The 144179-nt window shown below is 45.1% G+C and overlaps 1 protein-coding gene across 1 annotated transcript; it reads right to left on the bottom strand.

Annotated features, from left to right (window-relative positions):
• Positions 1-46514: 46514 nt before the first annotated feature.
• LOC147701308 (von Willebrand factor-like) lies at positions 46515-94985 on the bottom strand. The gene is made up of 4 exons (XM_086930029.1): positions 94925-94985; positions 84044-84128; positions 81225-81251; positions 46515-48924 (listed from the first exon to the last, which is right to left on the bottom strand). Exons 2-4 carry the CDS (start codon positions 84084-84086, stop codon positions 48575-48577), a joined length of 420 nt encoding a protein of 139 aa, XP_086786155.1. The 5' UTR covers positions 84087-84128; positions 94925-94985; the 3' UTR covers positions 46515-48574.
• Positions 94986-144179: the final 49194 nt, after the last annotated feature.

The raw sequence follows: 144179 nt of genomic DNA, 5'->3' as shown, positions 1-144179 counted from the left end.
TATCTATTAACTGCTAAGACTTTTGTAGATTTTTTTTTGCTGAATCCTGAGTTAAATTGTGTCCAGCTCATGTTTCCTCCCCCTGCTTCTCCTCTTTTTTTTGTTACTCCTGCCTTTCTTGCCTGACACCTTGCTTAAGCCCCCATCCTCTGTGCCCTCCTTTATACCCTTAAGGTCTTTCTGACCTCCCCTCTTCCGTCTCCTTACCGGGATCATGGGAGGCTGTGTGCGTCTTGCATTGTTAAAACCTCTGTCTGCCTCAGTCACGATTGATTCCACTTTATAGAGCCGCCGAGGACCCAGATGAGAAGTTCTTTTCAGATTCTCCTCATGAAGAGGAAAGTAAACAAATCGGGACTGCTCGCTTGCCTCTGTGTGCAAGGATTCTCTTCGTAAAACCCAGGGCAGAAACCCAGGTCTTGTGGCTGCAGAGCGGCTCCTCCTAAGACGTACCAACGCTTCCCTCCAGACGCTCCCCAGCGCCATTGTTTTCCCTTTCTTAGACGTGCTGAAAAGCGGCTTCTGGTGATCGATTGAGATCAAGATGGGACACGAGTTTTACAATATGCAGCCCGCAATCCTGCCAAAGCTGCTGAGACCGCCACTCGCTCCCAGCATACCACGCCCGCCGCTGACAGAGAGGAAGCTCCCAACCGCCTCAATCAGCGGCCGCCATGTTACCCCGCCGTTGGCCAGAACTTCATAACAAAGTGGCTTGTTAATGTTTTGGTTGACCTTGTACGCAGCGCTTAGACAGTGGCAATATGAGGTCAGTTGGGCTCAAAGGTGTCTTATACAACAAGCTGTGAGGTAAAGTCACATGTGCAAAAATAAAAGACACAAAGGTAAAATGATTGCATTGCTCGGGCTATCTAAGAAAAGACTAGAAAGACCCTAGGGACCATATAACTACTAATGTCTACTGTACTACTACCTGATTTCTACTTGTGATGTAGGTTGTATATTATTAACTAATTTTTCAATCTGGCTACTGACCAATAGGGGGAGGTGTTTATGACACCTAAAAAATGTGTAATGTTTTTTCTAGGCGCACTACCGACCACCAGTGCTGGGGCCAGTGGCGAAGGTGACGTGGCTGGCGAGGATGAAGCAGCTGCAGAAGGAGCTGCAGGGGGTGAGCCAGCACCAGTGGTGGGTGGTGGTAAGTTAGATTCATAATCCTTAACTATTGACTTACACTCACTGCATGGGTGTACTGTATGTATACTGTACTGTTGATACTTAGGGCCCCATTAAGATGGCAGGTGGATTGCCTCCGCCTGGCCGGCGGTAGTCACTGCCGGCCCGGCAGGCACAAACCTCCTGCCATCACTGTAGAAAAGACCCCTGCCATATAACAATGGCTGGGGGTTCCGCTGCGGATGGAAAGACCGTCCGCCGCTTTTCCGCACGGTCGACATGTCGACCAGGCGGAAAAGGGTTCAATATGGTGCCGGTGTCTGAAAGGCACCGGCAGCCATATTAGAATGTGCATTTTGGAATGCCTTTCTGTGGCGGCAGGCATGTGGAGTATGCTTGGGTGTCCCGCGCGGTGCCCGTCACGTTGTGCATTGAAAAGCACAACATGTATTTTTAGCATTGCGGTGGGCGGGGCTTTCAGCACCAACCGCGGCAATGATAAATATATGGGATGCGCCCGCCACTGTGGCAGGCACATCCTAATTGCCCTCACCGGACCCCCACCCTAATAGCGGGCAGTCCCTTTTAGCGTGATGATGGCGGGCGGATCCTAATGAAGCCTTAGTAAGTAAGAGTTGTTGTGAACGTTTGAAGGATGAAGACATCCTTTAATTAGGATTAGTAAAGGCATTAGGGGTGGGAGCATTGAGTAACCAATGGCCTCTTCTAACTGATTTCAACTCCACTTTGAAAGTTTTTGAGAGAAGACTAAAAGTCAGATCAGATCACATGGTATTGAACTAAAAAGGGAAAGATGGGTGGAAGGAAGAAGGACGGGCGAGATTTAATATTTATGACTGAGAAGGATACGTGTGATGCAAGCTTGCAAATTGCAAAGGTGGCGGATAGAAATCAGATGCATGGTTGGGTGAATGCCTGAAAAAATCCTGCAAATGTTAAAGCCCAAGCAATTGAGAGGAAATATACATACCACAAATGTTATGTACTGTGCTTTATAGTGCTACCTTGTCACTATTTGTATAATTAACTAGTCTTACTGTTTTTCTAGGAGTATATTTTTAATAGTCTTGTTTTTTCTTTTTGATATACAGCTACTCCTTCCAAACCTTTTCGGTAGGAGTTGGCTGCCAAGGCATGGTGCCGGAAGCTGGAGGCCATAAAATCGAGATATCATCGGCTGGTGGTCCTGGAAGAGGCGGAGGAGGCGGCAGCAGCTGAAGCCTCCTCCAATGCCCCGGGCCCCAGCCAAAGCCCTCCAGCGGTACGGCACCATCGCTTGACAACCGCCTGCCACCGCCATTCCATCGCTGGTGCCCCCCCACTGTGGCTGCAACTGCCATGCTCTAAAGCGCCACTTCGCCCTACTTGAGGAGGCAGGGGGTGTCCTCCAAAGACAATCCCGCCAGACATAGGAGACCCTGTTTATTGCCCCTTTTTTATTTATTGTTTTTTGGTGGGTGGGAATTGGGCGTTGGGGTTTTGAACAATTGGACATTTGGTTGGACTTTTTCTTGAATGATAAGGAGACCCGGATTACATACAGTTTTTGTTCAGTTGTTCCGGGCTTACTTTTACAGATAGCAAATAAAAAATGTAAATATTGGTAGGGATGAATCATAAACAGAGAGCAAACCATATGATAATAATAACAACAACAAGAACACACACTGTTGTAAAGATTGTCAACCAAAAAATGAAACAAATTATTTAAAAGATAATGAAAATTGATACTGTTACTGTGATATCCTGGTCAATAATGTGTATTTGCATTTTGACATTCCTCTTGGTCCTCTCGTAAGTCAATCTTGGGTTACGCCACTGCCTGGCTGATGTAGATTTATTGGTAAGGTAAGTGTGCATTGTTTTCCTAAGTATAGCACAGTGTAAGGCCCAGCCTGAAATTGTAGATGGAAAAACAAAAGGGATATTATTGAGAAACAAAGTTGAAAAAAAAAATGCACAAATTATGGTGTAGTGCAACAAGAACACTTTCCGAGGGGGCATGTATGCAACATCTGTACTCTAGTCCGTTTCCAGCATTGACCTGCAACAGCACCAGGACAGAGCAGGCCCACAGTGTCAGCACATCTCTAAAGTTAGCGGTCTAGCTTTCCATCCTGGCGGGGCATAAGAACTGATGACGGCACGTACGTGCAGCAGACGTGCACAGCGGGCGCGCCAAAGGCAAGCCCGTCCGTGCCAAGGACGCGCCCATCGCCAGACATGCTGCCGCTCCCATTGGGACTCTTGGAGGTACAGCGTGTGGGTCAACTATAAGGTATACCGGAGCAGAGCCCCGAGACATAGCGGTGCAGGGCAAAGGTACGGGGATTATTAGACTTGAGGTAACAGCCACCCCGACTACAGATTTTGTAAGTAGAGACCTGCTGTCATGTGGGCTTCTGAATGTAAGATCTCTGCCTAAACATGGGATGGAAATTCAACTGTTGTTAGAGCACCATGGTCTGGAGAGTTTCTTTATAATGGAAACGTAGACTTGCCCGGAGTGTTAGGCCGATTCAGGAGTGGCCTGTCTCCCTGGTTAAATTCACAAGCTTAGACATAGTGGGAGAGGGGGGGTATTGGGGTTATCTACAAGGACTCCTGGGATCTGGTCACCATCGATATTGATGAGATTGAAAGAACAGAACTTTTAGGATTTGCCATTAAAAATGTCCATGCGTATGTACTAACAGGGATTATATGGTATAGGCCCCCTGGGGTCTTCACAGGTTTACAGCAGCAGCTACTGTTAGAGACCCTCACAAACATGATTGCTGTTCATCATAGAGTGGTTATACTAGGGGATTTTAACCTTTAGATGAATGGCCCCCTTAATTCAGGCTACCTTAATGTTCTCCAGTTGTGCGAGGGCCTTGGCCTTTTTCAGCAGGTGACTGAAGCAACCCATAAGGGAGGCCATACACTTGATTTTATTTTCTCTGAAGAGCATCTTCTTACTATCACTGAACTCTTACCTTTGGTTTGGTAGGACCATTTTTTTATTAAATTTGTAGTGGACATGGTCAAAAAGAACCTCCGAACGATGTGGTTAGTAAGAATTATGTTGGTCGTGACTGGAAGGGGCTCTTACGCAATGGAGGCTCAGTCCCGCTGTTTGCGGTAGACAACTGTTTTTAGCTACCAATTCAGTAGGCAAGAACTATTCCACTCTCTGCAAAAAGATCATGGCAGATTTGGATGTGGTAGCCCCGATGAAAAAGCACAGAACCAGCAGCAGGCCCTCGGAGCCTTGGTTTAATGACATTTTAAAAACCATGAAATTGGATTGTAAGCAGGCAGAGAAAAAATGGAGAAGGGATTATGCTGATCTGGATAAACAAATATGGAAATCCAAGATCGCGTCTTATAAAAAGGAGATAATCAAGGTTAAGGCAGAACACTTTTACAAATATGATCCTTAATGCCCCTAATGCTTCTAAAAGTATTTTTAATATTCTAAAGAATCTTACCAACCTGGAATGTACAAAAAAGCAGATACCTCCCTACCAGCAATTGTGTAACAACCTAACTAGCTTTTTTCATCTTAAGATCAAAGCTATTATTGATGAGTTCGGGGAGGAGAATGAGCATCTGATATTTGTCACCTCTGACTCTGTGGGCAATGGCCAGAGTCATGGCTATGTACAACAAAACCTCAAAAGCGCAGATTTCCAATAACGGCACAACCTCAGTCCCATTCAACCTCCAAAGAGGGACTAGACAGGGCTGTCCGCTATCCCCACTGCTGTTCTTACTAGCACTAGAACCACTGATCAAAGACATTCTCACAATTGAGAACATAGCAGGCATATCCATCAATAAAACCACGGCCAAACTGGTGGCCTACGCAGATGACTTATTGATAATTCGGAAAACCTGACAGTATCCATACCCGCACTCATGAGCACCATTGACACCTACGCCTCCCACTCCGGGTACAAACTAAACAGAGACAAGTCAGAGTGTATGCCCATGAACAAATACATGCCCAAACTAGTACTAGGGGACTTATTTCTGGTGTGGCAAACACAATCGATCAAATACCTAGGAATCAACTTTGGTAAGGATTTAAGAACCACCCTAGACCTAAACGAAAAGAGGACACTGACAAAAATAAGAGGCCTGCTGGAAAAATGGTCACCCAAATTTATCACCTGGTGGGGAAGAATAGAAACAATCAAATGATGGGTATACCTATATTTAACTACCTGGCCAATATGCTCCCCCTAGCACTAACCGACAACTTCCACAAGAGAATAGACCAGGCACTGAACAAATTCATCTGGAGGGATAAAAAACCCAAAATAGTCCTCCAAAAACTTAGACTGAGGAAAGAGCTAGGAGGCCTTAACGTGGCAGATCTAGGAACATTTCAGACAGCCTGCATAGCCAGACAAGGGTTGCACTGGGTAATCTAAAACCAGAAATACACACCAACGTGGCTAGCCCTAGAAAAAGCCATCCTAGACAATTCAGACCCCCTAACCCTCCTCACAGCCAACAACAGTCACTAAAAGGGAACCCAATATTCAAGATAACAAGAACTGTCCGCCATAAGGTAGATCAGAAACTAGAGGTAAGCCTAAAAAACTCGAAGTGGGTGGCACTATGGGCTAACCCAAAAATAAGAAACAGAGGGAAAACCCTAGAAATAAATAAGTGGAGAACAATAGGCCTCTCACATCCAGCAAACCTAGAAGAGGAAGGCAAACCGCTCACTTTTAACACCATAAAGGGTAGGTTCGGCCTTCCAGAGGCGAAACTATACAACTTCCTGACCATTAAAACAGCGATCACAAAAGCGAACCTTAGCAGTCTTACCACATCAATTTTTCAACTCATGGAAAACCTAAACAAAATGGGGCACCACATATTACACATATATAAACTCCCTTGCCCAATGACCTCAAAACTCAACAAAAAAAATAAACGGTACTGGGAAAACCAGATAGGCCGTACTCTCACAGAGCAGGAACTAACGACCATGTGGGCCTCCCCCACGCAAAATATAATTTTACCAGTACTAGCGCAAACTAAATTTTAGTTACTACACCAAGCACACTTGACCCCAGCAAAGTTTCTGAAACTGAGCCTAAGAGAGAACAGCCAGAGGTGGAACTGCAACAAGGCAACAGGGGACCTAGCCCACCTAATCTTTCAGTGTAGCAAGGTCAAGAAATTCTGGGACAAAGTGTTCGACTTCACCAACCAGACACTAGGCTGCACCCTCAAGAGGGAGTTCTGCACCCTAACAACAGCACACATCAATACCGACATCAACACACAACAAGACAGAAACCTTCTCGACTTCCTCCTAATGAGTGCCACAAAGATTATACTGGTCAAATGGAAAAGCACCTGCAAGACCACCTTTAAAGAATGGATAAACTGGGTTATATTCTTAAGAGGTGCCGACAACACAGCACTAAGTTATACGCCCTGGAAGAAACCCAACAGACAGATGTGGTCCTCACTAGACAAGGCGCTAGACCCATTCAAACCACCGTAGTCAAAATAAAATGAGGGATAGAAACAAGATGTTGTACGCCGAAACTCAACCACCTATGTGTAACATGTTTCATGTTATATGTCTACGAAAAAGCTTAGAGCCAACAAAGGAAGTCCATCATAATGTGTACACTGAACTATTAGCCCAAGGGGACATGGAACCAACCGCCCAACAGAGGAAACAATGCATAGATTATTCATTTGTCTATGGTATATATTGTACAGGTGCAGGGATCTATGTGCCAGAAATCGTACGTGTTTTTATTTTGTGTGTACCATGTCTATGAAAATACAATAAAAATATATTTAAAGAATAAATAAATAACCGTCGTAGGGTTTTATGGTTCATACTTTAATTTTTAATGATGTGCCTTTTCAGCATGGTCTCTGTTTCTGGACCTGGTTGATACACATGTCAATTACATTGATAAATTCTTCTCCATCTTGCCTCGGGTGTATGATGGACCTAAATAATCTATGTACACATGGTTTATGGATCTATTTAAAAACATTATGATAGCCCTCCTGTGTAAAAAACTAAAGTACACAAGGATATAACACTCCTTCACAAACATGGTAAATGCGCATCCACCATGTTACAGGTGTATTACTTTGTATGGCACTTTTAAAAATAGTGGACCAGTTTAATGTCACAATTGTGACAGCGTGACTGGTTGATCAAACTCTATAGATGGGAAAAAGTGTTTTTGGTTTGTAAACATAATTGCATACTTTGTAAATGTAGGCTTTGCTTTTAAATGTGTACATTAACAGATTACCCTTGAGTTTGAAGATGGGTATTCACAAATGTGCTGAATATCCAATGTGCCTTACCGCAAGTGCCACAGGATAGATTGCCCTTCTAGTAAGGCTGGCAGACTATCCATGACATCTGTGAGACATCAAAAACTATGCTAAATGCTGAATCAGGCTCTTTGTGATTTCACCTTCGGTAGAATATTACCCTTCAATGTAGAAATTGAGGACCTCTTTGATGTGTGCACAATTTGCTAATTTACTCTATACTTTGTTTGTGATGTTTTTTTTCTACTTTTACCGTCCTTCAGAGTATGTGAGGGAAACACTATGCCTGACTTTGTGGGACCATCAGTAAGATCACTGGGAATCAAAAGCCACAAACACAGAGGTACCCAGTAACACTGAGAGTGAGGAGGTAATTTACCATCTGACTCTGAGGTATCTGACTCTGTCCAGCCTCTCGGAGGGACTTATAAAACATCACAGGGCACAATGACACCCTCACCCCCTGACCCCCCTGCTCCCCCTCCTCTGTGTGGGGTTGGTGGTATGCTGCTTGCCATCCATGGCATCAATTAGCAACTCTCTCAAACACCTTCAAACAATCCCATAATCATTATAACCCTCACCATAGCCATACACATTGTTCCCCAGAACCCTCCCCCCCTAAAAAAAAACGATTCTAAAATTCCCATACTGCTCCGGAAAGTAGGTGCCCAGACGAGCGCCAAGAAACCATTGGTGTACGTGTGCTTAATAAATGCTTATAACATAACATAACATAACATAACATAAAATAACATAACATAACATAACATAACATAACATAACAGTAACATGTGCTCCTGGAGGATGAAGAGCCTCTGAGGGGAAAATTGATGCAAATGCTGGCAGGCAAGCAGGAAACATGGAGGCAATTGCAAATAAACTGTACTAGGACACTTTTTGGCCCCACCCATGGAGTTTTATATTCATCCATTTGTTTTAAAACATATATAAATACCCGGAGTAGGACAATTCTTATTGCCCCTTTTTTACTTTGTAAAAATTTAACATTTTGGGGAATATTTACAATATCTTGGCATAGTGCAGCATCGCAAGCCTTGTAGCTACACTGCCCTAAATCAGAAGAAAAGGAAAGGAATGTGCTGTATCTTGAAGATACTATTTAGAATTAATATATTTATTATTTGAAAGTCTGGTTCCTTCCTTGCATGCCAGTTTTGACTGCAAGTTTGAAAGCCTCAGCAGTCAGTCTACACATATCGGCCTGATGCCATGTTTTCCTTGTTTCAACATTGTGGATGACAAAACATGTTTTAAGTCCAGAAGTGACATTTAGCTTTCACTGCCATTGGTGTATTTTTGGGACCCATCTACTGTGGCCTACCTGGTCGATATACAGCCTTTACAACGCTGTCTTTACAATAAGATGCCTTTACCATGTATCCTTTATCCTCTAAAATATGTTTACCATGCAATTCCTTTATCAAGCATGCCTTCATCATGAATAAGCCTTTAACACGAATTCCTTGACAACGAAATGTAAGTATATTTACGGTGAGTCTGTATGTGTGTTTTTGTCTGTCTATGTATGGGGGGATGCATGGGGGCTAGGTCAGCCCAGCTTGTGACATAGAGCAGTTAACTGAACTGCATTTGTTTTGAAAAAAGACTGCAAAAGAAGAGCGGCCAAATGTTTATGTAGGAAATCTCTGGTCAAGGGTTGTGCCCCCCCCCACCTTAATCTGAAGGGTGGCTAACTTTACCAGAGGATAAATACCGGCCATCTGTTCCCTTTTCACAATCCTGCAATGGCCCAGGCATGCTTTTTAGGGAGACCGTTATGTAAAATGTCTGAATTCATTTTAATATGGTCTTTCTATCTGTGTTTACTTCAGTTATCATTCAGGGGTCACTGGAGCAGCAGTAGAGCAGATTGTGAAGTGTGTTAACCTACAATTTACAGCCTGGAATAAGCATTTATATGGTGCAAAATACCAGCTTTATATGATTTTAAAATGTTTCTACTGGCAGGGCTATTAAGACACTGGTTGGGCGGTTTCAATCTGACCAGGCTGCAACCCTAGAATGGATAAGTAGGGACGAAAAGTATTTGCGGGTGCTGATCAACAGGCTGATGCTAGTTTCAGATAGTTTTGCCAGTTTCAGATAGTGGAATATGGTTTTTATGGTTATGGTCTTTCCAAATGCCATACCTTTTATCTTTCTGAAAAGGTATAAAGCACACTGAGTAACAGTGAGGAAGCTAACCACTCTTCTCAGCAAGGTTAATATCATATTTAAATGGGCTTGTACAGTATTTTAAATTTCCAGCTGCCATATTATTTTTTAATTGGGCATAGCTGTGATTTCTAAACATTTTTGATGTACTTCTAATGAGACAGTAACTTTGCATCTCGACTGAGACAGTAACACTTTTTTAACAGCACATCACTTTCTTTGGTGACTGATAAAAGGATTAGCAAACTTTTTTTAAGTATCGCTAAGCTTTGGATTACAGTATCAATGCTACTCATCGTCCGTATCTTAGCCACATCGCTGCTGTGGTTATTTTTGCCCTGTGCTGGAAATTGCCATTTTGCTGGTGTCATGACGAGCTCAGCTCGTCATCAGCACAGCTCAACTGTGCCTCATGACGAGCTGAGCTCGTCATGAGCATGGAAGGGGTTAGAGACCATTTTACAATACCTTATGAGTAATTCACCAACCTTGTCTTAACACTGGCAGCCTTACTGAGGCACGGTCCACTTGAGAAATCTTTAAATTTCGGTGTGGGATTGTCTTGGAACAGACAGCAGGGCAGAACTACGACTATTTCTGGTAGGCTACACATATAACTCACTCTACTTCAGTTCTAGATCGTTTTGAAGCATACTGGCTAGCCATGAAATATAGCTTAGTGAGTTAACATGCCTGTTTCAGGCTTCTTCATTTAGGTATAAGGAAACCGGGAGACTTATATAAAAGCCCAGTGCTCCTCCGGAACGCTAGTTGATCTTTGCACAGTGCAGAAAATAGATTTACGAGGCCAAGGAAAGCCACCCGACGTGGCTTTTTTCATGGCATCGTAGATATGATGTAAGGTAGCACAGTGCAAGTTGCTGTGTTGCCTCACAATGCCTTGAGGAGGTGTGCTATGGGCTTTCCGGTGGGTGCCCATGGATTTTGACAAATTCCCAGATTTACAACAAAGCATGCCTTGAACATTTCCAGAGGTGACATAATAGTTGTTTTTGTGAAGGAAGGTTTTCATTCCTTCACAAAAACAATTGTGCCAACAACGTAGCATGCCTGCAATGGCGCTAGGCAGCCATCTTTCAGCCAGCACAATGAAAGGTGACAGAAATGGGCCATATCTGACAGCTATGGCACATTCTTGCCCTTTATTTTTCATGCAGGGCAGTGCAGCAAAGTGACATGCAGCTCTGCCCTGGAACAAAATGATGTAATTGAGGCCCCTGGCTCCTATCTTCACAGTTTGATAGGTGGGCAGTTTGAGGCATCTGCTGCACAGACACGCAAGTAGCCTGATCATTTGGTGGTTAAACTTCTAATGCATTGGCCATGACATAACCTGCCATGTCTCTGAAAGGCTGTTTTGGAGGTGTACTTAATGTTAACAAATGTAGTTTGGAAAAAACTCTTTAAGGGTGAAAACATTGATGTTAAGCATGGGCGGAAAATCCGTTACGCTCGCAAATTTTGTTGATTTTCGGTAAATTCGCAATCCGCGAACGCGTGCGAATTTACTGAAAATCCGCAAATTCGCACGCAGCAGATTTTTTTTTCTTGGTGATACAATTTTGCGGCGTGCGGTGTAAGTTCACAATTGCGAACATGTAGGTGCGGCATGCAGCAACAATCTCGCACTCGCGAAATTACAAAAATTGCAATTCTGCACAAGAAATCTACTAGCAAGCAGCATAGACCTTCTGAAAATGATGATTTTTATCAGAATAACTCCTCAGGTTGACATTTGCCTGCACTTTTTTGGATTTGAGGCCTTTTGATTTTCTTTGGAACTTTTTGGATTAGAAATCAACTTCCTCATATGAGCTTGGTGGGGCATTACAGTTGCTGTAATGCTGTTCTGCAGAAAAACGAGTTTTGCAAAAGTGAAAGCCGGTTCAAAAGTTCAAACTCATCATTAGTAACCGTACCCTGTAGTGCTTCCTGACAAGGGCCCCTCCAGAGTTCAGTTGCTAGTTGCAACAATTTTATGACCCTGCTCTGACCCTCACAGCAGGCTCATAGAATAGCTACAAGTAGGCCACAAAGGTCCTGGAAAAAAAAATTGCACTGCAACAGAAAGCAAATTACAGATAAGGAAGCAGGTGCCAGACTGGAATTTTAAAACAGTGACACATTAATAAATCAACCCCAAATTAATTCATGTCAGTTGAAGCAGGCAGGTGTGCTTGCTTTTTCCCCCCATAATCTACAGTGATGATGAACCAGAGGGTGGCATTGATGTACCAGAGGGTGGCATGGGTGAAACAGAGGGTGGCAGGGGTGAAACAGAGGGTGCTGGGAACCTGTGATGATGAACCAGACGTAGAAACAACATAATCGTGACCGTTGTGAACCGACATGTAAGTTTGCAATTGCGAACTGGTACAAAACCCTCGCGAACTGTCAGAAATCCTTTAGAACTGGCAGAAATCCTTGCGAACACAAAAAAAACCAAAATTCGCGAGAATTTGTGGATTTTGCGGATTGCGAGTTCGCAAATTCCCAAAATTCGCAAACGCCAGTTTCGCAAAATTTGCCCATGCTTAAGATGTGTCTGCTTCTGGAGCCGAATTGTTCCCATCATCAGCTAAATGTTTAATTGACAAACATATATATTCACTTCTGGGATAAATGCACCATGACAGATTTCTGAGCTAACTGCATTATGCCTGGATATTTCTCCTGCTGCTTTTACCAATTATAAATGTTGTTTTCTTGTGTCCACTCCAGTGAAGCTCAAAGCCATACCCATACTCTTTTACTATTTTATATTCAAGGTATATTCATACTTGTTGTTCTACACTTCTGGATAAGCTTACCTCCCACCATGTTGTCCCTGTACATTTTTATTCCACATACATTTATTTTCCTTCTGACGTCCCTCCCATGATAAGGGAAAGAAATAGCTGTCTAACGTCTGAACTGCAGGTTTGCAGAGTGCTAGTCAACTTAATTTCTAATAATTTGCTACAAAATAACCCCTTTGCCTATAGAAAGAAACCCGTCTATTTCTTTTTGATAACTCCATGTTTGGGGAATCACTGGGTGAGTCCCACCAAGATTTCTACATGATATAACATCTAGGAAGCAAGATATTTGGTTGAGGCTGCTGCTGAATATTTTTCTCACAATGCATGGTTTGGTTTGGATTTCTCTTTTATTAGAGCTACTTTCTTAGATGATCCTGATGTCCTGTTTTTCATGCCTTTACATGTTTGGCCTCAGTTATGATTCCCAATTCACCAAGGAAATTATCTTTCATTAACATATAGGGCCTGATTCACAAAGGTAACCTGAGACAAAAGTCTAACTTTACGACATTTGGTATTCACAGAGGACATTTATGACTTCCATCTTCACATCCGCAGTCGGGCCAGAATCTCTGGCTCAAGCTGTACTCACTGGCTCAGGCAGTACTCTCTGGCTCAGGCTGGGATCTCTGGCTCCGGCCGTATAAAGTGTTATCATTGGGCCGGACTGCAATTTTTACAAAAAGGAACATTAGGAACATGAGATAAATGGCAGAGGAGGTCATGAAAATCAGTTTGGGCAGGGAAAAGTGTGTGGGCAGCCACTGCATCACATCTCAGAAACATTTGCTCCTTTGCATCATGGTACATGCAGTCGACAATTTGCGCTCCCCCAAATTTTGGTGTAACACTACAGTCAACACTGAGGGAGACCAAATTGTGGATTGCATATACCATGAGCAAAAGATTCTCAGATGTGATGCTGTGTGAATACCAAAAGTTGTAAAGTTAGACTTTTGTCTCAGATTGCCTTTGTGAATTGGGACATCGCTTTTATCTTTAATGTAAATGTTTTTAGATGTCTGCCCCTATCATCATTTTTGAAGTGTTATCAACTGAAGCCTGTGCTGTGAGTGCAGTGGTTTGGTTAGCCTTCTACACACTAGCCTTAGTAGATGGTTCTGATAGCAATTCTCTGAAACCATGTTTTCATCATGCTGGTCATGATCTAAGGCTTTCATCTCTTTGCTCTTCTTCCCATGTCAAATTTAAGTCTGTGGACTTTCACTTAATATGCAATTCAACATGACATAACATGACGTTGTATCTTGTGGTTCAATAACAGATGTTTGTTGTTACCCAATTGACATTGAAAATTGGATAAAACACTTAACAGCCTTCAACTGCACACTACACAAGATCACTGCATATAACACTCAACAAGAATCTCACTATGCAGAAATACATCAGTTCAGCCACCAGAGGAGCAATCTTTCATATGAATGTTCTTAGGAAAGTAAAACTCTTCCTCAGCGCTCATGACTTCAAATCAACAGTGCAAGCTCAAGTGATTCCCAGAATACACTATGAGAATGCAATCTTATGTGGTTTACCGAGATCTAGACTGACTCCACTAAGAGCCTCCCTCAATGAGGCTGCAAGACTCGTCACTGACTCCAAAAAAAACAACCACATCTCCTCTGATCTAAAGGCACTGAACTGGCTCCCTTATGAGGCAAGAACACAGCTCGAAATTGCTTATATAACGCACAAAGACCTCCACTTCAACACATCAAAGTATCTAGTCAATAAAATGGAATTATCAGGTGGAGGCAAAACTTCAAGAAGCACCAGCACCTTGTTGTTGAAACCTCAAAGATTTTCGAAAAAGAAATACAACCGTACCTTCTCCTGACTAGCACCTAGGATCTAGAACGTCCTGCCCCCAGAAATCAGAATGAGCCCTTCAATAACTTCCTTCAAAAAAGAAATCAAACTACTTTAAAATGAACAAACTTCTTCCTTGATTCCAATTGTTGAGCTAGTTGGGTACTAATCAGATGCAGCTCACCTACCAGGATCTGCATCTGCATCTGACATCGCCTTCAACCACGCCACCGGACTCCACTGGACGACCACAGCTGCGTCCACTTCAGCTTCAGGAAGAACACGATCCACCACCAACAGCAACAGGTTGCACGCAGAAGCTCGAACACGATTACAGCCGACCAGCTAGCTGCATCCCTGAGCCAGGACCCCCCCGCCAACTCAACGAACCCCAGCCAGGCCACCAACAACCTCACAAAATGGATCAGCAACTGCGCAAATGACCTTGCCCCACTGAGGACCCCGCCCAGCAGACCCGGCAGTAAGAAAGCACCATGGTTCACCGACGAACTCAAGAGCTCCAAGAAGAACTGCCAAGCTCTCGAGAGAGTTTGGCGCAGAGACCCAACACCAGACAACATGACCACCCTCAAGCTCACCACGCGAAAACACCACCAACTGATCCACACCACCAAGAAAACCGCATTCAAGGAACGACTGGACAACAACGCCCACAACAGCAAGGAACTCTTCCACATCATCTCCAACCCCAGCGCCGGAAACAACGACATCACCCCTTCACAAGACCTCACCTGCACCCCCCACCACCACCCTCCGCGCCTGGACCCCGATCAACACCGAAGAAACCCTACGCACGATGAACTCCATCCACTCCGGATCTCCAACCGACCCCTGCCCTCACCACGTCTTCAACAAGGCCGATGCTGTCATCGCGCCCCAGCTGCGGGACATCAACAACACCTCCTTTGACACCGCTACCTTCCCGGAGATCTGGAAGCACGCCGAACTCAGCGCTCTACTGGAGAAATCATCAGCAGACCCCACCGAACTCAAAAACTACCGCCCCATCTCGCTCCTCCCGTTTCCGGCCAAAGTCATCGAGAAGACCGTCAACAAGCAGCTGGCCGCCTTCCTCGAGACGAACGGATCCCTCAACCTCTTGCAGTCTGGCTTCCGGGCCAACCACAGCACTGAGACTCCCCTCATTGCAGCCACTGACGACATCCGAGCTCTGCTCGACAACGGGGAAACAGCGGCCCTCATCCTCCTGGACCTCTCCGCGGCATTCAACACTATCTGCCACCTCACCCTAGTGCAGCGCCTCAGCAACGTCGGAATCCAAGAGAAGGCACTAGAATGGATCATCTCATTCCTAGCCCGAAGGACACAGAGAGTCCGCCTCCCCCCGTTCACATCAGAAGCCACCGAAGTCATCTGCGGCATTCCTCAAGGCTCCTCGCTCAGCCCCACCCTCTTCAATGTCTACATGAGCCCCCTTGCAGCCATCGCACGCCAACACAACCTCAACATCATATCTAACGCCGACGACACCCAGCTGATCCTCTCCCTCACCAACGACCCCACCACTACCAGAGCCAACCTACACGAAGGGATGAAAGACGTAGCCGAGTGGATGATGAACAGCCGCCTGAAACTGAACTCAGACAAGACGGAAGTCCTCATCCTGGGATCTTCGCCCTCCGCCTGGGATGACTCCTGGTGGCCCCCTGCCCTGTGCAGCGCACCCAAACCAACAGACCACGTACGCAACCTGGGCTTCATCCTGGACTCCTCCCTCTCCATGACTAGACAAGTCAACGCCGTCTCCTCGTCGTGCTTCAACATCCTGTGCATGCTATGTAAGATCTTCCGGTGGATCCCCACCGAGACCAGGAAGACGGTCACCCAGGCCCTCGTCACCAGCCGACTGGACTACGGTAACTCCCTCTACGCCGGAACCACTGCTAAACTCCAGAAGAGACTCAAGCGGATCCAGAAGGCCTCAGCAAGACTCATCCTGGACATCCCCCGACACAGCCACATCTCCAGACACCTCAGAGACCTGCACTGGCTCCCGGGCAACAAGAGAATCACGTTCCGACTTCTCACCCACGCACACAAAGCCCTATACAACCAAGGCCCAAGATACCTCAACAACCGCCTCAATTTCTACATTCCCACACACCAGCTTCGATCGACCAACCACGCCCTCGCCGCCGTCCCCCGCATCCGAAGAGCCACCTAAGGAGGATGGTCCTTCTCCTACCTGGCCGCCAAGACGTGGAACTCCCTCCCGACCCACCTCCGCCTGACCCAAGACCACCTCGCCTTCAGGAAGCAGCTCAAGACCTGGCTGTTCGAGCAGTAGCGGATCCCCCCTCCCCAAGCGCCTTGAGACCCTCCGGGTGAGTAGCGCGCTAAATAAATGCTTGATTGATTGATTGATTGATTTGACTCTAAGTACTAATGACTAACGTACACTTGAATACCTTCCAGATCTAAGAGTAGTGACATTTATGTTTTCCTTTTATTTACTCACATACATGTTCCTAGTTTTTCACTCTATCTGTTCGATGTGATCTACAAATAGTAATGACAACATTTGTTTTTTCCTGTTATTGATTCATACATATGTTTCTAGTTTTTAACTCTCTCTATTTGATGTAACATTTGTAAAGTGCTCTGATACCCTTCCAGGGTCTAGTTTGTGCTCTATAAAACTCTATAAATAATTGAAAACTCAATGGTACGCATTTAGTCGGCCTCAGAAGGATGAAAGGCTGAGTGGCCTGTTTGGGATTTGAAGCTGTGACCATGAGGTCAAACACAGGCCCCTACGGTGGATGTGTTAGTCCACTAACCCACCAGACCTAGTGGCTTCAGAGTAAGCAAAGTGTTGCTATGGATTCACCATTACATGCATGTAGATTCTGGCTTTCCTTCCTGTAAGCATGGTTGTAGTGCAGAAAACTCAAACATATGTTGATTTTGCTGACTTCCATGCAAATACCCTCTTCCTACGTGGGCTAGTGAAAATAGTGATGAAATCACTTGTAGAATGTTATGGTAGCATATACCTTGTGAGACGTTTGCTAGACAGAACATTATGGAGAACGAGTAAAAAGAAGAAAGAATTTCTTCAAAAGGGTTTGAGAGCTGGAAGGAGAAAGAAGGAATGCAACGATGAGAACATTGAAAACAGAAGATAATATTCAGTAGGAGGGAGCTGAAAAGGTGTACATGGAAGTGAAGGGAAGAGGAAGAGTGGAAAAGATCTAAAGGTGTGTATTGGGTTTTAGGAAGAAAGTGAAGACAAAATAGAGAGAGTGTAAGCGAAGAGTGAAAGGGGGTGAAGGGGAGAGAATTGTACAAATAATTAGAAGGAAATGAGTGGCAGAGGGAGAAACATAGGCAAGGAGAGAGAGGAGGGGGAATAGACAGAGACAGTGCTATCAGACTACTCCCAAACAATGGCTCTTGGAGACTACGTATCCACTCCCTTCTCACTTCCCTGTGAAGTACCTCAGGGTTCTTCCCTGAGTCTGATTTTATTTAACCTGTATGTCATTCCCCTGGCCAAATTAATCAAAAGCTATGGCTTTTCTCTGGTATCCTAAGCAGATGACAAACAGATAATTGTGTCAATTAACAGTCCATTCAACTCAAAGGCAGTTAGATTCCCTGACTGCATGTCTCATACAGGCAATTGAACGCTAGCCAATAGTCATAAACTTAATTCATCTAAGACCGAAGTTCTTCTATTCGGGAATAGCTCTTCAATCTTGACAGACAGTTCAGGGCCCTCCCAATTTGGCCCCTTGCCAACCCCATCAAATAATGGAAAAAATCTTGGTGTACTATTGTGGAAAGGTAGGGCCGATTTCGACCAAGAACCCTTCAGTATTTGCCCGGCGTTAGCCGCCTCTCATACCATTCAATATTACCAAACAAAGAGGCAGGCGCTGGAGACTGGAAGGCAGGAAACAGGAGTTTATTCCGACAGAGCAGAACACATCAAATCAGACAACAGGGTATCTTCTCGAGGTGCTCTAAACGCATCCTTGAGGCCTGGCCTCTTATACACAGTTTTATGGCTTTATTACATGAAACACATTCCTGTCAATGCTTTTGATGTACTGAAAGGCATCCTCGGAATCCCCACTTCAAGCCCGTTCCCACACACATTTACAGTAGAAGTCCCCACCCCGGCCACAGTAGGTGATGGCTAGTGCACAGCAGGACATTCCGTCGATTCCCGGAATGTGTGTGTCTGATCGGATCTCATGGGGTGGGGGGTCCTTGATCAGTCGGAGATCCTTTGAATCGGGGCAGCTGCTTACTGTAAGGGGGCCAATAAATGGCATACGCAGGGCCAGGTGGCGGCCTGGGAATGGGCAGGACAATTGGGCACAGAGGAAAGGGGGTTTATCAAAGGATGAGGAGGTGTTGGCCGCGTGAGGAATGCGCTTCCGAGGTAGAGTCGCACTGGAAGGGAGGTTTATGGTTCAGGCATGAGAGAGCGGGGGCTGTCAGCGCACGGGGGGATGCTTGCGAGGTCAGAGGGAGAGACGCGCTAGCTAGCGTCACTGGGCAGGGAGGCCATGGTTTTCAAAATGGTTGCTGCTCGCGAGTGCGTACGAGCCTGAAAGGGGACAAGATGGCGCCGATAATGTTGACATTGAAAACCAGATATTAACAGTCCTCCCTTTTCAACATATCTAGCCAGCTTGTCTAGTCGATATCTTTTCTCATCAAATTCCTAACCTCAACATCGTATAATGCTCTCATGCGTTCCTTTTCAAAGTCCAAAGTCTTAGGGCAGATACAGTTTGCACATAGTGAGCACAAAGGCGGCAAGCATTGGATTCCCAGGCAGAACCCACATAACACAACAACGGGTATCAGTATAATTGTAAGCAACCTACACCCCCAGTTCTTTACAGTGATCCAGAACCATCCACCAAGTGACCATTCTTCTTGCTCCTGGTGAACTTCTGAGGAAAGTCTGTGGAGATGTTCAATGGCTTTGTACACTGAGGGTGATTTGTCCGGTATATAGGTGCAGCAGCTGGGCCCAATGATGCGGCATGCTGCTCCACGATCTGCTAGAACCACGTCTAGAACAAGGCGGTTCTGAAGAGCCACCAAGCGGACCGCCTGAAGCTCGGCTGTGTTGTTTGTGAGGATGCCAGCTGTGATGTTCATTGTTGTTTCAACTGCCTGGGTTAAATATCGGATGGCTCGGCTGTTCGCCATCGGACCCCAGAGTGGAACAAGTCCCTTCATTGCATCAAGGAACTGTGCTCCGGTGGAGTCGGCTTGTTCAATGTCCTTGGCTTGTTTTTGTCTGTGATGATTCGCTGGAGCCACATAGGTCGGAGGAAGGATGAAGGCAATGTAACAGGTGCCCCCCCCAGCCTTTGGGGAGCCAGGTGTAGGCCTTTGTACCACAAACAAAGTACATATTCGGTGAGGAGACAAAAGAGGGTGGATCAGTGGAGTCCAAGGTTCTGATGATGTGGCAAGCGCTGCGGCCTACCAGCTGTGTCCCAAGCCCTTCGATGCACATAAGGCCTGTGACGTTGATGACGGATAGGGCCACAGTCAGGGTGGCAGCTGTTCGTTTCCGTAGGTAGGAAAAAGTGGGTCTGGTCGGATTGTTAAACACCTGCATTTCAATCCGTTCTTTGACGGGGATGTCCAGATGAATAGAGTCATTAGATGTCGGAGGGCAGAAGGGGGTAGCAGTTTTCTCTGTTTTGTTCTGCCAGACTCCATCATAGAAACGTGCTATAGTCTTGCTGGAAGTGATGTTATCCCTGTAGCTTTCTTGCAGGAGGATCAGCCAAGCGAGACATGAACCATGGACAGATAAAGGAGAAGGAATGAAGGGGATAGAGTGCCCAGTGACGTGGGGTAGCAACCCACAGATCCAGCAGTTGGTGGCATTGGTAGCGAGATTGTGCTGGTGCAGCAGTTGCACGAAGGAATTGTTCCAGAATTCTTTTCGCCTCTCTCGGAGCTGGGGTGAGAGAGAGATCAGATAATGTTCTTTCATTGTGGTCGGTTGAGCAGTGGTCAGGAATGTCTCATGGGCTGGTGCGCTCTCTTCCACAATCCAGAGGGTGGTCATGAGGAGGAGGCAAAAGAGAAGAGCGATAAAAAGTGCAAAGTCTTTGAACTGTGGATTTTGTCAGCCTTTGGGTTTCTGTAGCGAATCTTCGGATGTCCGGTTGCTTCCATCATCTTCCTGTCGGGCGCTTCCATCATCTTCTTGTCGGGCGCTTCCATCATCTTCAAGGCAGCTCGGTAGCGGGCAGAACCACAAACTTCGTCTGACTTCTCTCCTGGCAGCCTTTGTAGTGTTAGGCCACCGCTCTGAGAATTATGACTTAGTCAATGGTCTGCTTAACCGAAGCTCCCTCCTTTCGTCGCAGGTTATACCCTTCTCTGGATGGCACAGTGGGATCGGGACTCTTTGCTAGTTCAAGTGTCTCTGTGTCCGGATATCAGTTCAGTGATGGTCTGTCTTTGATCAGGAGCTCTTCTTGGGTGGCCACGTCTTCGGTCGTAGTCAGAGTCGGGGAGATTCGTTTGCAGTGGTGCGCATGGACCCAATTGCGCTTTCCTTCCACTTGAAGTGCTGTTCGGGTGGTGAGTAGGACTTGCCAGGGGCCCGTTCACCGGGGTTCCAGACTCTTAGCATGCTGGAAGTTCCGAATCAGTATGAAATCCCCAGGTTGGATGGTGTGTCTGGGACCCCTGGAAGCGTCGGGAATGGCATGCAGCACCTGTTGGTGGATAACAGACAGTGTTTTAGTCAACTGGTACAAGTAGTCAGACATTAGGACGTCCGGGACGTCATGAATGGATGTCAGTTTTGGTGCAGACCAGATATTCATAGGGCGGCCGAATACAACCTCGTAAGGTGTCAAGTGGTGTTTGGTGGGGGTGGAACGCATTGAGAGCAATGCCAGTGGGAGAGCGTCTGGCCATTTCAGTCCTGTGGTAGCCACTATTTTGGCCAATTTAAGTTTCAGTGTGGCATTATGTCGTTCAACTAGTCCAGCAGATTAGGGGTGGAAGACTGCGTGGAACTTTTGTTTTACACCCAACCCCTTCAAAATGAGTTGGATAACTTCGGCTATGAAGTGGGGGCCATTATCGCTCCACAAAATTCGACAAAGGCCGTAACGAGGGAAGGATTCCTTCAGTAGTACTTTTGCGGTGGCAATGGCAGTGTTGTCACGGGTTGGATAGGCCTCCACCCACTTGCTAAAGGCACACACAACAACAAGCACGTACTTCAGGCCTTGACATCTTTCTAGTTGGATGTAGTCCATCTGCAGGACTTCAAACGGGTGATTGGGAACCCCAAACCCTCCCCGGGGTACTACAGTTCCTTTCCCAGGGTTGTGTTGCAGGCATATCAAACATTGCTGGACTAGACGCTTGGCGGAGTCTGCGATCTTATCATTGTGCCAGACTTTGGAAACAAGTTCGGTCATGGGGGCTGGCCCTATGTGAGCAGGGGAGTGTGCCATGGTCAGTATGGGGATCAGGTAGGAATCGTGTAGCAACCATTTGTTCATGTCTTTTGTCCGCCAGCAGCCTTCATCATCTTTCAGTCCCACCCGTGTCCATTCAGTCAATTCGTGTTGTGTGCTGGCCATTTGAATGTCCCTAATAGTGTCCTTAGCGTCTGTCCATTTCTCTGCTTGTGACCTAGTCACGTACATGCGTGTCGTCGTCCTATTCTCAGCTGTGGTTCGGGCATTGATGTCTGCTAGTGCGTTTCCCAGTCCAATGATGTCTGTCACTTTCTTGTGTGCCTGGCATTTGATGACTGCAAGTCGTTTGGGGAGGACGACGGCTTCGGTTAGGGCAGAGACTAGATCCCCGTGTCAGATGGGTGTACCATGTGAAGTCAGGAATCCCCTCTCCTTCCAAAGGAGCCCAAAATGGTGAACCACCCCGAAGGTGTACTGGCTGTCGGTGTAAATGTTTTCTGTGGTTCCTGTCGCTAAGATGCATGCTCTGGTGAGGGCAATCAGTTCTGCTGCCTGGCACATCGTTGTGTTATGCATGCGGTTTCCACTACAGTTCGGGCCGTGGTAACTGCATAAGCGGTTGAGGTGGTGCCATCAGGGAGTTTGATGCAAGAGCCGTCCACCCACAGCTCTCCGTCGGGGTCTGGGAAGGCTGTATCTCTGAGGTCAACCCTACTCCTAGTCTGTTCGTCTGTGAGGGTCACACAGTCATGCACAGGGGACACATTGGGATCGTTCTCTGGTAGGGGTAACAAAGTCGCTAGGTTCAGTGTGGTGCATCTCTTCAGGGTGATGTGGGGTGCAAGCAGCGTCAATTCGTACTCAGTCAGTCGTGCACTAGTCAAGTGTTGCGTCTTGGTCTGGTTCAGGAGGGTGTCAACCGCATGGGGTACTAGCACCGTGAGGGGGTTCGAGAGTACGATCCCCTCACTCTGACGGATAGAGATAGCAGCGGCAGCTACAGCTCGAAGGCAGGCAGGCAAAGCTCTGGCTACAGGGTCAAGAGTGGCAGAGAAGTAGGCGCATGGGCGTTGCCTTGGGCCAATAGACTGGGTCAAGACAGACAAAGCACATCCCTCCCTTTTGTGAGTGTAGAGGGAGAAGGGCTTCATGTAGTCGGGAGTTCCTAGGACAGGGGCTGAGCAGAGGGCATTTCTTAGTTCTATGAAGGAAGATTGGCATTCAGGAGTCCAAGGGAGTGGGAAGGGGACATCTTTAGCCAGTAGAGAAAGCAGTGGTTTCACAATGAGGCTGAAATTTGGCAGCCACTGTCGGCAGAAGGAAGTGAGGCATAATAGGGAGCGGACTTGTTTCTGGGTCTTAGGGACAAGGGTCTCCAGAATGGTTTGGATTCGATCAGGAGTAAGTTTTCTTCCGTCTTTGGACAAAAGGTGGCCTAGGTAAGTGACCTGGGGTTGGCAGAATTGCAGCTTCTTTTTGGAGACCTTGTGGCCATTTTCCGCCAAGAAGTGCAGGAGTTGGATGGTGGCTGTGACTGCAAGCGGAGTGGTGTCGGCCGACAAAAGAATGTCATCGACGTACTGTATCAACACCACTCCATCCGGTAACTGGACTGCTTCCAGTTGTCTCTTTAGGGCCTGGCTATAGATGCTGGGACTCTCAGTGTAGCCCTGGGGTGCTCGACAAAATCTGTATGAGCGGGCTTTTAGGGTGAAGCCGAAGAGGTATTGACTGTCTGGGTGGATGGGAATAGAGAAAAATGCGTTTTTGAGGTCAATGACAGTGAAGGTAGTGGCAGTAGAAGGAATCAGGGTCAGAATAGTGGCGGTGTCTGAAACTACGGGGTACTGGGGTACCACCACCTTGTTGACCTCTCGTAGGTCGATGATGAAGCGGTACGCTTTCTAATCTCCCTCTCTTTGCTTCTTTATGATGGGTAGGATAGGGCTGTTGCAAACATTGCTAACTACTTCCTCTACCACTCCTGCGTCTATCAGGGACTGAATAATCTTTACCAATGCCTTCTCGCCCTCGGCGATATCCGATATTGTGGAAGCTTTGGGAGAATTGCATCTTGCCGAACAGTTATGTGCACTGGGTCGATCATCATGTGTCCTACGTCCGAGTCAGTCTTGGCCCACAGATACGGGGGTAGAGTGTCAAGTAGGGACGAGTCAGGATCAGAAATGGAAAACATGCGTCGGGAAAGACAAAGTCTGAGCAGGGTCGGGTTGTCGTATAAAAAGACTCGAACTCCATCTTGTGAACACCTAATAGTGGCTCGGAAATGCTTCAGCAAGTCAAGTCCCATAATGGCGTCAGGGGTATTGGAGGAAAGCAAAAACGTTGTGTCAGTAATGTTGTTTTCTAGGTCAATGGAGATCGGCGTGGACAAAGGGTTAGTGGAGGGCGTTCCATCGAAACCTATCGATGTTACAAGTGAGCCAGACAAGGGTGCCCTTGGAATCAGTCGTTTAGATAATGCACTACGTGTTGCGCCAGTGTCTACCAGAAATGGAGACTTTGTACCCAGGACCTTAGCAGTGACATAAGGACTTTGCTGGTCAACATAGAGCTCGACTGGATCCCTCCCTTGCCCTAGGCAGTCCTATGCGAAGTCATGAGTGTCGTCGCAGTCAGACTGCTGGTACTGGTTCTGTCGGGGACGGTCAAATGTGTTCGATCTGCCTGGTCTGTCGTTAGTCGTGTCATTCGTGGACCCTCGTCCCTGTCCTCTATTTCTCGGACCACCCGCTACGTCTCTGGGGTCCCTATTCCTATTCATATCCAACAGCACCGGACACTGGGATTTCCAGTGGCCGAATCCCTTGCAGAATGCACACTGGTCTTCGCTAATATCTTTCCGTCCAACATAGGTTGCGGGAGCATGGTCCTTAGGGGGTGGATTCCTAGGGGGATTCTAATGGTAATTCCCTTTGTACTGCTCTCGACCTGCAGTCACCCCTTGCAACTGTGCCATCATCACCCTCTCTTTCAGGTCCTTTTTCTTTTTCTCAGTCGCCCTATCATTTTCGTTTTTCTGATGCTCATAATATTGGGCCATCTGAAGGATAGCCGCAGGCTTGGAGGCTGCCCAACTACTCTCGCTGGCTTGCAGTTTCTGAGAGACCGCCTGCGACAGACCTTTGACAAATAGGTGGTGTCCGGTTGCAGAGGTCATGTCCTGGCCACTGTAATCGGAAAACACCGTCTCAAACCGGGAGAAATATTCTGAGATGTCTTCCTGGGGTTTCTGGCGACAGGCCGTCACTATCGACCAGTCTACTTTCTTTTCTGGGATCAGGGTTTTCAGTTTCTGTACAATTTTGTCTGGGAGTTCTAAAATGGATTTCAAAGGCTTCTGTCCAGGCTCTCGCTGTCTGTCTATGCCATCGAGTTGTGACCAGGTATGTCCGAACAGCTCAAGGTGGGCGACTTTCCGGATTTGCTTCCACACATCAGCTGGCAGACATAACCCGAAAAACAAGTCGATGTCAGGTAGGGTCATAATCGTTGAACCTAAGGCTGTCCCTAGTTCAGTGTAGAAGGCAGTGGGATTTTTCCGCAAATCGGGCAGAGAGTTTCGGAACATTAGGATGGCTTGTCGATCCCATGGTTGGTAAACCCAGTTATACATTACCCTCCCTCTTGCATCTTGGTGGTTAACATCATCGTGTGTTCCCTGACCTCGTGGGGGGACCCAGTAGGGAGCAGCCTACTCGTGGTTCGGTCGCTACAGGTGTCGTAGGTTTAGCTTCCAACCCCTGTTCAGTGAGGTAGCGGAAAACCTCGAGCGTTCGCACAAGGAGGTCCGTCACATCACTCTCACCATCACTCTCACCTTCATCCCCGATATCGACCTTTCTATATAGAGTCGTTAGGCTCTCAGGACCTTTGTCTCGATATCGGTCCTCATACGCATTTAGGGCATGATAACACAATCGTACACCAAAGTGTCGTCTGTGGCTCCCAGCATATTAGTTGAACATATCCATGATGTGTTCCTCACTCTCCTTTCGTTCTACTAGTGTCCTGACTACCTTGTCAATCCCTGCTCGCTCATCTTTGCTCAACCTGTTCGTTCTCGTGGAATCTATCTTTTGGGTCTCAGGATCATCTAACATGGTTGCTTGTGCTGTTTCTAGTACAATGGGTTCGGCCGGCGCGGAGGCCATGGGGACCGAGGTCCTGGTACTACTTTCATCTGTGCTTGGGGGCGGCGGGTGCCGCGCTAAAGGTTGGGAAGGGGCATATAGAGGGGGCATGTAGATGGAGGACCTAATAAAAGGTCATCCTTGGCTCGCTGTTTCGAGGGTAATTCAGGGTAGAGCGTAGAGGGCGTTCTAACAGGACACTGACTCGATGTTTCGGATTCTTGTTTCCGTTTGGCTTCCTCTCTCTCCTTAATCTCTTCCTCTAGTCTTCTAGCAGCTAGGTGAGCTGCTTTCCGTAGTTCTTTCTCTAATATGATCTTGTTTCTTTTCTTGCATTGTTCTGTTTCTTTACGCCACATGCCGAAGCTATCAAGCATAGTGGGCGTGGTCTTATTGTTACGAAGGGCTGTTTCTAGCGTGCTTATTTTATCTTCATCGAAGATCCTTTTTGGTGTATTTATGCCACAGCCTACTATAGGCTATAGTGACTAGTCCATGCTTTGTGTACATGTCCTTATTAGGGGTGCCTTCCAGTGGAGCCGGATGGTTCATCTCTAATAAGCGGTCCGGGCTGAAGCAACTACCAATCAGTGGGGAGAAGATGGGCATGATGGGTTACAACGGGAGACAAAAGTCTGCACTACCTATCTTTTCACTGCTTACAAAGACTAGATAGAATATCTCTATTCCACGTTATTTGTAAGCAGAGAATACCTCCAAAGAACCAATATCGAACAATTCAATGTTCGGACAATCAAACAATCAATGGCGAGAAAGAGATAGGCACGACGGGTTACAACGGAAGACAAAAGTCTGCGTTACCTACCCTTCACTACCTGCAAAGGAGGATAGAATCTTTTTATTCTTCTCCGTTTGCAGACAGAGAATCTCCAAAAGGAACCAACAATTCAAAGAGTAATACTAGTATTTTCCAATCAAACAATCGTTTCGCAATTTGTTGTGTTACACGACCTTACCCGGACCGCATGGACAGTTTCTTGTCTTCCGAATCCAGCGCCCGATCGTCCTCTATCTTCTGTTGCGGCACTCCTGATGGTTCCCAGTCAGGACCGTAGATCACTCGAGAGAGGTCTGTTCGGAACCAGTGAAGTTCGGATGATCGGCTGTCAGACGAGGGTCTATCAGACAGGAGTTCTCCCGATCGTTGCAGTCGTTCACTCTGTCGTCAGGACCTCTCCCACTGAATCCCACTGGATCCACGTGTCGCTGATGGGCCCCACGTTTGGGACGCCAATTGTGTAAAGGTAGGGCCGATTTCGACCAAGAACCCTTCAGTATTTGCCCGGCGTTAGCCGCCTCTCATACCATTCAATATTACCAAACAAAGAGGCAGGCGCTGGAGACTGGAAGGCAGGAAACAGGAGTTTATTCCGACGGAGCAGAACACATCAAATCAGACAACAGGGTATCTTCTCGAGGTGCTCTAAACGCATCCTTGAGGCCTGGCCTCTTATACACAGTTTTATGGCTTTATTACATGAAACACATTCCTGTCAATGCTTTGATGTACGAAAAGGCATCCTCGGAATCCCCACTTCAAGCCCGTTCCCACACACATTTACAGTAAAAGTCCCCACCCCGGCCACAGTAGGTGATGGCTAGTGCACAGCAGGACATTCCGTCGATTCCCGGAATGTGTGTGTCTGATCGGATCTCATGGGGTGGGGGGGCCTTGATCGGTCGGAGATCCTTTGAATTGGGGCAGCTGCTTACTGTAAGGGGGCCAATAAATGGCATCCGCAGGGCCAGGTGGCGGCCTGGGAACGGGCAGGACAATTGGGCACAGAGGAAAGGGGGTTTATCAAAGGATGAGGAGGTGTTGGCCGGGTGAGGAATGCGCTTCCGAGGTAGAGTCGCGCTGGAAGGGAGGTTTATGGTTCAGGCATGAGAGAGCGGGGGCTGTCAGCGCACGGGGGGATGCTTGCGAGGTAAGGGGGAGAGATGCGCTAGTTAGCGGCACTGGGCAGGGAGACCATGGTTTTCAAAATAGTTGCTGCTCGCGAGTGCGTACGAGCCTGAAAGGGGACAAGATGGTGCCGATAATGTTGACATTGAAAACCAGATTTTAACACTATTTGATACCAAGTTGTCATTTGAAGATCAAATCAATCACACCACTTCTTCTTGCTTGTTTTTTCTCAAAGTTCTAAGGAAGGTACTTCCTTTTATCTCAGTGTCACTGCACTAATTTCATCTAGGCTAGACTACTGTAATTCAATTCAATTCAAAAGTGCTTTATTCGAGTATTACTCATAAAAGCAGACAAACAAACACATAATAAAATACAATTAAATTACATGATCGAATATGACTTAAGCACATTACACATTAAAAAGACAATTAGAATTACATTTCATCCTACTTTATACAATCCAAGGTGCAAAGTTCATATGATAAAAAACAGATTAAAAAAAAAGCAATCCAGTATCACTATTAAAAATCAATGTGATTTTTAAAATTATTCATCAGATAAGACACCTCGCGTGGGAACAGAGAATAGATAATCTAGCAGTCTCTGTTCAACTAAGCAGAGAGTATTTACCCTACTAGCAATCTCTGCCTAATTACCCACGCCCACCCCAAATACTTTGCAGTCGCTATTATAATCCAGATTAAGGAGGTAGATTTTACAATGCGTAGAGCTACCATACTACTTTTAGTACCCAGGTTTCTACACATAGGAGCCAACCAAACACGTCTAGGAGCGGAATATGCATAACAGGAGAACAAAAAGTGACCCAACGTTTCCTTTCCTTCCCCACAAACTGGGCAAATAGCTGGACCTCCATCTCTCCATTTTGATATTAAGTTACGTAGAGGTAGAGAGCCCGCCCTCATTTGGAAAAACAGTTTCCTATCCATGGGTTTCGTTATGAAATCCCAATACATTTCATACGTAGGAAACAGCTTAGCTTCAAGGAAAGCAGTCATCATAGACCCATTGTTATTGCTAAGGAGACTCCTGTTTTCAACCTGTTCCCAGAAAAGATTTTTCATAAATAACTTGGATGGAAAGGATGACCCGGTTGGATCGGACCACAGTTCGTTTAACCCTAGTTCACATAATGCTAATTTTAATGATCTGAACCATCTGATTTTATGAAATCGGTCTGCTTTGATGACATCAGCAAACCCTGCTGCATAATGTGACAACTCAGGGGTGGTCCAGATTCTACGCCAATATAATATTGGACGAAGTTTGCACATTGCCGAGATTTATTTCCTGCCAGTGTCATATCTGAGAGGCAAAAGGGGGCTGCTCTGTGGGGTGCCTGTTAGTTTCCAAAGGAAGTTATTCTCTGATGTCTGTAACTCCTGGAGGTTTTCTTGCCCCCACATCTCTGCCCCATACAATCCTGACCCTATTGCCTTTGCCTCATATATGATCAAAGGAGGTTTAATTGGTTTGGTCAAAGATTTACTATGCTCCTTAATGATGGTACCAGCCAATTGTTTGTGTCTTAGTACTGCAATGTTTAAATGTTGGTTACATCTATTATCATTAGAAATGTGAATCCCCAGGTAAGTAAAAGAATTTACTACTTCGAGGTAACGCCCACTCATGGATATTTTAGATTTAAAATTTCTACAAGGATTAAAAACCATGGGGCAGATGTATCAAGAAACCATTTTGCACTTCTCTAATAGCGATTGTTAAGGAATCGCTATTTGAGAAGTGCAAAATGGTATGTATGTAGAATTTCGCTATTTTTTAGCGATTCCTTAAAATTCCCTAATTGCGATTAGCAAATTGCTAATCGCAATTAAGGAATAATTTTCCCATTCATTTCTATGGGCCAGGAGGCCCATAGGAATGATTGTGCAGTAATTCTCAAATTGCGAATTCGCAATTTGCTAATCGCAATTTGAGAATTATTTCAAGGGTGCAGGGGTGTCTCAAAGACACCCTGCTGCACCCCTCAAATCTACATGTGTGTGCATGTGGCACACATACATGCCCTATGGGCATGTATGAGTGTCACATGCCACCCTTACAAATGCCAATTAGGGCATTTTTGAAAAAAATCGCAATTTACCACCAACTACAAGTTGATGGTAAAATGTGATTTTTTAACACAAATTCGCACACCAAAAATGTGTCATACATATCATTTAAGGAATCGCAAAATTTGCGATTCCTTAAATGCTATGCAAAAGAAGGAATCGCAAATAATTGCGATTAAATACATTGCGATTATTTCATACATGTGAAATATCGCAAAACGGCCGTTTGCGAGTCGCAAAGGCCGAAATTCTGCGATTTTCAGCCATTGCGAGTCGCAAAAGCCTTGATACATCTGGCCCCATGAGTTTTGTTTTAGCTGCGTTTACCTCCAAGCCGTGGTCACTACAAAACTTGTCAAAAATTACCAGTGCCTTTTGCAGACCGCTAGGGGATTTCAATAAAATTAAGGTGTCGTCTGCGAAAATTAAAATAGGAACTTTTACACCTGCAAGGGAGGGAGCATCCACAGACTGGGATTGCATGCGGGAAACAATTCCAATAATAAAAAGTGTAAACAGTGTTGGTGCCATTGAACAACCCTGTCGAACCCCACGCTCAACAGGAAAATCGATAGTGTCGTTACCGTAGCCACCCCATTGAATTTTAGCATAAGTGCCCTCATGGAGTCTCATGATCAAGGTCAGAATGGTCATTGGGACCTCCAGAGCTGCCAGCACCTCCCACAATTTTGCCCTCGGCACCAGGTCGAATGCAGCCCGTAGGTCCACAAATGCTGCGTAAAGACTGCATCCACCCAGTACCACGGTCCTCCACTGTATCAATTGAAAACTGAAGACCTGGTCCACAGTGCTGGTTGCTCTGCGAAACCCAACCTGAAAAGGAGATAAAACATTCTGCTCCTCTGCCCAATCAAGCAAGTTGTTAATGATTACACGCCCTACAACCTTTTGAACCGTGTCAATTAAGCTGATTGGGCGGTAATTGCAAGGTTGGGCACGGTCTCCCTTTTTATATACTGGGATAATAACAGCACCCCGCCAGGATACCGGAATTTCAGCGCCCCTAAAATCACACCACTTCTTCTTGCTTGTTTTTTCTCAAAGTTCTAAGGAAGGTACTTCCTTTTATCTCAGTGTCACTGCACTAATTTCATCTAGGCTAGACTACTGTAATGCATTATTTACTGGTGCAAATAAGCAAAGTATTCGTAAGCTCTAGATGACACAAATCGCAGAAACTCAAGTTTCTGCGATTTGATTTGATTCTGCCTCCAAGGCCCGGGTACAATTGCACTGGTTGCCAGTGGCGAAGAGTATTCAATTTAAAGCCTTATGCATAGCTTTTAAATCATTGCATGGACTTGGTCTGCTGCAAATGTCACACTATTTGAAGCTTTATACCCCAACCAATCAGGGCAGCGGGCTGAGGGAACTTTATAACTCCCAGATCGTGTACAGTTAAATGGAGGTGGGGGAAAAGCTTCACTTACACCACAACTAGACTTTGGAATTCCCTACCAACAACTCAAAAAAAGAAACAAATCTGTTAAACTTCAGAAAGGGTCTGAAGACTTGATTTTTCAGATGGTGATTCCAAGCTAACCTTATATAAATTCAATTGTTTTGAAAGCAGTGCCTAGACACTTTTGGGTGTATGTAGCACTCTATAAAAGCCTAATTTGTTTTCATTTCATGTCACAAATTTCAGAATCAATGGGATCAGACAATTCAGCTGTTATAGCATGTAAAATAGCTCCACAACTGTTTCTAGGATGAAAGATAGATTCATCAGTATAACTAAGTCAATCTTTGTCCTGTAGCAAAGTCAAAACCTGAAATCTGTTCGACAAATCTATAGGTCAAGTATGCTGGGGATTACACCCAGACATCGGTTGGTTCAATCAATCAATCAGGGGTTTGTAAAGCGTACTACTCACCCGTGAGGGTCTCAAGGCGCTGGGGCAGGAAGGGCGGAGCTCCAGATCAGTTGAAGAGCCAGGTCTTGAGGACCCTTCTGAATGTGTGCAGGGTTGGGGAGTGTCTGATGTTCACAGGGAGCTTGTTCCAGGTCTTAGTTGCGGTGTGGGAGAAGGCTCTCCCACCTGTTCTGTTTCTTTGGGTGCAGGGGACCTCTGCCAGGGCAAGGTCGGCCGAGCGGAGATTCCTCTTGGGCACGTGGAAGGAGAATCTCTTGTTGAGGTATTTTGGTCCGATGTGGTTGAGGGATTTGTAGGCGTGGGTGATGAGTTTGAAGGTGACCCTCTTCTCGACAGGGAGCCTGTAAAGGTCTCATAGGTGTTGTGTCATGTCATGTGCTCGTGGTGTGGAGCCTGGAGGACGAGTCTGGCAGCGGCATTCTGGATGGTCTGGAGCCTATGTGGGAGAGATCTGTTGTTTCTGGAATAAAGGGCGTTGCCGTAGTCCAGTCTGCTTGTTATGAGTGCATGGGTGACGATCTTTCTGTAGTGGGGGGGATCCATTTGAAGGTCTTGCAGATGATGCACAGCCAGTTGAAGCTGGTGGAGGCAAAGGCGTTGATCTGGTGGCTCATGGAGAGGAAAGCGTTGAGGAAGATACAGAGGTTTCATGCGTGATCTGTAGGCATGGGTGAGGAGTTTGAAGGTGACCCTTTTCTCAACAGGGAGCCAGTGGAGGTCTTGTAGGTGTTGGGTCATGTGCTTGTGGTGTGGAGTCCCGAGGATGAGTCTGGCAGCGGCATTCTGGATGGTCTGAAACCTGTGTAGGAGAGATCTGTTGGATCTGGCATACAGGGCATTGCTGTAGTCCTGTCTGCTTGTTATGAGCACCTGAGTGATGATCTTTCTGCAGTGGGGGGATCCATTTGAAGGTCTTGCAGAGGATGCACAGCCAGTTGAAGCTGGTGGAGGTGACGGTGTTGATCTGGCGGTTCATGGAGAGGGAAGAGTCGAGGATGATGCCGAGGTTTCATGTGTGATCTGTAGGGGTTAGGCGGAGTTGCAGGGTCCGAGGATGTGAACTTCAGTCTTCTCTGAGTTGAGCTTCAGGCAGCTGTCTTTCATCCAGGCTGCCAAGTTCTTTATTCCCTCCTGGAAGTAGAGTCTGGTGTCCTCGGGATTCTTCGTGAGTGAGAGGGTGAGCTGGGTGTTAACCGCTTATGAAACAATGCTGACTGAGCTCTTGCTGTCTGATGATGGCAGCGAGGGGGGCCATGTAGATGAGCGTGGGGCTGAGTTATGAGCCTTGGGGCACATCGCAGTTGATGTTGGTGTGTTCGGAGAGAATAGGAGAGAGTCTGATCCTCCTGGTTCTGCCGGAGAGAAATAATCTGATCAGTCAAGGGGGGCTCCTTGTATCCCAGCGTTGTGAAGTCTGGCTGTGAGGGTACGATGAGAAACGATGTTGAAGGCTGCGGAGAGGTCTAGAAGGATGAGGGCCGCATTGTGCCCCTGTTCAAGTAGTATGCGGATGTCGTCTGTGGTGGCGAAGAGGGTGGTCTCGGTGCTGTGGTTACTGCAGAATTCAGACTGAGAGGCGTCTGGGATGGAGTTCTCTTTGTTGAAGGTGGTCAGCTGAGCCTTCACAAGTCTCTCTGTGACTTTGGCTGCAAAAGGGAGGAGAGAGATGGGCCTGTAGTGTTTCAGGTCCATTGGGTCGGACGTGGGCTTCTTGAGGAAGGGTTTCACCTCATCCCACTTCCACTTGTCTGGGAAGATGCCGGACGTGAAGGAGGAGTTGATGGTAAGTCCATGTTCTGGTACGATGGTGGCGGCAGCTCTGTGGAATATGTGCGGTGGCAGGGGTCCATAGGGGCTCCTGAGTGGGTTTCATTTATGGTAGTGGTGATGTGTTTGACGGTGGTGGGCTTCCAGGTCATGATGGTAGGCTTATCAACCAAGATGGGGGGGGGGGGGGTGATGTCCCACGTCGGTTCGTTGAAATATTCATAGAGGTCCTTGATCATCCAGTAGAAGTATGAGCTGAGCTTCCCTCAGAGTTGCTGAGAAGGTGTGACGTCCGTGGCTTCGCTGAGTGGTTTGGTGAGCTGCTGTATGAAGCTGAACAGTTCATTGGTGTTTGTCCCGTTGGTATGGACTTTGCCTCTTATGAAGGTCTGTTTGATGTCCCTTATGCGCTGGTGGTATTCCTTCAGGGCACTCCTATGGTTGTTCCATGCTTCCGTGGTTTTCTGGTTTCACCAGGCTTTCTCTAGGTGTCTGCAGGAGCGTCTGGCTTCCGGTAGCTCAGTGGTGAACCAGGCGGCTTTCAGTGGGCATTGATTGGTGGGGTACCGGAGGGGAGCATGTCAGCCGCATCACGCAGCATTCCTTGGCCTCTTCACACCAGATACTTGGATAGTGGATGTCTTGTCTTCTCCTTCTGCTTTCCGATTACTCACTTTTCAACTTTCTTTCTTCTCCCGTGAAGGAATCTAGCGATGTTGGGTTTGTTTGTGGCGTCTCTCCGCGCGATCGTCGCCAGTGAAACAAAGTAAAGGAGACACTAAGGTAAAGTCTAGGAGAGAATTTATTCAACAACCCCAGCCATCATAAAGCTGGGCAAACTGACAAACCTAGAATCCAGAGATGCCATGGTTCCACGTTAGAACATAGAGCATGGAGCCAGGCTATGTCACACCTTGCTCTAGTTTCTTTGATGCAATCATGGGGCGGGCTTGGGAGCGATGGCGGTGTTGAAGGTGAAATGAATGCAGTGGTGGTCTGTCCAGGGCGGCTGGGTAATGTGGCTGAAACGGATGTTTGTTCCTCCCGCAAAGATGGGGTCAAAAGTGTGTCCAGCTCTGTGCGTGGGTGTTTTTACCAGCTGCCTCAGTCAGAGGTTGGCGAGGCTGTCGAGGATAGTGATGGAGTGGGGGTCCTTGCGGTTGTTGAGGTGGAAATTGAGGTCCCCGAGAAGAATGTAGTCCATGCCGGTGATTGCGTGGAGTGCGGTGAGCTCAGCGATAGTGGTTGCAGACTGGTTGTGAGGGCCCCGTGGTCTGTAGATGAGGGTGCCGCATAGCATGGTCCTGGGGCTGGTCTGAATCTGGAAGTGGAGGTGTTCTGCGTTGGAGTGGGGGTCACTCATGCTGGATGTGGAGAGTCGAGGGGGTCTTGTGTGCAATGGGGAGTCCTCCTCTAGGGCGATAGGGGCAGTCCTTTCTCTGGAACTTGTAGCCATCAGGGATGGCCGTTGCAATGGCGGTGCCGGAGGTGGCGTTAGTCCAGGTTTCAATGAAGAAGGCGACGTCGGCGAGAGAGTATCAATCAGGTGCCAGATCTCTATGGCATGTCAGTGTAGGGAGCGCACATTGAGGAGGTGCGTGCGTCGGGCGGGCCTTCGGTGGTGGTGGGGGTATTGTCGATGGTGAAGGATCTGTGGTAAGCTCTGCACGCAAACTCTCCATGGGTGGTGTTCGGTGAGGCTCTTATGCAGTCGGTGTGCCTTCCGGGGTTGAGTACGTTGAGGATGGTAGAATCCTAGCGGTTGGTTGTGGGTGAGCCAGGTTTGGATCGCAGACGGGCTTGCCTTAGGCATGCCTTTGGCTCTGCATTTTGTAGGGGAGGGGCGGGACGCTTAGCTGGGAGGTGGAAAAACGGGCACGGGTAGAGGAGAGGGGCTGGGTGAGCAGTGGTGGGAAGCGTTGGATGGGGACAGAGTGAGGGGGCAAGAGCGGGTACGGTGGCACAAAATTAAAAAGACGGAGGCAAAAATAACCAACAGTGACAAAAAAATACTGTAGCAATACATGCAGGAGTAAATACAAATAAAAAAAATTAACAATACTCTGAACAGCAGCAGCCTTGAACACACAAGACAGGGGGCTCAGCATCAGCAACGGATCGCAGGGGCTGTCGGGGAGAGTGCAGTCCTTTGACCGAAGTCCAGGTCCATGTCTTACCTTGGTTGGTTGATCAAATTACCATTTCCCAGTAAAACATTAACTCCTAAATGCTGATAGAAAAAACCCACAGGTAACAAAGCAATGTTCTTTACAGATGGTGCAATTGGCATTAATCTTGAGAAAGCCTCCTCTGCAAATATGGGATGCTTAAAATTGATAATAATGAAATCCCCCGAGTAAACTTTCCTTAGAGGGCCAATCTACCAATCTATCCCACTCGCCTAGTCAACACAATTTGATCAGCCTTACTTACGGGGAATGTGTGTTTTGAATGCAACCACATATTAACCTTATTCTTCAACAATTCCAGTGGTTCATATGTGCCGGAAGACAAAGCAGTGACATTAATCAAACCTGCTATACAATGACAATATGCTGGTGGTAAATTAATGGTTATTGGTGCACAAAAGTCCTCAAAACTTTTTCTCTTGGGTGTCAATGACATCATCTGATTAAAGGAAGGAGTTTCCTGAGATTGATAACCATTAGAGGCAGTCAGTGACTGAACTGGTAGTTGTGTACCGTCCGTAGTGTTCTGGCTTGTTGCACCATTGTGAGTTTTGGCATTAATGACTACGCTTGTTCCAGAACCTAAACCAGTATTCTGGGAGGGGGGAGTCTCGTACACATCACTACTGTGGCACTTGAGCCTCTACATCATCTACAGCATCATTACGCATGTCCCTTTGGTGAAGCAGCAGGTTTTCAATGATCCCAGTCGCTCAGTGACAGGCAGTAACAAGTCATGCATCAATCTCCTGACACAAGCTTCTATTAAGAAATGACCAAAGTCTCCAAGTCAGTGGATGTAGGTGCAAGTGCAGGACAAACAGTGTCTTCCATAGCATTGACAACAGGCTGGGGTGCAGTTGAATGGAGTCCCTTTTTTTCACCCCTGAATCCCTTTCCTCTTGGCCGTCGAGGCTCTTTCTGGAGGAGATGCTGCGAGATAAGAGTAATCCTGACTTTGTTATTTCCGGCCGCCTAATGAGTGAAATCTCACCCAGCAGTAAAATAGCAGGTATGTAAAATGGGCCTCGGACATCGCGGCACTGTTAAATAATGAACCCTAGAGTATCAGTATTTATTAGGTGCAATAAATATCACACATGTACAGGTGTACTCACAGTCATGGCCTAAATGTGATTAAATTACACTATTTGCCTTAAACTTTTCACAAAATCCTTTTGAATACTGTACCATACGAAGGTGTTTTAAAATCCCATTGCGTTGTGTAGAATGTTATTGTTGGTTTCTTTTATTAGGTACTATTTTCATACTCTATTCCATCGGAAAGAAGAATGCCTAAATGTAAAAATATATTTATTTTTTAAAACCCCAACATGTTGCACTGGCATCTTTAAGCAGATTTGTGTGATGGGATTAGATATTATGTATGTTCTGCCACACACCATTTTATGCCACAGTAGCTTTTCACTTCCTTTGGCTTCATTACAAATGCATGTCAATTTGGAATGTAAGAACATGTTATACTTCTTTTTTTTTCTCTGTATCGTGTGAAAACAATATTATGCAATACAAAGTTGTTGTATGAAATGTAACCTGCTTTCATGACCGGTACTACGCTCGTTTGTAGTTTATTTTTATTTCATGTTTTCCATGTCTATGTAGTTTCCTGCCAGGACACAGTCTAGTTGTTCTCAGTGTAACCATACACTGTGCACCCACCCAACACAGACGTCACTGGGTCAGGTGACGCTGCTAATAAAAGACCCCGAGCGCACGTGCTCGAGGCCAGAATTAATATCCATAAGCTGGTGTCTGGTCACACCTATTTACACCATGCGGATTACAGGATCAAGATTTGTTTAACAAATATGTTTTGAAAAGTCAGGACATGCGTATTAGGTTAATTCTGGGCATCCACTGGATTTGGTTTGGCATGTGAAAATTCATACTGGACTTGGACTGTATTTTGGTATTTGAGACTATGATTATGTCAATAGTAAGGTATGATGTCTGAGCTAGGATATTTGAGTGTGTACCTGAGCATTTTAAACTAGTTTAAAGAGGATGAGGATTGCAGCTTGCCTATGAAACGTTTGTTTGTATGTGTCTGTGCGTTACTGCTCGGAATGTGCACCTGTGATCATATTATGAGCAGGCATGTATGAAAGTGTGCACATAAGAGGTGCACACAGTATTAGGTTGTGAGAGAAGGGTGCCCACATTTCAAATGAATCTACATCCAAAGAGGTGAGAGGGCCTGATCTATATAAGTGAGACAGAAATCAGTGTACAGAAGTAGGGAAGACATTACTGCAAAAATGTTAGGGAAGGTTATCTGACAATATATTTTTGGATACTAGATGTCTGGGGCTAGGTGACGCCATTTCTACAGCCTCCAATGGATGCTTCCGTTCCTGTTGGTTGAGAAGTTGGCTCTGCTCCAGAGGTACGGGCACCAGTAGTGATCATGTATTAGGGGCACAAACAGCGAATGTCAGAGACCAGGGCGCAGTAATCATAAGCCAGCTACAATCTTCATCCTTTTAAACTAGTTTATAATGCTCAGGTACACACTCAAATTTCCCTGCTCAGACATCATACCCTACTATAGACATAGAAATAGCCCTGGTCTCTGACATTCGCTGTTTGTGGTTGTGCCCCTAGTACATGATCACTGCTGTTTATTTTTAATTTCAAAATTGCCACTTTTGTTAATGTCATCAGGGTCAATGATGTGTGACATTCCATCCTGATTTGCTACCAAGGACAAAGATATTATATAGTAATATTATATATTGTCAAATCCTCTCATGGAATGGGTTAATGGGCATGCAATGTCACTTCCTCTAATGGATATTGTCTGTCCACCAAAGCTACAGATGACTCAAGCATGGTTTATGAACCAATAAATGGCACACATCCATGATTGTTCTGCTTTTCTAAACGCTGGACAAGATCACCTCTCTCCTCAATAAAAAAAGTCTGCTAAGGTGTGCGTGAGATTGAATGAGCACAGATTATTGTATTCTTCTAGTGAGTAATGACAGAGACTGAGGGCCTCAAGAGCCCCTACCGCCCTGCCAGAACGTCACTTTTTTGTTCCAGTGCTGCAATGTGCCACTGCATATTTATAATGCCACGTAAAGCCATGTTACATGGCTTTCCATGACCTTATAAATATGTGCCCCTTTCACTCACAAAACTGCATGAAAGGGTAATTCCATAGTTGTTGGTGGGGGTGTTCTCAGCAACATCTATGGCTTTTTGACACTGCCCCATATTTACCACAAATCGTATGTCTGAGGCAGTGCCAAAAACGTATGGTGTAACGGACTCGCTAGAGGCACTCTGGTTTTCATGAACTAGTACACTTTGTACTGTAACTACTAAAGTCCTCGAGTAACGGGCCTAACTGCTTAGGCTTAAACCTGCTAATTTTAAAACTGTGTGTTGTGTGATTTTAGCCCCCACATTACTCACGTAATACTTTGGTATAGCATTTGTCTTTTAGCAAAAAGCATTTTTTAACTTCTTACTCGGTGTGTGGCTTCAACAGTATTGTCCCGTTTTTCTGGAGGAAGTTAGCACTAGCTGAGAAAGCCCTGATGCACTTTCTGTAATTTACCGCAACTGAGGTTAGCGCTCTAGTGGCCCACCTCATTATTTACCCGGATACCTGGACTGTCACGCAGCAGACGTGCTCAACTGTCGTACCGCAGACATGCCGAATAAGGCAAGCTTGTCTCCGCCCGTCCGCACCTGTTCGTCGCCAGGATCCAGAGATTCTGCCCATTTGGCGGTAGCTTCCACTCCCAGGCTCTTCTACATGTTCTCTCAACTTTTACAGCTGAGACACGTCCTGGTTCCATGCTCGTATACACCTTTAATGATTCATCCTGAAGGTCCCTTTGCCTGTTTTTATTGTCACTTTAACTGCTATAACAATACGTTGAATACACAAGATAACAATGCTTGCAGTGAAAGTCCGACAGAGGGGGTTACTCTTAGTCAAGATAGTCCCCACTTTTCTAATTAACTGCGTTCCTGGAAGGGTTTCCTGGCTAACGTACGCTCATTACCTAAACATGCTACCGAACTCTGGGATCTGGTCAGTTCAAAAGCCCCAGATCTAGGTTTCCTTACAGAGACATGGTTAAAACCCACCTCCATGCCTGATATTGCTCTAGTCCTCCCAGAGAACTATTGGATTCTTAAGTTGGACAGAGCAGAGAAAGTGGGTGGTGGGGTGCTATAATCACAGAAAGGCACTGCAAGTTACAGTGATTGACTCCTTCCCAGATAACACTATGGAAATGTGTATATTTAAAATTGTGCTGACACCCAGGAAAATTTAAAGGGCGCTCTCATCTATCAGCCTCCTGGGCCACTAAAAGATTTCAATTCGAAATTAGTGGAGAAAATTGCCCCTCACATTATCACTTCCAAACACTTCCTGTTACTTGGAGATTTCAATATCCATAACGAAGAGAAGGAGAATATAGAGGTGGCGAATTTCTTAGCCGACATGTCCACTCTAGGCTTAAGTATGATAAATTCTGGGGCTACACACTCAGCTGGTCACACACTGGACATTATATTCACTAATTCTTCCCTTATTGTTGCTGATACCGACTGCCCGTTGATGTGGTCAGACCACTGTATTATTCCTGTTCGGATGAACAGCTGCCTTAAATACCTAGTTAGTGTACGTCTCCTGATCAGTTTTCAAAGGCACTGGCATAAAGTTGCATGTGAGTCTTGTAGTAAAGTATACGTCTCACCACTTTTTAATGAATACATGAATGTCACCAGGAAACTTAAGGCCTTTAGCGATACCCTGAGTGAGGTGATAGATAGGTTGGCTCCTGTGACATACCAGCTTAGTAACTCTTGGAAAAAAAGTGAAGACTGGTACACTGTTGACTTAAGCAGTTAAAAATTTAGTTGTAAATAGAAAAATCTTGGCGTAAATCTCAACCAGAAAGTGAAAGGCTTAAATTTAAACTGTCCCTCTCCACCTACCATAAGAATTTGAAAAAAGCATGTAAAGCTCACATTATAACTAAACTAAATCAGGCAGGAAATTCATCAAAGGTTCTCTATAAAGTTCTGAACACCTTCACCAATCTTACTGCATGCGCCCAACAGGATATCCCATCACAGGAGCTGTGTGACAGTATAGCGGTGTACTTTGACGACAAAATCAACCTAATTTACATTCAATTTCCCCAAAACACTGATCATGTGCTGCCTTTTCATCCTGTATATGAACCGATTGAAAGCTTAGGTGGAGGCCTGAATCAATTTAATCCTATTCAGGTCTCGCAGGTGGAAGCCATGTTAAAAATGGCTAAATCTGGATCTCCTCTGGATGTTATGCCCACTCACAAATATGCTCTCCTTGCCTCTTTCCTGGCCGCCCCTATTGCTGAGATCCTGAACACCTCTTTAATTGAAGGTAGTCTGCCTCAGGATTGGAAGGCCGCCCAAGCGCTTCCTATTAAGAAAAAAGATCAGATGCCGGCCGAAGTACTCTCCAATTACCAACCCATCTCGCTCCTTCCACTAATGAGCAAGATGGCGGAGAGTCATGATGTTAATACCAAAATAATGAACTATCTTGATGGCAACTGCATCTTTAATCCCTCGAGGTCTGGGTTCAGATCCAACCATTCCACAGAGACAACTCTCATCTGGGTCACTGATTATATCAAACTGGCCTTGGAAGATAATAAAGCAGTGCTGTTGGTACTGTTGGATCTGATAGCAGCATTTGACACTGTCTCTCATCAGAAACTGATATTGCGACAGAGAGGCCCGTCTGCAGGGAAAAGCTCTTGACTGGTTTGTAAGCTTCTTAGACCAGCACTCTCAGACCATCAACCTAGGCCCTTTCCGATCCCAAACTAAGGGGATGACCCAGGGCTCCTGTGTGAGCCCGACCCTGTTTAACATCTATGTGGCCCCCCTTGCTAAAGTCATCCGGGAGTATGGCTTTACCCCATTCTCCTATGCGCACGATACGCAACTACTTCTGTCCTTTGACAAAGACATGGAGTTAGTTGATCAGCGCTTTGCTAGGGGAATGTTAGCCATATCAGAGTAGATGACTGAACATTTATTACAACAAAATGCCGAAAAAACTGAAATGTTGCTATTTGGCACTGCACAACCGGCCTGGTCCCCTGAGTGGTAGCCAACAGTGCTGGAACATGCTCCCTCTCCAACCTCTGTGGCAAACAATTTAGGGGTCCGGCTGGATGCACAGTTATCTATGAAGGATCAAATTTTGGCCACCGTAGGGCCCTTCTACCATACACTGAGCCTTCTGCATAGAGTGTTCTTATGGCTGCCCCTTTTTGTACGCAGAACCTTAATTCAGGCTCTGATTATTGGTCACCTGGACTACTGCAATGCTTTATTGGTAGCTGCAAACTTATCACTGCTTAGCAGATTGCAAATTGTCCAGAATGTGGCTGCATGCCTGGCCCTTAAAGAAGCACCTTGCACCTCCCCTGGACCATTGTTGAAACTTCTCCATTGGCTCCCTATACGCCAGGGAATTAAATTTAAGCTATGCTGTCTCGCCCATAAAGCTTTATATGGTGCGAGCACAAGCTATCTGGCAGACAAGTACAAACTTTACTGTCCAAATCGTTGTCTCAGGTCGTCTCAGGTACAAAAGGTATTGTGTGCCTGCTTTAAGGTGTTCCCTGGTCGCCATAGCGGTAAGAGGAGATGCTCGGGCTGCGGCTGGTCACCAAGCTATGCTCCACGGACACTCCCTAACCGGGAGACGGATACTGTGAAGCATCTCTGTATGCTGTTAAACACCAGGTCAGTGCGCAGTCATGCTCAGGAGCTTTTTGACCTCCTGACCACCGAAAAACCGGTGTGCCTAATGCTAACAGAGACTTGGTTAGGAGTCTCCTCCAATCCCGAAATCGCTATGGCGATCCCTTCAGAATACAATATTTATAGGCAAGATAGACTGGAAGGGAGGGGCGGAGGAGTAGCACTCGTGGTGAAGAAATCTGTCGTATGTTCAATTATTCCCACTGAGGCTATTAAAGGGTCTGAATCCCTTGCCTTCTCTTTATTATTGGCGCCGCATCAGGCGGTGAAAGGGTTGCTAGTGTACAGACCCCCTGGCCCAGTTGGTTCTTTTTTTGATGAGCTTCAGTCTGCCATGTCAACGTTGGTCTTGAGAGCTGACCACAGTATTTTGGCTGGAAATCTCAACTTTCACATGGATGAGGCTTCGGACCCAGATGTGATCAAACGTTCCGATATTACGGCCCCTCTGGGCCTAGCCCCCTATCTCTTTGAACCAACGCATGATAAAGGCCATACTTTGGATCAGGTCTTCTCTATGGCCCCCATAGAGCTAACGGCACTTCTGCCGGTCCTTTGGACAGATGATCGGTTGGTCAATTTCCATATACTGGGCAATAAGAAACCCCAAAGCGATGCCCCCAGACAGCAAGGATTAGCGTCGAGGGCATACCATCAGGTGACCCCAGAAATGTTGGCGCAGGCATTGCGCGAACATCCTTGCCCTCTCACGGGGGTTTTAGATCGGGACCTGGAGTCTCAGCAGGCCTGGCTCGTGGACAGGCTGAATGATTTGGCCCCTTCGAGGGCTCCTCGTTTGCTTCCTAAACGGGTTTCTGCCCCCTGGTTCACTGAAGCGCTGCTTGCTTCAAAGCAGGCAATGCAAGGTGGCTGAAAGGGCCTGGCGGGCTCAGTATGATCCTGCAGCCAGACTCGATTATAGAACTATGGTCAAGGCCTACCATCGGGATATCCTCCTTGAGAAGAAGAGTTACTTTGCTAGGAGGATTGAGGCTGCCTCTAACTCCTGCAAAGAGATCTTCTCGATCGTTAGGGAATTCATCACCCCACAGTCGAATGCGACCCAGTCCGCCCCCACCGAGACATGGGAGTCGGATCTCACCAGCTTTTTCATAACAAAGATTAAGCTGATTCAGGACTCTTTTTGATTGAGGCCGATTGTTGTCTCCCCTTGCGCTGAGGACGGACCAGTTCTATTGGTCCCCCTAGGGTCAGTCCTGACAGACTTTCCGCCTATTTCAGCTTCTTCGTCATTGACACTCATGGCCAATCTTAAATCGGGTTCGCCGCTCGACCCATGTCCGGCCAAATTTCTGGCGAAGATGGCGGCAGTGGTAACTCCGCTGGTGAATCCCCTCCTGAATCTCTCTCTGAGCCAGGGTGTGGTCCCACCGGCCTGGAAACAGGCAATGGTCATTCCCCTTATTAAGAAGCCTGGTTTAGATCCCGAGGTCTTGGCCAATTATAGGCCTATTTCACTTCCTTCCTGCAGTGGCAAAGATCATGGAGAAGCATTTGCACACTGCGCTTTCCAATTTCTTGGAATCACACGATCGGCTTCATTCCACTCAATCGGGCTTTCGCCCTAATCTTAGCACTGAGACGGCGCTGCTGGAGGTGTCCGAAGCCATCAAGGAGACGCTGGACTCGGGTGACAGAGTCATGCTGATAATGCTTGACTTGTCGGCGGCCTTTGACACCGTCCCCCATGAGGGTCTGCTTGTCAGACTTCATGAGATCGGTCTGAGGGGGACGGTGCTTAGCTGGTTTAGATCTTTTTTGGCTGGCCGCTGACAAACGGTCTGGGCCTCCTTCAGCTCTGCTGAGATGCCGCCATTGGGAGTTGGAGTCCCGCAGGGCTCTGTGTTGAGCCCGTCTCTCTTTAACATCTTTATGACCCCTCTGGCGGCATTGGCTGAGTCTTTCGGGGCCCAGATCCTATCCTATGCCGACGACACCCAGTTGCTCTTTACCTGTGGGAAAGGAGAGGATTTTGATGGAGAGAGTATCCGAGAGTGCCTTGGGGCTATTTTCGAATGGCTCCAACTGAACAGCCTCAAGTGCAACTCAGATAAATCGGAGGTACTCTTCTTCGGTTGTCAATCCGATCCAGACTGGCAGGTACGGTGGCCCGCTGACATGTCTCCTCCGGTGCGATCGTCTCAGTTGGCTAAGAATTTGGGGATCAAAATTGACAACGGCCTGACTTTAAGATCTCAGATCCTTGCCCTCACCGGCACCTGTTTTGGCCTCCTCCGTATGCTTCGGAAGTTTTTCCCTTTGCTATCTGAGGACCATAGAAGGACTACGGTACAGGCCTTAATTGGTTCAAGATTGGACTACTCAAACGTCCTATATCTTGGCCTGCCGGAATATCTCCTGCAACGGATGCAGGTGGTCCAGAATGCGGCAGCGCAAGCAATTTTTGGCCTGCACAGGCGAGTCAGAGTTTCTGGCTTGTTGCAGTCTCTTCATTGGCTGCCTATCTGGAAGCGGATAGTTTTCAAAGCCTTAACTCTTGCACACAAGGCCCTCTATGCCCGGGGGCTAAATACCTTCAAAGGAGGCTCGCCTTCTATCGTCCGTCACTATCTCTGAGATCAGAGTCAATGTTTCTTGCTACTGTCCCTTGTGTGAAAAAGGCCTGTATCGGAGGTCGCTCCTTTATGTCCCGGGCTCCACAGCTTTGGAACTCTCTGCCCCTGACACTGCGCAGTACCTCAAATCTGCTGGCCTTCAGGAAGGGCCTGAAAACTTGGCTTTTTGCCTCTTAGACTCCCTCTTCCTGCTGACCCCGTTTTCTTTTAATGTCTGTGTTGTGTTTGTCTTTTTCAGGCTGTCAATAAAGCGCCGGGACACTCTTTCGAGTAGTCGAGCGCTATAAAAGTCATAAGTAACATAACATAACATAACAAGGCAAGGGGTTAGGAAAATCCAATCAGGAGGCAAAACTGTGGCCTATCTGGCTTCGAAATACTGGATCACCCTACCGGAGGACCTACACAAATGCCCCAGCCACATCCCCTTCAGGAAACTCCTGAAGAAGGAATTATTCAAAGTCTAAGCTGTGCTAGTCTGTGCCTGTTTGACTCTCGCTCTTTGGCAGCGCGGAGATTACCCTTCGGGGGTGATTTCTGTGCTTTATAAATCTGCTACATACATACATACATACACAACGAGGAGTTATATCTTTATTTCTCCTCGATTTTCCTCTTTCTCTGTGTGCTGCATTCGGCAGCACACATAGAAAGAGGAAAAAGCCTCTTCTAATAGGTTTTGTGCAGGAAGGGAAACCTTCCTGCACAAAAATAATCATCTCCTCAACCCAGGCACTTGTGCACCATGGTGAAAAGGTGCCAGCGTTGGCCCACAGCAGCCCATTGAGCACCAGCGCAGGGGAAAACGAAAGGAATCTGCAATATCTAACAGATATAGTGCCATCCTGCCCTTTTTATTTGCCATAGGGCAGTGCAGCAGGAAGGCCTGCTGCCCTGCGGCAAAAAACCCATAAATGAGGCCCTGAATTTCATAAACAGTCTTCTCCAAACAACAGTAATAGTTCAACATGAGCACCAATCAGAAGAGTTGGGTTGTCTGTCATCGATGCACCCAGAGCCTCACTGAGTTCACAGTCTTGATGAGCTGGTCCAGCAGGCCACGCCCCTTAAATTTTACTTGGGGCATGACAGCAAGAGATGCCACATATGGCGAACGTTGACACAAATTATCTTTTTGCTGATGTCATGATATCCCTTGCATAATTCCTGACCCATTTCTTTGCAGTTTCGGGACAAACCTTATTTTATTGATGGCTGCAAGAATCTTATTTAAATCTGGGGAACATTACAACAAGAACATTGTAGACATCTTGATTAATATGCGATCTTTATTGATGTTAGTGCTTTGAAGCAGAGCAAATGTTTACAAATTCTTATAATAAATCCATTCCATTTGAACATTCAAAAGTGGAATAATGTGGATTTTGATATTCTTTTCTCAGTAGGAGAGATTCTCGTGTGAACAAAATTGTTAAGTTTGTATGGTTACCTAAAGCTAGATGTACAACCATTACATTTTCTGAGTACCTATTTGCAATTTTTTGAGACTGGCAAGTAGAGATCCGCAAAATGAAGTGGACTATAGGGCTAGATGTATGACCATTTCATTTTGAGAGCCCCTAATTATGATTTTTTTGCGACTTAAAATTAGGGACTCACAAAATAAAATGTACAAATGTGTTACAGAAACGTTTAGCGATTCCCAATGTGGCCGCAATTTACCTGCCTCATCAATATTCATGAGGCAGGTCAAACTTTGAGACCCATTAAGAATGGCATGTAATTACAGGGATGGGCAGCTGGGGTAGGCAGATTACCATGCCTGGGATTGATTTTTAAATAAGCATTTTTTTTCAAATGCAGCCCGTTTTCCTCAAAGAAAAACGGGATGCATTTCAAAAATAAAAATTAGAAGCTAACTTTAAATTTTTTTAAGATCAGGCAGTGGCCGCTGGGATCACTGCTGGCTCTTAAAAAATGTTGGTGCCCATAGTTACAAAGAGAAAGGTGTGTCTCGGGGACCCCTTCCCGCTCACAAATGGGTTATCACCTCTTTCACTGAGTCAGTAATATATGAATGTTTTGCGACCCCATTCCGGTCGCAGAAGATTCATACATGACCATGTGCCTGGCTATTAGAAAGGGATGCCCTTGATGGAGCAAGGTTGCGTATGAAAAGCGACTTGCTTGTAATCAACACCCATCCAAATACCAACTCACAAACCCTATTTTGAAAGTCAGTAATAGGTTATTGAATCGCAAAATAGGGTTGGTACATGCTGACAGCCGATTTCGCGGTTGCAAACAGCCTGATTATCAGCTTTTGATTGCTAAAGTTAGTCTGGTAAATCTTGATGCCCCCTTTAGGTGGGTGCAGAGGCCATAACCAGTTTCTTGTCTGTAACTCATATTTGTGTACTGTTACCATTAGTTCAGAAAGTTGATATGCGATTAATTTAAACATAATGCATTCAAATAATTTAGCTATACAATAAACTTGTTAGAATAGTGAATAGGGTTGAGTTTGGAAGAACACAATGAAACATAAACAACTTCAAAGATAATAATACACTTTTATCGGGGCTCTAACCAAATTGAGGGCAGGGAGAAATTTAGGGTCAAAGTGGGTATTGTATTGGTTCACATTAATCGGACTGTCAGTACAAAAAGCAAATTCCATTCAAGTAACTTGATTAAAACAAATAGCAATTAAAACACTATTGGTGCAAACTATTAGCAGGGAACCACTACAGTACATCTGGATTGCTAGCAACAGTTTGGTGCCTGGAGATGATAGAGGGAGCAATCTCTATTCTGTTGAAATGTTTAAACATTGCCCATGGCCACCTATCCAAGGTTTGCACAGGAATCAGCATTGTGGGCAGTGTGGCAATTACCATATAAAGTATTTGTCCAGAGTGTGCTTTTTTCTACAGTACCGCCATTTTTCCATTACAGATTTCATCAAGAAAATCATAATAAAATCTAACAAGGGAAAATAACAAGACTCATGTCATAATCTCTGCTTTAAATACTGAGTTCCAATTGTATGGATATTGCATAGCAATTCTTAACCAGAAGGAGTATACGACACTCTGTAATTTGCACACCCTTGCCTATAAGACAGTGCACCCCATTCAAAGGACTGACGCTCATAATTTGGGCCCGACTCTAGCGATTCCCTGTATGGTGATAGTGGTCGCACCAGCTCTAGGGAGTTATATGCGCAGAAGAAGCTGCTAGACAGGCTACATACACGTGAAAGATAAGGCGCTAGATGTGCAGCTTGGCTTTTGCTCTCGGAAACCTAAAAAATCAGGGGTAATGTGCTTCCTTCTTTCACTAACCGAGCTCTCTGTAGGAATATTGTCTACTCACACTCACTTTCGGGAATACACTTGTCATTATGCAAGACAAATCCTTTCGCACAAACACAACCAGGAGCACACATCATGACGCAGGCAATATGTTCTTGTTTGTAGTTCTTGCAGGTTCTCTGGCACTTCTTCCCACAGGGACTGAAATAGGTATTTTCTGGACAGGATTCACAATCCTGTTTCCGAACACAGTTGTGAGAACCTTTATGCTCCAGAATGTACCCTTCATCACAGACACAGCCAGGGACGCACATCCTGTTACATGGCTCATTCTTATTTCGCTTTTCACAGGGTATTTGACAACCAGCCCCACAATCTGACATATGTTGGTGCTCAGGGCATTCTGTGGAAGAAGATAATACACGTTATTGGAAGACATATAAATACATTGAAATCCTTCAAGACAACAACAATTGCAACAACACAAACACATTTGAATCATGGAAACATTAGGAGCAAAATCTCTTCCAAATTCAGGATTAATGGAATCCCAGAAGTGCTCTTTATTGTTATGAACATATGATATCAATAATAACAGTAAATGTAACACATATGGTACAGTGATGTTAAATCTCTTTGACCAGGTCCCTAGGTGCTTCTGAAGAGAGAAATGCATCTTCCCACATCATTTCGCAGGCATTCTTTGAACAAGGACATCCACATCAAAATTGACAAAATGTATGTTCTAATTTCAATCCATACAGCATGCCGGATGCAAAGGATTTTGCGATGGTAAACCTACTGAACTAACAGTATCACTTGGTTTTCAAAATGTATTTTTGTAATGTACGAAAGATACTTTACAATTTGCAAAAGTCAGAAAATGAGATCTTATGAACTACAATAAATTTGGAAACGGAGCAATAGCATCATTCTTTCCCAATTTCACCTTGGAGTGCAATATTTCAGTGGTTTGCAGCTGCAGTTCTACTCAAAAACCATTGTGCCGTTACTAACACGTGAGATGAGGTAATAGCTGACTTACAAATGTGGACTTGAGAATCATGGTTGCAGCCTTAAGGGTAGTAGACCAAGAAATCCACCCTGTTTCCACTCATACTGTTCTATATGGAATTGTTCTTATTTTTTTTTTTAAATAGCTGAGGTTACTACAACATGGGCTGCTTGGATGTCTTTATCATTTATGCAGGAGCTAACAGAAATGTTATCCACCCTTGAATAGACTTCATTTTTTATAGGCCAGCTTTACACAATATATCTTATTTTGTATTCACTTTCTAACCTACGAGTGTCGGTTATCATTTCCCTTTCTTGGTCTACTAGCTGATTAACTTCAATTGGCTGCTAAAACACAACACTAAGACTGCATCTCAACAGCAGACTATATTTACCAGAGCATACCAGAGCGTGAGCGAACAAATTATCTTGATGCTGTCTGCCACGCTCTTGACTAATTCTTCTCTATCCCACATCATACATAAATGCAGGCTTTGAACATCACTCTTAAAACATGACTGACTGAGGGGCATATTTTCAACAATTTGCGATAATTATCGCAAAGCGCGCTTAGCACTGTTTTTTTTATTGTTTCCTATGGCTGGATTTCATTGTCGAGATAGCGCTTTATTATGAACGCTTATCTCAGAGGCAATGCAAAATCAAGTGATAGTGGCAAAATCTACCAATAGTGCAAGAAAACAAGCACTATTTTCACTGCGCTATTGCAAAGCTTGATAATAGGCAAGTGTGGACTCAGCCTGACAATCCACCTCCCATTGACAAGATGGGCAAGTTAGGTTTCAGACAGGCATTAGTAAAAAGCGATTATCGCGGTTAGCTCAACTTTTGTTATCGCTACGCGGGTCCGGGGCCAGATTGATAATAGAGGGAGGTTGTGTTAGGGACAGTATTCATGTCATTTTAGTGAGGAACGCTCACTTTGAATGTCATTAGCGATAAATATCGCTGATATGCAAAGTGGAGAAAAGACGGGAGCTACCTCAAGGAAACACCCGTTAGCGTGTTCTTGATAATAGAGCAATATATAAATCATCACTTTTTGGCCGAAAACGGTCGCTAAAGTGGCGAAATTGGGCTTGATAATAAACCCCTGAATCTCTTTGAGGTATTGCAAATCTAAAGCCAATCCACAGTACACGTTCTCTTCATTTAGCACCCAGGTTTTCTATGAAACTTGTGGCCACTATGTTTTTTTTTTTTTTTTATATTTTTTTATTTTCATCATTGCACAGTTCGCACATTTCATTGTACATTCTCCAAAGATACATTTAAATTCATATAACGTATTACATCATACACAAAATTCATCAAAGCATCCTACCTATTACAATAAATTGATATCAACTCAAATTAATATAGTAAATGTCACATATATTCATCCAAACTTTCCTAGCCTAATCCCTCAATCCCAGGCCCTCTCTCCATCTTATAATAGGGTCCCATATCCTTAACCCTAATCTCCTCCCTTTTCTACCTTTCCGGGCGTAGATATTTTTTTACAAATTATAAGTTGATAAAAGATTAGACAGCCAAACTTGCATTGCTGGGGGGTTTTTGTCCAGCCAAGCCCTGGCTATGCATAGCCTAAAAACTGCCATTGCAACAAAAATAAACTCCCTCTGATTAACATTAGTATCTGTGACTATCCCTAGCAATATTTCTGGGGGTTTTAAGGTAATCTGGTTATTCAGAGTGGCATCAAGAAACTTCTCTATATCTTTTAGCACTGTTTGTATCTGTGGGCATACAGAAAATAAGTGTATTAAGTCTGCATCAAGGGAACTACATCTTGGGCATGTAATACCTACACTACCCCCCCATTTTGCTATCTTTGCAGGGGTGAAGTATAATGAGTAAAGGGTTTTATACTGCTGTGATTGCAGTGGTGCTGAACATAGGAGAGTTTGCCCTAAATCCAGTGACTTTTTAAACCAACTAGCCTCACCTTCCAGCTTGTCTGCCCACTTTTCACTGTACTTGTCCATATCATCTGGTTTCCCTGCTAACAAGTTTGCGTAAAAACACCGTATAGAACAGTCTCCCCCTAACCTTATTTTCTCCAGTATTTCTACCTTAGTAAACCCTACGCTCCCACCCTGCTTATTCCCCAGAAAACTTCTAACCTGCAAAAATTTAAAAAGATCCCTCCTATCTAATCCGAATCTGGTTATTAGCTCTGTAAATTGGAACACCCCCTCCGTATTCCTCACATCCCCAATCTGTACTATCCCCTTCTCCATCCAGCCCGCCATTGTACTGTCACCAAAAATCTGCATTGGGAGGGACACATTTTTATGCATCCTTGTATACCAATTGTATCGGCCCAGTCCAATTCTCTTCATCACTGCATTCCAAATCTTAATTGCGGCTTGGACTGTCTTGAATCTAGTTCTTTTAAAATATGCGAAGTCAATACATTTGAAGAAGGAATTCTCTACCTCCGGTCCCAACACAATGGAGTATATCCTGGATGAATCATTTGCTGTTCTAGGGTCTAAGCCGCCCCCACCTATCAGTCCCCGCATATATTGCAGTGCAGATGCCCAGTAATATAATCTGAAATCGGGCACCCCCAACCTTCCCTCTCTCTAGGCAGAGACATAAAGCGGTATGCCCTACGGGTCTTACCATGGGCCCAAATAAATCTGTTCAGCATTTTTTCAAGATCTTTAAACCATTTTATCTAAAAAAATAACGGTATTGTCCTATAAAAGTACAACAATTTTGGCAATATTAACATTTTTATAACGTTAGTGCAACCCACTAACGACAAATGCAGATTGTTCATTCGATCCAGATCCGACTTAACTTTTGACATCAGGGGCGCTAGATTATTCTGTACCAACGAGTCTAAATTAGCTGTGATCGCAACCCCCAGATATACCGCTGAGTCCACAACTCTTTGATCATTGAACACAATATGTTCGTTACATACTATTTGAGTTTTGGAACTATTTAGGCTGTACCCAGATATTTGCCCAAATCTTTGAGCTTCGGACTCAATTTCCCCTATGGCCATGCTGGGATTGGGTGTTAGAATAGCCACATCGTCGGCGTAGGCGAGAGTCTTTACCTCGCATCCATTCAACCTTATTGGAGGAATCCTTTCATTGCTTTCCATTTTCCTTATCAATGGATCCAGATAGAGAGCGAATAGTAATGGGGAGGATGGACAACCCTGTCTAGTCCCTCTCTCAATCCTAACTGCTGCCGATTTACCTCTATTAACTCTAATCCTTCCTGACGGATTCTTATAGAGAGTCTGCATTGCGGTTATAAAACTCTTCCCCAATCCATTCCATTTTAATGTTTGCCATAAGTATTCCCAGAAGACTCTATCGAACGCCTTTTCGGCATCCAAAAAAAGTGCCGCGATAGAGTCCCCCAGGACATCCGCTGCGTCAAAAGTTGTAATCACCTGCCTAATGTGTTGGGTAGTGCGTTTTCCAGGGATAAACCCATGCTGAGTATGGCTTACTAATCCCTCTATAACCTCTGCCAATCTTGTTGCTAAAATCTTGGAATAGACCTTAGTGTCTGCATTCATCAGTGTAATAGGCCTATATGACCCTGAGAGTGTTGAATGTTTCCCTTTTTTTAAGATAACAATGATATCCGCTTCCCCCCATGACTCAGGTATCTTATCCCCCTTCTGCGCCTCCAGCATGAGATTAAACATTTCAATTCCCACAGCTTGATAGAATACTTTGTAAAACTCCGCCGGGAGCTGGTCTGGGCCAGCTGCTTTACCCGAAGGTAACATGCTTAATGCCGTAAGAAATTCCTCCAGAGTAAAAGGGGGGTCCAACCTATCCTTCTCTTCCTCAGATACCCCCGCAGGGATAATATCACTTAAATAGCTTCCAACCTCACTAGCTGTTCCTTCACTGCCTCTAGTATATAATTCTTCGTAAAACTGCCTAAACACTTCCCTTACTTCAGTTGTTTCAGTGACCATAATTCCATTCTTATCCATATTCTCCACAATGTCTCATGCTGCTAGTCTCTCTCTGGTGCGTACTGCTAGTAAGTGGCCTACCTTCTCGCTAAACTCGTAAACGGCTTCCCTCTTAGTTAGATAGTTCTCTGATGCTTTTTTTGAGATACTTTCCGCCGCCTCCGCCCTAAGAGCCACTATTTTTAGCAGGTGTTCTTCTATTGGTGCCCTGTTTTTTAAATCCTGCGCCAATTTCTCCTCAACCCTTATCAGCTTTTGATAAACTTAGTTGATTTTAAGTTGTGTCCTTTTCTGGGCTGAAAACACATAGCTCATTGTCTCACCCCGTGCCCCAGCCATAAAGGCATCCCACACCACTCCCACAGGGGCCGTACCTTTATCAATTTCCCAGTAGGCCCTAATCCATTCTGTCATGTAGGCCCTATAGCCTTCATCCTTCAAAAGGGCTCTATTGAATGTCCACTGCATTTCTTTTCGCCGTGCCTGGCCCAATCTAGTGGTTAAAATCAGAGGACTATGATCCGAAACAATTCGAGGTTGTTTTTCTATTTGTGCCTCTGATAACAGGGGAGATGACATCAGGAAATAGTCCAGTCTAACAAGTACTTTGTGGGGGGCCGAGTAGAATGTACTACCATCAATACCTGGGTTCAGCTTAACCCATGGATCCACTAATGAATTATTTGCCACCATATCTGACAGTGCCCTATGGGTTCTCTTTTTTCTCCCTGCATATACCCTCCCCGTCTGTACAAATGAGCTACTGGGATCATGAATATTAAAGTCTCCACAGCATATGATTGGCTCTGGCCATAGTGCCAACTCAGTATCTAAAAATTGGAAAAGATCAGGATCATCTTCTGTCGAACCATACACAGAAACTATGGTACATTTTTCTCCCTTAAATTTTATTTCCAATATTACCCACCTTCCCCACTGGTCCTCCGATTTCCTTATTACCTCTACGTCAGTGGGTCTTCCTAGTACCACCACCCCTCTATGCCTCGTCCCTTGCTTAGTATTTGCCAGTACATAGAACCCTAATTGGTCCATAAGATAACCCTTGGAAGCTTCAACATGCGTTTCTTGGAGGCATACCAAATCCAACATAAGAGTCCTAAGCAGTGCCGCCACTCTCAATCTTTTCCCCGAGTCATTGAGGCCGCAGATGTTAATAGTTGCAATCCTACAAGTCATTAAAATATATCATAAGTTTTGACCAACTCTGCATACCATATCCTATCTAACACTTTGATTTGATAATGACTCCAATAGTTACCTTGTATCCTCATCCTTTTGGCTAGTACATACTGAAAAATGTGAATTCCCTGCGCTCTGAACTGTGCTTTCCTGTGCTGCTTCTTATATCCTCCCTCACTTTTTTTTGCGTTTTAACCCTCTTTTTACCCCCCTTTCCCCCTGCTCCCACCCTGCCCCCCCTCTTGCTCCCTCCCCCCTCCCCCCCTTTACTGGCAAATAGGTCCATAAGACCTATGTGTAGCCGCAATAGCTTGTGGGGATCGCTCCTATCTCCCCCCTTCACCCATCACCCTGTACAATGTATGACCCCCCCTATGTCCTCCCCTTATGTATTTTGCTATTTTGCGTGTGCTGTCCCCTTAACAATAATTCAAACAGCGGTATATCAAGGTCTAGCATCTCCCTCTAGCCATGCTTACCCCCCACATGTACTCCTACCAAATCCCTGGAGTTTAACAGTTCTATATTTCTCAGCCCCCTTTCTGTGACTTAATCTCCTCCAAGTATTGTTGGGCCTTAATCTCGGACAGGAAGATAATTGTTCTGCCCCTTGTAACCACTTTTAGCCTTGCAGGAAATAATAGAAACGCCTCGGAGCCTAGGGCCTGGAAGGGTTTAATAAGCTGCCTAAGTCTCCATCTTCTCTCCACCGTCACGTGGCAGAAATCTGGCCTGGCGAAGAAGGTGATTCCCTCAAAGGTTCTTTTCTTGTCAGGTCTGGCCTTGTCCATTATTTCCTCCCTGAGCAGGTAATTCCCAACATAAATCAAGATAGCCCTAGGCAATGCATGTTGAGCTGCCTGCCCCTCGCCCCCTCGACCTTTTCTGATGGTAAAGGAAAATCTGTGGGCTCGTTGAATCTCTCTTTCCCACTCCCACTGTGATTCGGGGAAAGCTCCTCTTAGCAAGTTAACAACAAAGTGTATGATGTTACCCCCTCCGCTCCTTCCGCCACGCCCAAAATGCGAATGTTATTCCGCCTCTGGCGGTTTTCGAAATCCTCCAGCTTCCATTGCAGATCACTCGTCAATTTTTCCTGCTCCAGTTTGAAGTCCTGCCACCCCCTGACATCATCCTCTAGCTTCCCAGTTCGCTCCTCGACCTAAGTCACTCTCTCGACGACGCCTTCATAAAGCTTGTTAACCTTCCTGAGGGTATTCTGGATCTTTTTTGTGGCTTGCCTAGCCCTTCGGCTTTCTGTCCTTGCTTCCCCTTGCATGTGTTTGAGTGTGGAGCATATCATGTCAAAGGGGGCCTGATACTGTGCTGGCATGGGGGTATTGCCTAAGGTCTGAGAATTGCCTTCCTCTAGGTAGGTCTGCGATGTTGCAGAATAGTCCCAGTCTAACTTCTTCCCTCCTGCTGAGGGTGATTCCAATACTCCTCCATGCCTTCTACCCTTTACCCTTCTCTTTTTCTGCGTGGTTTCTTTCATTGATGAGCTTGAACCAGAGCTTGTTTCTCCTTCTACCTCCCCCTCCTCTGACGTGACGTCACTTGACTAGCTAGTATCAGTTTCTTCATTTACTGAAAAGAAGCATTCCCCTTCTAATGAGGCTCCCTTTTTTTCTCCAAACCCAAAGTTTTATCTGCAGTCAGTGAAACACTTTTTCCTGCTATGCTGGTTTTACCGGCCTCACTGTTTATTTCTTTATCTCTTTTGCTACTCATTTCAGCTTCTAATTGAATTAGCGCCTCCATCATGTCTGCGCTTCCCACTGACCCGGGTCTATATGGCCCCCCGCCTGTGTCTGAAGTTAAAGAGTTATTACTCGGCCCTTTGGCCTCCTTCACTCCGCTGTTGTTGCTCTGCTTTACCTTAAGAGCTGTGGCTTCAGCGTTACCGCTGCCTCCGCTGCCGCCGTAGCTACTGGTGAGTGTTTCTGCCGAGTCTCGGGGTTGCCTAGCGACCGCTGCCTCCACGCCGGGAGCATCTGCTGTTGCGTCCTCGAGGACGTTTCTGCTCGCGGTTAGCTCCGTGTCCGGCTGGGAGCTTCTCCTGGGGGTAAACGCTTCCATCAAGGTAGGCTGCCTGAATGCCGCTTCTTTCCCTTTGGTTGAGCCCTGTCTTGCGTTTGTAGCAGTGTCTTCGATGGGGTGATCCGAGTCTTGCCCAGGCCGGGGACGATCATTTCTTCCTGCTGACGCTGACAGTGTATCTGGTTTTGGACGCACCTTTGCCTTCTCTGTTTTCCCCGCTTTTTCTGTTTTCTCGATCCTCTTCCCCTTTTGAGCCAGGGGTATTACTTTTCGTATGGCGCCAGGTCCCCGCTGTTGTAATCCCGGGGGTACATCATTGCCACTCCTTATTGCGCTTGCATGGACGCCTCTGCCACTCGCTCCTTGCAGGTTTGTTGGCGTATCCTGTTGCGCTTTTGTTTTTACCTTGTCTTTATCTTTGTCTGTCTTAGTTCCACGCGTCAGCATCCTCACCAGTTGTGCACAAAGCTCTGCTCTCCACTCAGTTAATTTTAGCAATAACTGGCTGAGTTGTGCTTTAGTTGCAGGGTACTTTGAGTGAACCCTGAACAGACCTGCCTGGAACCAAATTTTCAGATCCATAAGGGGGTATATAACCCTATTCAACAACCATCAGGGTGTCCCGGGGAGAGAGGTCTGGAGCGACTTCTCACCACAACCTCACGGCGGCCATCTTGCCCACGCACGCCCTGTGGCCACTATGTTTGAATGTAAAAAAAAGACTGTAGTGTAGTTTGAGTAGGTACTAAAATGTAACTTTAAAGCATAGCTGTTTAGTGTCCCTTCAGAACTATAACACTAACATTAGAATCACTATAGGGGACCTGTATTGAAAATACATGACCTCATTCTATAGTTATACTAAGGAGATCTTCAATACAGTTGACTGCTTGCCAGATACTGACATATACAAGCTCTGTGAATCCTGATTTGATCTCTCGTTCAGAGGTTATCCCATTTTATTATGTTGCATTGGTAGACATTAGATTGATTGTTCTATCTCCAATCAAACACAGTTTGCTTTTTTCACTTGTGGTATTGCAAAAGGATTAATCCAATCCACCAAATTAGAATTGCATTGTGAAATATGTTTGGATTTGATATTAAATCTGGGGTTAGACAAGTTCTGTCCTAGAATCAGCATAATTTATAATTTCTCTTTTTTAGCCACCCAAGTGTTAATGTCCTGAAAACATACAGTGGTTTCCTCGAGTAAAGAAGTAAAACTGATAATCATTGCTTTTCATGAATGGAATTTCATACTAGATACACCTTATTCTAATTTAGACCATTCCACTGTTTTAAAATCAACTTTGATATCAGTAGTGCATGAACTACACTGGGTGCTTGAGGAGGGCAGCAGAGCTGCTTTGTTTCTCCTTTATATCTCTACTGCATTTGACACCATCTACCATGACATTTTATTGTCCCAGCTTTATAGTATTGAGATTGTGGATCCTAACCTCTACTGGATTACCTCTTACCATCAAGGTAATACCCAACCTCTGAAGATTTCCTATTTTTACTCAAGAACTAAATTAGTGCCTCACAGACATCCCTTCTTTGATGCAGAACTTCGGTTGATACCCACATTACGCCTCTGGCTCACCTCATTAGGACATATGGCTTCCTGTTTATGACCTACATGGATGACATTCAATTAATCATCTGCTTAGTCGATCCAGTGCAGTAGAATTATGAGCGATTCAAGAACTGTCTTACACCACTGGCTTTCTATATGTAAGACAATGACTTAAAGTATGATACTGAGAAGACCATTGTCCTCATCTTTGGATGCTCCAAGGAGATTTGGTCAGAAGGGGTCACAGTGATACATTTTTGGCCATCAGAGACATATTCATCTCTTTATGTTTAGAATTCAGCTTCACTAGCTGCCTGAAGAATTCTTTTAAAAACCATTTGCCTTGATCATCACCCTTCTGTTATGTTGGCCCCAGTTATAATCAAGATACAGTCCAACCTTACTACCTTTATATGCTAATTTGCTCTATGGTCACTGCAGATCTTACTGTTCCCTTCTGAAGAAAGGAAAATACTGGAAGTTGCCAGTTTGCAGTGTAAGCACCTAGGAAGGTAATACACTCCAGCTTCCTCTTATGCTGATCTCAAACGATCTGTGTTTCATAAAAACGGTGATGGCACACTTTCTTCAATAGGGCTCTTTTTTTCTAGAACACTTTCAGGTATCTTATTTTACCCATTATTATATTTTAACATAACTGTGTGGCATAATTCAAATGTGCAATCACATGTGTGTAGTACCAAGGTGTGGCTCACAATATAAAGTGAATTTGAATACATATGTAAGTAGTCGAAACATTGCACAAGCTGAATCAAATTATTGACATGAGTAAAATGTATTAACTGTTAGTCAAGTCTCTTTACTATGAGATACCACCGTTTAAATGCGTTGGCATGAATTTAATAGATTTTTTCTCTTTAGTATGGGATTCATGTTACTTTTTTCAGGACTCCATATAGCTAATCTAAGATCGAATCGAAGATGTGACTTACTATTTTTAAAACTCTGCCTGAAACAGTCAGGAGGACGAATGGGGCTGACTCCAAGTCTATTCTTCATGGATTATACAGAAGAGAACTCGCACATAGGTAAAGTTGTCAAGCCAGACCTAAACAGTGGGGGCTGAAACAAGCCACTGCTACTCCCTCGGCCATATTTCTTGACTAAGCTGGGCCATACAAAAACAAGACACCTCTAACTTTTTCTAAAACGTCACTGGCTATCCTAAAAAACTTAGCATTATGGACTCCTATTACTGAACACATGAAATAACTGACATTATCCAGTTTTATCAGGCATAGATTGTGACTACAGCGCACAGAACACTACAGGACTCATATCTGAGCATACACATGCCTCGTAAGTAGCCCACTCAAAAAACGGATAGATGGGCTGCTTGAAAAATGTGTATTCCAATGCAGATTTTAATGTGTTAGGTCTTGAAAACATATTAATGACCAGAACAAAATATATACTGTGAACAGTATTAATAAAGTATATAATAATTTGATTTCAACTTAAAATAATATAAACATGTTTCACATGAACAGAGGCTACAGAGGAACAACGTGGAGGATTTTGGACACACTGTGTTAATGATATTTTTAAATTTTTCTTTTTTATGATAGACCCCAATGATGCCAACTATACGACAAAACAATCCACATTGGAAGTTCTGGATGTTTGTTGAATACCTCAGGTTTGAACAGGTGTTCATTGGAAAAATGTCAAGAAGTGAAGGCATTCAAAAGAGACAGGGACACTATGGAAATGTGTGGAGGTACAACAGGACCCCCTACTCCTGCATTTTATCAGTGTCAGCTATCAAGTGCTGATTGAACAGGTTCAGTCTTCTCGAATACAGCCAGCACTTTATAGCAATCTACTTTGAAGCTTCCTTCACTCTCCTAACTGCAGTTGCAACAAATAATTTGGGCAACAAATTGCAGCACGTTGTTTTATGACCATGAATCATGGACTAATACATAGGTTCTTTAAAATCCAAATCACTGATGATGTATGATCCTTTGCCATAACAGGGGTGTAGCCTACTGGGGCAGCATACCGCTATATCAGTGATTGTCTTTAAGTAAAGAAATCATATGTTTTTGAGATAAACCTCATTTTACTTAAAAAAAAATAGGATGTGTTTACCATTGAGGCACTTGTCGCCCCTGTAGCCCCGGTCCACCGCAAGAGCTAGGCTTGTTTGTGTGGAGGGTGCAGGGCGGTTCCCCCTTCCGGCTTCCTTGCCGGGGCAGGCACTGATTGGGCGAGTGTGTAGAGGCGGAGCTGATGACTATCCCGTCCTCTACATAAACCGGATGCCCTCTATGACGTGCAGCGAATACGCGCTGCGACCGCACCATAGCCGCGCCAAAGACAAGCCTAAGACCAGCCCATCTGTGCCCGTCCGGGCCAGGCCGGGGCAAGGGGCATGGAACTATACCCCACCAGTCCATCAAACTACAGGTATGAGCTCTGACCAACTAAGGGCACTACGTCCTGCAAAACACAGAGACTGCACCGTACTAACGCCATCATGGAAATGAAACACTATGTGCTCTAAATGTAATTTCACTCTTACCAACTTTCAACCTTACCCTGACCCACGATCCTGCAACCTAACGCAGTCTCAGCGGCCAAAACATGCATCTTGTGATTTCTCCTTCTATAGCGTAAACTGCAGATCTCTACCACAACACAAACTAGACATCTTTAACTTTTTACTAGACAATAAACCCAGTGTCCTATTTTTAACGGAAACGTGGCTGCACGAAAGCGCGGGCCCTGATATAGCAACCGCTCTCCCTCCAAACTATGCCATTGCCAGGAAAGATAGAGAGGGTAAAGTAGGCGGGGGTATTAATAATAAAGGGGCTTGTAAAGCGCCTGGTGACGCCATCCCGGCGTGTCCCCGCGCTGTGGAGAAGAGAGTCAAGGCCAGGAGAGGGAGTTAGAGGGAGAACATATGGGTATTGCTATTATCTTCTGCACTGAACTCATATGTAGCCTGGAGTCAGTCCATATCCCGGATTGTGAAGCAGCATTTTTTTAAATCACCCTGAACCCTAACTTCACATTCTCGGGCCTTCTAATATATAGGCCCCCTGGGAATGCCACCACATGGGCGGCCAATTTGGCAAACCATATCACTCCTTTTCATCTTGACTCCAAAAACTTCATCCTAATTGGAGATTTAAATCTGCATCTCGACGACCCCACTAATATGGCATGCAGTAACCTACTGGATGACCTAGCAGCACTCAACGTAAGATTACTTAATTTGGGGCCTACTCATAAGGAAGGACACCTGCTAGACCCCATTTTTTCCAAAATTCCCGAATTAAAATGGCTAGAAACCATTCCCATCTGCTGGTCAGACCACTATCTCATTCACTTCTGCCTAACATTACCAGCACGCCATCAAACTAATATGGCCTGGCCTGCTTCCCTCATGAGAAATTGGAAGCTGCTTGATGCTGAAAAACTTAACCAAACTCTGGCCAATAAACCTCCTGCCCCAGCTCTTGATATGGAAAGTATTGCCAATGCAACACACTCAAGGCTGGAAAATGAAGCAGACGGCTGTCTTCCTCCATCTCAAACTAAAAGGAATGTCCACCGCCCCCTACCCCCCTGGATTAACGAGTTTTTAAAAAACGAAAAATCAAAGTGCAAAGCCCTCGAAAGACAGTGGCGTAAGGACTACACTCATGGAAAAAAAATGATATATCATGAAGCCAGAAATGAATATCACTCTGCATGCATTAAAGCGCGAGCCCTTCATGTAGCAAATAACATCAACACAGCCCCCAACAAGGCAAGAACACTCTTTAACACGGTAAAAGAACCTGCAGGCGCACAAACAGCCGCAACGGCCCGCCCGCTAAAAAAAACAATGCTAAGACCTTGCCTCTTTCTTCACTAAAAAAATTGATTGGATCATCCTCAATATTAATTCGAACTCCTCCGCTAACGGCTCGCAAGAGGACATCCCCTCTAGGTCGGCCGAAATAAACATCTTAGAACACTGGCCTCCTATAACCGTGGATTCGCTTAGGTCCATCCTCAAGACCACTAAATCAGGTTCCCCTCGTGATCCGCTACCCGTTAGTGTCTTGAAACAGATTGACACCACATCCCTGACCATTATCGCCGATACTTTAAACTCTTCCCTTCAACTTTCCACAGTCCCTTCACTCTGGAAACACGCTATGGTTAATCCACTTTTAAAAAAACCCTCAGCCAACCCTGAAATACTAGCAAACTACCGACCCATATCTCTTCTCCCAGTCTTCTCAAAACTTCTGGAAAGACACATTCACTCTGCCCTCACTCTTTTTACTGAGGAAAATGCCCTCCTTCACCCGTCACAGTCAGGTTTTAGAGCAGGATTTTCCACCGAAACCACCCTGCTGGGAGTAACTGAAACCGTCAGAAAACTCCTAGATGAGGGTCAAACAGTCGCACTCATTCTGTTAGATTTGATTGCGGCTTTTGACACCATTTCACACAACAAACTCCTGGCCACACTCGGGAGAAACGGTATTCGGGGTGCTGCACTCAAATGGATCGAGTCCTTCCTGACACACAGGACGTTCCAGATCACATCCTCCTTTGCCTGTTCTGATACGTTTGGTGCCCCACATGGAGTACCACAGGGCTCCATCCTGAGCCCACTGTTTTTTAACCTCTACCTCAGACCCTTGGCTGATTTAACAGATAGGTCAGGACTCACCCTCGTGACCTATGCAGATGACTCTCAGATCATCTTTTCACTGTCAGACTCTAGCCCTTTAGCTCCATCCCTTCTCAGACAGGGGCTCCAAAAAATCTTCAGCTGGATGTCCACCAACCAGCTGAAGTTAAACTGTGACAAAACCGAGATCCTCCTTCTGGGGAAAAACAAAGACCTATGGAACTCCTTCCACTGGCCCCCCGAGTTAGGAAACCTCCCCACTCCTGTAACCCAGGCAAGAAACCTGGGGGTTACTATTGACAATGCCCTATCCATGAAACAACAGGCCAACAAAGTGGTAGGCCTCTGTTTCACCATTATGAAGTGGCTGAAAAAAATCCTGTGGATGCTGCCCCCTGCTACCCAAAAGACCGTAGTCAATGCACTTATAACATCTCGTCTTTATCTGAGCTCAAATCAGGCAGTCATTAAACGGTTACAACTTGTCCAAAATTCAGCTGCAAGACTCTTATGTAAAATCCCAAAAATGGCCAGTGTGTCGAAGCACCTGAATGACCTGCATTGGCTCAGGGTAGAAAACTGCATCAGGTTCAAAGCCCTGAGCTACATGTTCAGGATTAAATCCAGAACGGCACCAAAATACCTGCAATCACTAGCTACTCCCTACATCCCGGGAAGGAATCTGCGCTCCCAAACCGCAGCTCACTTTGTGGTTCCCAGGTTCAGATTGGCTAGAATGGGGGGAAGGTCCTTCTCTGTCCTAGGGCCTACTCTCTGGAACACACTCCCCCCTCACATTCGTAAAGAGGAAAACTATGCCAAGTTTAGGAAGAACATAAAGACCTGGCTTTTCCAGAAATAACTCTACTGATCAAGCTCATCTCATACCTCTGCTCAGCAATATGTTGTCGGCGCCGGGTAACACTTTTTGGGCAGCTGTGCGCCATACAAGTGTAAAAAAAATAAAAAAAATAAATAATAAAAAAAAAAGTGTCACAAATATTTTTGGGGAGTAAGCAATTGTCCCATGGACTTTTTTGTCAGCATTCACAAAGGTAATTGTTCACCTGTGGACCCCTTCAACTTTGCGAATGGATTACCACTACATATGTCCTGCTAAGTTGGTCGCGAGGCGGCATTGGAGTAAATTACGGCTAGAGGATTTACATCGTGTCCTCGCCGCGGAGCCATTTGAGCCCCTGATAACTGTTGACACAGGCTACGATAGGTTCTGCTCCTGGATCTCCAAGGCGCTTGACGCCCTTATTCCGATCACCGCTTGTAAGATCAGCTCCAGGGATTCAAGCCCGTGGTACGATGGCGCCTTATGTACACTCAAGGGTAGTTGTAGGCGAGCGGAGAGGGCTTGGCAAAAGGCGTACGATAACGGGAAAAAAAGCTATCTATCTCGTCTCTGTCAAAACTTACCATCGGGCTTTTTGCCGAGCTCGGGCAGCTTATTATGCTGCTGAATTCGGTAACAGCTCCAACCCCTCCAAAACGATCTTTAAAGTGATGAAGGATCTTTTAGCAAAGCGAGTCTGCGATCCGACGACCGGTTCCACCACTCACTGTGAGGCTCTTGCTGTGTTTTTTCTGGAAAAGGTCCAAAACATCTACAAGACGTTTCCCTATACAGGGCCTCCAGTTGAGTCTCCAATTAACATCTATGGAGATACCACTTTGCACGTGCTACCCCCGTTGTCATCTGAGGGATTTGACCTCTTGGCTCAGCAGGTCAAATCGGGGTCCCCCGCTGATCCGCTCAGGACGACTCTCTTTAGAGATCGGTCGTTTGTGGGCCGGGGCGTGGTACACTCCTTGATTAACATCTCGTTGGAGTCAGGCACGGTACCCACAAGCTGGAAGCGGGCGGTGGTCTCCCCCATTCTAAAGAAGCCTTCGCTGGATCCAGAAAAACCCGAAAATTATCAACCTATCTCCTTGCTCCTGTGGCCGACCAAAGTGTTGGAGGCCCATGTCAACAAAGTTCTTTCGGCCCACCTCATCCATGCTAACATCTTGGATCCCACCCAGAACGGGTTCCGTGCTGGCCACAGCACGGAGACCACCCTTCTCTCCATGGCTGAACATCTTCGCACAGTGATGGATGCGGGGCAGACAGCGGCGCTCGTGTTATTAGATCTGAGCGCCACGTTTGACACTGTCTCTCATCCTATCCTGTTGCATCGCCTGGAGGAGATTGGGCTGGGTGGCCACGCCCTCCAGTGGTTCCGGTCCTTCCTAGACGATGGTTTCTTTAGCGTTGCCATCCCACCGTTCCAGTCCCAATTCCATCCTTTAAAACAGGGGGTGCCGCAAGGTTCCTCGCTGAGTCCCACGTTGTTCAGTCTATACGTAAGACCGCTAGCTGAGGTTGTCAAGCAATGGGGCATGACTATGGTCTCATATGCCGACGACACTCAGCTAGCGGTTACGATCAGCGGGGATGCGGGCCGGGATGCCCCCAGGTTTCAGAGTGGACTTAGAGCGGTGGCGAGCTGGATGAAGAACAACTGTCTCCAGCTCAACGCAAAGAAAACGGAGATCATGATCGTCGGTAGGAGGTCGGAACTATGGGGGGACAGGTGGTGGCCTGCGGGGCTGGGGCCGGCCCCCATTCCGGTCACAGAACTAAAGAACCTAGGAGTATGGATGGATCCTGCCCTCAGTTTTGTGGGTCATACGAAGAGAACCGCGGCCTGTTGCTTTGGTATCATACGATCGTTGCGTCCCGTCCTGAAGTTCTTTGACCATCGTACCAGGCAGCTGATAGTCCAGGCTACAGTGCTATCTCACCTGGACTATGCCAGCTCACTGCTGGTAGGGACCAACTCTGCGGGGGTCACCCGCCTACAACGCGTCCCGAACGCTAGGCGAGAGCCATTGTTGGCTTACCTCGTACATGTTCCGTCTCCGGCACCTTGAGGTCATTGCATTGGCTGCCTATCAGGGCAAGAATCCAGTTTAAAGTGCTGTGTCTGGCGTTCAAGATTTTGAGGGGTGTGGGTCCTCAAATTCTGGCGGACCTTTTGTCCTGGTATGTGCCTACCCGGTCCTTGAGATCGTTGGGTCAAGCCCTTACAGTGATCCCCCGATACAGGCTGTGTCGGGTTGGTGGTCGATCCTTCCGGGTCAGAGTGGCCGAGCTCTGGAATTCTCTTCCAGTAGAGATGCGGTTGCTCGATGATCTTTTAGCCTTCCGTAAAGTTTTAAAAACGTTCCTGTTTTAATAAATTGCCTTGTCTTTCCTTCTGTTGTGTTCCCTGTAGGTGTTGCATATTACCTGCCATGTGCCAGGACGCCCCTTAGCTGGGGCAGCTGCGCGCAATACAAATGTATGTAACGTAGGTAAAATATTAATGTTTTGCCACCGCATTTTGGTTGCACAATATTAATGCATGCCATAATGAATCAGCACTTGAAAGGGACGCTTTAAAAACGCCTCAAACAATGTTTTCCAAATTGTTCAATGGACTTAGAGGTCTATTATATGGAGAGTGGATAGCCCCCACTGAACCGGTGTTGGCTACCACCGTACAGGTAGCGGCCATCCGCCTGCGGTCATAAACCTGGAAAACTGCCGGTCTAATTAGCATCGCGGTTGTGACCACAACGGTGTGATTTTCCACCCGCCACTTTTCCACCGGTTGCAGTCTGCCCGCTTGCCTGGCGGGCGGAGATGTACGGCTACAATTGTGGCAAATCAAGGCCAAGCACCGCCAGCAAGAATATGATGCCGGCGGTAGCCAGTCTTTCCGCAGCGGTGGAAAGGCATGCGGAGACATGTTCCGAGGGCCCATTGTGGGCCCCAAATGTGTTGTGGGGGAGAGGGTGCACTGGGGGGCAACCCATGGTATCCCTACATTTCCCTGTGCCAGGTGGCAGGCACTGTGCAGTGCCTACCACGCAGGGCAGGGAGATGCAGGACATGCTCCTTTTAACATCGCAGCGGTGCTGCTGGCTGCAGCGACCGCCGCAATGTTATTCGCCAGAATCCGACCGCCGCGGTCGGATTTCGACTGCAGAGCATCCTAATTGGACTGGCGGTTATGTCGCAGTCCTTGCAGGCAGACTTTTACCGCTACCATGGCAGTCAGGGAGGTTTTGCGACCGCCATGCTAATAGATCCCAAAATGCATATGAATAAGAGTTTAGGTATCCAAAATCCCCTGATTTACCGAATAGGAGGCTTTGCAATGCTGAAACCTTTTGTACACCTGGTTCTTTATTTCTTAAATCCCCCCCCCTTTATTGTCTCCTGTTTTGGGTCTGACAGCTCTAGGATAATGTGCACAATGTCACTGTGTGTGCTTCTCCTTCAAACTGGTTTCACCTAATTGGCTTAGTTAATAATCCTCAAAGGTTATGATAAGGTGGAACATGAATAGCAGATTAGCAGTTTGGTTACAGTACATACATTTATCCCCAAAGTGCATTGTTCTAGAGAGCAGATGTGCTGAAGGTGGACTGCAGTTTAAAAGCACGGCATTATTGAACGGAGAAAACAAGGGAAAGTGCGATACAGTGGGTGCAGGTCTTTACCCGCTTTTATACACAGTTGAGAAGAATGACCTAGATGGAGTGGAAACAGGAACTAGGACTCAGATGCCACAATTCTGAATTGGTTTATTCAAAGGAAAGAGCAGGAGTGAAAAAGCACTAGTCCTATTTCAAATTCTAGGACTGAATTTCCTGAACAAAGCCTTGTGACAAAAAATCAATACCATTTCGAATTCAGCATGTGAATTTGTTTGAGACAAGCTCAGCGCCATGATTGCAGCATTCTAGCAAGACAGTGGTAAAGAAACATATATCTTTCTGGAATACAAATCTTATCATATTCAAATTGCGACTAAGCATGGGCGGAAAATCCGTTCCGCTCACGGATTTTGCGGATTTTCGGTAAATTCGCAATCCGCGAGATTCGCGTATTTCCCGCAAAATCCACGAGCGGAACGGATTGGGTCAAAAGTTCAAGCCGACTATTGTAACTCTTTTAGAATGGCGCCGGCAAGCTGCCAGAGCCATTCTAAAATAGTTACAAAAGTCAGCTTCAACAGGAAGCTCTAACAGATAAAGTAAAGCAGGTGCTGCTCAAATTCAGTTACACAATCATTAATCACCACAAACTTGGGGTGATTAATGACTGTGTAACTTAATTTGACCTTCAACTCAAGCACCTGCTTTACTTTATCTATTAGTGCTTCCTGTTGAAGCTATGTGTAGCTATTTTAGAATGGCGCTGGCAGCTTGCCGGCGCCATTCAAAGTGGGGCTGAGGGCAGAAGGGCACAAAAGTGGGACAGAGGGCAAAAGGGCAGAAGGGGACAAAAAATGAGTGGGGCAGAGGCCAGAAGAGCACAGAAACGAGTGGTAGAGAGGGCAGATGGGCATAAAAAATGAGAGGGTGGCAGTGATTATCCAGGCAAAAAAAAACCCGCGAAAGCGCAAAGCGCCCTGCGAACACCCGCGAACTCGCAAAAATAAAAAAATCCGCAAATTTGCGCGAATTCGCGAATTTTGCGGATTGCAAATTCGCAAATCCGCAAATTTGCGGATTGCGAGTTCGCAAAATTTGCAAATCCGCAAATTTGCGGATTGCGAGTTCGCAAAATTTGCCCATGCTTAATAGCGACTGTAACAATGTAAAGTGTAAATGTTTCCTACTTTCCTAGCTATGTTGTGATGTCACCCACCAAATCCTCCAGGTAAGAGGCACCATTTGGAATACTGTGTCCCCTGTTAGAAGGTTCTGGTTCCTTAGGATGAAGTACATTAATCGTTCTGATTACTTTTTGGTATGTATTGAATAGTAGTGTACCCAATCCCAACTGCCTTCCTTCCCAAACAATTAGTAATGTAGGATTGACTAGCCTGTTAACTAAAGAACTTAAGGCAAAGATTAGAGGTTTGTACGGAAATAGGAAGTTTTAACGGAGTGAATCAGATGTGCTCAACCTTTTGATGAGGTGGACCATTTCCTCTCTGTCTTTTGGCCTCTTCTCTTGCTATTTTGTTCTTTTCTCTGGAGAACGGGAAATTAGGATGTCATGAGTTTTTTGTAAAAATAGAATCGTTTTTTACTGCTAAAAAATGATCACCTTCAGAGAGTGAAAATGATAACATTCTAGGATGATAGTGATGTGGTGCATTTCGGTGTCATTGTATACATATTGAACTGTAGGACGCAAGGTCTTTCAATTAGATTGAAATGCATTGGCATAGCAAAACGACTAACCTTGAAGTGTTTGATTCAGTTTTTTCTGTTAACAGGTCTCTTCAATTGCTTGTATTGTTCTGTTTAAGCATTTTGGTGCCCTTGATCTGATTCTATATATTTTTTACTAAACATTTCTTAATTGATGATTTTGTCGTACAGAGACTACACAAAGGGCCATTATACCTGAGGCGCAACAAGGCAAAAGCATTACATTATGCTGACAGACAGCACCAAAGACAGTGAAATCTGTTACTTACATCATGTATAATAGTAAGGCGACCATGAAGTATGTTAGAATAAAAATGTTCATGTTTGCGCATTACCCAGTGTAAGTTAGCATTCGCTGTGCCATTTTCTTTGCAGGCACCATTTTATGCAGTTCAAAACTAAATTAGTTTAAGTCTGAGAAATGTTCTAGTCTAAGTTTCATTTTTGCCATGTAGGCCTGTTCCCGTAATAAGTACACTGTTCCTATTAGCGCATATCTTTCTCACTAGATAGAGGCCTACTCCCAGTTGTCTGGTAACCGGCCCGACTAGAACAACCTTGGACTTTGAGACGTTGTGTAAGATACGAGTGCCGAGACAGTTTTTTTATCTTCCATTGCTTAGCAGAACCTGCATGGAAAATTCCACTATGGGCGTATTTTACCCCAGTAATGAAACATACATAATCTATCTCTATGCTTGTCAATTTCAGTCCCACTGCAGCACTCCTAGTGACTGGGCACCGCTCTGAGTGTTTGTATTCTATACTTTCTGACTGACTCTTTATTTGGAATGGAAGGCTTAGAGGTGGTCATTAGTGACCCAAGTGACCCTAAACGGGCCACTTCCTTCAAGTATAGGAAAAGTGGAAGAATACAATTTCAGCATATTTAGAGTCTCCCCCAACATCTTTTCAAAAGAGACAGTAAGAAAAAACATAGACACGCTTAAAAGAGAAGCACGTCATTCTAGGCTGAAAACAACCATCTATTACACTCAAATGTTCCTAGAAGGCCCTAGTAGTAGAGCAAGGGGGAGGGGAAAGTGGCCAAGGGTTTAGACTAGGAGTGAGAGCTTGGAAGAGATGGATTGCTTTATGTCTATGCAGAGTAAGGCAGGAGTATTCCAGCCAGTATTTATGATCTCATCCTTACACAAATTTGATATTGCTATCCTCACAGAAACTTGGTTAAACAGATCATCTCACCCTATCATGAACCTACAAGTCCCCCCTAGTCATGAGATCATTCGACTAAATAGATCCAAGAAATCTGGTGGGGAATAGCTTCCATATTCCACAACACTCTTGCAGTGTCTCAGGCAGGAACAATCATCCTGCCTGAATGCGATTATCTGGGCATCAACATCAATAGCAATAATAAGCTCAGTTGTAAGCTACACGCCTTCCATCACCCTCCTGATGACAATCTGCTGTTCATCCCACAAATCATGGAGATCATAACAACCAATGATATCTCTCAGGTTTTCCAGATTTTCGTCAGAGACTTTAACCCACACTGGAGCAACCTGAAGGACCAGGCAGTGAACAGCTTGAAGTCTTTTATATCAGACCATGAGTTGATCCAAATCTGCGACAGCCCAACTCACATCAAGGGCGAGACCCTGGATCTTATAAACTGAAAGAGAGATAACATCACATTGGAATCCATTAGCCCCTGTGATTGGATCAACCATTTTCAAATCACCTTCCTCATTGATCTAAGGGTGACCCAGAATAGAGTACAACCAAAAAAAATACAAAAATGGAATAGAAATCTACGAGACATAAGCCTCAACGACTTAGCTAACCACTTCAACATCACTTTGATCCCTCAGGCTGACATGGATGATACCCATGACCTCACAGACTTCTACACCATAGTGGAAGCTTTTGACTAGTTCGACCCCCTCCAACAAAAGAAAATATCCACTAAAGAATCCAAGTCCTAGTTCAATGACACCTTGAACTCTGAAAGACACATTCTAAGATCAGCTGAACGAGCTTGGAGATCCTCTCCCTCCTTGGAACTCCAAAAAAGCTTAAAATCAGCAAGGAACACATACAACAGAAGAATAAGAAAAACAAAAGGTAACTTTTTTAAACCTCAACTTCACCAAGCAAAAAACAACCCAAAAACTATTTGAAATCCACAAACACCAATCACTCAATGTATCAGAGCCATCCCTCTCCCAAGCTGTGAAGACTTGGCTGCCTTCTTCCTATGCAAAACTACAAATATCAAGAATGAACTTCAATTAGCAAAGGAACTGGTCCTGGCTACCCCATACATCTTTCCACACTACACCTATCCTGGTGAATGGAGTGATCCTCCCAGGCAGGTCCCCAAAAAGGCCTCCTGGTACACTTTCACATCAATCAATGATAATGATGTCTTAAACCTCCTTTCATCCATAAAGCCATCTAATCACTTCATTGACCCTCTACCTCCGACTAGCTTCAAAAAGATTAAAGCCATGATCCCCTCCTTTGGTCCAAGATTGAAAATGCCTCTCGACGTCAAGGCACCATACCTGGCAGTCTAAAAGTAGGGAATTCCCAATTAAAAAAAAAAAACGCTGATTGCTCAGAACCTATCAACTACCGTCCTATCTCCAACATCCTCTCTCTAGTGAAACTCCTGGAAAAATATGTACATATTCAACTCTGCAATCACATAGACAATTCCCAACTTCTCAACCAATGCCAGTCAGGCTTCTGTCATGGTCACAGCACTGAATCAGCACTCACTCATGTGGTGGATGGCATACTAAAAATGTTGGATTCTAAGGAATCATGCCTTCTGATACTACTTGACCTATCATCTGCCTTTGGCACTATTAAACATGATCGTTTATTGACCATACTTGAAGGAAGGATGTGCATATCAGGGGTTGTATTACAATGGTTGACATCATTCCTCCACAGCAGATCCCAAAGAGTCAAGATGAACCAATCCCTATCGAACTCTTCCACAGTCACACTGGGTGTTCTACAGGGATCTACACTCTCTCACCTATTCTCTTCAATTGATTCTTGGAACGACTAGCAGATTCCTTAAAATCTGCTAACAATTATTATCAATTATTAACAATTATTAATTAGTATGCTGATGACACGCAATTGTATATCAAAATCTGTTCCCCAGATGACTCAATTCTACATGCTACTCATCTTTGGCTCACTTCCACCTAAACCGAATGTCCACTCATATCTCCTCTGAACAGCATTCCCAAAATTGAACTCTAGATGAAACATCTTACCACACTCAACTGTTCTCCACATCATAGATTCTGCTAGGTTGTTGGATATTACATTAGACAAACACTTGAATATGCAGGATCACATTAGAACATTCACCAAAGGAGCGAATTGTCAGATGAGTATCTAATAGAAACTTAAACATTTCCTCCCACAGGAGGAATTCAAGCACGCGGTTCAAGCTCTTGTGTTGCCCAGATTAGACTACTGTGGTGCCACCTTATGTGGCCTACCTAGATAGAAACTGGCCCCTCTAAGAGCCTCTCTGAATGCGGCCGCCAAACTTGTCTCTGGTACAAAACGAAACAAACACATCTCCCCCACCATAAAATCCCTGAATGGCTCCCTTACGAGGCAAGAATTCAACGAAAGATAAAGCAATGACACACAAAGCCCTACATTTCAACACCCCCAGATGTTTGGCCCAAAAACTCTAAAAATCAGAGGGTTGCGGACAATTGCGAAGTGCGAGAGGTTTGCTATTGGAACTACAGCACTTCAATAAAAAGAAAGCTGGATACAGAGCGTGCTTAGGTGTCGCACCAAAGATATGGAACTCTTTGCCTATGGTTGCCTCTGGATGCTCGCTTAATTTCATCTACCGCTTCATTCAAAAAAAGAAGTAAAATCATTTCTGATGAACATATTCTTACCCTAAGCTATCTCCTTTGTGTATATTGAGTGTATCCATAACTGTAACTCTTTTATGATGCCTGGATTTTCCTTGATGACTATCTTTGAGAACAAGTATAGTATGTTATGTATGCTCAAGGCTTTTTTCCTCCATTCATACAGGTGATCATGTTAGATATTCAATTATACTCATACAAAGAGCTATGATACCCACTAGGGTCATGTTCACGCTATCCAAAACTTAATAAATACATAAACTAAATAAATTCCAAATTGGACAAGTATTGTTTGAGGGTGCTGCCAAATGGGGGTGAACTTCCTCTCCGCGTGGATTATTTTATGAGAAAGCAATTATATATCTAAGACGTGCTACAGGCAGATGAACAATTGGGCTATGGGGGGAGCAAAAGGTTTCTTCCAAGGTAGGGGGTATCAATTGCTTGGCAGCCCTGAACATGTGGGTGTTATTAAGTGCCATTCAGCATGCGTCATGGCCTGCATGTTTAGTGGTCAGATACCAAGAATGGTTGTTGGGTATGAATCTGAAAGAGGGGAAACAATTGTTCCTCCTAATTAGGCTAAGAATGTCTTTACAAAAGGTGGTAATACTTGAGCAAGACCACCATATCGTGTAAAATGTCTCCTGGTACTGAATTACAGCCCCAGTAAAGTGCAGATATCAGCGATTCAATACTTTGTACGCTGTCTTGTGTTGGGCTAAGCTTTTAGAAATCCACAGGATGTTGTGCCAGAATTGTTCCCATTCTTTTGCAAATAAGTCTTTCCCAATGTCAATGTGCCTTTGTGGTTGATAAAGATGTAGACAGATAGGGGTGAATTATTAGAGGGCCTTGTGTGTGCGAGATGAGCCCGCAAGTCCCGTCAAATGATCAAAGCAGGGTCTCAAAAGCTGTCGGTTGGTGAGTAGTCCCCATGCCTTGGGGAAGGGGAAAGTCCAGTGGCACTGTTGATGATATTGTAGTCTAGTGGACTCAGGGAGACATAACTCCTGTCGTCACTGATCAAATGTCTTCAGGGAATCACCATTAAAGTGATGACATAGTGTGTGACAGTCAGTTATTTTTCAGAGAAGACCATGCAATTAAAAAATATTAGCCAAAAATATTTGACATTAAATTGGCTGATGATATTTTAGGCAATGGAGGAAAATCATTTCTTTTAGTACAAGTGTTGACACACCACAAGTAATTCCCTGATCAAGATTAATTAGATCAAGTTCAAGAGCATCTAATGAGTGTGATAAACTGACACTACTGGACCAGAATTAAACAGAGAATTCAGCCTGTTTACAACCCCTGACAGTACTTCTGAAAAGAACTATAAACTCAACAATTGCAGGTTTAGTTGAGTTGAAATGTGATGGAGCTTCTAAATATCTATCTCATAAATACATTACGGATTAAGCAAATGTAGAATTTATGATATGCAGTGCTACTAGGAATCCTCTAGCCTTGGCCACTCATTTAGGGTCAGAAGGCAATCTATTATTGGATAATTATGCAGCATTTGTATCATACTTTGAGGGAACCTTTAATGGCTGTGATAAGAAATATGATGCTGAAAAAAGAATTGTTCAATTTCATCGAGGATATCTCGATCTGCAATCATATATTGCCAGAGTTAAGGCAATCATAAGTGAAACTGGTGGGACAGATTCTACCTTGTTTACAAAATTTGGAAGAGAAGTGTAGAAAGAATTAAAAGACAGGATTTACAGCGTTCCATGACAATTCTCTTTCCAAGATATTTTTAGACAGGCAACAAGTAAATAAAATAAATATATACGGATAACGAAATGACTCGGATCTCCTACAAGAATGTTTCAATTTAAAGCACTGAATCCAAAGAACTAATGGGATGAGACAAAGTTAATCATAAGAGGGGCAGCAAAATCATTGCTGAAAGTTATAAGCCTCATATATGAATGCAAATTGCATACCATTTGCAATTAGTTTTACAAGCATAACAGAAACCTTTGAAGTATTGTGTTTGAAAATATAGGCGTGCTATAATTGCATAGTAATCTATTTCCCTATTTCTCACCTTCTAGTTGCTTTTTGCCTTTTTTAAATTGTAAAACTCAAATTACTCACAATTTCACAATTTGAGAATGGCCACAAAAACAAAAAGTTGCATATATAATTTAACAGTACTTGCACCAAGTAGGGACAAGACACTTAGGCCCCGATTACGATGCTGATTGGATGCGAGTCCGACCAACTTCGTCTCGGAATGGAAACCGACCGACTTGTTGTCAGCAGTTCCATCTGACAATTTAGGATGCAACCGCCCATGAGGCCATCAGAAACATACATTTTTCCATTGCAGCTTTTACTGTAGGAAATGGGCCGCAGCCCATGCCGCATTGGAAAAATGGATGTTTGCAAACATCCATGCACAGTGTGCCATGCACATGCGGAGCCTGGCACATGGGGTATGGATGTTTTGGGGGCACCACAGTTGCTCACCAGGCCTCATACAGATGCTGCAGAGGGACAGGGGCCCTTTTAAGGGCTTTCACATTCAGTTTCCGACAGCCGTTCAATGGCGGTCGTAACACATTGAAAAGCTGTGTGAAAGGGACATCGTAATCCCTACGAAGATCCCTCTTCACTTTCTTGTTGGATCTATTAGGAACATTAGGTGGTTGTGTTTCTTCAAGGATATATTTCAATTGCGCCATACACCTGGCTACTATTCCTTTAATGCTTTTCAGATAACAGATTGAATTAGGTTATTGCACTCAGAGATGGTTTTGTTCATTTTGTTATTGCTTCAACTAAACCCACAGGTTTCTTTATGTTGTTTGTATTGAATTGAAAAACAAAAGCATTAAAATCAGATGCACAGGGCCCCTATTGGTATGTTTTCAACAAATGTAGATTCTGCTTGTATAGAGGCCCTGCCCTGTCTCAGTACAGGCAGCTGTCTAGATGTACATCAAGCACCTTCTATAGGAAATATATTAACAACATTAGACATATCAATTTCACTAACTACCTGCTCATTACTAGTAGTTAGCATAGTGTCCTCCACTCTGTCCATCATCACTGGTTGTAAGTGAAGTTTAACATCCCAATCTTCTATGTTTCTTTTACTGTATGTGTATGTGTGATCTAGGAATGTTGATCAATTTTGGGACAAGTGACATGTATACATAGTATTTTTTAGTGTTATTGGTAACACACATATACAGTTTTCCTATTATAATATTGAATTACATTCTAATTTCAATATTACATAAAAAATATATTATATATCTTTTGCTTGTTTCTTTTATCCGGTACAAAAGGGGGTGGTAATGGACGGAGCATCTGAACCAATCAAACACTCACACCCAGTCAAAAGATCTGGGTTTAATCAATCACCGTTCTTTAGCCCACTCTGCCACCCCAGTTCAGATATGGCTATATGCAAATCAGTCTGACCCTCTGCCTCATGGGAACAGTCCAGCCCGAACTGCCAAGCCATGCCTTCTCTGGACCGGAAACACGCTTCCGAGGACCGGTTTCTGGCATTCCAGCCATCTTCAGCCCGGCTTGATTGAATCAAGTGGCAAAGTGAGCAAGGGACTTACGTCTGAGCATACCCTGCCACACTTATGGCGGCAAAAAGCGGTACAAAATGGGGTGGTAATGGACGGAGCATCTGAACCAATCAAACACTCACACCCAGTCAAAAGATCTGGGTTTAATCCATCACCGTTCTTTAGCCCACTCTGCCACCCCAGTTCAGATATGGCTATATGCAAATCAGTCCGGCCATGTGCCTCATGGCTCAGCACGAGAGGTGGTAAATCCCTACCAGTACTCGGAGCAAAAGCGTGGAACACTCTTCCCCACGCCCTTCGTGCCCTAGACAAGGAAAAAGACTTCGGAAAGGGACTGAAAACCTGGATTTTCAAGCTACAGGACTCCTGCGTTAGAGCACTAGTGTAACAGTTGGGTGAGTTTCCATCCACTCCCTACCTGTTTCCTTCATCTCTGAATCAGTATCTGGCGCCTTGATGCTCCCTGGAGTGACTGCAGCGTGGTACAAATGCTATTTTACATTACATTACATTACATGGGAACAGTCCAGCCTGAACTGCCAAGCCATGCCTTCCATGGACCGGAAACAAGCTTCCGAGGACCGGTTTCTGGCATACCAGCGGTCTTCAGCCCGGCTTGCTTGAATCCAGTGGCAAAGTGAGCAAGGGACTCATGTCTGAGCATACCCTGCCACACTTATGGCGGCCAAAAGCGGTACATCACATCACTGGAGTCAAGCTATCCAGGCTGAAGAAGGCTGATAGCCAGAAACCGGTCCTTGGATGCTTGATTCCGGTCTAGGAATGACATGGCTTTGTAGTTCGGGCTGGACTGTTTCCATGAGGCACAGGGTCAAGTATGATTTGCATATAGTCGTTGTCTGACGTAGGGTGGTGTGGAGTGCAAAAAAGCGATGGATTTAGGCCCAGATCTTTGTACTGGGGTGAATGTAAGACATTGTTCTACATTCTGTCCATCAACTGTGTTTTTTGCAATTTTCACTCCGAGTGGGCTGGGTATGCTCAGACGTGAGTCCCAGGCTCTCCACATCACTGGAGTCAAGCTATCCAGGCTGAAGAAGGCTGATAGCCAGAAACCAGTCCTTGGATGCTTGATTCCGGTCTAGGAAAGACATGGCTTTGTAGTTCGGGCTGGACTGTTCCCATGAGGCACAGGGTCAAGGCTGATTTTCATGTAGCCATTGTCTGACCTACTGTGGTGTGGAGTGCAAAAAAACGATGGATTTAGGCCCAGATCTTTGTACTGGGGTGAATGTAAGACATTGTTCTGCATTCTGTCCATCAACTGTGTTTTTTGCAATTTTCACCCGAGTGGGCTGGGTATGCTGAGACGTGAGTCCCAGGCTCTCCACATCACTGGAGTCAAGCAATCCAGGCTGAAGAAGGCTGATTGCCAGAAACCGGTCCTTGGATGCTTGATTCCGGTCTAGGAAAGACATGGCTTGTTAGTTTGGGCTGGACTGTTCCCATGAGGCACAGGGTCAAGGTTGATTTTCATGTAGCCATTGTCTGACCTAGTGTGGTGTGGAGTGCAAAAAAACGATGGATTTAGGCCCATATCTTTGTACTGGGGTGAATGTAAGACATTGTTCTGCATTCTGTCCATCAACTGTGTTTTTTGAAATTTTCACCCGAGTGGGCTGGGTATGCTGAGACGTGAGTCCCAGGCTCTCCACATCACTGGAGTCAAGCAATCCAGGCTGAAGAAGGCTGATAGCCAGAAACTGGTCCTTGGATGCTTGATTCCGGTCTAGGAAAGACATGGCTTGGTAGTTCGGGCTGGACTGTTCCCATGAAGCACAGGGTCAAGGCTGATTTGCATATAGCCATTGTCTGACCTAGGGTGGTGTGGAGTGCAAAAAAAACAATGGATTTAGGCCCAGATCTTTGTACTGGGGTGAATGTAAGACATTGTTCTGCATTCTGTCCATCAACTGTGTTTTTTGCAATTTTCACCCCGAGTGGGCTGGGTATGCTGAGACGTGAGTCCCAGGCTCTCCACATCACTGGAGTCAAGCTATCCAGGCTGAAAAAGGCTGATAGCCAGAAACCGGTCCTTGGATGCTTGATTCCGGTCTAGGAAAGACATGGCTTGGTAGTTCGGGCTGGACTGTTCCCATGAGGCACAGGGTCAAGGCTGATTTGCATATAGCCATTGTCTGACCTAGGGTGGTGTGGAGTGCAAAAAAAACAATGGATTTAGGCCCAGATCTTTGTACTGGGGTGAATGTAAGACATTGTTCTGCATTCTGTCCATCAACTGTGTTTTTTGCAATTTTCACCCCGAGTGGGCTGGGTATGCTCAGACGTGAGTCCCAGGCTCTCCACATCACAGGAGTCAAGCTATCCAGGCTGAAGAAGGCTGATAGCCAGAAACCGGTCCTTGGATGCTTGATTCCGGTCTAGGAAAGACATGGCTTGGTAGTTCGGGCTGGACTGTTCCCATGAGGCAGAGGGTCAAGGCTGATTTGCATATAGCCATTGTATGACCTAGGGTGGTGTGGAGTGCAAAAAAACGATGGATTTAGGCCCAGATCTTTGTACTGGGGTGAATGTAAGACATTGTTCTGCATTCTGTCCATCAACTGTGTTTTTTGCAATTTTCACTCTGAGTGGGCTGGGTATGCTGAGACGTGAGTCCCAGGCTCTCCACATCACTGGAGTCAAGCTATCCAGGCTGAGGAAGGCTGATAGCTAGAAACCGATCCTTAGATGCTTGATTCCGGTCTAGGAAAGACATGGCTTGGTAGTTCAGGCTGGACTGTTCCCATGAGGCACAGGGTCAAGGCTGATTTGCATATAGCCATTGTCTGACCTAGGGTGGTGTGGAGTGCAAAAAAACGATGGATTTAGGCCGAGATCTTTGTACTGGGGTGAATGTAAGACATTGTTCTGCATTCTGTCCATCAACTGTGTGTTTTGCAATTTTCACCTCGAGTGGGCTGGGTATGCTCAGACGTGAGTCCCAGGCTCTCCACATCACTGGAGTCAAGCTATCCAGGCTGAAGAAGGCTGATAGCCAGAAACCGGTCCTTGGATGCTTGATTCCGGTCTAGGAAAGACATGGCTTGGTAGTTCGGGCTGGACTGTTCCCATGAGGCACAGGGTCAAGGCTGATTTGCATATAGCCATTGTCTGACCTAGGGTGGTGTGGAGTGCAAATAAACGATGGTTGTAGGCCCAGATCTTTGTACTGGGGTGAATGTAAGACATTGTTCTGCATTCTGTCCATCAACTGTGTTTTTGCATGTTTCTTTTATCCATCCCCAAATTAATTTTGACCCAAACGCATGCCTAGGTCATAAACAGCAATAAAAGTTTACTTTCCATTGACACTTTGTGCTTTCTTTTGCTTGTTTTCCTAAAAATGAAAAAAATCCATATCCAGTCAAATATGTCCTGTCTTTTTGTTTATCGCATTGGTATGAAAACTTTATTGTGGTGTGTTTATTTGGTACTGCTCGACCCTTGCACACACTCTTCCCTATTCTTTTGATATCAGTGATTCTCTTAAGAACTGCATTTGTGATATAACAGGATCATGTTTACTAAGGGTAGTAGTCACAAAAAAATAATTACATTTCTAACAGATTCTGTACTATTCAAATAGTATCTGTCACTTAAACTGACACAAGCCAAAAGGCCTAGTTGTACCTAAAAATGCTACTTAACCCTACTGAGTTTGACAATGCTTTTTATGGTATCTAGTACTACTACTGTTTATAGCCCGAAATATGACCATAGTATATATTAACCTTCCATATTAAGCAATGTTGTTTAAAAAAAGAATGCACATAATTGACCATTGGCACTGGATATCCTCACTAATAACAGTGTGGAATGATGCATGCAGACCAAAGTCTATGTGATATTACATGCTCTGCTTCAAAAAATATTTAGAGATCCCTTTCTTCCTACATCACTAAAATAGTCACAAATTGCACCAATGAGAAAATAACAGGATAAATGTGTAAAGCTAGCTGCTACAGTGACCTACAGACTCAAGATGCGTCTGATCTTGATATTTGTCATGAAAATGCATGAGGGCTGTATATTTGTACTGTAGTTTGTAGTACTGTGAATTTGTGGTACTATTTTTACCAGTACTTTGAGAAAACTTTATATCCTCCTATTTGCTGGATGTGGGTAGACACGTTTGATTTCCTGTATCTTATGATTCTTGTTAAAAAATGTCCATGATTACTTATTTGGATCTGCATGATGAATCCATGTATTCTCATTTAAAAAAAAAAAACTACAAACATAAATGGCTGTACTATGAACTAATTCCAAGTGGAGAACTGCAATTTGCACGATGGGGGCCCAACTAGGGGGAATTATTACAATCACCAAAATACTAATCTACTACAAATTGGCATATCTATAATCTCCAATTTAAAATTTTAGAGATGCTGAATTTCAAACCTACATAAAAACTATGCTGTAAGTTGTTATTTTGTTTTCAGATGATATTTAGCCCTATTTTCAAATTATATTCAGGTTTGTACAGCCATAAAAGTAGAGGGTTTCTTCTTAGAAATTCTTACCTCCGTTCGCCCACATCAAGGAAAAATCTGTGAATAGAAAGCACAAGAAATCCTGTCAGTCCATCAATGGCAAGTCAGTGAGGCTGTGCGTGGAATGCATTAAGATAATCTTGAGATCATGAGAGCAACACCAAGGCATTTACATCAATTATGTCATGCACTCATGTTATATTTTGAAGGGTGCTATTGTGATATGATTTTCAAGCATATTTTATGTTCTGACAGGATTCATATTATTAGGGGCTTCACTGGCTCCCCACAGATATACCCGCTTTTTTAATAAGCCTGCAGTGAGTTAATCAAATTGAGGTTTGGTATACAGACAGTACAGTTAGCATGATTTGCCTCTTCCTGTTTCTGAGCAATGCTCTCTAAAATAATGCACTAACCTGGAATACTACAGGCTACATGAATCCACTATAGAAGGCACATACCTACACGCACTGGGGTCTGCACTGAGTCAGCACAGCCTATCGTGTTACAGCATTAAATAGCATTCCTAAAATAATATAGGTCCTGAAGTGAGGACGCTATCGGCAGCAGTTAATTGAATTATATTATATGTATGTATTGAGGCATAAAATTAATTATAATGCAATACTTAATTCCATTTGAATGTAACCTAGTATCTATCTAACTATCTGTCTATCTGTCTGTCTGTCTGTCTGTCTGTCTGTCTGTCTGTCTACCTATGTATCCATCTATACAAAAACCTAAAGGTTAAAGTAACATTGTAAGTAACTATAAAAACAAACTCTGTTTTTGCTTTCTTTTTTTAGAAACCTTATAAATTCACAGAAAAGTAACATTATAATTAGGTGAATACATAAGTGGTAACATTAAAGATTTGAACAAAATAAAACAGATATTCACCAGTATTAGTTAGTAGCACCCATCCCCCAGGGCCGTTGTTTTGAAAGGAGAGGGGTCCCCGGGTGCCACGCCCTAGTTGTTATCAGCCCCTGGGATCACATCCCGAGAGCCACTTATTTAAATATTAGGGAGGGGGCCTAATAAGCCCTGCGGACCTCATCCTCCAGGGTCACTCTTTTGAATAAAGGATCGAGGGGATGTGGGACTACCCTCCCTGCGATGGTTACAGCCTCGGGGACCCCAAATGCTGTGGTCCTCCATTAATGTTAGAGGAAGGGGCATTCAGCCCCTCCAGTCGATTTCAGCCCAGCGTCCCAATTCCCCAATGTACAACACTATTTGAACAAGGAGGAGCAAGCGTGTGATCTACTGGGCCGATTTGATCCCCGGTGACACCATCCCAGAGGCAATCACCAATTAAAAGGTGGGCATGTAGCCCTCCTCCCCGGCCTGATTTCAATCCTGGAGACCCGTGCCCCATGGCCAGGAAAACCAAATGTTGGTGCCCAGGTGCCCATCCAGGGAACCCACCATACTATTGTTGGGGGCTGTGGGGGGAGCCCCAGCCTACTCTCTGCATCTGTCAGGAGCCGATATGGCTTCCACAAAATGGGAGCAGGTGATGATGCTGCTCCCTCCAGGCAGGAGCAATATTTAGATCTTTTTCTCTGCTCGCATCACTGCGGTCAGAGAAACAGATCTGAAGTCAGCTCCCAGTTACTGGGAGCATTTTTGAAGCTCCATCCAGTTGGGAGCAAACATCATGTTTGCTGCTGCTTGGCAAAAGAGTTAAAAAGGCTCTACATATTCTCATTGCGTGCCAAATACTTTCAGTTCCTTTATATGCATATGTGCTGATTCTTGAATCACAATATTATGACCAAGTGGAAAATACACTATATTTACATGTTTTCTACACAGTTACACATATCATCATTGTCTGCTAAACACTACCATTTAATATGTGTGCATGTGTATTGAAGCTAACAACAGGCATAGCATTATACCCAAGTGTGCAATACTATACACAGTAATCATTTCATTACATTGCAGCTGTAACATTGAGTGTCCCCAGCTGTGCCATTTCTTAACGCACTTCGGCCCACGTGAACTAATCATGAACATTTCTGATCAAATTCAGCACTGTACTAGCTCTCCCTTCACAATATTGTGCCCCAATTGGCAATAATGTAATATTTTCTACATGCCTCCTGTGCTTTATTCATGTATATGAGTTGATAAAATGTTTAAAGTTATGCATGCTCATTCTGGACATATTTACAATTTCATAATCCTTTAGCCAATAATCCCATTTAACCTACCCATCTCCCAACAAAGCAGACTTAATGAAAAAAGAAAGGATCTCAAAAAAAGAGAAGAGAAATTATAGAAAAAGATATCTCAGCTCTGTTGTTTTTTTCAGCCCAGAAGACCATCTTGCCAGATGGTTTGGGGTGGGGCTCGGCCCCGCCCCATTTACAGTTCAAAAGAATCGCCTCCAGCACACAAAGGAACCTGAGTCTAGCCTCTTGTCACCTCAGCATTGACAGAGGAAGGGAAGAACTTTAAAGAATCACATGCATAGGGAATCCCCCCTATGTCAAAGTTTGACACCAGGTATGAATGATAGACCTCCCAATCCACTCATCAGTATTCTCCTGGAGTTCTGTGGCCTATTCTGTGATAACAAAGGGCCTCAGAATGGTAAAAGCACATGTGCACATCTACTGCACCTATGAGCACCAGTGTAACATATATCACCTCCTTCATATTCCAATAATTGTTATCAAACAGGTATACAAATGATAGGTCAAATAAAAACAGAGCTCATTTTCATCCTCTTTCATATCCTCTCCTTTTTCTTAGCACTTAAACACCCTTATCAAACAAAGTATGCTGCTTGCTCTTACAACTCATTAAATGTTTTAGTATTTATGTGCACTCACCAAGGACGAGGAGAAGAAAGAAGAGCTGCATTTTCATCATCATGAAATTCTGCTGCTTTGATGGATCACAGGAAGAAATCTGAATCTTAATCAAATAGAGAAAGTTTCATTATTCAATTGATCACCTGTTCCAGTGTTGATTGAAATTGGTTTTAAAGTTCATACACAGCTTTAAACATTACCTCATTTGACCAATAACATGTGTGAAGAACAGTATGAATGGTAATTAACTGACATTTACCCAGTGGTCCTTAACCTGTAGTCTAGGGACAACTGGGGACTGACTGTGATGCTTACCCCAGGGTTTCTGGGACTGGTTAGAAAATGAAATAATAAAAAACTAATTACTGAAGTGTTACCCATTACAAAACCAGCATTAAGCTAAAGATACAACCATCACTGAGACCTCTTAACAAGTGTGGTCAGTAATAAGAAAACGTGTTTAGTGTGCTACCACATACAACACTCCTGTTTCAAATAAGTGCAATTGAGACATTACCAAAGGCAATGACCTACAAAAACATACAATGAATGTCGGGTGCACAACACACTTTAAGCTAGTAAGGTCACAATTTACTATAATGAGAAAATACGTTTTGATTAGTAATGATGTTTTATTTTAAATATGTCAAGATAAATTTGACAAATAGATGCAATTGATTGGTATTCAATATAAATCACATAGGAACACCACATATGTATTAAAGCAACATACAGTACAAATTGGACACATATCTGATACAGTACAGAAGACGTTGAGATACAGGCACAAGATACAATTATCCAAGCACAGCCAGCACAGCCAACATGTGTTTCATCTTTGACCAAGACTTCCTCAGGACTACTGACGTATAACATCAGCTGCTACCAGATTGTAGTCTACTAATCCACAAAATGTATTGTGTAAAATAATTAATCCTCTCTAAGGTTACCAGTCAATAACAAAGAGAGTGTAGACCAGCAACGGTCCAGTGTAATGTGCAGTGATCAGTAAAACTTACAACAGGTACTCACACCCCTGAAAAGAGATGGTTTTCTTTAACTCAGGATCCATGTTCAGGACACGTACATGCAGGGGACTGCAGTAGGGTAGACACCATTCATACTTTTTACTGATCGCATTTGATTTGATTTCACCCTGGACCATTTTGATAGAAGACATTTGCCATGTTTTTGGAGGAGTATTCCACCTTCTAATTTCCAGATCATGCCCTTCATGTCTTGATATCTTCCTAAAGATTATTATAAAATATCTAGCAAGGACTATTCACTTTATACCAAAGTATCAACCTTTTATTAATGTTAACTCATGTTTTTCCACTTGACAATTACATATTCAGGATCAGGAATGACAGCAGCGGAGATCTGTATTCCCGCTTCTGTAACCACTTTCATGCATGTGTTAGAACTGGGATTTCTGGTTGACTGAGGAAATCACCCCTCTAGTCAGAGCAAGGGAGTTACACGCCAAAGATGCTCACCCCCTTGGTAGCATGGCATGAACAGTCAGGCTTATCCCGGAGGCAATGTGTAAAGCTTCTGCGCATGCACACAGAAACAACATCCAAGGCACACTAAAAAAGGAACTCCACACATGGTTATATAAAAATAGCCTTGGTATTCTCATAACGCATTAGAATAGTAAACACATAACATACACTGTGCCAACTGGCACGGGCAATATTCACAATGGATTATTTACACAGGACAGGGCCACGTGGGCCACTGTCAGGATCAGCACTTAGCAGAAATTGGTACAAGTAAAAATAGATCCTAAACATACCACCAGTAACTACTGGTAATCACTGTGCTCCACCTCAACCTGTTACATATACTACATTATGCAAAGTCACATCAGGCGCAAATTACATACTGCGCCAACCTCACCAGCATAAACACATTATGCAATCTCCTCACTAGTCTAAACACATTAGACCCTACCTCTTAAGTATAACTCACATTAGGGGCGTACCTCACACAGCGAAACCTAATCTCACTAACACAAACCTAAATAGGTAAAACAACCTCATAAGCCTAAACCATATCTAGAGGTATCAAACAGGGTGCGCAAAACATACTAAATGAATTACATTTCCTAGCACCACAATCACTTCAGCACATAAATCACATTAGGGCTTGCGCCCTATATGTCTACCTGTCCCCCTGGCCAACTGGCCATCTCCAAACGGGTTCAAATGCCCTGTGTCCAGAATGTAAGGGCGCGCTGCCAAGGCACCGCCAGTCAGGGGTGCGCCATCTGCGCAAACCTAAACGTTGCAGCTGCGCACTTCTTACTGGACAGCTGAGAACCATCACAGGCGGCCTAAACGCTGCAGCTGGCACTAAGTGCTGCGCAGATGTGGAGGGCCTGGCACCTCTGTGCCACTTCTGTCCCTCTCAGGGACTCTCACCAGAATTGCGCCTAAACAGTGCAGCTGCCCACTACTTGAGGGGCAGCTGGCGATCTACATCTGAGGCCTGGCACCACTGTGCTGCTCCATGGAAAACAATTGCCCATCAGTGGAGCCCACAGGCTCAGAAAAAAATATGATCCACGCTGGAGCCTCGGGGGCTCTGATCAAGTAGGAAAAATGGGCCCTGGCATGGCTGTGCCCTCGGGGGCCTCACTGGGGCTTCTAAACAAAACTCTGCCCCCATGTTGGAGCAACGTAGGCTCTAGGACTAACTTAGGCTAGGCATTGGAGCCATGCAGGCTCTGTCCCCAAACACATACCTTTGGCTCAGAAAAAAATGAGGCCAATACATTTGAAAAGAACACTGTCCCCTCTTGTTAGAGCGCGCTGGCTCTTAAAGGCAAAACCTGTCAGACAAAGTAACTGCTTTCCCAACCGTGGAGCGGCCCGCTATGGCGGGACTGCTCAGGCCCTCACACTGTCCTCATCTTGAGGATCCACTCACCGGCTTCAGAAGCAGGATCCTGCGCTCCTCGCTGCACTTCGGGACTGGCGCTGGGGATCATCCCTACTTTGCCGGTGTTCTGAGTGGTCTGTGCGGGGCTTCCCTGTGCTTCACTGGAGCCCCACCAAACAGCATCTTTCCCCACTTCACCCTCCTTGGACCCAGGACTTCGCTATGGAGCCCGCGAGGCCTGTCGGCACTCTCTTCACCCTGGCCCCCTACTGGGACCCGGGGCTTCACTGGGGTGCAGGCAGGGCTCTCCAGCATACGGGAGCCCTGCTCACTGCACCATCTTTTTCGCTCCCTCTCTTCCAGTTCCGTCTCAAGGCCCCGCCCCCAACCAGGCAGGCCGAGATGGCGATTCAATTTGAACAGCAATGAGGGGTTGGCTCTCTCCAGATCAGGAATATATCACAGGGTGGGCACCCTCTCCACGTGGCACTATAATGCAGGGTGGGCACCTGCAAGGAAGACAGTGGACACCAGCAGTCATGTGGGGTGGGCACCCACCGAGAAAACAGCAAATTGAGTGGGGAGGGCACCCGCCGCTTGGGGCATGTCATGGGAATCTTTTACGCCGGGATTCCCTCCGTCACGTTGATCAGCCCAGCGCTGCGGAGCCCTCATGCTCCTCCTTGGGGAAAATAAGAAGATCTCACATAGAGCTCACACAGAGCTAGAAACAGGCAAAGGCCCTGCCAAGGTCCAGAGCAAAAGCATAAGGTCCAAAGAAAAAGTCCTGGAGGCAAAGTGGAGCAAAGGGGACCCCAAGCAAGAGATCCTCCAGGCATCCAGGGGCTGGGCAGGGCCCAGTGAGGCAAGCCTTCCCCTGGGCCCCAGCAGCAGCACACCCCTGGTAGTTTCAAGTATCAAAACAAGAACAAAATCATGGGGTCACAGCCCCTCTTTTATACACACATAATCCTCTGTCTTAAAGGTGCATGCAATGGGAAAACCAGCTACAACTGGTTCAGGGGTACTCCTGAGCACTTTGGTTTGCTCATCCCCTCTCTCCCTTTCACTAGCCAGGCTAAGGACATCAGACGCACCACACGGGGTGGAGCCAACATTGTGGAGGGAAGGCACCGCCCTATTCAGGTCCTAGGTGCAACTCCTCCCTCCCATCGACATGCAGATCTTCGCATTCACCACCGGGCAGACCCATCCTGACTCCTGGAGCCAAGCACACCAGCCAGCTCCTGTCAATCACAAGACAGACAGTCAATTCACATTCACTGCACACAGAAATGCCAACTGTGGCACTTCTACACTAGACACATTAGATCTGCGCACACCGTCGCACAGCATTTAATCTCACGAGTCCGCACATACCAAACTCGCCCCAGCACTCCCCACACTTCAGGAGCTACCATGGCCACATATATCCCCATTCATTCCTATGGGAGGGCAGGCAACTCTCACCACACATAAACAGAGAGCACACGCACTTTACACTGGACCACAGTGAAAAAGTGCGCAGAGGCCTAAAATCCCCAACACCAGGTTACAGAAACAGGCTAGAAAAATTAAAAACGTTTCGGGGTGAACCTGCCAAAAGGGCCAAGTCCAACAGCATGTGTAAACATTGTTGCTGAACACCTTTAGGAAATCTGGCCTGTAGACCATACCAAGTTGCCATACCAAATTATACCACTTTTTTACATGGCATATTTAGTTTCCAGAGGATCCCTATCACATGCACCGCCTCAAGGTTCAATCTTATCCCCTGCTGTCTTCAACCACCTACATGGATCTCTTTGGCAGACTACTTGCATGAATGCGATTAAATTCCTCGGTACGCTAAAGAAATGTGCTAGTCTCCACTGCTACAGACATCCAGTTCTCAATATATGCCTGCATTTCATCTGGACCTGGTTGCCCAGCACCTACCTAAAGGTCAGTTCCAAGGAAATAGAATCCCAACAACAAGTGATAACCTTGCTCTATGATATGAACCTGAACTTTTACCTAATGATAAGTTACTTGGATTTACCCTTTACATAGACTCGATCTTCAAGAAACACATCAGCAAGAAAATCAAGAGAGTCTGCTACAAACCATCTACACTAAAGAAAGTTAAATGTTTCTTTCAATAAAAGCAACCCGGTACTACTAATGAAATCAAATTAAGGGCACCCCATTTGCCACAGGATGCCTCATTAAGGGTCTAAGGAAACATGACCTATCTGAATAAATGATTCTGTCTCCCAGGGATGAAACAGAGCATCCTGAAAACCATATGCATTATCCTCAACATGTTCAAAACCTGTACACTGGCATATCTGGCTGCCAACCTCCGTTGTTTTTTTGAACATCTGCAGCCAGGCAACGGAGACATGCAACTGGCAAGAAAGAGCAAGGTAACAATCTGCTGGTGGAGCGGAGTTCTGTGCCTCTTCCTTACTTATTATTGTATGGCTGTATTAGTGTTTAAATAAGTGCATATGTGGGTGTCTTAGTGCATGTGTTACTGTATGTTTGGGTGTGTTAGTGTATGAATAAATGTATGCATAGGTCTGTCAGTGTATGTATTACTGTGTCCCTGTGTGTGTACATATATGCTTCAGTGTGTGCTTCGGTGTGTCCTGTATGATTAAGTGGATGCCTCAATGTGTCGCTGTATGCGTGCATGTGTGAATGGGTATGTCAGTGTTTAAGTAAGTGGGTATTGATGTATCGGTGTATGTAGTACTGTGTGTGTGGAGTTTTCTTTGCAGCTTATAAGTGCATATACAGATGTATCAGTCTATCTGTCAGTGCATGCCTTGATGTGACAGGTTATGCGTCAGTGTATGTTTGGGTCTCTCAGTGAATGAGTGTGTGTATGGGTGTGTTACATTATATGTCAGTGTCTGTGTGGGTGTGTCAGTGTATTTGTAGGTGTGTTTCTGGCTATGTCATTGTATCAATGAGTGTGCTCATGGGTATGTCAGTCTATGTATGACTGTGTGCCTAGCTGTGTCTGTGTAGGCATAGGTGTGTCCCTGCTTGTATCAGTGTATGTGTAAGTGTATGTTTGTGTCTGTCACTACATGAATGAGGGTATGCATGGGTCTGTCCCTGTATGTCTTAGTGTGTCAAAGGATGTGTCAGTGCATGAAAGAGTGTGAGCGTGGGTGTGTTTGTGTATGTAGTATTGTATGCCTGTGATTTTTAGTGTATGCATCAGATTTGCCTGTTGGTGTGTCTTTGAATGTTTCAATGTGTCCATGGATGTGTCACTGTATGCATCAGTGTCTCACGGGGTGTTTTAGTTTATGCATAACTGAATGACTAAGTGAGTCTGTCAAAGCATCACTGTGTACATGGGTATTTTAATGTCTCAGGGTGTGTATGAATGAGTATGTGAATGTATTACAGAATTGATTGGTGTATTTATGGTTGTACCAGTGTATGTTTCAGTAACTCCCAGAGTATGTCAGTGTGTATGAGTGAGTGGGTGAATATATGAGTGAATAAATCAGTGTGTGCCTCGTTTTTTTGGTGTATGTTTCAATGAGTACTTGGTGGGTTAATGTATGCATTAGTGTTTAACTGGTTGTGTCAGTGTATACATCAGTGTGTGTCTACAATGGAGAAAATAATAAATTTTTGGTAAAATACATTCAAAAGAAATACAAAAACAATAATGATAATAATAATAATAAGGAGCAAGAGGAATGTCTTGAAGATTCTGGTGATGAAGGACCAGCCCTGAAAGGCAAAGTATTGCCGGGATTTCTTTACAATTCCTTTCCAGAATCTAAAACAGTTGCAAAGTTTATGGAATGCAACTTCCTGAATGAGACCCTTTCAAGAGAAAAAGTCCCAAAATACTGGAGAGGGGCCATCGACATCCAGGGCTGCACCAACTGTGGAGAGACAACAACCATGTATACAACACTATGCTTACAGCTGGTGAATAGTCTGCCAATGTCATGGTCGAGTCAGCAAGGCAACATTTTTGTTGATCTTTTATTTATTTGTTCCAGTTTTTTCCACAGTTCATGTGTTTCTGGATTAACCCCCCCCCCCCCATTTTTGGCTATTTTGTTTGATAAAAAATGCAAAAAATACCAAATGTTAGAAAAAAACTGTTCCAGAAAAAGGGAAGAAATAAAGGTTCTTGTCAGAACAGCCCTTTATGGTTAAAAAAAAGATAAGCTGTATGTATGTGTGTATATATAAAGTGTGTGACTGTGTCTTAGTGGCTGCTTGGGTGACTGACTAAATGTGTAAGTGCCTGTATAGGGGAGTGACTGGCTGTATGAGTGACTGACTGGGTAGATGAGAACCTGTATTAGTGTGTGAGAGACTATATGAGTAAGTGAGTGAGTGTATGAATGGGTTTATGAGTGAGCAAGTGGGTGAGTGAGTTGTTGTATATGTGAGTGACATAATGAGTGTTTAAGTGGCAGTATGAGTGTGTGAGTGACTATGTGAGTACTTGTACGGTTGAGTGAGATGAATGCATGACTACCACTATGGGTTAGTGAGTGACTGTGTGAGTGACTGCAAGCGTAAGTCAGTGTCTGTGTCAGTGACTGTATGAGTGAGTGACTGGGTGAGTGAGGGGCTGCATGGGTGAGCGAGTGGGTGTGTGAGAAATTGGTCATCTGTTGTGGTACTCCCCAACCTTTTTGCCTGGTGTTTGATGCAGCTTTTACTGAGGTTTACTGGGTCACTGCCAACTAGCCTCCCAGTAGCAGTGGTCTTTCCCTAAAACCATACCACAATGGCACACCTACAGAAAGCCCTACAAGTCCATAGTAAATGGTACCACTGGTATCTAGGGCATTGGGACTGAAGATGATCTACTGGGGCTGCTGCAGAGGTTGTGCTTCCTAGGGACCCTTCACCAAGACCAATCAAACTGTTATTGTAAGCTGGTGTTTTGGTGCAGAGAATACTGAAAAGTTGCAATGGCACACAGCGCTGTATGCCATGCCATCATGCACTGCATGAGGTAAAAGTAAGTCACCCTTACAGCAGACCTTTCAGCCATAAAGCAGGCTGCACTGTATCCCATGTGTGAACAAATGTGTATGAGCAGGTATGACCCTGTAATATCAACTCCATTCTTGGATATTCTAAGTGCACAGGGAAGTCGTAGAGAGTACATGGGCTGGATACTTGTCATTACTAGTTTCCTAGCTCTGTGATTGCTTCACTGCACCCTAATATGTTTGGGCAAGTCAAAAAACTCTTCCCTGTGGAAGCATGGTCATAACTATAACTAGCTACTGGCAACTACCACCAGGATCTATATACATACTGGTTTGGGCTTTGTGTTGGCAGGAAATGAAACATTCTGTATACAACATGCACTCTTTGGTAGCAGACCTTATTAAGTGTATGTGAGGGTACCAAGATACTACCATTTTACATCAGGTGAAATTCTTCATCTCAGGTGAGTCTGTTGTACATTAGGCAAACAATCTCATTAGGAACACAATCTCATTAGGTGATGTTTTCTTATACCAAGGTATAATTACCACGTTTAGGTATTAACAACATTTTGTCAAAAAAGTGATTCAGACCAACACAAAATGTTTCTAAGTACTTTTCCTCTCAGTGCAAAAACATGTTTTGCGCTGGTAAGTAGTCTGAAATGAATGCAAACCAGTGCAGAGCACTGCTTTTCATTTCTTAGTATCAAGGGGGTGTTCCATGGTTTTTACATAGGCATTCCTATGTAATCATCCATGATTTTTGACACTAAGCCCTATCTACTAATATTAGTATACAGACACTACTTGAAAGCAGCAGTTAAAAGATGAAATGTTTTAATTTCTTCGAATCTGCTTGTCTGCTGCATTGTACAGTACACACACAATGTAGGAAAAGTTGTAAAAGTCTAAGCATAGTATTATGTACTGGAATCAAACACTTCCAGTACAAAGCCTATGCTAGAGTCAAGATCACACCCTTGCACTGTGGTGCAGAGCGGTGTGTATTGCACTCAGCACCAACATTCTGTGCGAGCAGTGCTAGGGACAGTGGAGGAGGGTGCCATATCTCTTTAGATATGGTGCATTCGTGCTCTCTCCAGCTCACACAACGTAGCGTAGCATTTATAGTTGCTGCATTGAGTGACACTTTCTTAAACCTGGCCCCGGGTGTCTAGTTTCAGACATCATTGACCAGGTCAATATTTAGGTGATGTCGTAATTTCAATATTCAGACTTGAGAAATCAGTGAATTACTTACTTACTCACTCATTCTCTCACTCACTCAGTGTATTCTTCGCTTATTTTCACTTAACTGTTCATCAGGTTCTGTATATTTCATGATGCATTAGAATGGTTTCAATGCCACTTTAAAACCACGGATGAACACAATTATAATAATGTTGGTTTGAGGGAATAAAATGAATCAGTTTCTTTTTCATGAGTTAAAAAAAATTCTGTTTTACCTCTCTGACTGTCAGCATTCTCAGGCTTTTGAAGGAAAACCTTCCTGAAAATTCAAACTGCTTGCTACTTATTTTAGCAAAATATTCTGCCAAAAATCAGCACCATGTCAAATGCTACTTATTCCACTAGAATTTTTTGCAGACGTTTTAAACAATTTGACGATTTCATGAAATTTTCAAAGTGTTTTCATAAAATTTCACAATACATTTAGAAGTTACATTTTACAATTTCACAGGAGCCCAATAAAAATCCCCGTAATCTCCCGTGATTCATTTATATTAATACATAAGTGGCATCGGTTAGTGAAGGATGGTTTTAAGCATGAGAAGCAGAGGAAAGAACCATTCTGAAGCTAAGTAATATCGAATGTGAAAAACGACTGCTCATATTGCATTTAGCCTGTATGGTTATGCCCGATACCTGAGTCTGTACCATGAACAGAGCTGACCCCTTCTTTGTGCGCAATCGTGCTTTCTAAAATGTCCGCACAGAACTTTTAATAATAAAATAAAAGTGCCCTCACTCCTCGGTGCTTTCAAGGTGTGCTTATGAGATGGTTTTCCATAGATGCATATGGGCTTCATGAATTCAGGGTTCCATACTCGGTGAATCATGAGTGCTGCATTCACTAACCTACTGCAGGCTGCTGCATAGCTATCAATCGTGCAGCATGTACAGTGGCACCGGGGCACAGGCTCCATCCGAAGTATGCCTCTTCTTTACTAACACATTGATATCAAGGGTGCATTGTGTGTGCTTGAATTAGGCCTATTGCGCCATTGCTACACTCCTAGTCATAGGCTGGTTACAAACCTTTCCATTTCCAGGGACTTATCTCCCAGGGTAAATACTGCTGGCTTTAACCCTTGGATTGAAGTATTGTTAGACATTTCAGGTGTCTGGTTCTGAGTTTTTGAGGTGTTGAAGGTTTATTTTGTTCTAGGCTGTTTGACCTGTTCGATGGTGTATTGATCTATACCCGATGCAATGTCCAGATGCGATTTTATCAAGGACCTGCTAGTCTCATCCTGTCCACCCTCTCATTGCCCCAGTTCTTAATTGTCACATCTTATTACTTTCCCAACCCGAGTCCTGTGATATGGCGCCTGAAACGTTTCCTGCTTTCACTGTGAATGATGCATCAACTTTGCCTTTGTGGACTTTGTTTGTTATTACTTGATAGCTGTAATATTTAATTAATGAGAGATCTCCTAAGATTTTTTTTTAAAAGCAAGAACAAATGGAGATGTTTTGTTTCCATAAGAGAAACTTACATATACCTCTAAATGCAAACCACACAAATTACCACATGTTAGACTAATATACAGGTACACAGATGCAGTAGTGTCACAATTGACAGTAATTGCAGAGACTAATGAGGTACGCGCCGTTTATACATTATCTGTTTAAATATATGCCATTATTTATTTTGTTGTCCTTACTGACATTACATAAAGTTAAGAGACAGTTTTTCAAGACTGAATAAACCATTGAATTGAAGACAGTGAAGCTGCTCTAGTAAGCAAAAAAACATATAAAAAATAAAGGTTTGGTAGATACAACTCACCTCAGCTGTTTTAGCTCTGAGAAGCACTACTGCCTGAAACCTGTTGCTGCTAGGAGGTGTGTCAAGGTTATATAGCCAATGATGATATTAAGGCATTACCATAGTAAATATAGCGTGATGCGCTTCTGCCAATAGCAGCACTGCCAAAATGTATATTTGCAAAAACATCTTACGGGGTGATTCTTTAGCAGATGCACAAGGACGCAAACATATGTCTTATGATTAGCAAGAACACATCTACAAGGATGCATACAAGGATGCATGCATCATAAGTCTCATGGTTAGTGTGAGAAAATTCCCCTCTTCCCTAGTCACTCGCATTTTTGTGAGCTGATGCATCTGCTATTTTATTGACCGGGCCTCAATGCATGTTCTCTGACCACTAAAATAGGTCAAAATTGCCTAAAGCCATAACTGGCATATTTAACTTTCTCACAAGCCGTGATATATAGTGCCTAACATACACCCATGACATGAACATTTAAATGTCCCCTATTGACTAATGCGCCACCCATCCAGTTTTGTGACAGCACAAACATGACTCAAGTCCTACCATAGAAGCCTGGATGCTTCAAGTTTAAAACTGCAAACCCATTCAAAATGAATCCTTTTGAGGGGAGAAAACCTATCCTTTAAATAAAAGAATGCCACCTATAAGAATGCATTGTAGCAGAAAAGGCAGGGCACATAGAATTTAAATGTAGGACATTTAGAAATATAAAATCAACATGTTCTTACAGTGACTGGTCCCCAAAAGCAATTTATACCTTAAAAACACTGGTTGGTCATTAGAGAAACACTGGAAGCAATATTACACTAACTCTGCTATTTCAGACTAAGGGCTCAGTAGAAAAATAATGCAAAGACTGTGTTTAATATGTATTAAAAAATCAAACATTAAGGGAAAGGGACTTTTAGAAAGTTACTCTTTCCCTCCCTGACGCTCCTGGAGGCTAATTTACATCAGATGTTGTCTTTCGGGAAGATTATGATGAGAGGGGCTACTCTTCTGGGGCATGCCTGCCCTAAGGTGCATTTATATGTGTATTCAACAAGGACCCCCTGATTAAGTGAATCTTACAATTCCTAGGTCAGGGAAAATAGTACAATTGAGAAGTATCAACCTAGGCAATTTAGAAGTTTAACGTACCATAATGGTGAAAAAAGATAAACAGTTCACTACAGCTGGCTAAAATACAATATATTTTATTTATTAATTAACACAGTTAAAAAAATCATTCATATAGTACAGACATAAGGTTTAAGAATTCATAATACACATCTAACATAGATACCATTACATAAAAAGTTAACAAAACAGATTAAAAAATCTTTATCTATAATCGATAGGTGGCACAAGAATGAGTCTCTACGTGCGTTTCGGCGGCCAGCGCCTTCTTCCTGGAGCAGCCACGTAATATCTATAGAATAAAGATGCATATAAAATACAAAATTATATCGTTTCAAAGTTATATATCTCTATACATAAAATTCTAGAAGTAGGTGATTTTAATAAAAACATTCGGCTTCACAGACGAAGATTTTGAAACAATGGTACGAATCCCATCTACTTTTGGCGCCACTACATCAAATGGCAGCCAACACAACGATGACACTAAAAAACTACTAGAGTTAAAAAAGAAATTAAAAAGAATTGAAGCGCATGGGGAATTCATGCTGGCCTACTTACGTCTCGGTATTATCCCTATGGGTCTCCGAGTGAGAAACATCCCCGGCCTCTTTGTTCACTACAAAGCTTTTTTAGACAAATGGAGCAGAATTGCTAGTAGATGCTCAAGGGACCTAATGATGCTCATTGTTGAAACCGCTAAAGAATTGGCCGCCGAAGTGAGATCTGAAGTAGAAGAACTAGAAAATAAGATCAAAAAAATAGGTAATGTAGATGAAGCAATAAAGAAAATTGAGGAATGTAATAAAGATTTAGAATCATTTACTAACTACTTAGAAAAAAGAAAAAATGACAAGTTACTGAAAGATAAAAGATTTGCAACTCTTGAAAATACTTACCCCTACCTGAGACCAGACTTTTATCAACAGAATCATTATACCACTGAAACCAGGGACCAACAACAACAGAAACAACGTGTGAATACATTTTCTGAAACCTCAGACTCTGAAAATGAAAATAATGAAGGGTACTATGATTCAGATCTGATCTATAACCAGACACCTAATAGAGGAAATCGCAGACAGCCTTTTTTAGGGAATCGCGGGGGGGGCAGGGGACTGTGTATTATGAATTCTTAAACCTTATGTCTGTACTATATGAATGATTTTTTTAACTGTGTTAATTAATAAATAAAATATATTGTATTTTAGCCAGCTGTAGTGAACTGTTTATCTTTTTTCACCATTATGGTACGTTAAACTTCTAAATTGCCTAGGTTGATACTTCTCAATTGTACTAAGGTGCATTTATATCACAGTAGCAGCACTGATAGGGAAGATATGGAGTTAAGCGAAGGGGCCTGCTTTGTGAGAGGATCTTGTGGTGTTGGTGTGTGACCTGGTGTCCGGGTCAGGCAGTCTGTGCCACAGCAGCCTATCCCGCTCTGCCCATGTCCCGGGATCTGCGCTATGATAGGCCACAGAGCTTAGGTGTCATACTTGACAAAAGACTCAAGCTAATCTCAAACATCAATTCCATGGCCAAGAGCGCACGTTATCAGCTGCGCCTTTTAAGGGGGATTCGTCGGATCTTCCCGTAGAATGACCTACAAACCTTGGTCCAATCGCTAGTTCTCTCTAGACTGGAATATTGTAATTCTCTTCTGACTGGCCTTCCCAAATCTCACCTCTCCCCCCTCAAATCCGTCCTCTATTCAGCAGCTCGCTTCATTTTAGGGTCCAAACGAAGTGACCACATCACTCCTATCCTGTCTTCTCTCCGATGGCTTCCCATCAAGGCTAGAGCTGTCTACAAAACAGCGTGCATCACCCACAAAGTTTTGCACTCTTACTCTCCTCGCTATCTGGCGAAGAAACTGAAATTGTCTGGAGGCTCAAGAACTTCTCGGAATGCGGAAAAGTTCCTTCTTGAACCCTCTCCTTTTAAAGGGAAAAATTGTTGGCACAATCGTTCTCAGGTAATGCGGAGAGAATCTGGAACTCGCTTCCTCCTTCGCTCCATGCCATCACCTGCATCCAGATCTTCAAAGCGGACCTCACATCTCTTTTATTCCAAAGACACTTTCAGAACTAATTCCGTCCCTCTCAGACCCCTCCAGGAACTTCTTTAGTCATTGTTAATTTGTCACATATATTTTTGTTTGTACATCCAGTGCTTGCTGCGTTTGATATTGTGTTCCTTTTGCTTGCGTTGTTTTGATTCTATAACCTGCTATTTTTCGCCTGGAAGTTCTTTAGTCGTTGTAAAATTTGTCATATTTATTCTTATTTTTGCTTGTACAGTCTGTTCATGCTGTGTTTGAGATTGTGTGCCTTTTGCTTGCGTTGCTTTGTTTCTATGGCATGTTATTTTTGTTTGTTCCATTCCTGCAACAGTCCTCTCATGTAACGTAACTAGTTCTATTGTACAGTGCACTGACGGTATGCAGACAAAATATCGATATTTAAATATCGATATACAATAATATTGAAGTTTAAATATCAAAGGGACATAATATAGAAGGTAAGTAATATTGATAGATTTAATATCGATATTAGTAATATCGAAGTGTTAAAAATCGATGTTAGTAATATCGATGTTAATAAATTCGATTTTACTAATATCGATTTTTAAATTATTTTTGTGTAAATTATTATGTATTTATTATGTTTTTAATTTATTTTTATGTAATTTTGTATTTTAAAACTGTAGTGGGTTGTGGGTTTATAGGGGAATAGGATGGGAAGTAATTTAATCATGTTAAATTAATTATTAATTAGTATGAATTATAAATTAATTTTAATTAATTCATAATTATTTTTAAATAATTTGTAATTTATTTTATTTAAATGATTAATTGATAATTATGTTCTGTAGCGGGTTGTGGGTTTATAGGGGAGTAGGGTGGGAAGTAATTTAAATGTAATTAAGTACAAATGTTTTTTAATTAATTGTTTTGTTAATTATATAATTGTTAATTAATTATTAATTGGTAATTAAATATTATTAAATGGTATTTTTTATAAAAAAAATTATTAATTATATTTTGCTAATCATGTTTTTAATAATTATGTATTGGTATTTGTAAATGGTTTATATTTATTTAATAGTTACGTTTTTTAATATTTAAAAAAATACATTTATTTATAAGTATGTTATGTTTACCCCTACGCTATCCAACACTTTCCCTACTGTTGCACTCTCTGGAGTTGGAATAGTAATTGTTACCCCTACGCTATGCAACACTTTCCCTACTGTTGCACTCTCTGGAGTTTGAATAGTAATTGTTACCCCTACGCTATCCAACACTTTCCCTACTGTTGCACTCTTTGGAGTTGGAATAGTAATTGTTACCCCTACGCTATCCAACACTTTCCCTACTGTTGCACTCTCTGGAGTTGGAATAGTAATTGTTACCCCTACGCTATCCAACACTTTCCCTACAGTTGCACTCTCTGGAGTGGGAACAGTAATTGTTACCCCTACGCTATCCAACACTTTCCCAACTGTTGCACTCTCTGGAGTTGGAATAGTAATTTTAACCCCTATGCTATCCAACACTTTCCCTACTGTTGCACTCTCTGGAGTGGGAATAGTAATTGTTACCAATAGGCTATCCAACACTTTCCCTACTGTTGCACTCTCTGGAGTGGGAATAGTATTTGTTACCCTTACGCTATCCAACACTTTCCCTACTGTTGCACTCTCTAGAGTTGGAATAGTAATTGTTACCCCTATGCTATCCAACACTTTCCCTACTGTTGCACTCTGTAGAGTGGGAATAGTAATTGTTACCCCTAAACTATCCAACACTTTCCATACTGTTGCACTCTCTGGAGTTGGAATAGTAATTTTTACCCCTACGCTATCCGACACTTTCCCTACTGTTACACTCTCTGGAGTTGGAATAGTAATTGTTACCCCTACGCTATCCAACACTTTCCCTACTGTTGCACTCTCTGGAGTGGGAATAGTAATTGTTACCCCTACGCTATCCAACACTTTTCCTACTGTTGCACTCTCTGGAGTTTGAATAGTAATTGTTACCCCTACGCTATCCAACACTTTCCCTACTGTTGCACTCTTTGGAGTTGGAATAGTAATTGTTACCCCTACGCTATCCAACACTTTCCCTACTGTTGCACTCTCTGGAGTTGGAATAGTAATTGTTACCCCTACGCTATCCAACACTTTCCCAACTGTTGCACTCTCTGGAGTTGGAATAGTAATTTTAACCCCTATGCTATCCAACACTTTCCCTACTGTTGCACTCTCTGGAGTGGGAATAGTAATTGTTACCAATAGGCTATCCAACACTTTCCCTACTGTTGCACTCTCTGGAGTGGGAATAGTAATTGTTACCCTTACGCTATCCAACACTTTCCCTACTGTTGCACTCTCTAGAGTTGGAATAGTAATTGTTACCCCTATGCTATCCAACACTTTCCCTACTGTTGCACTCTGTAGAGTGGGAATAGTACTTGTTACCCCTACGCTATCCAACACTTTCCGTACTGTTGCACTCTCTGGAGTTGGAATAGTAATTTTTACCCCTACGCTATCCAACACTTTCCCTACTGTTACACTCTCTGGAGTTGGAATAGTAATTGTTACCCCTACGCTATCCAACACTTTCCCTACTGTTGCACTCTCTGGAGTGGGAATAGTAATTGTTATCCCTACGCTATCCAACACTTTTCCTACTGTTGCACTCTCTGGAGTTTGAATAGTAATTGTTACCCCTACGCTATCCAACACTTTTCCTACTGTTGCACTCTTTGGAGTTGGAATAGTAATTGTTACCCCTACGCTATCCAACACTTTCCCTACTGTTGCACTCTCTGGAGTTGGAATAGTAATTTTAACTCCTATGCTATCCAACACTTTCCCTACTGTTGCACTCTCTGGAGTGGGAATTGTAATTGTTACCAATAGGCTATCCAACACTTTCCCTACTGTTGCAATCTCTGGAGTGGGAATAGTAATTGTTACCCTTACGCTATCCAACACTTTCCCTACTGTTGCACTCTCTAGAGTTGGAATAGTAATTGTTACCCCTATGCTATCCAACACTTTCCCTACTGTTGCACTCTCTGGAGTGGGAATAGTAATTGTTACCCCTACGCTATCCAACACTTTCCGTACTGTTGCACTCTCTGGAGTTGGAATAGTAATTTTTACCCCTACGCTATCCAACACTTTCCCTACTGTTGCACTCTCTGGAGTGGGAATAGTAATTGTTACCCCTACGCTATCCAACACTTTCCCTACTGTTAAACTCTCTGGAGTTGGAATAGTAATTGTTACCCCTACGCTAGCCAACACTTTCCGTACTGTTGCACTCTCTGGAGTGGGAATAGTAATTGTTACCCCTACGCTATCCAACACTTTTCCTACTGTTGCAGTCTTCGGAGTTTGAATAGTAATTGTTACCCCTACGCTATCCAACACTTTCCCTACTGTTGCACTCTTTGGAGTTGGAATAGTAATTGTTACCCCTACGCTATCCAACACTTTCCCTACTGTTGCACTCTCTGGAGTTGGAATAGTAATTGTTACCCCTACGCTATCCAACACTTTCCCTACTGTTGCACTCTTTGGAGTTGGAATAGTAATTGTTACCCCTACGCTATCCAACACTTTCCCTACTGTTGCACTCTCTGGAGTTGGAATAGTAATTGTTACCCCTACGCTATCCAACACTTTCCCAACTGTTGCACTCTCTGGAGTTGGAATAGTAATTTTAACCCCTATGCTATCCAACACTTTCCCTACTGTTGCACTCTCTGGAGTGGGAATAGTAATTGTTACCAATAGGCTATCCAACACTTTCCCTACTGTTGCACTCTCTGGAGTGGGAATAGTAATTGTTACCCTTACGCTATCCAACACTTTCCCTACTGTTGCACTCTCTAGAGTTGGAATAGTAATTGTTACCCCTATGCTATCCAACACTTTCCCTACTGTTGCACTCTGTAGAGTGGGAATAGTAATTGTTACCCCTACGCTATCCAACACTTTCCGTACTGTTGCACTCTCTGGAGTTGGAATAGTAATTTTTACCCCTACGCTATCCAACACTTTCCCTACTGTTACACTCTCTGGAGTTGGAATAGTAATTGTTACCCCTACGCTATCCAACACTTTCCCTACTGTTGCACTCTCTGGAGTGGGAATAGTAATTGTTACCCCTACGCTATCCAACACTTTTCCTACTGTTGCACTCTCTGGAGTTTGAATAGTAATTGTTACCCCTACGCTATCCAACACTTTTCCTACTGTTGCACTCTTTGGAGTTGGAATAGTAATTGTTACCCCTACGCTATCCAACACTTTCCCTACTGTTGCACTCTCTGGAGTTGGAATAGTAATTTTAACTCCTATGCTATCCAACACTTTCCCTACTGTTGCACTCTCTGGAGTGGAAATAGTAATTTTTACCCCTACGCTATCCAACACTTTCCCTACTATTGCACTCTCTGGAGTTGGAATAGTAATTTTTACCCCTACGCTATCCAACACTTTCCCTACTGTTGCACTCTCTGGAGTGGGAATAGTAATTGTTACCCCTATGCTATCCAACACTTTCCCTACTGTTACACTCTCTGGAGTTGGAATAGTAATTGTTACCGCTACGCTATCCAACACTTTCCCTACTGTTGCACTCTCTGGAGTGGGAATAGTAATTGTTACCCCTACGCTATCCAACACTTTTCCTACTGTTGCAGTCTTCGGAGTTTGAATAGTAATTGTTACCCCTACGCTATCCAACACTTTCCCTACTGTTGCACTCTTTGGAGTTGGAATAGTAATTGTTACCCCTACGCTATCCAACACTTTCCCTACTGTTGCACTCTCTGGAGTTGGAATAGTAATTGTTACCCCTACGCTATCCAACACTTTCCCAACTGTTGCACTCTCTGGAGTTGGAATAGTAATTTTAACCCCTATGCTATCCAACACTTTCCCTACTGTTGCACTCTCTGGAGTGGGAATAGTAATTGTTACCAATAGGCTATCCAACACTTTCCCTACTGTTGCACTCTCTGGAGTGGGAATAGTAATTGTTACCCTTACGCTATCCAACACTTTCCCTACTGTTGCACTCTCTAGAGTTGGAATAGTAATTGTTACCCCTATGCTATCCAACACTTTCCCTACTGTTGCACTCTGTAGAGTGGGAATAGTAATTGTTACCCCTACGCTATCCAACACTTTCCGTACTGTTGCACTCTCTGGAGTTGGAATAGTAATTTTTACCCCTACGCTATCCAACACTTTCCCTACTGTTACACTCTCTGGAGTTGGAATAGTAATTGTTACCCCTACGCTATCCAACACTTTCCCTACTGTTGCACTCTCTGGAGTGGGAATAGTAATTGTTACCCCTACGCTATCCAACACTTTTCCTACTGTTGCACTCTCTGGAGTTTGAATAGTAATTGTTACCCCTACGCTATCCAACACTTTTCCTACTGTTGCACTCTTTGGAGTTGGAATAGTAATTGTTACCCCTACGCTATCCAACACTTTCCCTACTGTTGCACTCTCTGGAGTTGGAATAGTAATTTTAACTCCTATGCTATCCAACACTTTCCCTACTGTTGCACTCTCTGGAGTGGGAATTGTAATTGTTACCAATAGGCTATCCAACACTTTCCCTACTGTTGCACTCTCTGGAGTGGGAATAGTAATTGTTACCCTTACGCTATCCAACACTTTCCCTACTGTTGCACTCTCTAGAGTTGGAATAGTAATTGTTACCCCTATGCTATCCAACACTTTCCCTACTGTTGCACTCTCTGGAGTGGGAATAGTAATTGTTACCCCTACGCTATCCAACACTTTCCGTACTGTTGCACTCTCTGGAGTTGGAATAGTAATTTTTACCCCTACGCTATCCAACACTTTCCCTACTGTTGCACTCTCTGGAGTGGGAATAGTAATTGTTACCCCTACGCTATCCAACACTTTCCCTACTGTTAAACTCTCTGGAGTTGGAATAGTAATTGTTACCCCTACGCTAGCCAACACTTTCCCTACTGTTGCACTCTCTGGAGTGGGAATAGTAATTGTTACCCCTACGCTATCCAACACTTTCCCTACTGTTGCACTCTCTGGAGTGGAAATAGTAATTTTTACCTCTACGCTATCCAACACTTTCCCTACTATTGCACTCTCTGGAGTTGGAATAGTAATTTTTACCCCTACGCTATACAACACTTTCCCTACTGTTGCACTCTCTGGAGTGGGAATAGTAATTGTTACCCCTACGCTATCCAACACTTTCCGTACTGTTGCACTCTCTGGAGTTGGAATAGTAATTTTTACCCCTACGCTATCCAACACTTTCCCTACTGTTGCACTCTCTGGAGTGGGAATAGTAATTGTTACCCCTACGCTATCCAACACTTTCCCTACTGTTAAACTCTCTGGAGTTGGAATAGTAATTGTTACCCCTATGCTAGCCAACACTTTCCCTACTGTTGCACTCTCTGGAGTGGGAATAGTAATTGTTACCCCTACGCTATCCAACATTTTCCCTACTGTTGCACTCTCTGGAGTGGAAATAGTAATTTTTACCCCTACGCTATCCAACACTTTCCCTACTATTGCACTCTCTGGAGTTGGAATAGTAATTTTTACGCCTACGCTATCCAACACTTTCCCTACTGTTGCACTCTCTGGAGTGGGAATAGTAATTGTTACCCCTACGCTATCCAACACTTTCTCTACTGTTGCACTCTCTGGAGTTGGAATAGTAATTTTTACCCCTACGCTATCCAACACTTTCCCTACTGTTGCACTCTCTGGAGTTGGAATAGTAATTGTTACCCCTACGCTATCCAACACTTTCCCTACTGTTGCACTCTCTGGAGTGGAAATAGCAATTTTTACCCCTACGCTATCCAACACTTTCCCTACTGTTGCACAATCTCTGGAGTTGGAATAGTAATTGTTACCCCTACGCTATCCAACACTTTCCCTACTGTTGCACTCTCTGGAGTGGAAATAGTAATTTTTACCCCTACGCTATCCAACACTTTCCCTACTGTTGCACAATCTCTGGAGTTGGAATAGTAATTGTTACCCCTACGCTATCCAACACTTTCCCTACTTTTGCACTCTTTGGAGTGGGAATAGTAATTTTTACCCGTACGCTACCCAAAATGTATTTAATTTTTTTTATTTGTTTTCCATTTTTATTAATTGTTATTTATATTAATTTTTAATGTATATAAATGTATTTGTAATTTATTATATTTTCATTTATTTATAAGTTATTAAAATAATGTATTAGAGGTATTATTAATGAAGTATATACTACGTATTATATCTTTATTATTATAAGTTTGTATTACAATATTTATTAATTTTAAATTTTATAATATATTTTAACTATGTTTATTACATTTATAAGTATTATTTTGTTAATATTTCATGGTTTTTAATTTAAAAAAACGATATATTTTTAAAAACTATAATTTTTTACATCAATATTATTTTTTCCATATTTTTGCACTTACCTTGTTAGAGATAGATCTCGAGATTAATGTAGTCGATATTTTTGTTGCGATATTTTGGTAGGTAGATATTTTTGTAGTCGATATTTTGTCATAGATTCTGCACTGAAACCTTCGGGTAAAGACTGCCGTTTATAAAAATGCATTAAATAAATAAATAAAATAATATAAAAATTGGCGGAGTGTGATGGAGCCCCTGGCCTTATGCCGCCACATGGACCCATGCCTCCTGCTTCTTCTGGGGATCTGAGGCCTGCTGCTACACGGCTGGTGGTGAGTCTGGAGTATGACCCATGGAATGGGGTTGTGTTATGATGATACACAGTAATAGTAAAATGTGGAGCCATGCCTCCTGCTGCAGTTGGGTAGCAGCAGCCTGTTGATGCATGCTTGCGCTGCATCAGGAGTACCGCCCATGGAATGGTGTTGTGCAAGCCTATCATGTTAAGCAGTACAAGTGAAATGTGGAGCTGTGCCGCCGGCTGCTGTGGCTGTGAAGCACAGCCTGCTGCTGCATGCTGGTGGAGAGTCCGAGGTACAGCCCGCGGAATGGGGTTGTGCTATCATGTTCCACAGTAAAAGTAAAACATAATCTGTTAAACTATACAAGTGCAATTTGACTTCTTGTGCTAGTTAAGCAAATATGCAGTATGTAACATATGCACTACTGTCTATTTCACCACCCTGCTAGCCCCCTCTACCACCACCCTTAACTCACGGAGTGCTCACTGTGGTTTGGGGTCCCTTCTGCCGTGCTAGTCACTGGGTGACCCGCTACACAACGTGTGCTTTTTCCATTAAGTCTCTTGCCTGTGGCACAGTGGCTGTGGGTAAGTCTGGCAGTCTGCAGTAATCTGTCCGTTGAAGAAGTGGGATGTTCTGCTCTTGCCTCCCCTTGTGCAGTGAAGTCTGAGCATCTCTTCCAGTAATCCGAGCAGTCTATGAACCCTTACATACGGCCTTCCTTCATCGTGGAGTAGTAATTTCTGTTGTGAACCACATTAGAGTGACACCCCCTCCATCCACTAATATCCAGGGGCTGCTGCCTCCTAGCACCAGTGCCAGCCCCCTGCCCTTAGAGGGCTCTCCCACAATAGCTCTTAAACCACTGGCAACTTTTAATGCCTGCAAAGTCACAGTACCGATTGACGCTGTTGTGTATTACATGAATGTTGAACTGAATATACTTTACCTGTAGTTGGGGAAATTGCAGAAAATGGGGCGTGAGCTCTCACAAAGATCAAACTGTACTGGGCAAGGACATTTTCATTGCTCTTTTGCACATTACTAGTCGCCATCTTATTCTGATGCACATTAGTGTTCCACCTGGAATGAAGGAAGCCACATGGGTGCACGCAGCTGGCGCACTTATGGCACGTCAAAGGTGTGCCAAAGACAAACCTGTCTGCGCCAATCAAAGCCCATCTGGAACCAGGGTCCAGGACATTTCTGGAAAATAAGGTATATTACACCACTATTAAGCTACCAACTCTTCAAACCTCTGCAACTATCTCCTCTCTCCATTCTATAGACGTTAGTCATTCTTTGTTGGTCTATGACAGTTATGGGTGGCATTGCCAGCTTGGCCTTAGTCGTATACATGCAACTTCAACCTTTAGCTTGTTTTTGGTCAACTGGCGCTCCTTGGAAGCACATACATTGTATATATACCCTCTCCTAATGGAATTTGTACCTGGTGTGCTTTTCCTTACCAAACCTTGTTACACAAGGGCTCTGGCCCCAATATCATCGAAGCCTTGCCCCCTGGTTACTGCATCAATATGTTAGATTGGTTGGGTAAAGGAGGTGGTTGCATAGGTATAACCAACAAGGAAACCCTAAAGGGCATGTTCTCACCTCCTCAGATTCCAAATTGCATGAGTCTGCTTTTTACTTTGACACTTAGACCCACTTTTACCTTTTCTAGAATTTTGTTGTATAAACTGCTGGGCTCGCCTGCTCATTTTTTACAGGCTCTTCCGATTTGGATGCAGGTTTAGTTATGAACAAGTCAAACTTCATTTTGCTCTGTTTTTTCGGCATACATACTGATTACACCAACAATAGTGCCTCTAAGAACCTTTTTCAAGATATTGTGTCTCTACAGTTGCTGCAACTAGTGGAGGGCCCCACTCATGAGAATGGCCACACCATTGATCTGGTGTTCACCAATATGACTAATCTTCAGGTGCAGAGCCCTTTACCCTTAACTTGGTCTAATCACTTTCTGCTTCCTATTTCCTATTACTCTATCTGTGCCTTCCTCCCCAGTCCCCTAATCACTGGCCTGACTTCTGGAATTCTGGAATGACCCTGGCCCAAATTGAACTTTGAGAACTGGTCATTTGTCCTGAAGGCAATGGGATTGGTTCAATCTGACCAAGTTATGTTGCCCATTTGTAATTTTAATGAGTGGATCACTTACCTATTAGACATGCTCTTTCCGTGCAAGATGGTATAAGAATATCCAGCAAAGCAAAACATCTCTTCGGTTTAATGCCCACAGTCTTGCCTTGAAAAAGGATTGTAGGAGTCTGGAGAGAAGCTGGAGAAAGTACTTTGACAAAGCAAATATAAGTATAGGAGCACCATTAGGTTCTAATCATTCAGAAACAAAGGACTCTCAATCAGCCTATTTTACTTCTAAACTTGAGCTCTCCACCAAGTCCATCATGAGATCTTTCAGGTTCTGAAATATCACAGAGCCAAACCTCTCTCACCCTGCTCCAGAAGCTTTGATAGAACACAGCAATCATTTGGCTGTCTTCTTTAAGAAGAAGATATTGGGCATCGACTCCCCCTTCCCCGACAGCTTAAACATTGAGGATTCCTCAAATAACATCTAATACAGTCAGAAGAGACTCTCAATGTCTTTCCTGACCTTGAAATGAGTCTTCTCACATATCTTCTAAGTGCAACAAAGTCAGGTTCTCCTCTTGCCCCTGCCCCCATCACATTCTCCGGCAAGGGTCTCATAGTATTGCTCCAACCTTGGTGGATCTGCTCAGTCTCTTCCTCTCCAGTAAGCAGGTCCACCCACAATAGAATCATTCAGTGGTTTAACCCCTTCGATGCGTATGACGAGCTCAGCTCGTCATGAGGCACAGTGGAGCTGTGCTCATGACGAGCTGAACTCGTCATAACTACTGAGGCCCTCTCACACGCGGCAAATTCTCCACCTATGCAGGCATTCCACAGGAGTGGGTGGAGCTGTGCTCATGACGAGCTGAACTCGTCATAACTGCTGCGGCCCTCTCACGCGCGGCGAATTCTCCACCTATGCGGGCGTTCCACAGGAGTGGGTGGAGTCATGATGATTCCAGATCGTCATGAGCACAGCTCCACTGTGCAGCATGACGAGCTAGAGTCATCATGAGTACAGCAGCGCCGCCCCCCCCCCCTTTCACCCCACGCCACGGGGGAATTAGCCCCGCATGGAAGTGGTTAACCAATTTTCAAAAAGCCTAGTCTTGATCCCCTCTGTCTGAGTAACTACAAGCCGATCTCTCTGTTACCAAGAGACTTGAAGATCCTTGAGACACATGTTAACAATCATCTTTCTGCCTTCCTTGTGTCCAACAAAATCCTCCAACCCACTGAAATCGGGTTTAGACCACAGCACATGACAGAAATAGCTTCGTGAGGAATGAAGACACTTGTTGGACTAAAGAAACACATTCCTTCTTTTCGAGCTCAGTGAGGCCTTCAACATGGTAGATCATGCCACACTCATCCTTCGGATATCAAACGTGGGGATTGACAGCCATACTTTGAAATGGCTTTTTTCCTTCTTGGACAATAAAACATGCCAGGTGTTAGATCTCTCATGTGACTCCAACAACCTCCCCTTCAATATGGTAGATCATGTGAACTCATCCATCGGATATCAAACGTGGGGATCGACAGCCGTGCTTTGAAATGGCTTTTCTCCTTTTCGGACAACAGAACATGCCAGGTGTTAGATCACTCATGTTACTCTGACAAACTCCCCTTATGCTGTGTGGTGCCTTAGAGGTCGTCCCTGTACCCCACCATTCTTTAAATTTTATGCTCACCTCCTAGCTGAAATTGTGTAATCCAACCTGTTAGCACTGGTTTCCAATGCTGTTGACACTAAGCTGGTGATTTAAATCCACACAACTCCAGCTGCAGCCACTGCAGTCTGGACCCATGTCTTCAGGAAGCTCAATGAAGACAAGACTGAGGTTATAATATTATGCATACATCTCAGCAAGAAAATCCCTACCCCTGCTCTGGACAGTCTCGAGAGGCTTTCCAACCCTAAATGTGTTATAAAAAGTTTTGGGATGTGACTGGACTCCAGCCTCACAATGGATCACCAGGCCAAACAACTTGCCGCTAATTGCTTTTGTACCCAAAAACTGTTAAGAAAGGTTCTTGATCTCCTTCCTTTTTCAGCCACAAGATGAATCATCCAGCCCCTAATAATTATATACATTGACTCTGGTAATGTTCTGTACCTTGATTCACCCCAGTGGATGATCAAGAGGCTGCAGCTCACTCAGAATGTTGCCCCTGGGCTCCTCATGAATCTTCAAAGGCACCAATAGGCAAAAAATGCCTTGAAAGATCTACACTGGCTTCCATTGAAACAGCTAGTGCAAGTTAAGGTCATATGCATTTTGCACAGTTCACTCCACAAGAGCGGTCTACTTTTGCTAAGATCACTAGCCCCCCAATCCTCTTCAGCTCATTCGCCTCAGGTTCATAACTTAAAAAAAGTTGTAAGTAAGGCTGTTTGCTCTATCAACTGACCCACAACAAACTCAAGTTCAAGTTCAAGTTCGGAAATTTGTATAGCGCACTACTCACCCAGAGGGTCTCAAGGCGCTTGGGGGGGAGGAATGGGGGGTGGGGTACATTACTTATCGAATATCCAAGTTTTAAGTTGCTTTCTGAAGGAGAGGTGGTTCTGTACCAGGCGGAGGTGGGTGGGGAGAGAATTCCAGGTTTTGGCCTCTAAGTAGGAGAAGGTTCTTCCCCCCATGGTGGATCTATGGATGCGCGGGATTGCGGCGAGGGCTTGATTGGATGATCGTAGTTGGCGGGTGGGGGTGTAGAAGGACAGTAGCGTGTTGAGGCATTCGGGTCCTAGGTCGTAGAGGGCTTTGTGTACGTGGGTGAGGAGACGGAACGTTATTCTCTTGTTGACAGGGAGCCAGTGGAGGTCTTTCATGTGACCGGAAATGTGAGCTTGACGGGGGATTTCAAGTTTGAGTCTGGCTGAGGCGTTTTGGATGCGTTGGAGTTTTTTCTGTAGTTTGGCTGTGGTTCCGGCGTAGAGGGTGTTTCCGTAGTCCAGTCAGCTTGTGACCAGTGCATGGGTGACTGTCTTTCTTGTTTCGGTGGGGATCCAACGGAAGATTTTTTTGAGCATACGTAGGAAGTTAAAGCATGATGATGAGACAGCGTTGACTTGTCTGGTCATCGAGAGGGAGGAGTCTAGGATGAAGCCCAGGTTACGTGCGTGGTCCGTTGGTATGGGTGCGGTTCCTAGGGCTGGTGGCCACCATGTGTCGTCCCAGGCGGAGGGGGGTGATCCTAAGATGAGGGCTTCCGTTTTGTCCGAGTTCAGTATTAGACGGCTGTTCTTCATCCACTCGGCTACTTCTTTCATTCCTTCATGTAAGTTGGTTTTGGCGGTGTTAGGGTCTTTGGTGAGGGAAAGGATCAGCTGGGTCTTGTCTGCGTAGGAGATAATGTTGAGGTTGTGTTGGCGTGTGATGGATGCGAGGGGACTCATGTATACGTTGAAGAGGGTGGGACTGAGTGATGATCCTTGTGGTACACCGCATATGACTTTGGTGGCCTCTGATCTAAAAGGGGGGAGGCGGACTCTCTGTGTTCTTCTGTCGAGGAACGAGATGATCCAGTCCAATGCTTTTCCTTGTATTCCGATGTTGCTGAGGCGTTGTATTAGGGTGCTGTGACAGACTGTGTCGAAGGCTGCGGAGAGGTCGAGTAGGATGAGGGCAGCTGTTTCCCCGTTGTCCAGTAGAGTTCGGATGTCGTCTGTTGCTGCGATGAGTGCGGTTTCGGTGCTGTGTTTGGATCGGAAGCCGGATTGTGATGGGTCGAGGGATTTGTTGGTTTCGAGGAAGGCGGCGAGCTGACTGTTGACGGCTTTCTCAATGACTTTGGCAGGGAATGGGAGGAGCGATATGGGGCGGTAGTTCTTGAGTTCAAAGTGTGGTGGGGACATGGGTAGGTCTTCAGTGGTGATTGGGTTCCAGGCGAAAAGGTTGTTAGATGGGGGTGTTGTTTCGGAGGTGGGTGGAGTGGACTGGTCCCCCGGGTTGGTTTTCAAAGCTGTTATGTATGTCGGTGGTTTTGTTGTAGAAGAAAGTAGTTAGGGAATCGCAGAGGTCTTGGGAGGGAGTGATGTCGTTGGTGCCGGCGGTAGGGTTGGTAAATTGTTTGATGATGTTGAATAGTTCCTTGCTGTTGTGGGCGTTGTTGTCAAGTCGATCCTGGAATGCTGATTTCTTGGTGGATCGGATCAGTTGGTGGTGTTTGCGGGTTGCGTTCTTGAAGGTGGCCAGGTTGTCAGTGGTTGGGTTTTTTCTCCAGGCTTTCTCAAGGGTGTGACATAACTTCTTGGATTTCATAAGGTCGTCGTTGAACCAGGGTGCTTTTTTGTTGCCTTGCTTGATTTGATGGTTTTTCAAGGGTGCTAGTTCGTCTGCGCTGTGGGTGATCCATTGTGTGAGGTTGGTGGCTGCTTGGTTTGGGTCCGATGATTTGGCAGGAGGGTTTTGGTGAAGCGATTTGAAGAGCTTGTCGGTAGTAATTTTGCTCCAATTTCTTCGGGGAATAGGTTGTTGGGGGTTTTGGGTCATGGTCTTTTTGTGGATGAAGTGAACGCAGCTGTGGTCCGTCCAGTGGAGAGCTGTGGTGTGATTGAAGGAGATGTCCTTGTTGGAGGTGAAGATTGGGTCGAGCGTGTGTCCGATATAGTGGGTGGGGGTATTGACAAGTTGTTCAAGTCCGAGGTTGGCCAGGTTGTCTAGAAGAGTGGTGGTGTTGGAGTCGTTTTTTTTCTTTTCCAGGTAGGAGTTGAGGTCTCCCAGTAGAATGTAGTCCTCGGAGGGGAGGGCGTGTGGGCTGATGAAGTCAGTGATGTCATTGCTGAATTGTGTGCGGGGTCCTGGTGGTCTGTAGATGAGGGTGCCTCTGAGTGTGGTCTTGGGGTCGATGTGGATCTGGAAGTGAAGGTGTTCGGCGGATGTGAGGTTGTCGTCTGAACTTGTCGTGATGCGGATGGTGTTTTTGTGGACGATGGCGATGCCTCCTCCTGTTTGGTTGGTGCGGTCCTTTCGGGTGATCTTGTAGCCGTCCGGAATGGCTATGGCGATGTCGGGTGCAGATGAGGCGTTCATCCATGTTTCTGTAAGAAAGGCGACATCCGGTGAAGTAGTGTCGAGTAGGTTCCAGAGCTCAATGGCGTGTCTGTGGACCGAGCGGGTGTTGAGCAGGATGCACTTTAGGTGGTTAGAGTCGGAGCTCTTTTTGGAGTCTGTTGATTTATTGTGGGTCCTGATGCAGTCGAGCTTGCAGGAGTGGCAGGTGAAGGGTCCATGGGTGTGTCCTGGGGTGGCTTGGTAGCAGTTTGGGAGTCAGCCGGGGTTAAGTGCTGAGAGGGATGCGGCGTCGTACATTATGCGGGTGGAGTGGGTTTTGCGGGGGCCAGGGGGTCTGGCGCTGGGCGCGGTCCAGGCGCGGACAGGCGTAGACGGGGTTACCGTTGGCGCACCTTTGGCACGCATAGGGCGCGATAGCAGCGTGTGAACGCTGTGCGCAAAAGCATCAGTCAAAAGGGGAGGGGGAAGGGGCAAGGGAGGAGCAGCTGGGAGGCGGGAGCGGGGTGGAGAGCCGGGCTGGGAGGCACAACAAACAAACAACAAGATGGCTGCAAGCCAAAAGTGAAAACAGGACGAGATTGGGGTACAACCTTACTTAAGCGCTATGACCTGGGCAGCACAGTCAGGCAACAATTATACAAAGCGAGTGGCACAGCAATTAATAATAGTACAGTAAAAGACAAATCACGGTCTGCTAATAAAGCGCTACGAAGATTCTATATTCAGCAGTGCGATCAAGTCTGGCAAAAAGAGCTACTATGACAGAGCAAAATTATAGCAGTGCGAGGCAATCAGAGCGCTACGATATCACGTGTGGGTGAGCAGGGAGCAGCAAGGGGAGCGACCGCTTCTGAGAGGCTCAGGACGGTCACAGCGCTATAGCTGCAAAGGTAGAGCCTACACTCTCTGTGGGAGGGAGGAGCAGCTGGGAGGCGGGAGCGGGGTGGAGAGCCGGGCTGGGAGGCACAACAAACAAACAACAAGATGGCTGCAAGCCAAAAGTGAAAACAGGACGAGATTGTGGCATGACCTTATTTTAGCGCTATGACCTGGGCAGCACAGTCAGGCAACAATTATGCAAAGCGAGTGGCACAGCAATTAATAATAGTACAGTTAAAGACAAATCACGGTCTGCTAATAAAGCGCTACGAAGATTCTATATTCAGCAGTTCGATCAAGTCTGGCAAAAAGCGCTACTATGACAGAGCAAAATTATGGCAGTGCGAGGCAATCAGAGCGCTACGATACCACGTGTGGGTGAGCAGGGAGCAGTGAGGGGAGCGACCGCTTCTGAGAGGCTCAGGACTCTGGAATACTCTGGGGGCATGGCTTAGCTGGCTGCAAAATGGCCGCACTTTAAGTGGGCTTTGCCGGCCAAGCCGATAATCTGTCAGGAATCCTGCAGACATCCCCATCGCTGCCTCTTGGCGCCATGCCATTTTGACTCATCTTGCCCCGGGGCACAGTTTGATCCCACTTTGGCCCTCCTCCAGTGCCGCTATGCCGAGATCTGCTGATGGGCCTTGGCGCGGGCTCATGGCCCTTCTGCTGGCATGGCTTAGCTTCACGGGCGCCTCTCTCCAGTGGCCCTCCTGTGACCGGATCATCGCTTCGGGTCCTGGCTCCAGCACTTCACCTCCGGAGCTGGTGAGCGTTGCCGCTGTGGGGGCGTTTTGCGAACTGCCAGGCTCTGGCCTTTTCGCGGCGCGCGCAATCTTCCAAGTCCTGGCACCCGCTGTAACGGCGTGCCCCTAACTGGCCTCGCGACGCGGGCGGTGCACTCCCTGCGACTCCTCACTCCTTACTTCCCTCCTCTGGCGTGTCCTCCCGACCACCTGGCTTACATCACTGCTGCACCTGGGGACTTCTCTGCCACCCTCTATTATCTGCCCACCAGCTTCCTGCCTGCCGCTTGGCTGGCAGCCCTTCTCAGCCTCCTACTCACCAGTTGGCCGGCCCTGGGCCCTCCAATTGTAGCTGCGCATTCTCCATCTGCCAACGCCGGTGGCCCTGCTCATCTCTTGCCTCCTCCTCGGGGGCGACCTCTTTTGCTGGATCCAGTGCCAGCGGGTGTCAGACCGTGAGGGGGCCCTGACCCCTTACTACCTTCACACCGCTTCTCCTAGCCGCCTCCTACCTCCTCAGATTGATGCCCCACTGAGCGGACTGTCTCACGCCTCAATCCCTTGTTGGGTCCCGCTGTTGCTGGTGGTGCAGCGCAGCACAGCAGGGCTGGGGGTACGAATGCCACACTGTGGGGCCTGGGCCTCCTGGTCCTCATCCTCACCGCCCTAAGCACTGGCAGTGTTCTAGTTGCCCCTTTGGGGTCTTTCAAAGTGGGCTGCATGCTTCTCTTGACTCCCTGTTGCCAGCCGCACTGAAGCGCACAACCCTGCTGGTGTGCTTCATGTGGTATGTCCAGATGCTGCCTTCCCCTGCAGGCCCTGCTGGCCTTCCGGCCTCTTTCTGACATCAGCGCCTCCTGGGGCTTAGCGCTTGCTGTCATCCTAGGTTCCGATCACCTTCTTCAGCTGCATCTGTTGGGGGCAGCTTTGACTCACTCTTGCCCTATGGCAGCCGCGCCTGCCTCCTCTCCAACTCCACCAGGCACAGACTCTTTGCCCCTTTGCGCCCTCAGGTCTGCGCCTTACCATGGGGAAAACGGACCCAAAACAGCACAAGATTGCATTGCACCAATGCCGGCAAACTCGCCAGGGCGGTGCGATCACTGATGTTGGTGATGCCACCTCTCCGGCTGATGCTGCCCCAGCACGGTAGGATGATTTGAAGGCCATCTTGTTAGACATCAAGTCTACGGTCACGGGCATCACTGCTCAACTCAACCAATTGTCAACACGGTTAGACGCTGTCAGCACCCGTGTTGACACGCATGACACTCGCTTGCTGCAGGTTGAAACGAGAATTTCGGAGGCTGTAGACGATGCTGCTAGGGACCACCACAAGCTTCTACAAATGGATATGGTCCTCGAAGAAATCAGAATCAAGAACAAGGACTTGGAGGTGCGTTCCAGCAGAAGAAACCTCCGCATCATGGAGATGTCCGAAATCTCCAACATCTCCAAGATGGAAGATTTTGTGGAACAGCTGATTCGAGAACTCTTTGGTGATGTCCTATCCTCCGTCTTCATCATAGAGCATGCCTATCGCTCCCTCGGTCCTCGCCCAGCTCCATTTTGCCAGTGTGCCCTATGATTGTCAAATTGCGGAACTTTTGTGACTGTGACGTCATCTTGTGGGCAGCCAGGGTGAAAGTCAACATCCGGCACCTGGGCAACACCCTAGCATTCTATCCCGACTACACAATGGGGGTGCTGGCTGCTCGCTGCAAGTTCCGCCCAGCGAAATAGATTCTCCAAAAACACGTCTCCTGCTCTCTGGCTTACCCTGCCGAATTTCGGGTCTTGCAGGGTTCCATAGTGCATGTCTTTCTGGAGTCAAAGGCTTCGCTATCCTTCACAAAGTCTTTGGACAAGGCTTCGTGCTCTCCACCTGCTTGCTCCCAGACCACTGATGTTTGCAACCTGAGTCACAATGACTGACTTTTCTAGCCATTTTTTGCTTGCTCTCCATTTCGTTCCCTTGTGAACAGTTAACTTTTTGGGCATCATTAACATAATTTTATTGGTTGGATAAAGATTCCTTCCCTGCTCTGATGTATCTTTCTGCTGCCACCTTTCGAGTGTGGCCCGCTTTGAACATGTGGTCCTTCATCCTTCCCCTTTTGCTGATTCGACTTCCCCTCCTGTTTCTAGCGGTTCCTGACCAACACCCAGCTGGCCATGGAAGTCCATTCTGGCACCCCAATACTCTCTGTTTATTAACTGCAGTATGCAAAACCTTTTAGCTTGGCCACCCTGTCCCTATAGGCAGGGGTGATCGCAGTGTCGAGCCATGCCTCCACAGGATAATTCCCTCTGTCTCAGTCTTCATCCCTTCCAATCCATGTCGGGGTTCACCTGGGTGAGTGGGTTTGGTCTCTCCACCTGATTGAGGGGTTGGTGTGGGTGGTGGGGGGACTGTTTTTACGGGTACGTTGCCTCTCCTTTGAGACTTGTTGGTTTTGCAATTTCTTTTGCATCATGTTCTTCATTGCATCGGCCTTTCTGCTGTGTTTCCTTCATCCTTCCCCTTTTGCTGATTCGACTTCCCCTCCTGTTTCTAGCGGTTCCTGACCAACACCCAGCTGGCCATGGAAGTCCATTCTGGCACCCCAATACTCTCTGTTTATTAACTGCAGTATGCAAAACCTTTTAGCTTGGCCACCCTGTCCCTATAGGCAGGGGTGTTCGCAGTGTCGAGCCATGCCTCCACAGGATAATTCCCTCTGTCTCAGTCTTCATCCCTTCCAATCCATGTCGGGGTTCACCTGGGTGAGTGGGTTTGGTCTCTCCACCTGATTGAGGGGTTGGTGTGGGTGGTGGGGGGACTGTTTTTACGGGTACGTTGCCTCTCCTTTGAGACTTGTTGGTTTTGCAATTTCTTTTGCATCATGTTCTTCATTGCATCGGCCTTTCTGCTGTGTTTCCTTTCACTACCATATCTGACTCCATCTGTGCCTCAACCCACATACATCATTCCTCTTCCTGGCATAGTACCATGACAGCCCGTACACTCTGGACCTGGAATGTCCGCGGTCTCAATGACCACCACAAGGGCAGCCTTGTGCATGCTCACCTCCTCCGTCATAAAGGTGACATGTGCTTCATTCAGGAAACTCACCTGCAGCCCGCCACTTCTGACAGGCTTTGCTCTCATCACTAGGGCAAATCTCACTACTCCTTCTACTCTTGCTATTCTCGTTGGGTTTCCATTCTCATGCGTAAGAGGCTCCCCTGGAACACAATGCGTGGATCCCCAATCTTTCTCTACATAGAATGCCCTGCAAACCTCAGATTTTGCTGAAAAAAAATCACTTTTTTCTCAAATTTCTGAGTGGTAAAGTTCTGGAATGTATGTGGATCCACAAATTTCCTAGTACCTAGTACCTGCGACAGGCAAGCGCCCTAAACTTATTAAGGAGACATCAAAAGTACCTATCTCAAAACAACTGGTTTTGCAAAGGTGGGGTAATTTGGATTTTGTCCTGGGCTCAGCGGCCATCTATAGAAACTACCAAACCCACACATTTCTGAAAATAGACACCCGGGGGAGTCCAGTGAGGAATGGCTTGCGTTGGTCCCCCAACATTTCCCTATCTAGAATCCCCTGCAAACCTCAATTTGTGTTGAAAAAAAGATTTTTTTTCTCACATTCCTGCGTGGGGAATGCCCCCATTTGCCCCCCAGGGGGCAGAAATACAGGAATTTTGTGGTAAATTTATTGGAAAAAAATAACTGGTGTCTAGTGGGCTTTGTGGCGGGGGGCATTGGCATATTATGTTATATTATGTTATGTTATGTTATAACATTTTATATATTGCGCTAATACCCTTGGGTGTCTAGGCGCTGTTGATTCAATGCTGTAAGAGGGAGACTAAGTTTTAAAAAGCCAGGTTTTCAAGTGTTTCCTATATTCAAGAAGGAAAGAAATCTTCCTGAGAGAAAGTGGAAGAGAGTTCCATATCCTGATGGTGCTATGTCCAAAACTCCTCCTCCCCAGTTCATCTTTTTGACTCTGGAGTTGGGCATTAGGAAAGTGTTAGCCGACTGTAATGATCTACTAGGCGAGTACCAGCTAAAGGCATGCCAAAGAAATTCATGGCCTTCTCTGTAGAGAGCCTTCTGTGCGATACAAAGTGCCTTGAATTTCACCCGCTGGGCAACTGGAAGCCAATGAAGCTCTTGAATTCCAGCCCTAATAGACTGGTGTTGGGAACGTCCTATACTAATCTGACAGCAGCATTTTGCACCAATTGTAGTCTTCTGAGCTGGTTGGATTACATTTTAATATATAAAGAATTGCAATCATCCAATTTTGATAAAACCAGAGAAGTTAAAACTGTTTTTCTGGTCTTTTTAGGAATAAATTGAATAATTTTACTCACATTTTTGATGGTTAGGAATGCAGAGGACACCACTTTAGAAATCTGGGATTTAAAATTAAGCTTTTCATCTATTATGACCCCCAAGTTCTTGGCCTTTGCTACTGGTGTCGGAGGGGGGCCCAGGGTACTCGGTCACCAAACTCGTGACCATAGAGAAAACAGCTTTCCCAAAAGCATCCCCTTGGTTTTACCTGAATTTAACTTCAGGCAATGCCTACTCATCCAATTGCTTAGGGCGACCATGCAATCATGAAGTTTGATGGAGTAGTTAACAATATAACCAATTGGGTGTCACCGGCATATGAGGCTGGGATTAGTTGGGATTAGTTCAAAACTTCTGATCACAGGGGCTAGTTCATACACGTACATGTTAAAAGCGTTGGGCTCAGTGAGGAGCCCTCTGGTTCTCTACATGGCAGGATAAAAGGTGCAGATTTAAAATTGCCTAATTGGATTGTTTGTGTTCTATCTGCTAAAAAAGAGGTTAAAAGCGAGAGGGCATTTCCTCCCAAACCTATGGTCTTAAGGCCTTCAATCAACAAGATATGGTCCACAGTATCAAAACCCACGGACAGGTCAAGGAGGATGAGAGCCGCCGACCCTCCGCCATCTAGCGTAGTGTGAATTTCCTCCGTTGTCCTTATCAAAGCCGTCCCGGTACTGTGACATGACCTAAAACCAAACTGCCTGTGGTCTAAAATATGGTTTTCTAGGATGTAGGTAGAAAGTCTTGCATTTACAACTTTTCCAAAGTTTTCGTGGGAAGTGGAAGTCTCGTAATCGGTCGATCGTGTGCTGGGTCGATTATATCTAAGTTAGGGTTTTTTTTATAACAGTAAGATGCAGGCCTGTTTCCACAGCGTTGGAAATATTCCATGCAGGAACATCTGATTGTAGATGCCCTACAGCTGAGGACTAATGATATCGCTAATGTTATGTAGGATCCTCGGAGGACAAGGATCATCCGGGGAGCCCGATTTAGTCCTTAACACAAGGATTTCAATTTGCACTGTGGATGTAGGGGTAAAATTTAAGGGAGGCATTACCAACTTAATTTCCTGTTCTGTAACATTAGTGATAGGTGTATACATGGCAAATTGATCATAAATTAGATCAACCTTTGATTTAAACGCCTGTGCCAATGTGCTACAGAAATATTGAGTACAGTTGGCAGCATTATCATTTTTAGCAAATGTCAGATCGTTTATGACCTTAAAAAGTTCCTTGCTAGAATGTCCTGCCATTTCAGTGTAAAATATTGGCTTTTCTCAGTGATAATTTTTTTCTTATGGTCAGCTAACATTTACTTATGCTGCTCTTTTTCAACTGCATCATAATTTTTTCGCCAGGCTTTTTCTTGCCTCCTACATGATTGTTTATCTGATCTATGAATATCAGAAAACCATGGTGCAGATGGAGTCTTTCAATTAATATTAGCCAATGTGATGGGTGCTAATTGATCAAAGTTGTATTTCAGCCAGGAGGTATAACTTCTAGCTGAAAACTCTACTTCAAGCTCTAAGTTTGTGAGGCTGTGCACAAGCTGACTTTCCAGTACTCATAAGTCCATATTGTGCCACGCTCTCCTATTAAGCTTGAAGCTCGCTGAATTAGTTGCCTTGAATCCAGGCATGTCATATCGAAATAAAACATCATAGTGATCACACCATGTGAGAGGAAGGACAGAGGTAATAGAGATGGCTGGATTACTAGTAAACACTCCATAAAGGGTATGACCTGCTTGATGTGTAGGTTGATGTTTAGGGCCTTGGACTAGCTGTTGGAGTCCTAAATCAGATGTAATATCGAGAAGCTCCATAGCTTATTAAAATCTGGATCGGATGATTCTCCACCCCAGGCTTCCGTAACAAACAAGACATCCAGTTTGTTATCAGTAGTAAAGTCTGCAATCTCACATCTATGTTTTATCAAGGACCTGGCATTGATAAGCGCTTACTGAAAATCTGTGTTTCTTTTACACACATTGTTCAAGTTTCTGTCAAATTTTGTCTACTTCCTGCAACTCTTGTGAATCTTGAGAAGGCACCCTGGACATTGAGGTTTTCTAGTTCCAGCAGCTCTTCACATGTAAATTGATAACATCTTGCACCCCTAGGATAGCCTAGAGAGAGAAGGTTTTCCCTAGTGGAGGTAGTACGAGGTTTTCATTCGGTATTTTGGCCAGAGATCATGGCCCTGGTCCCTGTCCAGGCGTGCACAGATGGGCTTGCCTTAGGCGCACCTCCAGTGCACCAGCGGCACGCCCGCTTCGCGTATGCTCCATTGCACACCTAAATAGGTGCCACTGGGGCCTAGAGCACTGACCGGGCAGTAACTGCTATGCCGGTAGTGTAGCAACTGTGGCCTTCCCTCCGCATCAATTGTTAGACGCCATGGCGGGCCAGGGAAGACCAGAACTACTGTAGAAGAGGCAGGTAGGGAAAGTGCAAAGCGCAATTAAAACTGTGGAAAGACTGTACCGTTGCGGTAGGGAGTGGGGGCACTGGCATACCCACATTGGGCAGCCCCCACCCCTAATTATATATATATATTTTTAAATCCCTGGTATCTAGTGGACTTTCTGCCCCTAGAGGCAGATTGGGGACTACTGCCCCCAACTGCCACCCAGGGAAAGACTGTACCTTTGCTGCAGGGGTTGGGGGCATTGGCATGCCCATATTGGGCAGCCCCCACCCCTAATTATAATTTTAAAAAATCCCTGGTATCTAGTGGGCTTTCTGCAGATTGGGGGATACTGCCTCGGGCAGAAAGACTACATTTGCCCAGATTCATATGGGGGAGCAAAGGACTTTGCCCAACGGGCCACTTTCCCCTCCCTGGTGTCTAGGGAGTGGATCCCTGCTTGGGGATCGCCTTCCTGGGGTGATACCCAAGCAGGAGTCCACTGGATATTCTCCACTTTCCAATGATACCTCTCCTGTCTTTCTACGTGCTCAGGGGGCTGAGATAGCCCCCTGAGCAAGTAGAAAGTGAAACTGAAAAGAGCCTAAAGGCTCATTTCAGTTGAGACAACACAGAAAATATGGTTGTACCCAAGGATGTGATGGAGGAAATAAGGCTGTCAAAATAACTGGATTATGAATCTCTGAACATCTGGGGCTCATCCTTCAGCTCCTGGAAGCCATGAGAGTCTACAGTCCTGACATCTTCACTTGGATGCAACCACAGGAGAAACACAGAGGGGTTTGGGTGAACATGAAGTGTGTGGGGTGTTTGGGCATGTGTCTCTCTCAGATCTATTGGGCAGGCACTAGGAGGAGGGGGAGTGGCAGGGGGTGAAGATGCAGGCCAGATGGACTAGGGACCTCAAGAGTTACGGAGGGGTCGGTGGCAGACCTAGATGGTATTGGGGTCAGCTCAGGGGACACCATTTGAATTTCAACCTCTTGTGGGCCAGGAGGAGACACATAGTCACCTTTCCCCTGGCTGGTGATGTCCCTCTTAACATCAACACCTTTGGTCTCAGCCTCCACCTGGACTGCTGATGTTGCTGGAGTTGGATTGCTCCAGGTGGGCGCACTACCATTACCCGTTGTTTGGTCTCCCTCTTCCTCCTCCTCACTGGTGGTGTCCAGAGTACATGCCCAGTGATGAGCTGATGATCTCCTGCTCCTGTTCAGATCTAATCTTAGCCAGTCTGTCCACTGAAAATGAAAGCAAAGAATTATGCAGATGGTGCACAATTTAAGAATTTAAGAAAAAGGTCAAGACAGCATAGAACAAGTGCTGATTTTGTACTTCAATCTCACTAACCAATAATACATTTGTGGGTCCCAAATATAGGTGTACTCCCACTCTAATGTTCAGAATGTACTCACACATTGCCATCTTTCTCAATTTTGGTCAGGATTTTCTTCAGTATTTAGTATCCCTTAGTTTCGAGCCTAAGGTGTGAGGGGGGTGTTGTAGAATTGGGTCAGTGATAGGTCAGTTAGGAAGTTTTTGAGAGTTGTAACTGCCTGGTTGTGCGGGTCATTCCAGTGGAGCTTAAAGTCACTGTGGAAGATCTGGGGGGGAGTGTCGGCCTAGGTTAGAGATGATGGTTTCCATAACTTGTTCGATTAGATGACTGATATCACCTTGGGGATGGTAGAAGATGTGAAGGGTGCATAAGGGTCTGTGTGTGCTAGTGATATCTATCCTTAGGTATTCACAGGAGGAGATATTATCTGAATGGGACTGTTTTGCTGTGAGAGAATTACCGAATATACAGCATATTCCACCTCCCAATTTCTTAACTCAGTCCAGTCTGATAATATTGTGACTAGGAGGGACTAATAGGTCTAGGATAGAGCCAGCGGAGTCATTGAGACAAGTTTATGTGAGGATAAGGAGGTCCAGATCTTGGGCAAGGATGAGATAAGCAAGGTCTGTGGCAGGTTTCACCACTGATCTATAGTTAAGTAATGTGCCACTCCACCGGACGACACTGGACCGACCACAGCCTCATCCACTTCACCTTTTAGAAGATCACATCCCACGACCGCCAGCAACAGATCCCCCGTAGATGCTGGAGCAAAGTCACCGCTGACCAGCTAACCACATCACTGAGCCAGAATCCACCAATCAACACCACTGACACCCACGACGCAGCCCGCAACCTCACACAGTTGATCTTCAACTGCGCCTACGCCCTGGCACCACTGAAAAACCCTCCAAGCAAGCCCGGCAACAGGAAAACAACATGGTTTACCAACGACCTCAAAGAATCGAAGAAATCCTGCCAAACCCTCGAGAAAACCTTGCGCCGCGAAAAGACGACAGAAAACACGATAGCCCTCAAGAACCCCACCCGCAAACACCACCAGCTGATCCGCACCACCAAAAAGACATCTTTCAAAGAACGGCTGGACAACAACACACACAACAGCAAGAAACTCTTCAGCATCGTAAAAGAGCTCTCCAATCTCAATGCCAACAGCAACGAAATCACACCATCGCAAGACCTCTGCAACTCCCTCGCCGCGTTCTTTCACCGCAAGATCGCCAATATCCACGACAGCTTTGACACCCAGACTCCACCCCCAGCCACCGAACCAACAGGCTGACAACCACCCTCAGCGCTTGTACTCCCATCAGCACCAAAGACACCACCCACACTATGAACACCATCCACTCCGGCTCTCCTTCCAAACCGTGCCCTCACCACATCTTCAACAAAGACGACACCATCATCGCTCCCCACCTACGGAACGTCATAAACAACTCCCTCACATCCGCCACCTTCCCAGAGAGCTGGAAGCCCACAGAGATCATTTCCCTAATGAAGAAACCCACAGCGAACCCTAAAGACCCCATCTCTCTTCTTCCCTTCCCTGCAAAAGTTATCAAGAAGATCGTCAATAAACAGCTGGCCACATTCCTCGAGGCCAATGGATTCCTCGACCCATCCCAGTCCGGATTTTGAGCGAAACACAGCACCGAGACTGCCATCATCGCAGCCACCGACGACATCAGCACCCTACTTGACAAGAGGGAAACAACCACCCTCATCCTCCTAGACCTCTCAGCCACCTTTGATACAGTCTGCCATCGTACCCTAATAACCCGCCTCCACAACGCCCGGATACAAGGTAAAGCCCTGGACTGGATCACCTCGTTCCTCTCCGACAGAACGCAGAGAGTACGCCTCCCTCCCTTCCGCTCCGCGGCCACTGAGATCATCTGCGGCGTACGCCAAGGCTCATCGCTCAGCCCAACCCTCTTCAATATCTACATGTACCCCCACGCCACCATCACACTCAAACACAACCTCAACATCATCTCATACGCCGACAACACCCAGCTGATACACTCCCTCACCAAAGACCCAGCCATCGCCAAAACAGAAGTCCTCATCCTCAGACCATCCCCATCCGCTTGGGACAACTCCTGGTGGCCCACAGAACTGGGCACTGCACCGACACCCACTGACCACGCATGCAACCTGGGATTCATACTGGACTCCTCTCTCACGATGACCAAGCAAGTCAACGCCATCTCATCATCATGCTTCAACACCCTGCGCACGCTCCGTAAGATCTTCGCGTGGACCCCTACCAGAACTAGACAGACGGTCACCCAGGCCCTCGTCACCCACAACTAGACTACTGGAATGCCCTATACGTAGGAACCACAGTCAAACTTCAGAAAAGACTCCTGCCACAGCCACATATCAGCCCACCTGAGAGACCTGCACTGGCTCCCCGCCAACAAAAGAATCACGTTCAGGCTCCTCACCCCCGCATACAAAGCACTCCACGACATAAGTCTTGAATACCTCAACAACCGCCTCACATTCTACACTCCAACATGCAGACTCCGCTCCCTCAGCCTCGCCCTCGCCACCCTCCCATGGATCCGCAGAACGACCACCGGAGGAAGATCATTCTTCTACCTGGGGCCCAAGACGTGGAACTCCCTCCCGGCCCACCTACGACTCACCCAGGACCACTTCACATTCAGGAAACACCTCAAGACCTGGCTCTTCGAGCAGTACCGGCCCTCCACCCATCCCCCAGAGCCTTGAGACCCTTACGGGTGAGTAGTGCGCTCTACAACTGTATTGATTGATTGATTCAGGTGAGATTTGTGTAGGGTGTCTGTGGGCGCGGGTTGTGTAGTGGGGATCTGCAAGAGGTTATTGATGTTTATGGAATTGGCGTTGAGTCTGGGCGCTTTATGGGGGTTGGGCGTGATGGTTTGAATGGGTTCCGCATTACCATGTTTAGGGTGTGTCGAGTTAGGTGCAATTAGTGGGGCTGTTTGTGAGGATTTAGCATGGACAGAGATGGCCGAAAGAGGATTGGAGTACTCAAGGAGGAGGGAGAGAATATCAGCTTCTGATTATGGAGAGGTGTACTCAAGGAGGAGGGAGAGAATATCAGGTTCTGAACATGGATTTATGGATCTGGCAGTTCTAGACGGGGCATTAGGGTAGGGAGTGGAGTTCAAATTTGGGCAAGCGGTTTCAGGAGGATCATATGTGGGATCTCATGTGTTTCAAATGGTTTCTCCTCTAAATGAAGAGAGGGGTCCAACACTCCAAAGGGACAGGACACCACAAAGACGATTAAGTCTAGAAAAAACTCCCTTTGGGGTATTCAATTAGCATACCAAACATGCATACACACCACACATACTGCTCAAACAAGCACGGGTCCGTTTATCAGTTGCCAATAAGTCAAATCTAAATACTGTTGTTAAAAAAACATACGTTTAATTTTATTAGGTTGGTTCAAGAGATTATATGTATAAAAACACCATTTCACATTAAGAATAATACGACATCATAATGCACATTAAACACATTACAAATTAAGAGATATAATAAAAATAGTTTGCAATAATGTAAAAAATCCAAGTTTATAAGGACATAACCACAGTAATATAGATTGGTGGATTTAACACTTTATCTTAAGTTGTGTCACACAACACAAGAGTCCCAGGCTCTCCACATCACTGGAGTCAAGCTATCCAGGCTGAAGAAGGCTGATAGCCAGAAACCGGTCCTTGGATGCTTGATTCCGGTCTAGGAAAGACATGGCTTGGTAGTTCGGGCTGGACTGTTCCCATGAGGCACAGGGTCAAGGCTGATTTGCATATAGCCAGTGTCTGACCTAGGGTGGTGTGGAGTGCAAAAGAATGATGGATTTAGGCCCAGATCTTTGTACTGGGGTGAATGTAAGACATTGTTCTGCAATCTATCCATCAACTGTGTTTTTTACACACAACACAAGAGAACATATATGGATGTATGTCATTACAACGCATGCTTTTTCCACGCATGCCTTTACAACGCAGGTTTTACAACGCAATTCGTTACAACGACTTGCGTTGGGGGGTGCTGGATAGTGAATAGTTGAATTTACTATTCCAACTCCAGTCCCCGTGGATAGTAGGGAAGGTTTTGGATAGTAAATTAAACTATTCCCTATCCTACAGCGTCCTCCAGCGCAAGTCGTTGTAACGACTTGCGTTGTAATTCCTGCGTTGTAAAGGTACTGCGTGGAAAAAGTTTAGTTGTAAAGGATGTTTCCCACAAATATTAGTAGGCCAAGAAAAAGCGACGCGTTTCGGAGGATGACACGGGTCCAACCTCCTTTTTCAGGCTTCTCACTACTTTGTTTTGACAGCAGTATCTACATACAAATATATATGAAAAAGAGAACATATTTTTTACGAATACTGCAATATTGTGACATAAACACATTATAAAACATGAACCAATCCTCTGATGTCATCCTGTATAGTGTCATATTTCTCTTATAAAATAATTTGAGAATCCTAAACAGTTTCAAAGATGCAATCAAGCAAACATCTAATTAGACTAAAGCAGCAGAGTTGTCTCCTCACAAGCACATAAAGTAAAACAATGCATCATGTTCTAAGTTTGTGCAACCCTGGAACTATGTAGATGTACTTTATTCGATAAAAATTCATCATAAAAGTATACAACTTATGCAATTACAGTTAAAAGGGGTAAAAACAAGAACCCTCCAATCCTAGTGTACATACATCGTCACATAAAAACCATAACACTAAAACAGTAAAATCTGCAGTAAAAAATAAGTACATGACAACCATAAGATCATTCTAACAGAAGTCCCTCTAGCAATCCGGTTGATGGGGAGATGGGCTTAGCCCTCCTCATACGTGTCTGCCAGGCACTACCCAAGTATTTGGCTACCCCACACACCATAGCAAGGGAAGACGTATCGGTGCTGAGAACCCGCAAGGCCATTTTATGGCACCTGAGGCCCAGCCCCATACATAGTGGTTTTAACCATATCTTCCTTGCACCCCTGTACACCGGGCAAGCAAAAAGGAAGTGAGCCACAGACTCTTTGGGGGCTGCACACCCAGGACAAGATTTTTGTATGCCACCTGGATTGTTGCACCCAGAGGTGAAATCATTCACCGGGAGGGTCCCAAACCTGAGTTTTAGGTAGAGTGATCTATCCAATGGTTTTCCTATAAAATCTAGGAAGGGTTCAAGTTTCCTTACCAGTTTAAACTCAAGGAACCGCTCTGTGAGGGGACCCCCTGCACCACCACATGTGGCCTCCTCCAGAACCCAATCCCAATAGAGTTTCTTAATCACAGACTTAGGGGGCGGTATTTGGGTCTTCCATGATTCGCTCAGGCCCAATTGTAAATTGGGCCTGAGCGAGTGGATTGCTCATCCACTTGATCTTTTTCCCTGGGTTGAGCAAAAGAAGTTTGTCTAGTGCTGCTGCATAGTTGTGGAGCTCCCGGGGCCTTCTGAGTCGCACCCAGAAGAGTAGTGGGCGTAAGCGGACTATATCTTTTAAAGAGCGCCTGCCCATATCTTGCGGTAGTCGGATTAGCGGTATGGAAACTGGAAGGGACACCAGATCTCTCAAGAACGTTTTTTCAGAAGTAACTAGCTCAATTGTGTTCTCGAACCCCCACAGCTCAGATCCGTATACTGCCAATGGTAATGCTTGGCCTTCATACACAGTGAGAGCCGGTGCTACAGGTTTACTCATCGACTCCCGCTGCTCCCTCAAAATAGCCCCTGACACTCTTTTATGATTTAAAAGCATTTTGGCCAAGTGATCATTCCAATTCATCCGGCTATTGACCCTAACACCCAAATAGTGGAATGAATCTACCAACTCCAAGGGAGCACAGTTAAGCGAAACATTGTTCCTAAATCTATTGGAGGGTGAGATGGCCATTAGCTTTGTCTTGGAAGTATTGATGGTGAGGCCCCTATCCTTGCAGAACGCACTAAAACTATGCAAGAGCTTTTGTAGACCTATGGGGGTTTTAGAGATCAGGAGGGTGTCGTCCGCGAAGAACAGGGTAGGTGTTTTTTTCCCCTGCCAGGGATGGGGCGACGGCCCCTTCCTCCCTCAGTTGATCCACCACACCTTTCACAAAGAGGGAGAAAAAGGTTGGCGCCATAACACACATTCTGGCTGACTCCGCTTCTCACTGGCACCCTCTCTGTCAGTTGTCCCTGGGTACCCCATTTGATCCTAGCATAGTTCCCCTCGTGGAGTTTCACAATAAATCCCAAAAGAGACCCCGGGAAACCCATCTTCTCTAGGATTTCCCAGCGCCTGGCACGAGGGACCAGATCGATAGCTGTCTTGAGATATATGAATGCCAGGTACATGCTGCCCTTACCGATAGTCACGGTATTCCAATAGATCGCAAAAAATCGGAAGACCTGATCCATCGTGCACACTTTTTGTCTAAAACCCACTTGAAAATGAGAAAGGATATGCTCCTCTTCCATCCAGACAGCCACCCTGGAGATGATGACCCTGCCCACCACCTTCTGGACCACGTCTTTTAGACTGATCGGTCTGTAGTTAGCGGGGTCATCTCTCGCCCCCTCGGCTCCCTTCCACGAATCCGGCACTGGGTAGCCCTTAGAGATCACATTTATTATTAAGGCGATGAGTTTGGCCCAGATTGCAGGTTCATCCAGAAGGAGGTCCCCTGGTAGTCCCTGGGGTCAGATGTTTAATGGCCAGTATTACCTCGGAGGAGAAGAATGGTTCTTCGAGCACCGATGGTACTTGGCCCTCGCTATCAGGGGCTGAGGGAGAGGAGCATATCATGTCTGTTCCACCATACAAAGCAAAGAAGTGGGAATACCATTGTTGTTCAGTTATATGATTACCAATGAGAACCATATTCAGCTGCCTAGCTTTATTAATCAAATCCCAGAACAACGTGCAATTCTTCATATTGGCTGCACATTTAAGGTCCTGCCAGTGTTGTTCCTCCCACTCTCGTTTGGCTAGCACTAATACCCTCGCATAATCCTTCCTAGCCACTCTAACTATTGAGGGATTCTTTTTAAACAGGGCGGCTGATAGCTCCTTCCTTTTTTCCTTGCACTGGTCCGTGTACCAAGGGTTACTGGATTTAACTTGATTATTGTTCAGTCTACCACTTTTGACCTGGATGGAGAAATATTGGCCCACTTTCTCTATTGCATTTTTATAAGCCAGAGAGAAAGACGGTCCCTTAACACTGCCATTTGCCACTTTGAAATCCTCTAGGTCTACAATCAGATCTGCTACATGCACCTTAATCCTCTCGAGGTTCCCTTCCAGAGATTGAACCTTATCCCATTTCAGCCTACGATTGCAGCTGTAGGGGACGACCTCCTTGGTTGTCCTCCTGGGGGCTTTTTTCCCACTTCCATTTAATATGCCCCACCGTAGCTTCGTACATAAGGGGTTGTGGTCGCTATCCTGAGAAGGTACTACCTCCATGTCAATTAAATCACGCCACAAGGTGACGTCAAGTAGGATGTAATCTATTCTAGACGGGCCATTAAGCCTGTTAAAGGTGTTTGCCCCGTAACAGTCTGAGCTTGTCCTGCCATTTAGCGCTCTTAGATTGTAATCCATGGTCAGGGCATTAATCTGTATTGCCCCTGGAGACCATTTTCTGATTGGTGCTAATGACAGGGCCGGAATAGACCATCTAGAGTCCTCCTCCTCTATACCCAGGGGATCCTCCCTGCTTAGGGGTTCAAATGTGCAGTTGAAATCCCCTCCCACTATTATTTTAGAGAGCGGGGGCATTTAGCTAATTCCTGCTCAAGGGTCACTATTGTACTTGACGATTGGTCCCCTGGGGACCCTCTTGAATAAACATTAAATAGGTCTATCCTACTCCCCTTATTGTGCCCTGGGAATGAAAGATGTAAAATATCCTCGCTCAGTAGTTCATGGGCAGTGATATCCCAATTCAGAGCAATCTTTACCCAGACATGTAGGCCACCCGCGGGTCTGCCCTTCCCAGAGCATACTGCGGGCGAGAAAAAGGTTGCATAGCCTGATTTGAACACTGGGAGCAAGCTCCAGGTCTCTTGGAACATGCAGATATCGAACTTCTTGATAAATGCGTTCCACTCTGGTAGGGCCATCTTTTTTTGCAACCCAGCCACATCCCAAGATAGCAAATGTATAACTCTGTGACCCGTAGAGGGCAAGTCTGGAGTAACTCCCTTGTTCCCACCCTGCACTCAGGGGATTGTCTCAGTGGTAACTTCTAAGAGGCTTATTGGTTTTAGGGGTGAACTACTATCACCGTTACACCCCAAGGGCTTTGTTGGTATGGTAGGTTTAAACCCCCCGCTATCTGAGTTTGTCATAAGCCCCTGTCCATCTTGACGTCATTCAACCTGCTCCAGTATGCTGAACCTATTCCCCTGTGGAAAATGTGAACGAAGGGGGGATGGCAGATGGCTAGCCTCCCACCAGGGTAGTCCCCGCTGATCTCTTAGTGGCCGGATATTCAATCCTTCCTCTTGATGACTACCTCCATAATGTCTGGAAATGGTATTAGGATAGAAATTTGAGAGGCGCAGAGGGAAGATTTGGGTGTTTGCCCAAGATGGTGACCTACTGCAGATTTAATCTACTGCGCTTGTACTCCTAAAGTTAATCACAGCACAATTCCCCACAAAATTTTTAGCCCTAGACCCAATCCATCCAACCCTTCTTACACAAAGTATTTCACCCGAAACATTGGGAGGGAGGGGCCTATTTACATTAAGCCATTGTATGCATTTTTTAGTTCGGAGTGATCTTCACTTTTAACCTCGCTTAAAGGGGGGACCCCTGTCAGGACCACCACATATGGTAAAGACTCAACTGGGAGGTTGAGAGTGGGCAAGGCTGATGAGGTCCCCTCTTCCGAACTTTTACTATTATTAGGCCCTGGGTCGGGATTAGAGGGCCCTTGCCTGTTTCCAGTGAAAGCTTTTATCACTTGGGATTTTCCAGCAGCCGCTTTCCCACCCCCTAGCGTGGGTGCAACAGGGGTTGATGAATGATTTGCTATTACCTTTGTCAATTCAGCTGTTTTACTTACTCCTGGTGATGGAAGTTCGGGGTTACTGGGGTTAGGTAATGTACCATTAGTTACTTCCCCCACTCGACCCGCCTGTTGAGATCTCCCATGACCTAGGTTGTTAATTGCAGAGGTCAATCTGTCCAGCTTGGACGTCAAAGGTTTGAGATAGGAACTAATAATCTGTTCAATGTGGGTTTCTAAATCAGATAAAAGATGTGTGGCCCACACAGGGGTGCATAGATTGGAACACTGGAACTAAATGTGCTGACTACAGGGCGATAATGCCTATCATAAAAAATGCATGCAGAGCTCATTTCTGCAAGAAATATTTTTGCACACCATTAGAAAATAATGCTAGCTTAAAACAAGAAACCAAAATGGAGACAAAACACAAGCCACATGACAAGGTATTCTGGTTCATACACGTGCTGTGCGCACGCTTTTCAGAAATTTGCAGTATATACTTTTGGAGGTTCAGGTGCGGGTCATGGAAGACTTATTAAACAGTATGCCTCTTCCAAGCCTGCTCGAGGGCCAGACTAAGATTCTGTAGGGAGACTCATAAGGTTGGAAGAGATGATTATGGGCATTTCCAGATTGAAAACACAAAAGACCCTATGATCTGATTCTACTCAGCCCTATTTTACAAAACACGTTGTCACGAACTCGCACTCATCCTCACACAGTTGTTTAATACAGTGGGGTAGATAGGGGAACTGCTGAGATCAATGAAATAGGCCTCAATAACTATATAAACCAAGTCGGGAAAGGATCATCAGTTGTGCGCCTTATATTGTGCGATATCTATACCAGACCATAATTGCTCAGACACCACAAAGCAGACACTTCATGTAATTGATAAAGCGGGTTGAACAGGCGGGGATGCAATCTTGTTAACAAATACATGGAGAAAGCATTTGACCGCATTTACGGACCGTTTCTTAAATGAACACTACATCACATTGAAATGGATCAGTAATTTCTTGACTTGACTCTTCAGTGGCCATCGGACTCAAGGCCAATGGCTCAGTGACAACCATCTTCAGAACTGAGCCGGGAACAAGACAAGGTTCCTCCTTGTCCCCTCTACTTTTTATGATACACCTGGAAACCCTGGCCATGACAGTTCTGCAACATGATAAAGTAATTGGATGACTATAGGAGGCATGGAACACAACATTTGCATACATGCTTATGATGTCCTGCTTGCAGTAACCAACTTCAAAGGATCCCTTTCAGAGGAGATCACAGAACTGAATAATTTTGGCAAGGCCTTGGTTTTCACAATCAATGTTCATAAGTTGCAGGTATTTGCTTTTTGTCCCTTCCTAAGTCAACTCAAACATGAATTCAAGACAAACTCCTGTTCCAATGGGCTGAGTCTTATATCATATACTTGGTTCTAAAGTTAATCTTAGATGCTGCCAAAACCTCCAAGGTCAATTTCTGCAGATTTCATAGACCAACTTAAAAATGATTTTAGGTACTGGGAAGAGGCTGGCCTCTCCTGTCTGGGATGAATTGCTGCTGCTAAAATTATGGCGTTACCGAGATTCATTTTTCTGGCTCAGCCTATTGCCCTTCTTCCCCTGAAGACTTATGCCCATTGTTATGTTATGTTAAAAGAGCCTATATTGCACATTTCACTCACTCCAGAAGGGTATTTTGGCATTACAGTATTCTGGGTTTTTAATTTAATGCTGCTTCAGCGATTTCATTTGGACGAGAAACAAATTAGACTTGCTGCCAAACAAATGTTTCGTCCCATGGAGAAAGGAGCACTGGTAGTGCCCAATATTACACAGTATTATCTTGTGACACAACTAAGATACACAGTTTAATGGCACCATGAAGAAAGGGAAAAATACTGGTGTTTCATCTATCAATCTATCACTGGTGCTCACATTGGGAAGCCAATATGGCTTGGTGAGAAGTACAGAGCCGGGAGATTTGAGCAATCCCCATCATAAAAATGACAATGGCATCTTGGAATTTAGGAATAGAAAACCCAGATTTGAAGGGTGCATTGGAGGAGGAGATCTTAGGCAAATGGCAGAGGTTGCGCTATTAACATATATCTGTGACTTGGAGGGAATTACGTTGTTTGAGCAAAATAAAGTCGATTATAGGTTGCCAGTAGGTAAGTGATTTTGATATAGTCAGGTGGGATGGATTAGGCTGTTGGAATGCCGACCCTTGATACCCTTTGAGAAATGGCTTGTTTCCCAGGTAGGAAATAGACATGCTCTTTTAGAAATCTAAAAACTACTCACACATACTCAAACACTCATGAAAGTTAATATGCAGTAGGTTCTCACACAAGTGCTTTCAAAGATGCAATCCAACAAGATAATTAGTGAGACTGTGAGTATTGTTATAAAATATAATATTTATCTGAGAGGGGGATACTCCTCCAACCTAATAAGGTGTGGCCTTGCTATGCTACACAATGTTTACCAGGAAATCTCTTCACAACCCCTGGTAGCTATGGCACATACAGAGCACTTTGGTTTTACCAAGAGTACTGTGTGAAAGGTTGAAGCAGTACAAACATCAATTAAAGCCACAAAACCAACACCATACAATTTGAACTCAAGCTTAGAAAAATCAATAAAATCAGATAAATGGAGCTGAGGATACATGTGTGTATGTATGTATGTGTGTATGTATGTGTATGGTATACGTATAGTCCACAAACTAGATCAAACACTGCCAAATGCCCCATGATATCAAATGAAATTACCAGAAAACTGTGCTGTCTCATGGAGACGGAGAGGTCTGGGAAAAGTCAGTTATCTTGCATGTTCTCAACTTCCAATACTTTCCGTCTTTCTGGTTTTCTATGTATGACTTGCGACACAGCCTAAAGAGTGGGACAGACCTCTCTAATACTGCTTCATGCCATGCCCAATATTATACATACTTAGAAATGCTAGAAAAGGCACTGCTGGTCTGTCCCACATATCCCAGCCTTGTAGGGACAGCTCCTAAGATCCTAGATGTTCTCCAGACAGGGCTTCTATGAGTTCACTGCGTTGTCAGTGAGAATCTCACCAGGAAAACCTTCTCTTGAGCACACCCTCTGAAAACACACAATTGCTTTTTTGGTAGTAGGTTCAGAAATTGCTTCATCCTCAACCCAACTAGATACATGGTCAACCATAACAATGAAGTATCTCATGTGATTAGGAAGAATATGATATTGACCCATGAAGTCGACACCAAAGCGTTGCCAAGCTCTTTTGTGACACAATTTGACAGTCTTAACTTGGGATTCAGTTATTAAAACCTTGTCGGGAAGTTTGCATTTGACACAGTTGGAAACAAATTCTTAAACCTCGGAGTCCATATGAGGCCACCAAAATCTTTTGCAAATTTTTCTCTTTGCCAGAGTGGACCCTAAATGGCCAGTATGTGCTAAGGGGAACAGCCATTACAACGTGTTCTTTACCACGCGTTGTTATTACCTCGCATGCGTTACAACGCATGCAATGTTACAACGCGTGTAAAAACCACGTATACCATTATATCTCATGCGCTTTTAAAATGCATGCGGTGTAATTTGTAATGGCAGTGACTATCCAAGTCGCTGTGAGGAAACTTATGCTGTTTCCTCACAACAACATGCATCAAGCAAGAAGGAGGAAGCACTAACCGAGAGCAGAGACGGCGACGCTGGAGAGGAGAGCAGTAAAGGAGTTTGTGCTTGGTGTGGGGGCTACTTTTGTAAGTTTTAGGGTAGTTTAAAAGTAGTGTTCTAACATTTGTGTGTTTTTTTAAAACTTTTAGTGTGTTTTTTTGTAGCGTAATGTAGTGAAGCGTTGTAGTGTTTGTTTAGTGCAGTGTATTACAGTTTAGGGTACTGTTGTAGTGATTTAGGTTGTAGGGTAGTGTAGTAGTGTTCGTCTAGTGAGGTGATTTAGGTTTTTGGGTAGTGTAGTAGTGTTTGTGTAGTGTAGTGTTTTAGGGTTTAGGGTAGTGTAGTGTTTTAGGGTTTAGGGTACTGTAGTGTTTTAGGGTTTAGGGTAGTGTAGTAGTGTTTGTGCAGTGTAGTGTTTTAGGGTTTAGGGTAGTGTAGTCTTTTAGTGTTTAGGGTAGTGTAGTAGAGTTTGCGTAGTGTAGTGTTTTAGGGTTTAGGTAGTGTGGTGCTTTAGAGTTTAGTGTAGTATAGTAATGTTTGTGTAGTGTTTTAGGGAAGTGTAGTAGTGTTTGTGTAGTGTAGCGTTTCAGGGTTAAGGGTAGTGTAGTGTTTTAGGTTTTAGTGTAGTATAGTAGTGTTTGTGTAGTGTATTGTTTTAGTGTAGTGTTTTAGGGCTTATGGTAGTGTAGGGGTGGGAGTAGTGTAGGTAGTGTTTTAGTGTAGTAGTGTTTTAGAGTTTAAGGTAGTGTAAGGGTGGGAGTAGTGTGGGTAGGTTTGTAGTGTAGTAGTGTTTTAGGGTTTAGGGTATTGTTGGGGTGGGAGTAGTGTGGGTAGTGTTGTAGTGTAGTAGTGTTTTAGGGTTTAGGGTATTCTAGGGGTGAGAGTAGTGTGGGTAGTGCTGTAGTGTCGTAGTGTTTTTGGGTTAGGGGTGGGATTAGTGTGCGTTGCCAGACTGGGTACCGAAACCGGCCCTGGTTGTTTGCTCGAGCCGGTTTCTCCGATTTTGCGACAGGGGGCCGATATTGCCGGCCCCCTTTAACAAAAATGGCCACCCAGAGGGCCAAAACTCGCCCCTACCCTAGCGGCCCACTGGGGAAACGCCGGGTGCCCGCTACAGCCAGTCCTGTCCTGGTAGTGTGTGTGTAGGTGTAGGGGTAGAGACGTCAGTTACCTTGCAAACTTTATCTACGAGTAAAGCTTTACCACTAAGCATGGGCGGAAAATCCGTTTCGCTCGCGGATTTTGCGGATTTTCGGTAAATTCGCAATCCGCGAGATCCGCGAATCTCCCGCACAATCCGCAAATCCGCGAGCAGCGGATTTTATGGCTTGCTCGCACTGTTCGCGTGAGTTCGCCGCTTGCCAGTACAACTTCGCACCCCGCGAGTAAGTGCTAAATTGCAGAAATACGATCTTAGCAAAACTGAAACTACTTACCAGGTTCAAAAGTTCAGGCTCATCATTAGTAGCCATTTCCTGTAGTGCTTCCTGAGGGGCCCCTCCAGAGTTCAGTTGCCAGTTGCAACTATTATGTGACCCTGCTCTGAACCTCAGAATAGTTACACATATGCCACAAAGGTCCTGAATTACAGCTAAGGGAGACAAGCAGGAGCCAGGCTGGAAGTTAAAATCCATTAATCAGCCCCTAATTCATTATTGTCAGTTGGGGCAGGGCAGGTGTTACAACTAATTTTGCAACAATGAAAGCACTTAGCAAGTGCAAAAGATCACTAATCAGGAAGCACTAAGGAAGCAGGTGCCAGCTAAAAAAATATTCTGTGACACATTAATCAGCCCCAAATTAATTCAGGTCACTTGAGGCAGGGAAGGTGTGCTTTGCTTTGCCGAAAATAATGTACACTGGACAACCAGAGGGTGTGGTGATGAAACAGAGGGTGGCATGGGTGGGCCAGAGGGTGGCATGAGTAGTCAGAGAGTGGCAGTGGTGACAGAGAGTGGCAGTGATGAAGAAGAGTGTCCCAAACAGGCTGGACACGTAGAAACAACAAGTTCGCAAAACTTGCGACCCGACAGGTAAGTTCGCAAATTGCGAAATTGTAAAAACCCTCGCGAACTGGCAGAAACACGCGCGAACACAAAAAAAAAAAAAATTCACGAACGCGAGATTCGCAAAATTCGCCCATGCTTATTTACCACGCATGCCTTTGCGTTGTAATGGCATGCGTGGTAAATGCATACTCGTGGCGCGGAAGGCGGGGCAGAGCCACGAACATCCGGGGAGGCGAGCGCTTCGCGCTCTAGCTCTCTCAGGCTCAAGACTATAAAGATAGCGAGGAGGCGACCGTCTGTGCGGTAAGGGGGACGGTGGCAGCTTCTCCCCACCCCGCTTGGCGCCACTTAGAGCATTTTGTTCTCAACTGTTTTAATTTGTGAAACTGTGAAACTGTGTATACAGCTATTTTAAAAATCACTCGCTAACCAGGAATAGCGTTTTAAATAGGGGTTGGAATTGTTGCTGGGCTGTGACCGATTTGCTAGTTACACTCTGTGAAAATAATCGCATACCCACACGCACTTGAGGGACTTGCTTCCGTGTTGTTAGATCTGTGCCTGCCCGCCCAGTCCGACCCTCCAGCCAATCACAGGCGCGGAAGGCGGGGCAGAGCCACGAACATCCGGGGAGGCGAGCGCTTCGCGCTCTAGCTCTCCCAGGCTCAAGACTATAAAGATAGCGAGGAGGCGACCGTCTGTGCGGTAAGGGGGACGGTGGCAGCTTCTCCCCACCCCGCTTGGCGCCACTTAGAGCAGTTTGTTCTCAACTGTTTTAATTTGTGAAACTGTGAAACTGTGTATACAGCTATTTTAAAAATCACTCGCTAACCAGGAATAGCGTTTTAAATAGGGGTTGGAATTGTTGCTGGGCTGTGACCGATTTGCTAGTTACACTCTGTGAAAATAATCGCATACCCACACGCACTTGAGGGACTTGCTTCCGTGTTGTTAGATCTGTGCCTGCCCGCCCAGTCCGACCCTCCAGCCAATCACGGGCGTGGAAGGCGGGGCAGAGCCACGAACATCCGGGGAGGCGAGCGCTTCGCGCTCTAGCTCTCCCAGGCTCAAGACTATAAAGATAGCGAGGAGGCGACCGTCTGTGCGGTAAGGGGGACGGTGGCAGCTTCTCCCCACCCCGCTTGGCGCCACTTAGAGCATTTTGTTCTCAACTGTTTTAATTTGTGAAACTGTGAAACTGTGTATACAGCTATTTTAAAAATCACTCGCTAACCAGGAATAGCGTTTTAAATAGGGGTTGGAATTGTTGCTGGGCTGTGACCGATTTGCTAGTTACACTCTGTGAAAATAATCGCATACCCACACGCACTTGAGGGACTTGCTTCCGTGTTGTTAGATCTGTGCCTGCCCGCCCAGTCCGACCCTCCAGCCAATCACGGGCGCGGAAGGCGGGGCAGAGCCACGAACATCCGGGGAGGCGAGCGCTTCGCTCTCTAGCTCTCCCAGGCTCAAGACTATAAAGCAACTCGTCGGCATCAACGCGCAGTGTTGACGCGCAGTGTGGCGCCTCTTCCTGCGCCGAAGACGAGCCTAAGACCAGCCCGTCTGCGCCCGTCCGCGACAGGACGAGGCTAGGGGCAAGGGGCCATGACATCATGTACCCTCTTAGCAGAGAAGAGTCATGTGGCTACTCAGGTTTATTCACGCCAGACTCTTATGGAAATAGGCAGGTACGTTACCACTCTGTGCCCCTACTGGACTCGTTCCAGCGTGGGGGGACCTTTCTCTTGTTTGGGGTGTCACTTGCAATTTACCAGCACTGCGGTAATAACTGCTTATCACCTAAAGCCTGCCAGTTCAGTGCGGAGCCCTAATCCTGTAATTCAGCCTACTAGCGTACCTAAAGATCCGCCACTAGCGTGTAAAAACCTTCTGTGCAATGTCCGCTCCCTTGTCTCTCATGCAACACAGGTGTGGGACCTCATTACAACGGAGAGACCTCATCTGTGTTTCTTAACGGAGACCTGGTTGAAGCCTCATACAATCCCAGCCATAACGCTGGGGGTCCCGACTGGGTACAAAATAGTAAGGCTGGATCGCCCGATTAAAACGGGAGGAGGGTTGGCTATTGTGTTCAAACAAGAGTTGGAGGTTGCTGTCATTGAAACTGTGTGTACCCCGGAAATGGAACTTATGATTTTTACGATCAATCCCACTTCTAGGGAAACCAGGAAGGGTGCACTCGGGTATCGACCTCCTGGTCCATGTGGGACCTTTTCCATTAAATTAATGGAAATTTTGGCAGCTCACATGCAAGCTAACTCTGAGTTCATTTTTGTCGGGGATTTCAATATCCACAGTGAGATTACCACATGCACTGACGCACAGATTGTGCTAACAGATTTGGCCACACTTGGACTTAATAAAAAGAATCAGGGGCCAACCCACTCTGCGGGTCATACTCTTGACCTAGTGCTATGTAATTCAACAGCCATTAACTGTCTCAGTCCCTACCAAGTTGATTGGACAGACCACTCGGTTATTACGTTTTATACTCGTTCTAACTATAAAGTCAAAGCCTTCCATAGGCCGATGGCCAATGTTAGAAGGCCTTGGAATAAACTGGTCCCTGCAGACTTTAGGGAAAACTACTCTGAGCCCAATTGGGAAGTTTGTGGAGAAAACGCCACCTCAGCCTTAAGCGCATTCAGTGAAGTTGCGTTAAGAACAATAAATCGTGTGGTCCCGCTGAGAACTTATAAACCCCGCCCAGCCCCAAAACAAGAAGTTTGGTATACTGGGGATCTCAGACAACTAAAACAGACCATGAGAAAGTTGGAGAAAAAATGGAGAGCTACACACAAGGCAGATGATAAGGAGGACTTTATGAGGTCGTTTAAAAACTACCATAAAGCAATCCGCGCTGCTAGGAAACAACATATAGCAGTGCAATTATCAGCTGCGGGTTCTAACGCAAAAAACCTGTATAACATTCTACAGACGTTCACCAAGCCCACTGCCTGTGACACTGAGGGGATCGAATCCCAAGAACTCTGTGATAACATTTCACAGTTTTTTGTCAGGAAAATCGACGCCATATATAATAAAATACTTGCGTCAAACTCCATCTCTAACAATCCAGTTGCAACTGACTGTGGAGTCCGGCTGCATACTATGACCACAGATAATGAGGCCAAGAAGCTTGCCGCTTTCCCACCCATCTCCACTGAAGAGCTGACTGCTCTTGTCATGCAAACAAAGAGTGGGTGCCCGACAGACATCATCCCAGCACGTATTATGCCACTTCTGCTGGATGATCTGGGGGCTGGAATGCGACATATAGTCAATTTATCTTTGTGTACAGGGGAAGTCCCTTTAGCCTGGAAACAGGCTCATGTGAGACCTCTTCGTAAAAACAATTCAATTCCCTGGTCGGATTTGACAAATCTGAGACCGATCTCTCTTCTCCCTTTTATAGGGAAGCTCGCTGAGAGATATGTGAATCAGTATTTGTCAAAATTTATTGAACATACGGGTGGACTCGACCCCTCTCAGTCGGGTTTCAGGCCCAGGCACAGTACTGAGACCGCCTTGCTGTCCGTCGCTGACAATCTTCAGATGCTACAGGACAAGGGTTACTCCGTCGTCCTGGTGCTTCTGGATTTGTCAGCGGCGTTTGACACTGTGTCACATGACATCATGACCTCCAGACTAGTTAACATCGGTCTGGAAGGCAAGGCTTTGGCCTGGCTAAGGAGTTTCTTCAGTAAACGCACCCAGAGAGTCATTTTGGGACCATACCAATCAGAGGTGGTGGCGATCTCAAAGGGGGTGCCACAGGGCTCGTGTTTGAGCCATACGTTATTTAATATCTACGTGGCACCCCTAGCTAACATCATGAGATCCCACGGCTTCATTCCAGTATCATACGCAGATGATACCCAACTCCTCTTCCCTTTTAAAATCATGACTCCCGAGGTGCGTGACTCCTTCGACCGGGGGATGAAGGAGGTGGCACGCTGGATGGCAGCCAACTTCCTGCAGTGCAACGTCTCCAAGACCGAGGTTATGCTCTTCGGAGAGGCCAAACGTTTATGGACTCCGGACTGGTGGCCCCAAGATCTTGGCCCCGTCCCTGAGCCCAAAACGGTGGTAAAAGATCTGGGAGTGAAACTGGATCATGAGCTCACCCTAACACAACAAACTAATCAAGTGGTGGGTTCATGTTTTCATGTTATTGGTCTTCTCAGGAGAGTATTCCCTCTGCTACCGGATTTCACCAGGAGAACGTTGGTCCAGTCACTAGTGTTAAGTAGGCTGGACTACTGCAACGGTCTGTTGCTGGGTGCCAATGAGGGTATCTTGGCTAGATTGCAAGTTGTGCAAAACACTGCTGCACGACTAGTTTTAAACGTCCCGCCTCGTACTCCCTCAAAACCATTGTTGGCCAAACTGCACTGGCTCCCGGTAAGGCAGAGGGTGATGTTTAAGATCTGCTGTGTCATCCATAAATGCCTTATGGGAAAGGGTCCTGGCTACCTCACTGAAAAATTCATCCCTTATGTCCCATCTAGATCCTTGAGATCAGGAGATCAGGAATTGTTATGTGTTCCTAGGGCCATGAAGGCTAGAAAGGGGGGTAGGGCCCTATCTGTAGCGGCCCTAAGTTGTGGAACCAACTCCCGAAGGAAATCAGAGTATGCAGGGAACATTTCCCTTTTAGGAAGAAACTCAAAACGTTCCTTTTTGATTATTAGCTGGTTTAGGGCTTTGAATTAAATTATGACGAGTTGCTGTTCTTTAGTTGCTGCCAAAGGCGCGGAGATACTCCTCCGGGAGTCGATTCACAGCGCCATACAAACATGCAAATAAATAAATAAAATAAATAAAAGTATGCGCTGTAATGGCATGTAGTTGTCATTAGCATCGCGTAGTATTACCCGCGTTGTAATGGCACGCGTGGTATTCCTATGGGATGTAATGACATACATCCAAGTGCTAAACATAGTGCCCATTTCATATCATATAAATAGTCACTGCATTCCGTTGACAATGGACACGAGCTGAGGAAAGCACCTCTCGCATGGCACTTCAAAAGTTTACTGCACTTCAAGAGTACAAGTGAGCCCCGCAGACAATTTGAAAATCGTTTCCCTGCGAGTACATTTCATGCCTCAATTAAATATTATGATCCACACACACGAGGCAGGAAGTCTTGAGACATATAGTCTCCAAATGAACCACAGTTTTGTATCGAGGGCTCCAGGCACAATAAATAGTTCAAAGGTGACACACTTGTACTTGTGTCTGACCTTTAAAGGGCTGTAATCCATCGTTAGATACTTTGGTGCGAAGGAAATAAAAAGAAGTGACACCTCGATTATTCATTTATGAGTGAATAATAAAAGACAAAGTTGTGATGAGATTACTCCTTGGCCCCTTCTTGTAATTGGATATTGTCCGATGAATGAGTAAACTTCCAATTCATCCCAGATCGTCGCCAGATTTGTAATAATGCCACCGAGCAGTTGGTTGTGGTGAAAGCAGGCTTATTCGCAGAGAATACAACCGGCCATGAAGGGGCACTCGAGCAACTGCTGACAATAGGAATACAGAGCTCAGTGACCTCATGGCACATTTCAACCCAGGTGATTCCAAGCCAGAGGCTTGCACAATAGCACAAGTAAACCTGAGGTATATGAGGAGGTGGTCATGGTGGCTGGGGTCTACCACTAAGATCAAATGGCCATCAACTCATCAATGATTAATAGTCCAGTGGGGATCGACTAGCTGCCTGTATGCAGCATGTTTGAATCTGGAATGTGTAGACTAGTGCACGGGGATACCTGCAACCACAAAGTTATTTCCAGTGTGATTACATTGTAGTCTTTTCTTAGTCATTTTGGCTTGGGGTCCACCGGTGGCCTCTTCACAATCCTGTGATTCTGTGCCAGAGTAACTCTTAAAGGAAGCGGGTGGCCAGAGTCGAGTGCTCATCCTACTCAGGACGTTGCAGCCTTTGAACCATGCCCGGTGTAATGGGGACCTTAGTGGCACCTGCTGCTTTATCCTCCCCGTGCACAGTATCTGAAGAGGTCTGTGAGTATAGTGGACACAGTCTGCTTCCGAACAGCATCTAAAAACAGAGCACAGGGTGTCAGGTAGGCCAGCAGGGTTGTGCAACTTAAGGATCTTGCTGCCTGGTCTTTCTGTGGCTTGTACCTCTGTAGACATGGCACTTAAATACCGACTCTGAAAGCCATTCATTCATGGGTTGCCTCCTTTTTAGAACAGTCATACATTTATGTCTTGCCTTCCTTAGTAAAACTAACAACAAGATATTGATTAGCCAAAGTTGTTTATAACTGTAGTAGTAAAAGCTCCTCATTTAGAATATAGCATAGTTTGAGGCAACAGAGAGAATAGTAGGCTTGTTGTATTGTGTATAGATGTCTCAGAAAACGTTACTTGCGCTAATCGTGAAGGAGCTCACACTCAATACCTGTGTCACAGAAAGAGCTATGAATATGCTTGTTTGTACCCTGAAGCAATTAGGTTTGTCCTGGACTAACACATAGTCCAATGCGGCAATTATTACTGTCCATTAAAGTTATGGTTGCAAAAGCTAGATTTGTAGCAGACAGTTTGCACAGTTTAAAACTGACGTCATATAAAAGTATTCTATTTATTGAGAACTAAAGAGCTGTTTTTCAAAAACTGACAAGTAGATGGACAGGTGTGAGTTTGGTGAAAT

This window comes from Lissotriton vulgaris, chromosome 7, assembly GCF_964263255.1.
Source record: "Lissotriton vulgaris chromosome 7, aLisVul1.2, whole genome shotgun sequence".
Lineage (NCBI taxonomy): Eukaryota > Metazoa > Chordata > Amphibia > Caudata > Salamandridae > Lissotriton > Lissotriton vulgaris.
This window is presented reverse-complemented; position numbering and strand designations above follow the sequence as displayed.

Excerpts from the sequence above, each read along its gene's own strand:
- LOC147701308 (XM_086930029.1), bottom strand. The coding sequence starts at position 84,086 with ATGATGATGAAAATGCAGCTCTTCTTTCTTCTCCTCGTCCTTG. Across the intron at positions 81,252-84,043 it reads CTTTCTTCTCCTCGTCCTTG|ATTTTTCCTTGATGTGGGCG; the intron begins GTGAGTGCACAT and ends TTCTATTCACAG. Across the intron at positions 48,925-81,224 it reads CTTGATGTGGGCGAACGGAG|AATGCCCTGAGCACCAACAT; the intron begins GTAAGAATTTCT and ends CTTCTTCCACAG.